At 42.3% G+C, this 110,340-nt stretch overlaps 3 protein-coding genes across 17 annotated transcripts; 2 read left to right on the forward strand and 1 right to left on the reverse strand.

The window, feature by feature from the left end:
* Window positions 1-4,192: 4,192 nt before the first annotated feature.
* Window positions 4,193-14,089, forward strand: mrps34 (mitochondrial ribosomal protein S34). The gene is made up of 5 exons (XM_021624339.3): window positions 4,193-4,310; window positions 4,996-5,199; window positions 5,632-5,787; window positions 6,940-6,982; window positions 13,283-14,089. Exons 2-5 carry the CDS (start codon window positions 5,035-5,037, stop codon window positions 13,579-13,581), a joined length of 663 nt encoding a protein of 220 aa, XP_021480014.1. The 5' UTR covers window positions 4,193-4,310; window positions 4,996-5,034; the 3' UTR covers window positions 13,582-14,089.
* Window positions 14,090-17,864: 3,775 nt separating this feature from the next.
* Window positions 17,865-23,807, forward strand: nme3 (NME/NM23 nucleoside diphosphate kinase 3). 7 transcript variants are annotated; one of them, XM_090192920.1, is made up of 7 exons: window positions 18,278-18,664; window positions 19,053-19,106; window positions 21,359-21,521; window positions 22,108-22,238; window positions 22,531-22,632; window positions 22,805-22,917; window positions 23,235-23,807. In XM_090192920.1, the coding sequence occupies exons 3-7, from the start codon at window positions 21,434-21,436 to the stop codon at window positions 23,350-23,352; spliced, it is 552 nt and encodes a 183-aa protein (XP_090049046.1). In that variant the 5' UTR covers window positions 18,278-18,664; window positions 19,053-19,106; window positions 21,359-21,433; the 3' UTR covers window positions 23,353-23,807. The 7 variants fall into 7 exon arrangements, with proteins under 7 accessions (XP_021480019.1, XP_090049047.1, XP_090049048.1 ...); XM_090192921.1 differs by lacking the exons at window positions 18,278-18,664; window positions 19,053-19,106 and adding an exon at window positions 17,932-18,259; XM_021624342.3 differs by lacking the exon at window positions 21,359-21,521 and having other exon boundaries at window positions 18,276-18,664.
* A 9,447-nt stretch (window positions 23,808-33,254) lies between these two features.
* Window positions 33,255-101,568, reverse strand: mapk8ip3 (mitogen-activated protein kinase 8 interacting protein 3). Of its 9 annotated transcripts, none has more exons than XM_090192914.1 (36): window positions 101,105-101,562; window positions 100,516-100,874; window positions 82,680-82,800; window positions 74,201-74,271; window positions 73,946-74,037; window positions 73,324-73,347; window positions 69,097-69,154; window positions 67,981-68,215; window positions 67,612-67,714; window positions 67,415-67,533; window positions 66,626-66,637; window positions 66,155-66,172; window positions 65,451-65,508; window positions 64,856-65,008; window positions 64,715-64,778; window positions 57,211-57,362; window positions 56,896-56,952; window positions 53,571-53,741; window positions 52,713-52,839; window positions 48,762-48,812; window positions 47,285-47,371; window positions 46,259-46,423; window positions 46,042-46,116; window positions 45,821-45,911; window positions 43,821-44,009; window positions 42,161-42,350; window positions 41,731-41,853; window positions 41,389-41,469; window positions 41,195-41,262; window positions 40,848-40,996; window positions 40,399-40,570; window positions 39,855-39,968; window positions 38,452-38,490; window positions 37,695-37,871; window positions 35,569-35,715; window positions 33,255-35,294 (listed from the first exon to the last, which is right to left on the reverse strand). In XM_090192914.1, exons 2-36 carry the CDS (start codon window positions 100,813-100,815, stop codon window positions 35,167-35,169), a joined length of 3,981 nt encoding a protein of 1,326 aa, XP_090049040.1. In that variant the 5' UTR covers window positions 100,816-100,874; window positions 101,105-101,562; the 3' UTR covers window positions 33,255-35,166. The 9 variants fall into 9 exon arrangements, with proteins under 9 accessions (XP_090049040.1, XP_036793812.2, XP_090049039.1 ...); XM_036937917.2 differs by having other exon boundaries at window positions 52,713-52,872; XM_090192913.1 differs by lacking the exon at window positions 73,324-73,347 and having other exon boundaries at window positions 52,713-52,872; window positions 101,105-101,568.
* Between the last annotated feature and the right edge of the window lie 8,772 nt (window positions 101,569-110,340).

Raw genomic sequence — 110,340 nt, forward strand, 5'->3', positions numbered from 1 at the left:
AAGTAGATGTCCTAACAGACTTGCCAAAAACGATAGTTTGTTAACAAGAAATTTGTGGAGTGGTTGAAAAACGGGTTTTAATGACTCCAACCTAAGTGTATGTAAACCTCCGACTTCAACTGTACATTTGTTGCCAAAAGTTTTGAGAATGACACAAATATTAATTTTCACAAAGTCTGCTGCCTCAGTTTGTATAATGGCAATTTGCATATACTCCAGAATGTTATGAAGAATGATCAGAGGAATTGCAATTAGTTGCAAAGTCCATCTTTGCCATGCAAATTAACTGAATCCCCAAAAACATTTCCACTGCATTTCAGCCCTGCCACAAAAGAATCAGCTGACATCATGTCAGTGATTCTCTCGTTAACACAGGTGTGAGTGTTGACGAGGACAAGGCTGGAGATCACTCAGTCATGCTGATTGAGTTTGAATAACAGACTGGAAGCTTCAAAAGGAGGGTGGTGCTTGGAATCATTGTTCTTCCTCTGTCATCCATAGTTACCTGCAAGGAAACACGTGCCGTCATCATAGCTTTGCTTTAAAAGGGCTTCACAGGCAAGGATATTGCTGCCAGTAAGATTGCACCTAAATGAACCATTTATCAGATCATCAAGAACTTCAAGGAGAGCGGTTCAATTGTTGTGAAGAAGGCTGCAGGGCACCCAAGAAATTCCATCAAGTGCCAGAACCGTCTCCTAAAGTTGATTCAGCTGCGGGATCGGGGCACTAGCAGTACAGAGCTTGCTCAGGAATGGCAGCAGGCAGGTGTGAGTGCATCTGCACGCACAGTAGGGCGAAAACTTTTGGAGGATGGCCTGGTGTCAAGAAGGGCAGCAAAGAAGCCAATTCTCTCTAGGAAAAACTTCAGGGACAGACTGATATTCTGCAAAATGTACAGGGATTGGACTGCTGAAGACTGGGATAAAGTTATTTTCTCCATTGAATTCCCTTTCTGATTGTTTGGAGCATCCGGAAAAAAGCTTGTCCAGAGAAGACAAGGTGAGCGCTACCATCAGTCCTGTGTCATGCCAACAGTAAAGCATCCTGAGACCATTCATGTGTGGGGTTGCTTCTCAGCCAAGGGAGTGGGCTCACTCACAATTTTGCCTAAGAACACAGCCATGAATAAAGAATGGTACCAACACATCCTCCGGGAGTAACTTCTCCCAACCATCCAGTTTAATGACGAACAATGGCTTTTCCAGCATGATGGAGCACCTTGCCATAAGGCAAACGTGATAACTAATTAGCTCGGGGAACAAAACACTGATATTTTGGGTCCATGGCCAGGACACTCCAGACCTTAATCCCATTGAGAACTTGTGGTCAATCCTCAAGAGGCGGGTGGACAAACCAAAACCAACAAATTCTGACAAACTCCAAGCATGGATTGGCCTGCCATCAGTCAGGATGTGGCCCAGAAGTTAATTGACAGCATGCCAGGGCGGATTGCAGAGGTCTTGAAAAAGAAGGGTCAACACTGCAAATATTGACTCTTTGCATCAACGTCATGTAATTGTCAATAAAAGCCTTTGACACTTATGAAATGATTGTAAATATACTTCAGTATTCCATAGTAACATCTGACAAAAATATCTAAAGACACTGACGCTGCAAACTTTGTGGAAATTAATATTTGTGTCATTCTCAAAACTGTTGGCCGTGACTGTATATACACACACACACACACACACACACACACACACACACACACACACACACACACACACACACACAAACATATATATATATATATATATATATATATATATACATATACATGCATACATATTTATACACTACCGTTCAAATGTTTGGGGTCACCTAGAAATGTCCTTGTTTTTGAAGGAAAAGCACATTTTTTGTCCCTTAAAATAACTTCAAATTCATCAAAAATACATTGTAGACATTGTTAATGTTGTGAATGACTATTGTAGCTGGAAAAGGCAGATTGTTTTAATGGAATATCTACATAGGCGTACAGAGGCCCATTATCAGCAACCATCACTCCTGTGTTCTAATGGCACGTTGTGTTAGCTAATCCAAGTTTCTCATTTTAAAAAGCTAATTGATCATTAGAAAACTCTTTTGCAATTATGTTAGCACAGCTGAAAACTGTTGTACTGATTAAATCAAATCAAATCAAATCAAATGTATTTATATAGCCCTTCGTACATCAGCTGATATCTCAAAGTGCTGTACAGAAACCCAGCCTAAAACCCCAAACAGCAAGCAATGCAGGTGTAGAAGCACGGTGGCTAGGAAAAACTCCCTAGAAAGGCCAAAACCTAGGAAGAAACCTAGAGAGGAACCAGGCTATGTGGGGTGGCCAGTCCTCTTCTGGCTGTGCCGGGTGGAGATTATAACAAAACATGGTCAAGATGTTCAAATGTTCATAAATGACCAGCATGGTCGAATAATAATAAGGCAGAACAGTTGAAACTGGAGCAGCAGCACAGCCAGGTGGACTGGGGACAGCAAGGAGTCATCATTTCAGGTAGTCCTGGGGCATGGTCCTAGGGCTCAGGTCCTCCGAGAGAGAGAAAGAGAGAAGGAGAGAATTAGAGAACGCATACTTAGATTCACACAGGACACCGAATAGGACAGGAGAAGTACTCCAGATATAACAAACTGACTCTAGCCCCCCGACACATAAACTACTGCAGCATAAATACTGGAGGCTGAGACAGGAGGGGTCAGGAGACAATACAACTGGCCTTCTTTAGACTAGTTGAGTATCTGGAGCACCAGCATTTGTGGGTTCGATTACAGGCTCAAAATGGCCAGAAACAAAGAACCTTCTTCTGAAACTCATCAGTCTATTCTTGTTCTGAGAAATTATGGATATTCCATGCAAGAAATTGCCAAGAAACTGAAGATCTCGTACAGTGCTGTGTACTACTCATTTCACAGAACAGCACAAACAGGCACTAACCAGATTAGAAAGAGGAGTGGGTGGCCCCGGTGCACAACTGAGAAAGAGGACAGGTACATTAGAGTGTCTAGTTTGAGAAACAGACGCCTCACAAGTCCTCAACTGGTAGCTTCGTTAAATAGTACCCGCAAAAAACAACAGTTTCAACATCAACAGTGAAGAGGCAACTCTGAGATGTTGGCCTTCTCAGACTGGCCAATAAAAAGAAAAGGTTAAGATGGGCAAAAGAACACAGACACTGGGAAGAGGAAGATTGGAAAAAAGTGTTATGGACAGACAAATCTAAATTTGAGTTGTTTGGATCACAAAGAAGAACATTCTTGAGACACAGAAAAAAAAAAAGATGCTTGAGGAGTGCTTGATGCCATCTGCCAAGCATGGTGGAGGCAATGTGATGGTCTGGGGGTGCTTTGGTGGTGGTAGAGTGGGAGATTTGTACAGGGTAAAAGGGATCTTGAAGAAGGAAGCCTATCACTCCATTTTGCAATGCCATGGTATACCCTGTGGACGGTGCTTAATTTGAGCCAATTTCCTCCTACAACAGGACAATGACCTGAAGCACAGCTCCAAACTATGCAAGAACTCTCTAGGGAAGAAGCTGTCAGCTGGTAGTCTGTCTATAATGGAGTGGTCAGCACAGTCACTGTATCTCACCCTATTGAGCTGTTGTGGGAGCAGTTTGACTGTAAGAAGTGCCCATCAAGCCAATCCAATTTGAGGGAGGTGCTTCAGGAAGTATGGGGTGGAATCTCTTCAGATTACCTCAACAAATTGACAACTAGAATACCAAAGGTCTGCAAGGCTCTAATTGCTGCAAATGGAGGAATCTTTGACAAAAGCAAAGTTTGAAGGACACAATTATTATTTCAATAAAAAATCATTATTTATAACGTCTTGACTATAATTCCTATTCATTTTGCAACTAATTTCATGTATGTTTTCATGGAAAACAAGGACATTTCTAAGTGACCCCAAACTTTTGAACGGTAGTGTACATATATACATATTTTTAGAATATATTTTCCTTAATTATTCCCCACAATCCCTACCACCCCTCCCCCAATTGGAGTAAACTAATAAACAATAACACTTGGGCTTCTACTTCCATCTTATACATATTATATACATTTTACAGAATCTATTTTACAATAGTTGTATTTTGCTTTGTTATAACCTCAATGTTTGCAAACAACGCAGGGCAAAAACTAAGTCTGGAGTGTCCCCGGAGTGACCACCCCCAAAACGTTTCAAAGCGGAACGGTTTCTATCCCGGAACTAAAGTAATGCATCAATAATTCTAGGGAGGAATTTTGTCCGTCGTTTGACAATTTCGGAGGAAGCAGTGTGTTGTGGAGGTCAAGTCAAGTCTCAGGTAGCTAGCTATCTAGTTATGCAAAATAAAACATCCCTTGGAAATTTAAGCAACTCTTTTTTATTTATTAATTGTGATAACAAGAATACTGTGTGTTGAATAGTGGAGTACTTAGCTAGGCCGCTACCGTTAGCGTGTCATGCTCTCTGGCTAACATATGTAATGTTAGCTAGCTTGCTATAGACAGATTGCCAGTGCCAGCATGTGAAATAGTAGCTAACCTAAGCGGACCGCATTTAGCGGTAATCATTATTCAATTTAACGGTATTGATTGAGATTCTTAATAAAGATGTTTGGCTGTAATGGGATTACCTACAGTAAGTAACTAGTTACTTAATGACTAGAATGTTGCTATCTTACATAACAGTCAGACTCTTGAGGAGTACACTGAATGCAGGCCCAGGAAAAACTAGGGTTCCATGGTCTGGTGTATTTGGGACTAATGATTCTCTTTCAGCAGATAGCTAGATAGATACTGCCCCAAATTCACTAGACCAGAAACTCTGTTTTTACCTGGGTTTGCATTCAGTGTATTTGGGTCATTCTAGTTTATCAAACCTGCGAGTGTCTCCAGGTTATCAGATCTGTGAATGTCTTCATTTGTACCCCTGTTGTAAAATGGTCAGAACTGTCTTTATTTACTCCTTTGTGAGCCTAACCCCTAATGTAACCACCCCCCCTCCAGGTTCTGAAGGAGACCCAGTGACAAAATTATTGACCAATCATGGTGAAGAAGAAGCGCATCCGCCTGATCGCTGAGATGGCCCGGAAGATCCGTGTGTACCGGGAGCTTAAGAATCGGCCACGGGAGTCTGAGAAGTATGCACTGGACTACGACACCATGACGCGACCGCACACCAGGAAGACCCTGCCCGTGCTTGCCTGGCAGGTATGTGTGTGGGGCACCAGGTAGCCTAGAGGTTAGAAAGCAGGACCAGTAGCCAGAAGGTTGATGGTTCAAGCCCCAGGCCAGGTGTAAAAAGTGGGAGCTTAACTAACAATCAGAAATTATAGTTATTTCAATCAAATGAAAGCATAAATGTTTGTTTTATTAACAATGAATAATGAGTAGAAAGTTGTGGGTCTCTGATGCCAGATCCCATCGACTACTGTTGTTCCCTTGATAGGGTTGCAAAATTCGGGTACATTTCCCAAATGTTTTTTCTGAAATCCTGGTTGGTGTGATTCCTGGATTTCCTGCTTATTTCTGCAAGATCCTGGGAACCTTCCGACTGTGTTTTTGGGAAAACCTGGGAATTTCAGAAACCTGGGAACCCTAGGTTTGGGGGAAAAAACCTAGAACTGCTTTATTTCTATTCAGGACGTGAGGAGAGAGAGCCGTCTCTTCTCCCTGCTGTCTGGCCTCAGGATGTTCGGGGTGGGCCACCTGTTCACACGCAAGTCCTGGCTGACAGAGCACCCTGAAGCACCTAGCTACTGGCAGGTCACCAAGGTCAAGGTGGACTACACTGCAGAAGTGAGTGGGGAGGGGGGTGGAAAGGAGTTTCAGGGGTAGAGGGTGAAGGGGAGTGGAAGCTTATAACACTGTTATTACACTGATAAGTCTGACTATAAAGCCTCATACTTTGTGTATATATAGTGTATGTATGTGGACACCACTTCAAATGTATGGATTCAGGCCATTTCAGCCTCACCCGTTGCTGACTGGTGTATAAAATCGAGCACACGGCCATGCAATCTCCATAGACAAACAATGGCAGTAGAATGGCCTTACTGAAAGAGCTCGGTGACTTTCAACGTAGCACCAACATAGGATGCCACCTTTCCAACAAGTCAGTTTGTCAAATTTCTGCCCTGCTAGAGTTGCCCCGGTCAACTTCGGAAGAAATGTCAGCACAAGAGCTGTTCGTTGGGAGCTTCATGAAATGGGATTCCAGAGCCGAGCAGCCGCAGACAAGCCTAAGATCACCATGTGCAATGCCAAGCCTCGGCTGGAGTGGTGTAAAGCTCGCCGCGATTGAACTTTGGAGCAATGGAAAGGCATTCTATGGAGTGATGAATCACGCTTCACTGTTTGGCAGTCCGACAGACGAATCATGGTTCGGCAGATGCTACCTGCCCCAATACATAGTGCCAACTGTAATGTTTGGTGGAGGAAGAATAATGGCCTGAGGCTGTTTTTCATGGTTTGGTCTAGGCCCATTAGTTCCAGTGAAGGGAAATATTAACGCTACAGCATTCAATGACATTCTAGACGATTTTCTTCTTCCAACTTTGTGGCAACTGTTTGGGGAATGTTCTTTCCTGTTTCAGCATAGCAGTGCCCCCGTGCACAAAGCGAGGTCCATATAGAAATGGTTTGTTGGGATCGGTGTGGAGGAACTTGACTGGCCTGCACAGAGCCGTGAACTCCATCCCATCAAACTAATTTGAGATGAAATTGGATCGCCGACTATGAGCCCAACATCAATGCTCAACCTCAATGGAAGCAAGGTCTAACATCTAGTGGAAAGCCTTCCCAGACGAGTGGAGGCTGTTATAGCAGGAAAGGGGGGACCTATTCCATATTAATAACCATGATTTTAAAATGAGATGTTCGATGAGCAGGTGTCCACATACTTTTGGTAATGTAGTGTACATGTTTATAACTCTGCTGCCTTCTCTGTAGAACATGGACCACGGCAGAGCATGGGGAGTCCTGACCTATAAAGGTGAGAATTTTCCATTCACACATCCTATATCATGCTCTCTTCCTGAAGAAAGAATAGGTTTGGCTTTCCTCTGTAGTACTCTGTAGTACCGACATGTGATTCACGATAGTGGTCGTGAACAGATAAGAGATGACAACCTTTTTATTTGTTTTCACAGAATGACATTTCAGCAGCTTTTCATATGCCTCTCTGTCATTGCATAATCTCTCATAGATGAAATAATGCCTAGGTTTAGGTTTCTTCAGCATTAACTTCGTCCCCAGGCTCAAATTGCTGGTTACATAGAGCCTGGTAACAGTTTAAGTGTCTATTGATGATAGTATCTTCTGACCGGGGGAGTTTTTTTAAAAGAGTTAATATATTTTAAAAAGTTAAATTATTACACCTTTATAGAGTTAGGGTTCCATGTTAGAGCACTTGTTTATGGAAACCGCTGAAGAATAATTGGCTAATGAGCTATCTGTGTCTCCGAACACCTGTGTGTAAACATAAGACGGAAGCCATAAACGTGTTGTAAACTGAAAAATACTATCGGCTCCTGTAGTCCAGCTATTGGGCTAGACAACAGTGTGCATTAATGTGGGACTTGAAATTGGTGTAGTTAAAATTGAGGCGGGAGCTGTAGCTGTAGCCTTGGCCTATTACACTGAACAAAAATATAAACGCAACATGTAAAGTGTTGGTCTCATTAGCTGAAATAAAAGATCACAGAAATATTCCATATACACAAAACGCTTATTTCTCAAATGTTGTGCACAAATTTGTTTACATAGCTGTTAGTCAGCATTTCTCCTTTGCCAAGATAATCCATCAACCTGGCAGGTGTGGCATATCAAGAAGCTTATTAAACAGCATCACTTTACACAGGTGCACCTTGTGCTTGGGACAAAATGCCACTCTAGAAGGTCCAGTTTTGTCACACAATGCCACAGATGTCTTAGGTTGATAGAGCATGCAATATGCATGCTGACTGCAGGAATGTCCACCAGAGCTGTTGCCAAAAAATGTAATGTTAATTTCTCGACCATAAGCCACCTCATATATTTAGAGAACTTGGCAGTTCTTCCAACCGGCCTCACAACCGCAGACCACCTTTAACCACGCCAGCCCAGGACCTCCACATCCGGCTTCACTTTCAGGATCGTCTGAGACCAGCCACCCGGACAGCTGATGAAACAGTGGGTTTGCACAACCGAATAATTTCTGCACGAACTGTCAGAAACCATCTCAGGGAACTTGATCTGCGTGCTCGTCATCCTCACCAGGGTCTTGACCTGACTGCAGTTTGGCGTCGTAACTGACTTCAGTGGGAAAATGCTCACCTTCGATGGCCAATAACACACTGGAGAAGTGTGCTCTTCACGGATGAATCTCGGTTTCAACAGTACCAGGCAGATGTTAACGTGAACAGAGTGCCCCATGGTGGCGGTGGGGTTATGGTATGGGCAGATGCTAATGTTGTGAACAGAGTGCCCCGGACAGGAATTGTCCGTAGAGCTCCGAGACAGGATTGTGTTTCAGCACAGATCTGGGGAACAGTACCAAAAAATGTCTGCAGCATTGAAGGACCCCAATAACACAGTGGCCTCCATCATTCTTAAATGAAAGAAGTTTGGTTGGAACCACCAAGCCTTTTCTTAGAGCTGGCCGTCCGGCCAAACTGCACAATCGTTGGAAAAGGGAATTGGTCAGGGAGGTGACCAAGAACCCGATGGTCACTCTGACAGAGCTCTAGAGTTCTTCTGTGGAGATGGGAGAACCTTCCAGAAGGACAACCATCTCTGCAGCACTCCACCAACCAGCCCAGACAGAAGCCACTCCTCAGTAAAAGGCAGATGACAGCCTTCTTTGAGTTTGTCAAAAGGCTCCTAAAAGGACTCCGATCATGAGACACAAGATTCTCTGGTTTGATGAAACCAAGATTGAACTCTTTGGCCTGAATGCCAATCGTTACGTCTGGAGGAAACCTGGCACAATCCCTATGGTAAAGCATGGTGATGGCAGCATCATGCTGTGGGGATGTTTTTCAGAGGCAGGGACTGGGAGACTAGTCAGGATTGAGGCAGAGATGAACGGAGCACATTTACAGAGAGATCCTTGATGAAAACCTGGTCTAGAGCACTAAGGACCTCAGACTGGGGTGAAGGTTCACCTTCCAACAGGGCAACGACCCTAAGCACACAGCCAAGACAACGCAAGAGTGGCTCTGAATGTCCTTGGGTGGCCCAGCCAAAGCCCGGATTGAACCTGATCTAACATCTCTGGAGAGACCTGAAAATAGCTGTTCAGCTATGCTCCCCATCCAACCTGATGAGCTTGAGAGGATCTCCAGAGAAGAACGGGATAAACTCCAAATACAGCTGTGCTTCTACAAAGTACTGAGTGAAGGGTCTGATTACTTATGTAAATATGATATTTCCGTGTGTAATGTTTATAAATTAGCAAAAATACAGTGCCTTGCGAAAGTATTCGGCCCCCTTGAACTTTGCGACCTTTTGCCACATTTCAGGCTTTAAACATAGAGATATAAAACTGTATTTTTTTGTGAAGAATCAACAACAACTTTTTTAACAAATCAAAAACTGAAAAATTGGGCGTGCAAAATTATTCAGCCCCCTTAAGTTAATAATTTGTAGCGCCACCTTTTGCTGTGATTACAGCTGTAAGTCGCTTGGGGTATGTCTCTATCAGTTTTGCACATCGAGAGACTGAACATTTTTCCCATTCCTCCTTGCAAAACAGCTCGAGCTCAGTGAGGTTGGATGGAGAGCATTTGTGAACAGCAGTTTTCAGTTCTTTCCACAGATTCTCGATTTGATTCAGGTCTGGACTTTGACTTGGCCATTCTAACACCTGGATATGTTTATTTTTGAACCATTCCATTGTAGATTTTGCTTTATGTTTTGGATCATTGTCTTGTTGGAAGACAAATCTCTGTCCCAGTCTCAGGTCTTTTGCAGACTCCATCAGGTTCTTCCAGAATGGTCCTGTATTTGGCTCCATCCATCTTCCCATCAATTTTAACCATCTTCCCTGTCCCTGCTGAAGAAAAGCAGGCCCAAACCACGATGCTGCCACCACCATGTTTGACAGTGGGGATGGTGTGTTCAGCTGTGTTGCTTTTACGCCAAACATAACGTTTTGCATTGTTGCCAAATAGTTCAATTTTGGTTTCATCTGACCAGAGCACCTTCTTCCACATGTTTGGTGTGTCTCCCAGGTGGCTTGTGGCAAACTTTAAACGACACTTTTTATGGATATCTTTAAGAAATGGCTTTCTTCTTGCCACTCTTCCATAAAGGCCAGATTTGTGCAATATACGACTGATTGTTGTCCTATGGACAGAGTCTCCCACCTCAGCTGTAGATATCTGCAGTTCATCCAGAGTGATCATGGGCCTCTTGGCTGCATCTCTGATCAGTCTTCTCCTTGTATGAGCTGAAAGTTTAGAGGGACGGCCAGGTCTTGGTAGATTTGCAGTGGTCTGATACTCCTTCCATTTCAATATTATCGCTTGCACAGTGCTCCTTGGGATGTTTAAAGCTTGGGAAATCTTTTTGTATCCAAATCCGGCTTTAAATTTCTTCACAACAGTATCTCGGACCTGCCTGGTGTGTTCCTTGTTCTTCATGATGCTCTCTGCGCTTTTAACGGACCTCTGAGACTATCACAGTGCAGGTGCATTTATACGGAGACTTGATTACACACAGGTGGATTGTATTGATCATCATTAGTCATTTAGGTCAACATTGGATCATTCAGAGATCCTCACTGAACTTCTAGAGAGAGTTTGCTGCACTGAAAGTAAAGGGGCTGAATAATTTTGCACGCCCAATTTTTCAGTTTTTGATTTGTTAAAAAAGCTTGAAATATCCAATAAATGTCGTTCCACTTCATGATTGTGTCCCACTTGTTGATGATTCTTCACAAAAAAATACAGTTTTATATCTTTATGTTTGAAGCCTGAAATGTGGCAAAAGGTCGCAAAGTTCAAGGGGGCCGAATACTTTCGCAAGGCACTGTAAATAAAAACCTGTTTTTGCTTTGTCATTATGGGGTATTGTGTGTAGATATTTTAGAATAAGGATGTAACATAACAAAATGTGGAAAAAGTCAAGGGGTCTGAATACTTTCCGAAGGCACTATATGAGTAGCTCGCCAAACAATTCTGAAAGTACATGCAATTTTCACGTATTCTGCCGCAAAACTCATAAACAAATCTCAAGTATCAGACACTGCAAGCTCCCAGCGGCTATATCTTGCCAATGCAACATTGACATTATCCCACCCCTGGTCAGCCACTATTGGCTTAAAAAGCCAAACCTAACATATCTTCCAATTAATTGCAATTAATCGCATCTGTCTGTGATGTGCAAGTTTGTCCATCACTCCGTGTGTAGCTAGTCGATGTGATTATCGTCTTGTGGGTTGATAGAAATACTTTCCCCAAAACCTTCTCATTAAATGTTAACTGCAAAGTAGGCTTACTTGGCAGAAGTATATCATGAGTAAGTATATCATTTGTATCTATTAATTGTTAGTTGCAAACTTTACATGAAATGAGCTGCTGCAGTACAGAACCATCACTAGACCGGAACATTAGATGGCACATTCCTTAACTTCTTGATGCACCCATCCCTTTAGCGGGATCATTTTCGTCAACTTCCGCTGCATTGCAGAGCACCAAATAAAAATGTAATTGCTAAAAATATTTAATTTTCATGAAAGCACAAGTGCAATATAGCAAAACACAGCTTAGCTTGTTGTTAATCCACCTGGCGTGTCAGATTTCAAAAGAGCTTTTTGGCGAAAGCATACCAAGCGTTTATGTAAGGACATCTCTCTCAGCAGACAAAACATTACAAAAAGCTAACAGCAGATTGGTCACGAAAGTCAGAAAAGCAATAAAATGAATCTTGAACCTTTGATCTTCGGATGTTTGCACTCATGAGACTCTCAGTTACACAATACATGTTCCTTTTGTTCCATAAAGATTATTTTTACATCCAAAATACCTCCATTTGGTTGGCGTGTTATATTCAGAAATCCACAGGCTCGAGAAGTCACGACAGGGCAGACAAAAATTCCAAATAGTATCCGTAAAGTTTGTAGAAACATGTCAAACGTTTTTTATAATCAATCCTCAGGTTGTTTTTACAATCTATAATTGATAATATTTCAACCGGACAGTAGCTTCTTCAATAGGAGAGAGAAAATGTCTGCTCCACTCTGTTGGCGCATGCAAAACGCTGCTGGCACCCAGCCATCAAATGACTCGATGTGATCTTTCTTGCTCATTTTTCAAACTAAAAGCCTGAAATTATGTCTAAAGACTGTTCACAAAATGTGGAAGCCATAGGAAAAGGAATCTGGTTGATATCCCTTTAAATGGAGGATAGGCATGCAATGGAACAGGGAGATTTGTTTCTCTTAGGCACTTCCTGGTTGGATTTTCCTCAGGTTTTCGCCTGCAATATCAGTTCTGTTATATTCACAGACAATATTTTGACAGTTTTGGAAACTTTAGAGTGTTTTCTTTCCTAATCTGACAATTATATGCAGATTATGGGCCTGAGAAATAGGCAGTTTCATTTGGGTACATTTTTCATCCAAACATCAAAATACTGCCCCCTACGCTCAAGAGGTTTTAAAAACGCGCACGTTTTTTTTCTCCTTTTTTTTCTTTTTTTCACATACCTAAAAAAAGTGTCTTCAGATTTAAGCATTGACATGAATTTGAACATCAACGTAGTTTGTCTACTAACAATTGTAATTTTTAGAGTAAAAAACAAACAATATAAAATATGGAAAAATACAACGGAACATAATTTGGGAAAATATTAAACAGAATTTGGGGGCGGGAAAAGATTTTATAGGGCCCCCGTTAGTTGTTTATTATCAATTATTTTACCAGCTATATTGACAGAGAACAGTACACTTAAGGACCTGGGGAAGAGTTGCAGGGGAGAGGACGAGAAGAATGTGCCTATTTGAAATCTTGAAAAAATGTGTAGCTCTTGACATGTTTAATTTTCTCATGCTAGAAAAGGTTGGAGACCCCTGTGCTAGATGGTGATGGACTGAGAGAACAGTCAATTAAAACCGGTGGCTGTTTTCGCCGCTCCTGCCATAGACTCCCAGTCATGTCCCGTTCTGAGGCGCTGTGAGACCAGACGTGGCTGATGGGCCAGACTACCTCCGCATTACTGCCATTTGACATATTTATCACAGCAGTGGTTGTGAAAAGAGATTAGGAAAAGATGACCAAGTCACCATTGTGTATATTATTATTTTCCACAGGCAAGCAGGAGAGTGAAGCAAAGGAGATGGACAAGGTGATGTACCATGACTGGCGTCTGGTGCCCAAACATGAGGAGGAGCAGTTCAAACTCTACAACCCTGTTCCCGAGCCCCCCATACGCTATGTGTCGTACCCGCCCCTGCTCCGTGCCATGCTCCTCGCCCAGCGGCAGAAAGATAAGCTAGGGTCGGCAGCTGAGGAGCCAACCTTACCCCTAAAGAGGGATGTCCTACTCAGCAAAGAGTACTTCAGAAGTCAGGAGAAAAAGAGGGAGAGGCAGGAGGGGACAGCAGTGTGAGAGAGGGGTCAAGCGGAAAGGGGGTGAAAGGTTACCAAGAAGGGACTGTGATGTCAACTTGGATAGATCATAGGCTGCGTTCTGTTTCTCAAAGTATTGAATTGGTGCAAGCATGGAGTTTTGACCATATCCTTTGCACCAATCCATTCCATTTAAATCCATGAGAAGGTGTAGGAGTGCACATCTCAGGAAAAGGGTAGAGAATTGGACCATCGCTATAGCCGTTTTCCTTTACATTCATATGAGCCTTCTATAACAATTCCACTGAATAGAAAGAATTTGGATTATCAGATGGACTTGAGTGACAGCTTGCTGTAAGGTTTCCACAACTGGCACTTGTCTCTTATGCGTATTGTGATGTGATGCTTGTGTGTTTGTATTGTAAATAGTAAAATATAATACTACATTATGAAAAGAATGGGCACTCTTAGTTTTTCTTAAAATTGATTCATTCTAACTGGATGACTGGGTTAAGATCGATAATAAATAAAAACTATTGTCCCACCCATGTCAAAGCAATTATTATTCCATATCCGTCTCGACAACTCTGATGTGTGTTTTTTTATCAAAGTTGCCGGGATGTCACTTGTCCTACTTAAAATCAGTACACTCGTAACAATTAAAGCATTGCGAAACTTCTATTCGATCAAATAAACCTTTTGCTTGATACGGGCTAAATGAAATACATGTTTTTGAACTCCTAAGAATGTTTCAGGTTAAGTACATGTTCGCTCATTAGATGGTTCTCTAATTGAACGTGTTCCCGCATATAAATACTTAGGCGTATGGATTTAACGTTTAAAAACAGATTGTGCTTTTCTCTAAGAAGTGGGAAGCAGATTATTCAGTCAACCTTTTTATCTGTTCTTGATTATGGTGATATTATTTATCAAAGTGCAGCTTCTACTACTCTTAAACCTTTGGATGCCATCATTTAGTGCCCTTCGTTTTATGACAGTTTTGATACTCATCACTGCATCCTGTGTCAAAAGGTTGGCTGCACTTGGCTGAAGACCTTTATAGATCTCTACATTAGTCCCTTTTTTTTTTGTTTTCAAGGCCCTACTTCATACTTCTGTCATATCTAACTTTTCTGTTAAAGCATATACACCTGAGTTGCCTAATCCGTTCACAGGATTGGTTAACTCTTGAGGTTCCAAGGATCTCCACCGAGCTAGATAAATCTGCTTTTAGTTTTAATGCACCGTATCGCTAGAACATAATTCTAAATACATTTCATCTTGATGTTCTGTTGCCATTCAGGCAATTTAAAGTATTGATTGAGGACGTATTTGTGGAGGAATGTCACTTTGTTTTACAATTTTTTAATTGTTTTTATATTTTTTGTTTTGAATCTTTTATTTTATTGCAGAAAAACCAGTATACAAACAGACAATGATAACAAATGACAGATTACACAAAGACCTTAAAACAATGTGTGTGTTTCTTTTAACAGCTTCTTATTAGAAGAATGTAGAGCAGTCTTAATGTCCTGCTCGAATTCCTTATAGAAAACACGTAAGAGTGTTTTTCTATTCGTGAATTTACATTTATGAATATTACATTTTGCCATTAGCACAATTAGATTTGAGGTAAAAATTGTTTTTCTTTATCCATATTATGGTTAAGGAAACCGAGCAGCACATTATCCAATAAAAAACAGAAGTCATCAAGAATATTAACAATTAAAATTATGAAAATCTTTCCATAATTGTTTTACATGTAGACAATGCCAAAATAAATGCAGAACTGTTTCTGTATGCTCAACACAAAGGACAGTTAATGTTAATGTCTTTTTTGAGTTTCTTCAGGTAATGATTTGCAGGGTAATACTTATGGATAATTCTGAAAGAGACCTATTTGACCTTATTAACAAGCGGGTATCTGTGTGGTAATTGTTTTTATATATTAACGACCACGCTAATACTTGTCTATGAAAAGCAGATCATTTTGTAGGAATCTTATCAATGTTATAGTTACAAAGTAACAAAATTGAAGCCTCCAAAATGGGAGAAGATGAGGGATGAAATTCCAAATTGAAGTTGGATTCTTTAAAAAATGCTTAGCCCAATTTATCTTAAGTATTATTCAAAGAAGGAAAATCAAAAAAATTGAGACCACCATATTCATATGTGTTCATAACGACAGATTTCCTAATATAATGTGTACCATTTATTCCAGATGAAGTTGAAAAGCATCTGGTCAAACGCTTTACCTATTTTGTTGTCAAGATGTAGAGACTGGGCTGCATAAGTAGGTTTGGAGATACCTTCAGCTTTAGAAAGAAATTCTCAACCTTTCAAGAATAAATCGCTCTGAACCAATGGTTCAACTTCTGTTTGTTTTTTTCAATAATAGGTATGAAATTTAATGAGCATCTTTCCTGTTGATTCTTAGACATGGTTAAACAAGGTATGTTAACTTTTTCCTTGACTGGAATATTGCATATAGAGGGTATCACACGGTCTTTAACAGCAAACAATTCACACTTAAGGTTTAGGCAAAGACCAGATGCTCCGGAAAAAATATTTATCACATCGACTACTCTAGGAATTTTATTGTACCTTTATTTAACTAGGCAAGTCAGTTAAGAACAAATTCTTATTTTCAATGATGGCCTAGGAACAGTGGGTTAACTGCCTTGTTCAGAGGCAGAACGACAGATTTTTACCTTGTCAGCTCGGGGATTCGATCTTGCAACCTTTCGGTTACTAGTCCAACGCCTTAACCATAACTGGGGCGGCAGGGTCCCTTATAATGTCCCTACCTCAATCAAGTAGAAATGTAAAATGGCTAAGGTAAGGGTTAAGTTTAGTGTTATAGGTAAGGGTTATGATTACAGTTAGGGTTTAGGGTTTGGTTCAGGGTAGGGATGTCCCAAGGAATCTGGATATCAGTGGCCGTTTATAGAGTGAGAGACGAGCAAGGTGTTTGAGAGCTTGTTTTTTTAACAGGAAAAACTATGGCAAATAAATGGTACACCGCACAACAACTTTCGAGTGTCTGCCCCAAATAGTTTCTTTAGAAAAGATGAAAAGAATTCACAAGATGTCCTTGATCCAATTGAGGAGTAAGTATATTTAAGTTATAATATTGTTAAGAAATATTTAGGCCTACTGTGTTGATAAGGCAAATTTTGATTATTTGAAAATAATTACTTTTTGCTGAGTTGATAACGTAATGTCGAAGGCAATATTAATTACTGTGTCGATAGGGGAGTAGGCTAGTGTACAATAATAATGTAATTTGATGTGCTATTATTTATTTCATGGATTAATTAAATGGTAAATGAAAATATACAAACATGTGCTATAGGATATATAAAAATGGTACGTTGTAATACACTACCCCTACATGCCATTGTGTGCTAAAGCTATGGGACATTCACACCTGCACTGAATAGAATGGGGTATGCCTTTCCTTGAAGGGCGGAAACGAGGTACAACATACAACTTCGATTGAAGACCTAAAATCACACCAGTATCATAACGGTATCCTATCATAGTGGGCATACGGGAGTAGCCTATTCTACGATAATATAACTTTATGTGCTAGCATTATTTATCTAATTGATTACATTTTAAATGTGGATGATATGTTACTTCATTCAATGATTACATTATTGTACAAGGTAGGTACAGGAGTAGCCTACAATAATAATCATGAGTCATTGAATGTGCTGTTAGTATAATTTATTTAATTGAATAATTAAATTGTAAATGGGGATGGGTAGGCTACTTCATTCAGTGAATACTGAATGTCTATCTTTGGGACCATGTTAATGAAGGCTTTTCAGCATTGAACTATGGCAATGTCTAACTAATTTCTGAATCTGTCTTTCTTTTAATCAAGAAGATGTGATAGCCAAAGCAACCAATCAGCTTCCCTGCAGCTGTTGAACCCACCACCCCCACAAGTAATCACATCCTCTTCTCCTGTGCAACCAAATTTGTCCACCACACAGAAAATGACTATTCATACGTCTGTGCCCATGTCAGTGGATGCCTAAATTTGAGAAATGTAAACAATATGCTACAGTAGTGTGTGTGTGTGTGTGCGTGCGTGCGTGTGGAGTCCCAAGAAAAGACATGAGTGTGATGTGCCCCTCTGTATCAATGTTGAAATGCCATAAATGAAAGATGGCAAAGGAAAAAGTGATGTGAGTGAGAGCTTATGGAAATAAAGACACCTTGGCAGTGCTTAATTTGTAAATTGGGAAGTGCAGGAACAAAAAGTGAGCCAGAGAGGGGGGTGACCCAGAGTACACTGAGGTACCAGAATGCATGAAAAAACTACTTTATAATAAAGCATTGCATGCATTATCATTGCTTTTGCATACCGGCATAGATCAGTATAGGGGGTTGCAGAAATTGCACACATGGAGAATTTTTTAGCTTAGGGTTCGGGGCTACAGGATTAACACAGAGAATTTGGCAAAATACAATGTATGTAGGCTGGTATATACAGTATCATCGGTAACAATTGTGTACAAGCCACCTAGCTAATACAATATTGGAGCTAGCAGTCATTAGTTAAGTTACATGTTAACCATAGCGATAGCTTAATTGGGGCGCAGTAGAGTTCACTGGCCGAATGCCGACACACCGGAAATAATAACTAAAACATTAAACGAGAAATGGTGGATGCTACCAGAATGATTTTGGGGGGAATAAACGTGGTGAGTGAAACATAGCACACTTCCTACCCGGTATTCCGCCGCTATACAACTTTGTATGCGTTATTTGTTGGCAACCTTTTTGGAACAGATTCCTCTTGGAACGTTCCACAAATTATACAAACCAGGGTCAAATTGACATGTTTGGACTCCAGCCCTTGTCTCCATTGACAGTGCATGTTAATGTATGGCGGTATCTTATGAAGCTAGGAAGATGTTAGGTAACTTGGTGAAAGGTATCAGTAGCTTATTTCCTGAATCACTCCCCACACTGCGCGTTCGCGCCCTACTTCCTGGCTGCTTTCCGAAGATACGTTAAGGACTTTCTTCCTTATTTTAACTTTTTCACTGTAGATGATGCAACGATGATTTTCCTCTTAACTATATTGGCAAGTGTTTTCCAAACAGGTTGGTTGCACTTATTATGGTTTTATATGACATTTCCTCAATTTCATATTCCCTACCCGGTATCCCATTCCGCCGCTATACAACTGTTGTTGGCAACCTTGTTATTTACGAAGATTTTGGAACAGATTCCTCTTGGAACGTTCCACAAATTATACAAACCAGGGTCAAATTGACATGTTTGGACTCCAGCCCTTGTCTCAATTGACAGTGCATGTTAATGTATGGCGGTATCTTATGAAGCTAGGAAGATGTTAGGTAACTTGGTGAAAGGTATCAGTAGTTTATTTCCTGAATCACTCTCCACACTGCGCGTTCGCGCCCTACTTCCTGGCTGCTTTCCGAAGATACGTTAAGGACTTTCTTCCTTATTTTCACTTTTTCCCTGTAGATGATGCAACGATGATTTTCCTCTTAACTATATTGGCAAGTGTTTTCCAAACAGGTTGGTTGCACTTATTATGGTTTTATATGACATTTCCTCAATTTCATATTGTTGATTGAAGTTAAATGCATTGCATATGTTCGATACTTGTTTGCTTGCAGCAGACTGGCGGTAGTGGTTAGTACTCACAGCTATAGTGATTCAAGTTTTCACCTGACACTGTAGGCCTGCATATTATGAACGTAGCAGAAGGTTCCGAGTTATTTTGCGAATGGAGTGGGACTCTAACTATTGCCTTGTGTTAGAGTTGCGTCAATTCGAATCTGGTATCAGGATAAATATGACAATGAGTCAGTATGCTATGTATTTTTTATTAACTAAGCAATAAGTGGTAAATGCAATTTTCGTATATACAGGCTCTTTGTCCCACCTCGCAGGGCAAAACAGAGAACTGACTTGTTCCTGACAAAGATATTATAAATATACTCTGACAGAGGTAGTTCCTGCTTCCGAGCCGGCCTGTCAGAGTAGAGACTGGGCGTGGTTTAGACTCACCCAGCCTATCGTTGATTGTTGGCGTAGAGCTGGTCCCGGCCCCCAGGCGCTCCAGTTGATAGATGTAACTGTTGCTGTGAAGAATATCTATGCGCTCATGCTCGATACTGTTATCTCGCACCTGGCTCCTGTTATCTAACAAAAGACTGTTTGTTCTCGCAACACTACGTTCTGAATGTGCCCCCTCCAACTCATTGCACAGTTCCTGTCTTCATGTTATTCTGTATTTTTACATCACGAGAAAGGCCCATGGCCCTGAAACTGTTAACAATGTTTCATGTCGGCTATGTTTCATAACACATACATACATCCACACAAGCCAACAGCAGATAATATTCAATCACATATATGGTAACGGGCTATAGTGCATAACACAGAATCCTCATACTTGTGACATTTGTGTGATCGTCCATCGATTGCTGTTTCGTAAATTGCCAATATTGGAGGGTCAGGGTAGAAGAAGTTCAAGCCGGCTTTAATCATAACCGCTGTCAGATTGGCTTTTTCATTGGCAACATTACCATTCAAATGCGTTGATAACCTATTTATCATCACTATAAGTTGTCTTTATAGTGCTTTCCTATGTCTACGCTTCGGAATTCTAATGCTGCATTCAAAACAACTGGGAACTCGGGAAAAAACGAGCTCCGATTGGGTAAAAGCCTCTTTCTGGAGCTCCGAATTTTCGACGTGAAGATCACTGAGGTCATGATTTGACCTCGTTTTTCCCCGAGTTTCCAGTTGTCTTGAAAGCACCACAAGCAACAGAGCAAACAGGTTGTCACTAGTTACTACAGCCGCAAAGTAATAAACCCCGCCAATTTCTTTAATTTATCTTCTTAAATTTTGATTGTCAACATAACCCTTAACCACACTGCTAACCTTATTCCTAACGTTAAATTAAGCACATTTTAATCGTACAGCCAATTTAGACTTTGTGGCTGTGGTAATAGTAGATACCAAGAAACGCTTTCACAAAAACCTTCACTGATCACGCGATCGTCCCAGCTGTACCCAGATAGGAAGAGGAAGAGCATGGCCAAATTCGGCGGAAAATCTGTCTCCCTCCAGCAGGTGGTGTTTCTTTACCCACCAAGCAATGAGTTTTTGTATGGAGATGTATCGAAATATGGTCAACAAAAAATGGAATGGCTTATTTGGTCGAATAAGTTTTGTAATGCACACATTGTTTTGAGTGTACTGATATAAGTAGGACACGTGATATCCAGGCAACAATGAGAAAAAACACTTTATATCGGAGTTGTCGCGAGATGGCTATGCATATTCATATCATGAGGCTAGTAGCATAGCATCTCTTCATTGGATACGGGTGGTTGACATCGACAACCCTCGTCGAATATTACAATAATGAGATGTGTCCACCAATCCAAAGAAAGGATAGGCGGGAGCTAGTCAGCCCGACGTTCTTCTTTGTGGACAATGACTCAAATTGTTAGGGCGGAGAGACATGTATTTTGTCAGTATACCCATAATCTTTGCTGTAACATAGTTAGAACAATTCCATCACGGACACTGTATCCAGTTTCACTATTTGCCACAAAGTCAAAATTGTCTAGGCCTACAGTATATCAAAACAATTAATGAAAACAAAATTGTGCTTTTTGGTCATCATTTAAGGTTAGGCATAAGGTTAGTAGTGTGGTTAAGGTTAGGGTTGTGTAATCAGATTTTAATAAGATACATTGTAGTCATATGCGGGGTTTATGACTTTGTGGCTGTGTTAACTTGGGAACCAGGTTCCGGTGACGCTAGCAATCTGATTGGTTGGTCGCACTCACACAAGAGCACCACGGCGCAAGCGAGTCTATGATATGGGACGAAGAAAACGGTCATTGCCTGTTCAGCAGGAAAAAAATGAGGATTTGGAGGCAAAACATGCACGAATTGAGGAATCTGATGGTAAGGTGCTATTTCATATTTCACGCAAGCCAAAATGTATGGTTTTACAAGCAACGCTTTATGGAAGGTGTGTGGGGGGGGGGGGTGTAATCCGACACCTCCTCAGCTCATCAGTTATCTAAATCCTCTCTAGAACATTTTAAATTGGCCATGAGATATTGTAGTAATAGTCACATCACAAATGTGATATTTTGTTGCTTGTACTTGCTTGGACTGATTATGTGTATCACATATGATTGTTAAAAAAAAACAATTATCACACACACGGGATAGGTGCAGTGAAATGTTTTGTTTTACATGGTTAGCGATAGTAGTATGGCGCCCCTGGAGTAAATTCGGGTTAAGTGCCTTGCTCATTCAAACCAGCAACCTTTCAGTTACTGACCCAACGCTCTAACTGCTAGGCTACCTGCCACCCTAACAGATTTGTACGTTTGCCATAATCTGTGGGCTAGATTTAGTTTCCACCATATTGCTCACACACCCCAGCTGCCGATTTCAAATCTACGAGGTATGGCCAATCAACAAATGTCATAGGCTAGGGTTTGATTTGGGACTGGACATGATGGTCATGCTTTTGTCCTAGGTTGGACGGGTGTCAATGAGCACAGCTTCATAGCTGTGAAACCGGATGGTGTGCACCGGAGGCTAGTGGGAGAGATCATCCAGCGCTTTGAGAAAAAGGGCTTCAGATTGGTGGGAATGAAACTAGTCCAGGTAAGAGCACACACACCATGATATACATCCATCAAACCCACACGCGAGGAGAAGGAGGAAGCACTTCATTAGACAGCTTATTAACATAGTTTACAACACTTGTACGCCATCTTTCAAAACAAACAGGCAATAATTTGCCTTTCCAGAGCAGTGTGAAGGGGGTAACTGGAGAAATCTTGTAAAATATATTTAAATAAAATATGTGATTTATGTTTGTGAAAGGGGCTTATGATATACTGTCTGTGTTGGATCTCTCTCTGATGTGATGTGGGTGGGTGTGTGTGTTCGGCAGGCGTCCGAGGATCTCCTGAGAGAGCACTACAGGGACCTGAGAGACAAACCCTTCTTCAATGGATTGGTGCGCAACATGAGCTCTGGACCCATCGTTGCCATGGTGAGATAGCATGCCTACTACTACGTACACAGCTGCCCTCTCCCGCTCAAGATATTTTACATATTTTATTATTGTTTACACAATTTAAACGTTACTGGTTATCCACGTTAATGTGCACATCCCTAGTTGTGCAATTGTTCATCCAGGTGTGTATATGTGTGCATGTGTTTAGGTGTGGCAAGGTCTGGATGTGGTGAAGATGTCTCGCAAGATGCTGGGGGAGACCAACCCGGCAGACTCCCTACCAGGAACCATCAGAGGAGACTACTGTTTGGAAGTGGGCAGGTAAAGTGTGTCTGTGTATTGTGTGTGTGTGTAACTGGTGTGAAATGGCTAGCTAGTTTGGTGCGCACTAATAGCGTTTCAATCAGTGACGTCACTTGCTCTGAGACCTTGAAGTAGTTGTTTCCCTTGCTCTGCAAGGGCCTCTGCTTTTGTGGAGCAATATAGGTAACGATGATTCGTGGGAGGCAGTTGTTGATGTGTGCAGATGGTCCCTTGTTCGAGCCCAGGTAGGGGCGAAGAGAGGGATGGAAGCAAAACTGTTACATGTTATCATCAGTGACCATGAAATTATATCTTGTTGACTTTCTGTGTTGTAGGAATGTGATCCATGGCAGTGACTCTGTGGAGAGCGCTCAGAGAGAGATCTCTCTGTGGTTCAGGCAGAATGAGCTACAGTGCTGGGAGGACAGCAGCGGACACTGGATCTATGAGTGACACACACACACCACTTGTAGACCACCCAAGTGCCTTCAGAAACTATTCATACCCCTTTACTTTTTCCACATTTTGTTTTTCCAAGCGGGATTAAAATTGATTTAGTTGTCATTTTTTTGTGTCAACGGTCTACACAATACTTTGTCAAAGTGAAAGAAATTCTAACATATGTACAAATATTCTTGAAAAATAGAAAACAAATATGTCTTTGATAAGTATTCATACCCTTGAGTCATGTTAGAATAACCTTCTGCAGCAATTACAGCAGTGAGTCTTTCTGGGTAAGTCTCTAAGAGCTTTGCACACCTGGATTATACAATATCTGCACATTATTCTTTTGAAAATTCTTCAAGCGCTGTCAGGTTGGATGTTGATCATGCTAGACGGCTATTTTCAAGTCTTGCCATATATTTTCAAGCTGAGATGAGATGAAATAAAAGATCCCTGAAATGTTCCATATGCTCAAAAAGCTTATTTCTCTCAAATGCTGTTCAATTTGGCCAAGATAATCCATCCACCTGACAGGTGTGGAATATCAAGAAGCTGATTAAACAGCATGATTATTACACAGGTGCACCTTGAGCTGGGGGCAGTAAAAGGCCACTCTAAAATGTGAAGTTTTGTCAAACAGAACAACGCCACAGATCTCTCAAGTTTTGAGGGAGTGTGCAATTGGCATGCTGACTGCAGGAATGACCACCAGAGCTGTTGCTAATTTCTCTACCATAAGCTGCCTCCAACCTTGTTGTAGAGAATTTGGTAGTACGCCCAACTGGCCTCACAACTACAGACCACGTGTAACTACGCCAGCCCAGGACCACCACATCTGGCTTCTTCCCTTGTGGGCATAGCCGCAGGAAGTAGTTTGAGGGTGGGGCTGCTGCAAAAATGCTTGCCTGCGCTGAAGATGTCTGTTTTGGTCCACTAATACAGGACTAGTAAAGGCCCAGAGCACTCATTTTGTGAAAACATTTTACAAAATGTATTTTGAGTGTTTACCAGCATTTGTCTGATTATTATCTGTAAAAAAAGTTAATATGATAATACTTGCTTGATATACAGTGAATTCAGAAAGTATTCAGACCCCAGAGTTCCTCTGTGGAGATAGGAGAACCTTCCAGAAGTACAACCATCTCTGCAGCACTCCACCAATCAGGCCTTTACAGTAGTGTGGCCAGACGGAAGCCACTCCTCAGTAGAAGTCACATGACAGCCCGCTTGGAGTTTGCCAAAACGCACCTAAAGGACTCTTAGACCATGAGAAACAAGATTATCTGGTCTGATGAAACCAAGATTTAACTCGCGTCATGTCTGGAGGATACCTGGTACCATCCCTACGGTGAAGCATGGTGGTGGCAGCATCATGCTGTGGGGAGGTTTTTCAGTGGCAGGGACTGGGAGACTAGTCAGGATCGAGGGAAAGATGAACGGAGCAAAGTACAGAGAGATCCTTGATGAAAACCTGCTCCAGAGAGCTCAGGACCTCAGACTGGGGCGAAGGTTCACCTTCCAACAGGTCAAAAACCCTAAGCACACAGCCAAGACAACACAGGAGTGGCTTTGAGACAAGTTTCTGAATGTCCTTGAGTGGCCAGCCAGAGCCCAAACTTGAACCCGATCAAACTTATTTGGATAGAGCTGAAAATAGCTGTGCAGCGACTTTCTCCAACCAACCTGACAGACCTTGAGAGGATCTGCAGAGAAGAATGGGAGAAACTCCCCAAATACAGGTATGCCAAGTTTGTAACGTCATACCCAAGATGACTCGAGGCTATAATCGCTGCCAAAAGTGATTCAACAAAGTACTGAGTAAAGGGTCTGAATACTTACAGTTGAAGTTGGAAGTTTATATACACCTTAGCCAAATACATTTAAACTCAGTTTTTCACAATTCCTGACATTTAATACTAGTAAAAATCCCTGTTTTAGGTCAATTATGATCACCACTTTATTTTAAGAATGTGAAATGTCAACAATAGTAGAACAAAATATTTATTTAAGCTTTTTTTTATTTTATCACATTCCCAGTGTGTCAGAAGTTTACATACACTCATTTAGTATTTGGTAGCATTGCCTTTAAATTGTTTAACTTGGGTCAAATGTTTCAGGTAGCCTTCCACAAGCTTCCCACAATAAATTGGGTGAATTTTGGCTCACTCCTCCTGACAGAGCTGGTGTAACTGAGTCAGGTTTGTAGGCCTCCTTGCTCGCACACGCTTTTTCAGTTCTGCCCACACATTTCTGTAGGATTGAGGTCAGGGCTTTGTGATGGCCACTCCAATACCTTGACTTTGTTGTTCTTAAGCCATTTTGCCACAACTTTGGAAGTATGCTTGGGGTCATTGTCCATTCGGAAGACCCATTTGCGACCAAGCTGACATCCTGACTGATGTCTTGAGATGTTGCTTCAATATATCCACATAATTTCCCTTCCTCATGTAGCCATCTATTTTGTGAAGTGCACCAGTCCCTCCTGCAGCAAAGCACCTCCACAACATGATGCTGCCGCCCACGTGCTTTACGGTTGGGATGCTGTTTTTCTGTTTGCAAGCCTCCCCATTTTTCCTCCAAACATAACGATGGTCATTATGGCCAAACAGTTCTATTTTTGTTTCATCAGACCAGAGGACATTTCTCCAAAAAGTAACATTTTTGTCTCCATGTGCAGTTGCAAAGCGTAGCCTGTTTTTTTTAGTGGCGGTTTTGGAGCAGTTGCTTCTTCCTTGCTTGGCGGCCTTTCAGGTTATGTCGATATAGGACTTGTTTTACTGTGGCTATATATACTTTTGTACCTGTTTCCTCCAGCATCTTCACAAGGTCCTTTGTTGTTCTGGGATTGATTTGCACTTTTCGCACCAAAGTACGTTCATCACTTGGAGACAGAACGCGTCTCCTTCCTGAACGGTATGACGGCTGCTTGGTCCCATGGTGTTTATATTTGCGTACTATTGTTTATACAGATGAACGTGGTACCTTGTAAATTGCTCCCAAGGATGAACCAGACTTGTGGAGGTCTACAATTGTTTTTCTGAGGTCTTGGCTGATTTCTTTTGATTTTCCCATGATGTCAAGCAAAGAGGCACTGAGTTTGAAGGTACAGTGCCTTGCGAAAGTATTCGGCGTGGAACGACATTTATTGGATATTTAAAACTTTTTTAACAAATCAAAAACTGAAAAATTGGCCGTGCAAAATTATTCAGCCCCCTTAAGTTAATACTTTGTAGCGCCACCTTTTGCTGCAATTACAGCTGTAAGTCGCTTGGGTTATGTCTCTATCAGTTTTGCACATCGAGAGAATGACATTTTTTCCCATTTTTTCCCATTCCTCCTTGCAAAACAGCTCGAGCTCAGTGAGGTTGGATGGAGAGCATTTGTGAACAGCAGTTTTCAGTTCTTTCCACAGATTCTCGATTGGATTCAGGTCTGGACTTTGACTTGGCCATTCTAACACCTGGAAATGTTTATTTTTGAACCATTCCATTGTAGATTTTGCTTTATGTTTTGGATCATTGTCTTGTTGGAAGACAAATATCCGTCCCAGTCTCAGGCCTTTTGCAGACTCCATCAGGTTCTTCCAGAATGGTCCTGTATTTGGCTCCATCCATCTTCCCATCAATTTTAACCATCTTCCCTGTCCCTGCTGAAGAAAAGCAGGCCCAAACCATGATGCTGCCACCACCATGTTTGACAGTGGGTATGGTGTGTTCAGGGTGATGAGCTGTGTTGCTTTTACGCCAAACATAACGTTTTGCATTGTTGCCAAAAAGTTCAATTTTGGTTTCATCTGACCAGAGCACCTTCTTCCACATGTTTGGTGTGTCTCCCAGGTGGCTTGTGGCAAACTTTAAACGACACTTTTTATGGATATCTTTAAGAAATGGCTTTCTTCTTGCCACTCTTCCATAAAGGCCAGATTTGTGCAATATACGACTGATAGTTGTCCTATGGACAGAGTCTCCCACCTCAGCTGTAGATCTCTGCAGTTCATCCACAGTGATCATGGGCCTCTTGGCTGCATCTCTGATCAGTCTTCTCCTTGTATGAGCTGAAAGTTTAGAGGGACGGCCAGGTCTTGGTAGATTTGCAGTGGTCTGATACTCCTTCCATTTCAATATTATCACTTGCACAGTGCTCCTTGGGATGTTTAAAGCTTGGGAAATCTTTTTGTATCCAAATCCGGCTTTAAACTTCTTCACAACAGTATCTCGGACCTGCCTGGTGTGTTCCTTGTTCTTCATGATGCTCTCTGCGCTTTTAACGGACCTCTGAGATTATCACAGTGCAGGTGCATTTATACGGAGACTTGATTACACACAGGTGGATTGTATTTATCATCATTAGTCATTTAGGTCAACATTGGATCATTCAGAGATCCTCACTGAACTTCTGGAGAGAGTTTGCTGCACTGAAAGTAAAGGGGCTGAATAATTTTGCACGCCCAATTTTTCAGTTTTTGATTTGTTAAAAAAGTTTGAAATATCCAATGAATGTCGTTCCACTTCATGATTGTGTCCCACTTGTTGATGATTCTTCACAAAAAAATACAGTTTTATATCTTTATGTTTGAAGCCTGAAATGTGGCAAAAGGTCGCAAAGTTCAAGGGGGCCGAATACTTTCGCAAGGCACTGTAAGCCTTGAAATACAGCCACAGGTACACCTCCAATTGACTCAAATTATGTCAATTAGCCTATCAGAAGCTTCTAAAGCCATTACATTTTCTGAAATTTTCTTAGCTGTCAACTTAGTGTATGTAAACTTCTAACCCACTGGAATTGTGATACAGTGAATTATAAGTGAAATAATCTGTCTGTAAACAATTGTAGGAAAAATAAATTGTGTCATGCACAAAGTAGATATCCTAACCGACTTGCCAAAACTATAGTTTATTAACAAGACATTTGTGGACTGGTTGAAAAATTAGTTTTAATGACTCCAACCTAACTCTATGTAAACTTCCGACTTCAACTGTATGTAAATGTGATTTAAAAAAAAAACTATTATAAATTTGCAAACATTTCTAAAAACCTTTGTCATTTGGGGTATTGTGTGCAGATTGATTAGGGGGAAAAATGATTTAATCAATTTTAGAATAAGGCTGTAATGTAACAATGTGGAAAAAGTCAAGGGGTCTGAATACACTATGTTTTCCAGTTTCTTGAAATACTTTGCAAATGCAACTTATTTATTTGTGAAAACTGAAATGGTCTATTCATTCATTTTCCATATTAGTAAACTCTCTTATCCAGAGCAACTTAGTAGTGAGTGCATACATTTTCATACTGGTTCCCCAATGGAATCGAAACCACAACCCTAGCATTGCAAGCACCATGCTCTACCAACTGAGCCACATTATCACATCATCACAAACCACTTGATGGCTCAAAGTGCTCAATTACTGTATTCTGCAATGTTTTTCATCATGGTGATGTAAAGTGTACAGGTACAAACCTAGATGACCAGCCTATGTACAAAACAGTAAAGTACATTTACATTAAGTGGTTTGTAAGGATGGTAAATGAATACTACACCAAAAGTGGTTGTTTTCCATGTTATTTTATCAAGATAAATATTTAATTTGATGTGTATGTTTTGTGTCTTTGCCCATAACTTTGCACCTTTTGATGTAAATGGACAGGGTTTTATTGTTTCTGGATTCCATTAGAATGACAATCGCAGAGAATGGGACAGCAACTCTTCAAATTCCAACTGTTGAATCCTGCAAGATACTGTTCTTAATTATTCAACAACCTCTTTTGCCAAAGGAGGGATGATTAATATTTTTTTTGTCTGCAATACCTCTAATATTAGTAAAGGCACAATGCACTGCTTTTGTGTAAATGTTTTTATTCTATTTTTATTGTATTCTGATTGTTCAGTGGTTGCTGCAGCACCTTCAGTACCCCTACTTCCCGCGGCTATGCCTGTGGGATGAACTGAGACCAGCCACCTGGACAGCTGATGAAACTGTGGGTTTGCACAACATAAGAAAGCTCACCTGTGTGCTCGTCCTCCTCACCAGGGTCTTGACTTGACTGCAGTTCGGCATCGTAACCAGTTTCAGTGTGCAAATGCTCACCTTCGATGGCCACTGGCATGCTGGAGAAGTGTACTTTTCACATATGAATCCCAGTTTCAACTGTGCTCGGGAGATGCCAGACCCGTATGGTGTTGTGTGGGCGAGCGGTTTGCTGATGTCAGAATGGTGAACAGAGTGCCCCATGGTGGCGATGGTGTATAGGCAGTGTCATGACTCCTGTAAGGATCAGAATGGGTCGGATGAGACTTGTGGGGGGTGACAGTAATCAGGCCTCTTTCTCCCACAGAGGGGAGAGGGGGAGCTGCTGGATGGTCGACCATTCACACCCGGTTGTTAATTACAAGAGAGGGAGACTCTCTCTTTTGCCCTCCCAAAACTGCAACGTCCAAATGTGGATAACGGAACAATACTTTTAATGTGGGAAATGGTCAGTGGGGAACTATGGAAAACGAATGTAATATTGGTTTTCATTTTCTGATGTGATTAAAAACTGTATGAACCAAATACTGTAACTTGGAAACTTTATCTGTCAAGTTTTCATCCAATATTTTGTTAAGATAGGAATGTGATTTTAGTTTTCTAATAAGGTAATAGTTTTGATATCCTTTGCACATTATGTAGCCATGCCCTGAGTGAGGTCGGAGAGCTTGCCATTATTGACGGACCGCCCCTTTTGACTAAGAGTGCATAAAGGCATGGAAGGGAAATCAACATTTAGACCAGGAAAGGTGAGGCGAGAGCTACATGTAAATGGTTGAAACTAAACCTCAACATGCGGTGGAGAAATAAACTTACCTTCCTTTAGACCAGAGAGAGACGAAGAGCTGCAGCTCATGTCCATCGTGGTCTAAAGCCTGAATACCAACACGAGGAGGAAGAGGCGAGAAGCTCACAGACAATCACTGGTACAGTTAATTAGCTGTCTTAAGTCAGATATCGAGAAAAACTAATCTAACTGAAGCCATATTACTACGGTCATCACCAATTGGCGCAGCAGCGCCTCTTCAACCTCAGGAGGCTGAAGAAATTCGGCTTGTCACCAAAAGCACTCACAAACTTCTACAGATGCATAATCGAGAGCATCCTGTCGGGCTGTATCACCGCCTGGTACGGCAACTGCTCCGCCCACAACCGTAAGGCTCTCCAGAGGGTAGTGAGGTCTGCACAACGCATCACCGGGGGCAAACTACATGCCCTCCAGGACAACTACACCACCCGATGTCACAGGAAGGCCATAAAGATCATCAAGGACAACAACCACCCGAGCCACTGGCTGTTCACCCCGCTATCATCCAGAAGGCGAGGTCAGTACAGGTGCATCAAAGCTGGGACCGAGAGACTGAAAAACAGCTTCTATCTCAAGGCCATCAGACTGTTAAACAGCCACCACTAACATTGAGTGGCTGCTGCCAACACACTGACTCAACTCCAGCCACTTTAATAATGGGAATTGATGGGAAATGATGTAAAATATATCACTAGCCACTTTAAACAATGCTACCTAATATAATGTTTACATACCCTACATTATTCATCTCATATGTATATGTATATACTGTACTCTATATCATCTACTGCGTCTTTATGTAATACATGTATCACTAGCCACTTTAACTATGCCACTTTGTTTACATACTCATCTCATATGTATATACTGCACTCAATACCATCTACTGTATCTTGCCTATGCCGCTCTGTACCATCACTCATTCATATATCTTTATGTACATATTCTTTATCCCCTTACACTTGTGTCTATAAGGTAGTAGTTTTGGAATTGTTAGCTAGATTACTTGTTGGTTATTACTGCATTGTCGGAGCTAGAAGCACAAGCATTTCGCTACACTCGCATTAACATCTGCTAACCATGTGTATGTGACAAATAACATTTGATTTGATTTGATAGATTGCAATACCGCCCCCTTTGGCAGTTCTATCTTGTCTGAAAATGTTGTAGTTAGGGATGAAAATGTCAGAATTTTTGGTGGTCTTCCTAAGCCAGGATTCAGACACAGTTAGAACATCCGGGTTGGCAGAGTGCTAAAGCAGTGAATAAAACAAACTTAGGGAAAAAACAAACTTATGTTAACTAATGTTAACATGCATGAAACCAAGGCTATTACGGTTACAGAAGTCATCAAAAGAGAGCGCCTGTATCTGAATCTGTATTTGAAATTCACTGCTCGACCTTACAGATAATTTTATGTGTGCATAAAGTCATTCAAAAATCATGTTAAACACTATTATATCACACAGAGGGATTCCATGCAACTTATGTATGCACATTTTTATTCCTGAATTTATTTAGGCTTGCAATAACAAAGGGGTTGACTGCTTATTGACTCAAGACATTATAGCTTTAAAAAATGTTTTATTAATTTGGAAAAATGTCTAATAACATTAATTTGGAAAAATGTCTAATAACATAATTCCACTTTGACATTACGAGGTATTGTGTGTAGGCCAGTTACACAAAATCTAAATTTAATCAGGCTGTAACACAACAAAATGTTTAAAAAGTCAAGGGGTGCGAATACTTTCTGAAGGCACTGTACTTATCAATGTAGGTCTACTTTTATGACCACTGATCATACACACTCACTCTCTTCACAGACACTTAAAACACACACTGATACAAAATATCTTTGCGGATTTCTGTAGTAGGCAGCTGTATATGATAGGAGTGATATTGCTGCTTTGATGAAATATTTATTGAAGGAATGACAACACATCTTCGCCACGGTTACTTACACAAGAGAATTTGTTCTTAACTGACTTGCCTATTTAAATAAAGGTATAACATTGAGATTAAACTGCAAGGTGTGAGATTCACAGTGAGTTAACTTTAAGATTGAATTTACACTGCAAGGAGAATCCTTGTACTGTAGGTTCTTTAATTGCATATCTGCTGCTGCTTTCTGTATGTACTGGACGGTCATGGATGTGGAATGCAATAGTGCTCTCTCTGAAACTTAGCAATAACCACTGACAGAGAAAGAGAAGAGAGAAAGGCGAATAAAGGGCACATATTTCTAATCTCATTCATTCATAGTGATTTATTGTGTTTTAATCTGAAGGCACACATTCACAGTTTGGTCAGTGTATTTATTTTATTTATTTTAGCAGTTTTAAAGATGTCGTCTGTAACATAACACCTCTTGGTTTTTGAAGAATATGTCATGAAGAAGCTGTGTCCTGCTTTCTTACCTCATCATAATCCAAAAAACCTCAGAGGAGAACCAACAGTGAAGAAGGAAGTTTGTAAACGCTGAATGTGGTCAAACAGCCAACTGTATCGCTTCAAATAAATTTGGATGAATGAATTGAAATGAATAAAAAAATTCTCAATGAATTTCATTCCTTTATTGTTACAGGTATGTCATATACATTAAGGGTGGTTGTATGTGTGATAGGCTATGTACTGTACTCAAAGGACTTTTAACCAGGATCTAAAATGTAACGTAATGTCCACTGTGCAACATGAACATCTATAGTACTGCTGTTAGAGGTGCCTAAAGTTGACAGGGTATGTTCCAAATGGACTTGAGCTTCACTCTTCCGAATCTGAACCACTGTCCTTGTTACTTCTTTGTACATCTTCAATTCAATCCGTAAACCCGGAAGTTCAGAACTGCAGCATCATTTAAAGGCAATGTTCCCATGTTAGCGGAGACTTCATTCACAGTAAACTCTGCATACTGTATGTCGGCTCAATCGGAAATTACCTTTAAATGCGGCATAGGTTGGCCTTGCAATCAGATTGAATTCTGGTCCTAATTAAAAAAGTAAAATAAAAAAAAAGATCACAAAAAAAGGTTGAAAATAAGTCAATCAACAGAGAACGACAGACAACACAGCCTCTGGTTTTCAGCGCACAAATAGGTTTAATATTTAATCCACACAGATAAAGAGATCAACATATGAGTAACATACTGAACAAGAAGGGGAGGGGCCTTGGGCATGTCTGGAGAGTTACAGAATCGTCAATTACAGCTGTCATTCAAAACAGGCAACCATGCACAAACCTCACTGTCCAACTGTCAGTCTGGGAATCAGAGTAGAGTGGGCGGTAGGTGAATTAGTTATGAACCAAACAGCCCACAGTCGAGGATATGCCTGGCACTCTCTCTCCTTCCACTATTTGGCACGGTTACTTTCCCCTTCGCCCTTACCCCTTTGGTGTTCACAGACCTGAGAAGACTAGATAGGTTTTTACAAAGGCCGAAACAGAACTGAGCCTCTTTACCTGTCCATTTTCTCTACAGGAGAGTTTGGGTTTGATCGACAGTGCAGCCTGACTGATCTACAAATCACCTTGCATCATAAATAACTACTCATTATTATTTGTAGATCAGTCACAATTTACCCACAATGCATCACATATTTGATCCGCTCAAACACGGCCAATCTGTCCTTAAGGCTGTCTGGAAACTTGCTTCTAATGTGGAGCAATTCAAATCCCTGTTCATCCTCTGATGCCAAAACAAAAGTTTCTCTTCACTCCACTACACCTGATTTACTGGCTCAGTTATCCCCCATGAATTTAACTACATCTGTATTCCAAATGGCACCTTATTCCCTATATAGTACACTACTTTTGACAAGGAACCATAGGGCTCTGATCAAAAGTAGTATTATAAAAAGGCATAGGGCGCCATTTCCGAGGCATCCTGAGTCTGCACACCTCCTGATCAAACTTCACTGTATTTACAGGCATTCAAGACTGATCTTGTTTTTTTCCCCAGTACATTCAACAACGTCTCCTCACCTTCTAACTAACAGCTGGCTGAGGTAAAATCACCCTGAACCAACCAATCACCTGTCAGTCTCTCTCTCTACATTCAACTCACCAATGAGCGGCTAGTGACCGTGTCACTCACTCCGACCAATAGCTGCCTATCTCTGAATTCCTCTTGACCAATCAGCTGTCTCTGTTTCCAGCGTGGTTCAGTGAGCTGAAAGCTGATTGGAGGTGGGGGGTCTTAGTAAGTCATACCATAAATAGTTTTGGGATTACTGGTTGGCAAAACTTGGGTAATTTCTGGAGAGACGTTATATTATGCAGTAGTCTTTAATGTTCCTGTACTTGTGTTGTTGATAAGATGCAGGTGGGCGAGGCGAGAAAGGGTTGGGTTAGGGGTGATTGTAGGTATCAGGGGGTAGCTTGGGGGAAGATGCAGGCCATTACAAGTCAAAGGTCAAATACAGGAGAGATACAGATGTACTTCCAGGGGAAAGTACATCTGAGTGACATCTAAAACGGCACCCTATTCCCTATATAGTGCATTAGTTTTGTCCAGCGGAATATGGGTCTTTATCAAAAGTAATGCACCATATAGGGACTAGGGTGCCATTTAAGACACTCCAGGCTTTAGGGAGTAGATACAGGGTAGCCGGAGGTAGTTAGGGGGCAGGGGTAGTTACAAGGCTCATAGTGGGGGAGACGATTACATTGGTAGAAGCGGCAAAAAACAGGGCGAGGGAGGGAGGGGAAGGTCAATGTATTTTGAAAGTCACTAGACTGGGGGAGTGATACTTACAAGGCAATAGGTAGTTACAAGGTCTTTGGAGGGGATATCGATAGTTAAAAGGGTACGTACAGGGGCCGTAGGGATAGTTACATCATGACCAGGGGTAGATGACCAGGGGTAGATACAGGGGCAGGAAAGAGCGGGGTGGGTAGGGTGGGTTAGTTTTAGGATGGGAGAAGGGGGTGATCATCTGGGTGCAAGAAGGGGGACAGGGGGATGCAAGGTGACCCTAGAGGGTGGGAGTGTCACTCGGGGACGTAGGACACCTGCCACACGATGATATGGCTCCGCTCGGCTTTGCACACGGCAGGCTTCATCTGCGGGGCGCCCCCCGACACCTCCCCTTCCTCCGTCTCATCGTCCTCACCATCACCTGACACACAGATGACGTGAGAGAGTCAGTCAGCATGAAAAGACACACCCGCTTTCTGTAACCTTTGCACTGAAGTGTTTCTGCACATCCACACACATAAAAGCATTGGATTGGTATTTTAAATGCATTAAGTGAAATGAACAAGTGCACAACTAGGGCAGAAGGGTAGATAATCTGGAGACAAGTAGAATTTGATTTGTAATTCAAAAGAGCGCCACATGGACTAGGGTGTATATGGCAGAGTGTGCGTGCATGCGTGAGTGATTTTCCTCACCGATGCGGAAGTCGATGTAGCCCTCCCCTCCACTCAGCACCAGGACATTATGTACGCTCTGAGCCTCAGCCTCCGGCTGTGCCGAGGACCCCTGACCCTCTGACGGACTGTCCAGCACACTACCATTTAGGGTGGCCAACACGTTGCCTGACAGAAGCACAGAAAAAAATAAATTATACACACACACACACACACACACACACACACACACAGTTGAAGTTTACATGCACCTTAGCCAAATACTTTTAAACTCAGTTTTTCACAGTTCCTGACATTTAATCCTAGTAAAAATTCCCTGTCTTATGTCAATTAGGATCGCCACTTTATTTTAAGAATGTGAAATGTCAGAATAATAGTAGAGAGAGAATGATTTATTTCAGCTTTTTTTTCATCACATTCCCAGTGGGTCAGAAGTGTACATACACTCAATTAGTATTTGGTAACATTGGCTTTAAATTGTTTAACTTGGGTCAAAAATTTCAGGTAGCCTTCAACAAGCTTCCCACAATAAGTTGGGTGAATTTTGGCCCATTCCTCCTGACAGAGCTGGTGTAACTGAGTCAGGTTTGTAGGCCTCCTTGCTCGCACACGCTTTTCCAGTTCTGCCCACAAATTCTCTATACGATTGAGGTCAGGGCTTTGTTATGGCCACTCCAATACCTTGACTTTGTTGTCCATAAGCCATTTTGCCACAACTTTGGAAGTATGCTTGGGGTCATTGTCCATTTGGAAGACCCATTTGCGACCAAGCTTTAACTTCCTGACTGATGTCTTGAGATGTTGCCTCAATATATCCACATATTTTTCCTCCCTCATAATGCCATCTATTTTGTGAAGTGCACCAGTCCCTCCTGCAGCAAAGCACCCCCACAACATGATGCTACCATATCCGTGCTTCACGTTTGGGATGGTGTTCTTCGACTTGCAAGCCTCCCCCTTTTTCCTCCAAACATAACGTTGGTCATTATGGCCAAACAGCTCTCTTTTTGTGTCATGAGACCAGAGGGCATTTCTCCAAAAAGTACGATTTTTGTCCCCATGTGCAGTTGCAAACCGTAGTCTGGCTTTTTTATGGCGATTTTGGAGCAGTAGCTTCTTCCTGGCTGAGCGGCCTTCAGGTTAAGTCGATATAGGACTCGTTTTACTGTGGATATAGATACTTTTGTACCGGTTTCCTCCAGCATCTTCACAAGGTCCTTTGCTGTTGTTCTGGGATTGATTTGCACTTTTCGCACCAAAGTATGTTCATCTCTAGGAGACAGAACGCGTCTCCTTCCTGAGCATTATGATGGATACGTGGTCCTATGGTGTTTATACTTGCATACTATTGTTTGTACAGATGAATGTGGTACCTTCAGGCATTTGGAAATTAATCCCAAGGATGAACCAGACTTGTGGAGCTATCTTGATTTTCCCATGATGTCAAGCAAAAAGGCACTGAGTTTGAAGGTAGGCCGTGAAATACATCCACAGGTACACCTCCAATTGACTCAAATTATGTCAATTAGCCTATCAGAAGCTTCTAAAGCCATGACATAATTTTCTGGAATTTTCCAAGTTGTTTAAAGGCACAGTAATTTTTGTGTATGTAAACTTCTGACCCACTGGAATTGTGATACAGTGAATTATAAGTTAAATAATCTGTCTGTAAACAATTGTTGGAAAAATTACTTGTGTCATGCACAAAGTAGATGTCCTAACTGACTTGCCAAAACTATAGTTTGTTAACAAGAAATTTGTGGAGTGGGTGAAAAACAAGTTTTAATGACTCCAACCAAAGTGTATGTAAACATATTTTTTTTAACAGGTAACGAGAAAGAGATCAGTCAATCAATTGTATTTATAATGCCCTTTTTACAATAGCAGTTGTCACATAGTAGTAAAGGACGTTACCAATAGGTACCCACAAATTAAACACTGTAAACCACTTTTGCATTTTAGTGCCCAGTTGACAACCTGGTCCATCCTCACAGTCCTCAAATACATCAAGTTGAGAGTATTGACAGTAGGTATAATACTTTTTAGTTAGTCAATTACTCCACATTTGATGTAATGTGTTTAAGAGTATAATAAACTCTATTTACTTTTATTGACTTTATAAAATCAAATTATGATTACTAACTGACCTGGCACAGAGACAAAGAACTTGACGGCATCTCTGTGTCCATGGAAACAGAGCTGAGCCTGGGCCATGGAGCAGTATGGGATGAAGCTGCCGCTGCTTTTCTCTGGGTTGTCGTCCGCATACACATGAATCACACCCCCGGCCACGCCGCCGGACGACGTCGGAGACACCTTGTTGGCTATCGGGATGAGAGTGGCGTCAATAGCCAATCAGAACATCTGACAGACCAGCGAATAGGACAAGGACATTGATGCATGAGACCATCCAATCACATTAGCACACACAGAGCAGGCTTGCCAATAAGACCCATCAATTGGGCAGATAGCTGAAGATAGCATGCAGAGTTACACGTGAACAAAAGTAATTTCCCTGAATCAGATCCAGACCACCAGACCACTGTTTCTGTTCCATTTCGGCCCCTAGCCCCTCGTCCCCTTTGTGGTTGACAGATCTGAAATGACTGGATAGGTGGCCTTATGAACAAACATGTGCTTGTCCTGTTGGAGAGATAATCCTCTCAAATCTAATCCTCTCAAATCTCCACAAGTGCTATATACTGTAATTTACTCCGGTCCAATCACTATATTACTCACACCTATCCAGTCTATCAGATATGTGAACATTAGGGTAATAAGGGTGCTTAGGACTGAAACTGAACCAGGCCTATGTTGGAGAGCGATTAAGGGGAGATGGAGGTAAGACAGGCAGGCAGATGTATGTGACACCATCCCTGTGGGACAGAGGGAGTCCTAACTTACCCCTCAGACCTAGGAGCTGTCCCCGATGAAGTACTACCGCTAAGGGAGGGAAGGAGGGAGGAGAGGAGAGAGTGGACAAGAGTGACAATCAGGACAGGGAGGACAAGTACAGGGATACCAGCCATAAAATAGAGAAAGAAAGAGAGAAAGAGAGAAAACGAAGAGAAGCCATTACGGAATAAGAGAAGACAGAAAAATGGACAGACCGATATACATTGAACAAAAATACAAAAGCAACATGTAAAGTGTTGGTCCCATTTTATATGAGCTGAAATAAAAGATGCCAGAAATGTTTATATGCACACATTTGTTGACATCCCTGTTTTGCCAAGATAATCCATTCAAGTGTGTCATATCAAGAAACTAATTAAACAACATGATCATTACACAGGTGCACCTTAATAAAAGCCCACTCTAAAATGAGCTGTTTTGTCACACAACATAATGCCACAGATGTCTCAAGTTGAGGGAGCGTGCAATTGGCATGCTGACTGCAGGAATGTCCACCAGATCTGTTGCCAGACAATTGAATGTACATTTCTCTAACATAAGCCGCCAACGTCGTTTAAGAGAATTTGGCAGCACGTCCAACCTGCCTCACAACTGCAGACCACGTGCATGGCGTTGTGTGGGTGAGCAGTTTGCTGATGTCAACATTGTGAACAGAGTGCCCCCATGGTGGCAGTGGGGTTATGGTATGGGTAGGCATAAGCTACAGACAACAAACATAATTGCATTCTATCAATGGAAATTTGTATGCACAGATATACCATGACGAGATCCTAAGGCCCATTGTCGTGCCATTCATCCGCCAACATCACCTCATGTTTCAGCATGATAACGCACAGCCCCATGTCGGAAGGATCTGCACACAATTCCTGGAAGCTAAAAATGTCCCAGTTCTTCCATGGCCTGCATGCTCACCAGACGTGACCCATTTAGCATGTTTGGGATGCTCTGGATTGATGTGTATAACAGCGTGTTCCAGTTCCTGTCAATATCCAGCAACTTTGCACAGTCATTGAAGAGGAGTGGGACAACATTCTACAGGCCACAAATCAACAGCCTGATCAGGAGATGCGTCGTGTTGCATGAGGCAAATCTTGGTCACACCAGATACTGATTGGTTTTCTGACCCACGCCCCTACTTTTTTTTATGTATCTGTGACTAACATATGCATTTCTGTATTCCCAGTCATGTGAAATCCATAGATTACGCCCTAATGAATTTATTTAAATTTAAAGATTTCCTTATATGAACTGTACCAGTAAAATCTTTGAAATTGTTGCATGTTGCATTTATATTTTTGTTCAGTATAAAAAGGGAAAGTAAAAGACAGAAGCAGACATAAACACAGAATAGTGGAATCAAAGAGGTGTGTGTGCGCACCACTCAAACTCACTCTCTGTCAGTGGTATGGAGATGACCACACCATTCCCAGTCCCCACCCACAAGCGGTTTCCACCAATAAGAAGGGCTGTTATTCGCACAAAGGAGAAGCCCAGCTTGCCAGTACCTGTCAATCAGAGTGAGAGAGAGAAGAGAGAAAGAGATAGAACACAGGTCAATCCATACATTGGATGCATGTCAATAGACTAAAAGTGGAGTCAAATAACATGGTGTCCTATCAATGAGTTGGCCGAAGCTTAGCCTGCTGGTCCCAGATCTGATCTGTCTGAGCCGTCTTGCCAACTCCGATAGTCATTGTCTTGATATGACAACATACAAATTGGCCGTACAACACAAACAGATCTTGGACCACCAGCCTAGCCAGAGCTGGATAGCATGGTTGCAGTCAATTCCATTTCAATTCAGTCAATTCAGGAAGTAAACTGTAATTCCATATCTTTTTCATAGAGGAAAACTGGAATTGGAATTTTAGTTTAGTTTCTGAATTGACATGGAAATTGACTTCATTCCTGCTGTTTAGCTTAGGTTATTCCTACCCAGCATCTTGCTGACGTAGGGTTCGATGTCGACATCCTGTAGGTGCTGGTGTGTGAGGGCGTGGTAGAGACGCAGCGTGGAGTCCAGACGGATTGACACCCACACCCCATCCCCGATCCACGCCAGCTGCCTCACCTGGCTCTCCCTGCGAGGGTGGGCGTCAAAGGACTTCTGACGTGGGAGAGTGGTTAGGGGGGTGAATTGGTGGATTGATTTACTTTTGATTTATTTCAGAATATTATCAATGTGGAGCGACATTACATGAGCTCTCCCCTACCCATCTCTATCTGCAACATAACTGCAGATAGACTCAAGACTGGGTTAGCCCACTGGGCTAATGTCTTGGCATTATTATGTCTGGGAGCTAGCGTGAGTCTTCAGGTCTCAAAAAAGGTTACTTTGCAACTTCCTCTACTATGCAAACAGTCCCTCCCCTCTTGTGACCAACCTCTATCTGCATGCTCTTGGGCTGGATGACATGGATCTTGTTCTTGTAGCCACACCACACTTTGTCATGGACCATGGCCATGCAGCGGATAGAGTGGTGCGGTCTACCCAGGTCCATCAGGTGGTAGTTAGACAGGTCCCACTGCCCATCTGGAGATAAAGAGATACACACACACAGGCACACATGCACACACATAAACAAATTATGTAAAGCTTTAAATCACGATTAGAAAAAGTAATGTTGCTCTCATGGAATGTCATTTTTTGAGCACAGCAGACAGTTAATGGTTAAGGCTCATAGGTGAAAGCTCAGAAGAATTAGGTAGGTTAGGGTTAAGTTTACGTTACCCTCAGATCTGTGGAAGATAGCCAGTGTCCCGTCTGCCAGAGCCACAAGCACACGACCCTTCACATGCCTGAAACAGAGACAGTCACGCTAATGTTACACAAAGCAACATACACCCATTTACTACAACATTAATGAAGGACTGGTAAAAATGGCCATTCTAAAAGCAGACAGTGGTCAGTAGTGGGGGACTAACACTAGACTGAGCACAGAGTCCTTCAGTTTGATGGAGTGGAGACACTTCTTCCAGTTGGCCACTGCCGAATGGACGTAAAGCCTGGAGAAGGGATGTAAAGCTTAGTTAGGACATAGACAGAGATAGGGTTTTATGGGTTAGGGTTATCGGTTATCGGTTATGGGTTGGGAGACATATGGAGGCAAAACTGGTTGCCGAAAAAATCATGATGATGTTTTTTGTGACATTGTGGTCAAGAGTTGTAAAAATAAATGTTTTGCACTTTTTTAGAAAACAACATCACTATGATGTCCCATATTACATTCCCACCACTAGCTAGGCATTAAGTGATTAGTTACCCACCAGCCATTTTGTGCTCCCAGCCACATGGTGGGGGCTACGCTGGTTCCAGCTTTCGGGTCGTCGCTTCCATCCTCCGTCTCCTGGGGTGGGGAGTTAGACTCCTCTTTTGACTGGCCTGCACACCTGACAGGGGACACAGAGAGTTGTCTTGAAGTCCACTATAGACTACCACAGTCCAACTACTGTAGCATGTTGGCAGTATTATCTGCTGCAGAAATGTAAAGAGATGACTAAAGGATTTAAATAGTAGAAGTTAGACTAAAACTAAATCAAATCAAACTAAAGTGTATGTAAATACACTTTCAGTAAAAATGTTGAAAACTTGGAACATTTTTGAAAGTTTCAATGACAACTTTTCAATAATGTACTGGCGATATTCTTCTCTTTACAACTACTAGCAATTCAAAACTGGTCAAATCTTGTGTCTTACCGGTCGTATTGGCCAGCATCAACCACCGGAGGCTGGGGGTCTGTGAAGACGTGCTCCATGAAGGGCCCTGGAGGTCCCAAGGTGTTGTCTGTCTCGCTGGCGGCCGGCTCAGCTACCTCTGTAGCCTCTGTGGCCTCCTCTGCTGACTGGGCTGGGTGCAGCTTCCCACTGAGTGGTGGAGCCATAGGAGCTGAGGCGACAGGGACACAGGGTGATACATTATACACTATATACTACTACAACTATACCTATTAACTATAGATGGGCACTAATACGGAAAGTCCCTATTGATATTAGTTGAAATGTGTTATTTGCAATTGATATCATATCGGATTTTTTTTTTAAACATGTGGAGGCCTATTAACTATAACTCTTCAACTGACTGGGCTGGGTGCAGCTTCCAATGAGAGGGGAAACTACTGGGGGGGGGGGACATATCAGCACTTGCTGGGATATACAGTATACACCAACATATATAGTGGAGGTTCCCAACTAGATTCACCCGAAATCAGCCTCCCACTGAGCGGGAGAGCCACAGGGAGGAGGGACAAGAAGAAGAGGAAGAATTGTGCCGCAATTAAAGCCTATATTTCTTCATTGCAAGCCCGATGATACATATACAGTGCCTTCAGAAAGTATTCACACCCCTTTGTTAAGGCAAGCTTAAATTAGTTTATAAGTGATTTGCTTAACAAGTCACACAATAAGTTGCATGGACTCACTCTGTGTGCAATAATAGTGTTTAACACAGTCAAATTGAGCCCATGGGCCGCCAGTTGGGGAACCCTGCTGTACAGAATAAAAATGGCAAGACCTTCATCCTGTTTGCAGCAAGGCACTAAAGTAATACTGCAAAAAATGTGGCAAAGTAATTCACTTTTTGTTCAGAATACAAAGTGTTATATGTTTGGGGCAAATCCAATACAACACATTACTGAATACCACTCTCCATAAACATAGTGGTGGCTGCATCATGTTATGGATATGCTTGTAATCGTTAAGGACTGGGAAGTTTTTCAGGTTGAAAAGAAATGGAATGGAGCTAAGCACAGGAAAAATCCTAGTTGAAAACCTGGTTCAGTCTGCTTTCCACCAGATACTGGGAGATGAATTCATCTTTCAGCAGGAGAATAACCTAAAACACAAGGCCAATGTACACTGGAGTCACTTACCAAGAAGACAGTGAATGTTCCCGAGTGGCCTAGTTACAGTTTTGACTTAAAATCTACATGAAAATCCATGGCAAGACCTGAAAATAGTTGTCTAGCAATGATCAACAACCAATTAGACAGAGCTTTAAGAATTTTGAAAATAATAATGGGCAAATGTTGCACAATCCAGGTGTGGAAAGCTCTTAGAGACTTGTCTAGAAAGACTCACAGCTGTTATCGCTGCCAAAGCATCTTCTACAAAGTGTTGACCCAGGGGTCTGAAAACTTATGTAAATTAGATATTTCTGTATTTCATTTTCAATAAATTTGCTAACATTAATAAAAACATATTTCCCTTTCTCATTATGGGTTATTGTGTGTAGATGGGTACGATTCTTTATTTTTTTTAATCCATTTTGAATTCAGGATGTAACACAACAAAATGTGGACTAAGTCAAGGGTATGAATACTTTCTGAAGGCACAATAGATAAATCTCTGGGGTTCTCACCTTGCCCCCGGTCCAGTACGGGTGTGTCTGTGCGCGAGGAGCAGTTGCTGCGGACCACGCTACAGTTGGTGGCACAGCCCACCAGGGTGATGCCTGCTAGCATGCCCTCCACCCCACCTGTCTCCTCACCACCACCCTCCCCAGAGTCCAGCACGATCTCACCCGCCGGGTAGTCACTCTCACTGGCCGCTGCAGACAGACACACAGAAAAGCACACACAGACACGCACATATGCAAACAAAGAAACAAGCACGCACACACAGAAATACACACCCATACACATGCACACAGAAGAAAAGCACAAACATTAGATGTGATTCTAGTTCAGTAGATTTAGATGGAATTACAGTGCATTCGGAAAGTATTCAGACCCTTTCCCTTTTTCTACATTTTGAAACGTTACAGCCTTATTCTAAAATGTATGAAAAAATATTTTCCCTCATCAATCTACACACAATACCCAATAATGACAAAGCGAAAACAGGTTTTTAGAAATGTTTGCAAATGTATAATATTTTTTAAATCAGAAATACCTTAAGTTTTCAGACCCTTTGCTATGAGACTTAAAACTGAGCTCAGGTGCATACTTTTTCCATTGATTATCCTTAAGATGTTTTTACAACTTGATTGGAGTCCACCTGTGGTAAATTCAATCGATTGGACATGATTTGGAAAGGCACACACCCGTCTACACCTGTCTATATACAGTTGCCAGTGCATGTCAGAGCAAAAACCAGGCCATGGGGTCAAAGGAATTGTCCGTAGAGCTCCGAGACAGGATTGTGTCGAGGCACAGATCTGTGGAAGGGTACCAACACATTTATGCACCATTGAAGGTCCCCAAGAACACAGTGGCCTCCATCATTCTTAAATTGAAGAAGTTTGGAACCACCAAGACTCCTCCTAGAGCTGGTTCGCCCAGCCAAACTGAGCAATCGGGGAAGAAGGGCCTTGGTCAGGGAGGTGCCCAAGAACCCGATGGTCACTCTGACAGAGCTTCAGAGTTCGTCTGTGGAGATGGGAGAACCTTCCAGAAGGACAACCATCTCTGCAGCACTCTACCAATCAGGCCTTTATGGTAGAGTGGCCAGAAAGAAGACACTCCTCAGTAAAAGGAACATGACAGATTGGAGTTTGCCCAAAGGCACCTAAAGAACTCTCAGACCATGAGAAACAAGATTCTCTGGTCTGATGAAACCAAGATTTGTCCTGAATGCCGAGCGTCACATCTGGAGGAAACCTGGCACCATCCCTACAGTGAAGCATGGTGGTGGAAGCATCATGCTGTGGGGATGTATTTCAGTGGCAGGGACTGGGAGACTGGTCAGGCTCGAAGGAAAGATGAAAAGGAGCAAAGTACAGAGAGATCCTTGATCAAAACCTGCTCTAGAGCGCTCAGGACTTCAGACTGGGGTGAAGGTTCACCTTCCCAATTGCTGTAAAAAGTTATTCAACAAAGTACTGAGTAAAGGGTCTGAATACTTATGTAAATGTGATATTTCAGTTTTTATTTTTTTTATACATTTGCTAAAATTTCTCAAAAACCTTTTTTACTTTGGCATTATGGGGTACTGTGTGTAGATTGATGAGGGGAAAAAACAATTTAAGCAATTTTATAATAAGGCTGTAAAATAACAAAATGTGGAAAAAGTCAAGGGGTCTGAATACTTTCTAAATGCACTGTATATATTATGTTGATTTGATCTGAATACTATGGTCATGTCATGGTAGTAGATTTGGTTCAGGTGGAGAGTGCTATATGGTTGTGTTGTGTTAATAGACAGGGTGTAGTCGGTAGTCATGTTATTATGGCAGTAGATTCCTTAGTGGTCAAGTTGCAGTAGATTTGGTCCAGATGGTGAGTGCTAATGTATGTGGTCATGTTGTGGTAGTAGATCTGGTTGTGTTATTATAGTAGTAGGGTGCTAAGTTGTCAAGTAGCGGTAGAGTTGGTCTAATAGGTGAGTACTATGTGTTTGTGTTACGGTTTGACCGCTAACCTGGCACGCTGGAGATACAGAGCACGTGGGCATTGCAGACGTTGAACTGGTCGACCAACGAGCCGGGCTGGTTGGCATCAATGATGACCACCTTGATGATGATAATGATGATAATAGTTTTTCATTATTTGATCAATTGAAACAAATAGCAGCAACAAGCTGAGTTACAAGTACAACTTATTAGAAACAAAAAAATATTATTTAAAAGTATTATTTAACACCTTGCTGGCCGAGTGGGTACTGGTCAGGATCCAGACTCTGCTACTCATAGTGTCTGTTTCATGGAGCTCCTTAGACTGGGGGAAGGAAAGGGAGAGGGACAGAAAAGGAGGGAGAGGTGGGGGTGAGAAACGGAAGAAGGGGCAATAAGTATGTTTTCAAACTAAAACATTAGCTAAATTAACTAACAAACCAACTAGATCAAGAGACAGACAGTACCTTTCTCTTCTCTGGTGAGCTGTGGTTGCTCTTGCCGTCTCCTCCCTCTCCCTCCTCTATGGCTAGAGGATTCGTAACGCCGTTGCCGGGGCCAGCCTTTACTGTCATAATTTCCTGAGTGCATGTCTTCCATCCCGTCAGGTCCACCCCCGCCGCACACCACAACTAAACAGAGTTTGTTTACACACATTGTTAACACAGCTCTCGAGCGGCTAGATGTTCTTTACCATTTGGCCATCAGATTTGCTACCAATGCTCCTTATAGGACACATTACTGCACTCTATACTCTTCTGTAAACTGGTCATCTTTATACACCCGTCGCAAGACCTACTGGTTGATGCTTATTTATAAAACCCTCTTAAGCCTCACTTCCCCCTATCTGAGATATCTACTGCAGCCCTCATCCTCTACATACAACACCTGTTCTGCCAGTCACATTCTGTTAAAGGTCCCCTGGGTCGCTCCTATTTTCAGTTCGCTGCAGCTAGCGTCTGGAGCGAGCTGCAAAAAACACTCAGACTGGACCGTTTTATCTCCATCTCTTCATTCAAAGACTCAATCACGGACACTCTTACTGACAGTTGTGGCTGCTTTGTGTGATGTATTGTTGTCTCTACCTTCTTGCCCTTTGTGCTGTTGTCTGTGCCCAATAATGTTTGTACCATGTTTTGTGCTGCTACCATGTTGTGCTGCTGCCATGTTGTGTTGCTACCATGTTGTTGTCATGTGTTGCTACCATGCTATGTTGTTGTCTTGGGTCTCTTTATGTAGTGTTGTGGTGTCTCTTGTCGTGGTGTGTTTTGTCCTATATTTAAAAAATAAAAAATCAGTCCCAGCCCCCATCTCAGCAGGAGGCCTTTTGGTAGGCCGTGATGGTAAATAATAATTTGCTCTTAACTGACTTGCCTAGTTAAATAAAGAATCAATGGGTATATATATAATGAATTAACATGACGATTGATTGAACAGCAGTAAATATAGCAGATTGTGGCTTTAACCAAGTACATATTTGTTTGTTTGTTTACCTTCCTGTTGGGGTCCTTCTCCACCAGGGGGCGACAGTAGACAGGAACAGGGACATTCTTCATGCGGTTGTCCTCCTTCTCATTGGCCTGGGAGAAGACAGACAGACAAACCCTCCAATCACAAAACTGCTCCAAGACCTCCAATAAAAGAAGCCATTACCACTCAATTAAATCAAACCGACATTGCTGTATTCATATAGCCATATAACCACACTTTTGACATATCTGATGTGTCTTGGGGAAGAGCTTTGAGATTGGAGGTAGGTTGATATAGCAGAGAAACAGTGTCAGCGGGTTATGGGGTGTCTGTTAACATGACTGAGGGACAGGGGCATTGTGTCAATAGCTTATGTCAGATTGTGTGTTGTAGGTTGATGTGTCTACTTTGGGACATTAATACAGTAATGTACACACACTTAAGGTATAAAAATATATATGTTTTGAGCAGAATAGTGTTTTCTAGATACAAGTGCAAACTTCATGGACTAGGACATTTAAGAAGTTGGTCTGATGGTGCCCTCTGATGTCATTGGCCTCCCCCTTGCTTGGGGGAACAATACAATTCCGCAGTACCTAACGTCATTAACAAACTTTTAATGTACAAATGACCAAACCCTGTCTTAGGGATGGCTAACTCTGGAGATCCCTTCGGTCTCCACAGAGTTGGATAAATCTGCTTTTGGTTTCCTTGCACCCCATGTGTGGAACAATCTACAGAGTTCCCTGCAACTAGATGTACTGGTGCCTCTCAGGCAGTTCAAATTGTTGTTTGGGGACATCTATGCTGATGAATGATTCTCCTGAGTATGTTTTGTAATTTTGTATTATGTTGTATTTATACATTGTGTATATGCAAGGCTCCCTTGTAAGAGAAATCTTAATCTCAATGGGACTCCTGCTAAAAAAAGAAAGGTGAAATAGAAATAGAGAACAAAAGAGGAAAGCTCCCTGTGCTTCGACACAATCCTGTCCCGGAGCTCTACGGACAATTCCTTCGAGCTCATGGCTTGGTTTTTGCTCTGACATGCACTGTCAACTGTGGGACCTTGTATAGATAGGTGTGTGCCTTTCCAAATCATGTCCAATCAATTGAATTTACCACAGGTGGAGATCTCAAGGATGATCAATGAAAAAAGGATGCACATGAGCTCAATTTCAAGTCTCATAGCAAAGGGTCTGAACACTTACATAAATAAAGGTATCTGTTTTTATTTTGAATACATTTGCAAAAATGTTTAAAAACCTGTTATTGCTCTGTCAATATGTGTGTAGATTGATGAGAAAAAACATGTATTTAATCCATTTTAGAATAAGGCTGTAAAGTAACAAAATGTGGAAAAAGTCAAGGGGTCTGAATACTTTCTGAATGCAGTATAGGTGTTGTGTCAGGTCTGTTGGTGTGTCTTGTGATGGGTCTATGGGGTAACTAAGTGCGGCTCATGCTAGGTTAGGGAGGGACCCTGTGGGTGTAACTTGCCTGTTGTTTCTTCAGCGGGCCTTCCAGTGCACTGTCCAGCTGAGCACCAGTCTTTGGGAGAAATAGAGTTAGAGAGACATGATGTATTTTGACTGCTACATGGATGGCATTTTTTGTTATATATATTTATGTTTAGGGGGTAAATTTAATATTGCAGATAGATTGTAGCTTCCATCAATGTAATTGTCTGCATCATTTCCAATCCCCCATATATTCTTTTGTAAATATGATATTTAAAAAAAACATGTTCCTTTTATTATTTTCCCCTAACCCTACCACCCCACCCCTAATTGGAGTAAACTAATGGACAACACTTAGGCTTCTACTTCCAGCTTACGGTGCATTTGGAAAGTATTCAGACCCCTTCATTTTTTCCACATTTTGTTACATTACAGCCTTATTCTAAAATGGATTCAATTGTTGTTTTTTTCCTTAAATCTACACACAATAATGACAAAGTAAAAACAGGTTTTTAGAATTTTTGGCAAATGTGTAAAAAAACAATAACTAAAATATCACATTTACATAAGTATTCAGACCCTTTACTCAGTACTTTGTTGAAGCACCTTTGGCAGCGATTACAGCCTCGAGTCTTCTTGGGTATGACGCTACAAGCTTTGACACACCTGTATTTGGGGAGTTTCTCCCATTCATCTATGTGGATCCCCTCAAGCTCTGTCAGGTTGGAGAGGGAGCGTGACTGCACAGCTATTTTCAGGTCTCTCCAGAGATGTTCAATCTGGTTCAAGTCCAGGCTCTGGCTGGACCACTCAAGGACATTCAGAGACTTGTCTCGAAGCCACCCCTGTGTTGCCTTGGCTGTGTGCTTAGGGTAGTTGTCCTGTTGGAAGGTGAACCACCCAGCCTGAGGTCCTGAGCACTTTGGAGCAGGTTTTCATCAATAATCTCTCTGTAGTTTTCTGTTCATCTATCCCTCAATCCTGACCAGTCTCCCAGTCCCTGGCGTGGAAAAACATCCCCACAGCATGATTCTGCCACCACGCGTCATCGTAGGGATGGTATTGGCCAGGTGATGAGTGGTGCCAGGTTTCCTCCAGACGTGACGCTTGGCATTCAGGCCAAAGCGTTCAATCTTGGTTTCATCAGACCGGAGAATCTTGTTTCTCATGGTCTGAGAGTCCTTCAGGTGCCTTTTGGCAAACTCAAAGCGGGCTGTCACGTGCCTTTTACTGAAGAGTGGCTTCCATCTGGCCACTTCATCATTAAGGCCAGATTGGTGGAGTGCTGCAGAGATGGTTGTCCTTCTGGAAGGTTCTCCCATCTCCACAGAGGAACTCTGGAGCTCTGTCAGAGTGACCATCGGGTTCTTGGTCACCTCCCTGACCAAGGCCCTTCCTCCCCTGATTGCTCAGTTTGGCCGGGCAGCTAGCTATATGAAGAGTCTTGGTGGCTTCAAACCTCTTCCATTTAAGTACGATGGAGGCCACTGTGTCCTTGGGGACCTTCAATGCTGCAGAAATGTTTTGGTACCCTTCCCCAGATCTGTGACTCGACATAATCCTGATCAATGGAAACAGGATGCACCTGAGCTCAATTTTGAGTGTCATAGAAAAGGGTGTTTGTCATTATGGGGTATTGATGAGGGAATAATACATTTTAGAATAAGGCTGTAATGTAACAAAATGTGGGAAAAGTGAAGGGGTATACATTTTACGGACAAAATGTATTTTAGAATAGTTATTTGTTTGTTTTTAATCCCATCTGCCCTCAACCCCTCCCATCTATCTCTGAAGACCATCCCGTTTTTATTTCTATTCACCATATATTTTTAACTGTGCTGTTTCACAAAAATTCTGTATCTACAGTATATACATTTTACGGACACAGTATATTTTACATTAGTTATCTTGTTGTTTTCAGTCCCACCCTTCAGCTCCACTCAACCCCTCCCATCTACAGTGCCTTGCAAAAGTATTCGGCCCCCTTGAACTTTGCGACCTTTTGCCACATTTCAGGCTTCAAACATAAAGATATAAAACTGTATTTTTTTGTGAAGAATCAACAACAAGTGGGGCACAATCATGAAGTGGAACGACATTTATTGTATATTTCAAACTTTTTTAACAAATCAAAAACTGAAAAATTGGGCGTGCAAAATTATTCAGCCCCCTTAAGTTAATACTTTGTAGCGCCACCTTTTGCTGCGATTACAGCTGTAAGTCGCTTGGGGTATGTCTCTATCAGTTTTGCACATCGAGAGACTGAATTTTTTTCCCATTCCTCCTTGCAAAACAGCTCGAGCTCAGTGAGGTTGGATGGAGAGCATTTGTGAACAGCAGTTTTCAGTTCTTTCCACAGATTCTCGATTGGATTCAGGTCTGGACTTTGACTTGGCCATTCTAACACCTGGATATGTTTATTTTTGAACCATTCCATTGTAGATTTTGCTTTATGTTTTGGATCATTGTCTTGTTGGAAGACAAATCTCCGTCCCAGTCTCAGGTCTTTTGCAGACTCCATCAGGTTTTCTTCCAGAATGGTCCTGTATTTGGCTCCATCCATCTTCACCATCTTCCCTGTCCCTGCTGAAGAAAAGCAGGCCCAAACCATGATGCTGCCACCACCATGTTTGACAGTGGGGATGGTGTGTTCAGCTGTGTTGCTTTTACGCCAAACATAACGTTTTGCATTGTTGCCAAAAAGTTCAATTTTGGTTTCATCTGACCAGAGCACCTTCTTCCACATGTTTGGTGTGTCTCCCAGGTGACTTGTGGCAAACTTTAAACGACACTTTTTATGGATATCTTTAAGAAATGGCTTTCTTCTTGCCACTCTTCCATAAAGGCCAGATTTGTGCAATATACGACTGATTGTTGTCCTATGGACAGAGTCTCCCACCTCAGCTGTAGATCTCTGCAGTTCATCCAGAGTGATCATGGGCCTCTTGGCTGCATCTCTGATCAGTCTTCTCCTTGTATGAGCTGAAAGTTTAGAGGGACGGCCAGGTCTTGGTAGATTTGCAGTGGTCTGATACTCCTTCCATTTCAATATTATCACTTGCACAGTGCTTCTTGGGATGTTTAAAGCTTGGGAAATCTTTTTGTATCCAAATCCGGCTTTAAACTTCTTCACAACAGTATCTCGGACCTGCCTGGTGTGTTCCTTGTTCTTCATGATGCTCTCTGCGCTTTTAACGGACCTCTGAGACTATCACAGTGCAGGTGCATTTATACGGAGACTTGATTACACACAGGTGGATTGTATTTATCATCATTAGTCATTTAGGTCAACATTGGATCATTCAGAGATCCTCACTGAACTTCTGGAGAGAGTTTGCTGCACTGAAAGTAAAGGGGCTGAATAATTTTGCTGCCCAATTTTTCAGTTTTTGATTTGTTAAAAAAGTTTGAAATATCCAATAAATGTTGTTCCACTTCATGATTGTGTCCCACTTGTTGTTGATTCTTCACAAAAAAATACAGTTTTATATCTTTATGTTTGAAGCCTGAAATGGGGCAAAAGGTCGCAAAGTTCAAGGGGGCCGAATACTTTCGCAAGGCACTGTATCTCTTAACACCATCCATGTTTTATTTCTATTTGCAATATTTTCCAACTGTGCTCTGATGTTTCACGAAAGTTCTGAACCTTTCTAGTCTCATAGTTTCTACAAATTGTAAATTAAAGACAACATTTTTGCTAAAAGTATTATTATATTATTGATCGGTTGACTATGACTTTTCAAATCACCCAGCAGAGTTAGCTCCAGGTAAATGTTACAATAGTTCAGCCATTCCTAGACCTGCAACCAAAAACAAGCTACATATGGACAGTACCAAAAACAAATGATCTAATGATTCTGTCTCTTCGCAGCTAAATCTGCAGAGCTGGGATGGAATGGATGGCATTTTACTTGCACGCTGAATGCTTGCTAAATACTCAGATTGGTGGGCAAACGGCCGGACAGACGGACAGGTGGATGAGAGACGGTACCTGTTTGAAGCGTGGTGGTACGCTCCAGCCGCAGGCCTGCATAATGCCGTCATCGCGGCGCATGTGCTCTCGGACCTGCCGGTATTGTTCCCGGCGCTGCTCGCGACGAGCTGACAGCGCAGAGTCGCTAAGGAGAGACGCAACACCATTACTGGCCAGTCTAGAACAGAGGGTGGAGAGAAAGGCATAGAGAGAGAGAGAGAGGCGGAGAGAGAGAAGCGAAGCGTTAGCAAGCGCGGCCAAGCTGCTGCAAAGAAAGAGAGAAGCTACAGCAGCATTGTGAGTTTTTAAGCAGTTAAGCTACAGCCAGCTATGAGAAAATGAATGGAAAACAAAAGAACACACCCATAAACAGGAGTAGAGCGCAAAATAAGCAGCAATCACAATATGTGATCTGCACTTAGCAATAATCACTAAGAACAATGGACAAAGCAGTGATATGAACTAGCAACCATACATCCTTTTGCACTTTAACATGATGGCACATGCAAGAACACTACTAACTGATTCAAAATATGATGGGAGGTAATAAATTATATCACACATATTGTAGGATTACACTTACGACAGTGCAACCCCAAACTCTCCCCTACACATGCATAGACAACTAACTCTACAATGTTAGAGGGTGGACAAGGGAGCGATGGAGATGGAGGTAGGGAGGAAGGAAGGGATAGAGGGACGGAGATATAAGAGGGAGGGATGGAGGGAGAGGAATGGGAAGGAGGGAGGGACAGAGATGGAGGATGATCAGAGAGAGAGAGAGGGGTGGAGGGATAGAGGGATGAAGGTATGGACAGAGACAGATTGAGGGAAGAATGTAAATAAAAAAGGTTGGTGTGTGTGTTTTTCTCTCACTCTTCTGGGAAAAACTCCAGGGTTCGGTTTGAGGTGGAGATCTGACACATGGCGTGGCTGCGTCTCTGGGGGAAGCCTGCAGGGGACGGGGATTTGTAGTGGATGTTGACGCTGTAGTACGGACGCTTGACTGGCGGAGGACTGGCCGAGGAACTGAACAGACGGGCGAAACTGGAAGGAGAGAAGAGAGAGAGAGATGTACAGTCAGAAAGTTCAGTAAAGATTTAATTAACTGTACACTACCATTCAAAAGTTTGGGGTCACTTAAAAATGTCCTCGTTTTTGAAAGAAAAGCACATTTTTTGTACATTAAAATAACATCAAATTGATCAGAAATGGAATAGCCTTCATTTCTCAGAACAAGAACAGATTGACGAGTATCAGAAGAAAGGTCTTTGTTTCTGGCCATTTTGAGCCTGTAATCGAACCCACAAATGCTGATGCTCCAGATACTCAACTAGTCTAAAGAAGGCTAGTTTTATTGCTTCTTTAATCAGTATAACAGTTTTCAGCTGTGCTAACATAATTGCAAAAGGGGTTTTCTAATGATCAATTAGCCTTGGAAACTTGGAATTAAGCAATGTACCATTGGAACACAGTGATGGTTGATGACAGTACGCCAATGTAGATATTCCATAAAAAAAGTAACCCGTTTCCAGCTACAATAGTCATTTACAATGTTTTTTTTATTTTTTATTTTTATTTTTTTTTTACCCCTTTTTCTCCCCAATTTCGTGATATCCAATTGTTGTAGTAGCTACTATCTTGTCTCATCGCTACAACTCCCGTACGGGCTCGGGAGAGCACAACCCAACCAGCCGCACCAATGTGTCGGAGGCTACACCGTGCACCTGGCAACCTTGGTTAGCGCGCACTGCGCCCGGTCCGCCACAGGAGTCGCTGGTGCGCGATGAGACAAGGACATCCCTACCGACCAAGCCCTCCCCAACCCGGACGACGCTAGGCCAATTGTGCGTCGCCCCACGGAACTCCCGGTCGTGGCCGGTTACGACAGAGCCTGGGCGCGAACCCAGGGACTCTGATGGCACAGCTGGCGCTGCAGTACAGCGCCCTTAACCACTGCGCCACCCAGTCATTTACAACATTAATGTCTACACTGTATTTCTGATCAATTTGATGTTATTTTAATGGACGAAAAATGTGCTTTTCTTTCAAAAACAAGGACATTTCTAAGTGACCCCAAACTTTTGAACAGTAGTGTACAGTACACAGCCTTACTTAGCATGCTACCCAGCTGAAACAGTTCGGCAGAGTTTGCGCATACAGTTGAAGTCGGAAGTTTACATACACATAGGTTGGAGTCATTAAAACTAGTTTTTCAACTGCTCCACAAAATTCTTGTTAAACTATAGTTTTGGCAAGTCGGTAAGGACATCTACTTTTTTCCAACAATTGTTTACAGACAGATTATTGTACTTATAATTCACTGTATCACAATTCCAGTGGGTCAGAGGTTTACATACACGAAGTTGACTGTGCCTTTAAACAACTTGTTTAAAATGATGTCATGGCGTTAGAAGCGTCTGATAGGCTAATTGACATAATTTGAGTCCATTGGAGGTGTACCTGTGGATGTTTTTGAAGGCCTACCTTCAAACTCTTTGCTTGACATAATGGGAAAATCAAAAGAAATCAGCCAAAAAATTGTAGACTTCCACAAGTCTGGTTCATCCTTGAGAACAATTTCCAAACGCCTTGAAGTACCACGTTCATCTGCACAAACAATAGTACGCAAGTATAAACACCATGGGACCACACAGCCGTCATACCTCTCAGAAAGGAGACGCGTTCTGTCTCCTAGAGATGAACGTACTTTGGTGCAAAAAGTGCAAATTAATCCCAGAACAACAGCAAAGGACCTTGTGAAGATGCTGGAGGAAACCGGTACAAAAGTATCTATATCCACAGTAAAACGAGTCCTATATTGACATAACCTGAAAGGCCGCTCAGCAAGGAAGAAGCCACTGCTCCAAAACCGCCATAAAAAAGTCAGACTACGGTTTGCAACTGCACATGGGGACAAAGATCATACTTTTTGGAGAAATGCCCTCTGGTCTCATGACACAAAAATAGAGCTGTTTGGCCATAATGACCAACGTTATGTTTGGAGGAAAAAGGGGGAGCCGAAGAACACCATCCCAGCCGTGAAGCAAGGGGGTGGCAGCATCATGTTGTGGGGGTGCTTTGCTGCAGGAGGGACTGGTGCACTTCACAAAATAGATGGCATCATGAGGGAGGAAAATATGTGGATATATTGAAGCAACATCTCAAGACATCAGTCAGGAAGTTAAAGCTTGGTCGCAAATGGGTCTTCCAAATGGACAATGACCCCAAGCATACTTCCAAAGTTGTGGCAAAATGGCTTAAGGACAACAAAGTCAAGGCTTTGGAGTGGCCATAACAAAGCCCTGACCTCAATCCTATAGAACATTTGTGGAAAGAACTGAAAAGGCGTGTGCGAGCAAGGAGGCCTACAAACCAGACTCAGTTACGCCAGCTCTGTCAGGAGGAATGGGCCAAATTTCACCCAACTTATTGTGGGAAACTTGTGGAAGGCTACCTGACACGTTTTACCCAAGTTAAACAATTTAAAGGCAATGCTGATTGAGTGTATGTAAACTTCTGACCCACTGGGAATGTGATAAAATAAATAAAAGCTGAAATAAATTATTCTCTCTACTATTATTCTGACATTTCACATTCTTAAAATTAAGTGGTGATTCTAACTGACCTAAGGAAATTTTACTAGGATTAAATGTCAGAAATTGTAAAAAACAGAGTATTGGCTAAGGTGCATGTAAACCTCCGACTTCAACTGTATATGCTGACGGCATTTTGTGACGTTTCTGTTCGTTTTGGATTTCGGGTAAGGGTTTTTTGGCTGTTCGGGCACACAACATTTTTTCGAGGCAATCCGAAGTCTACGTCCCTTCGTCGTGATTGGTCAACAGTAGGGATTCTTCTATAAAGTCTGTGGTCATTTAACAAGAGACGACTCGTTTTCAACACAAAAAAAATACTGCACCAAACATCTTAGTTTAGATATAATATTGTAACTAAGAACTCCTCGGCAAAAACGTCAAAATAAATGACTGATTTATTGAGTTATCTTAGATTAATTAGGACTATTTTGAGTCGTCTCAAAATTGACAAACAGAACTAGTGCCGCTTTTCTCTAATTTTTCAAGAGAACATCTTTTAAGGGAATATGCGAGCACACTCGTTCGGTTCCAGCCAAACTAGGTGCTAGCCGAACTGAAGTATGCTGACACCTTTATGCTGCATGCCACTGATAATAACTCACAACTGCCAGATGGTGGATTTCTTCTTCTCCTGCATCTGAGGACTCTCCCTGGATGCCCTGAGGAGTCAGAGAGAGACATGTTTTTGCAGGAATAAATCATGGGTGCAGCATATATCTAGCCTGGTCCCAGACCTGTTGGTCTTGCCAACGTCTTTGGTCATTGTCATGCTAAATATAGGAGATACGGCCTGCCTTTCCTGATCCTCTCTGTCCACCAGACGGCCGACAGCATCTCCATTAGCCTATCCTTGTACTGGTTCCTCTCCCTTTCACCCCTCACTCCCCTCCTCCCACTCCTCCTTCTCCTGTCATCACCTGATCATCTCTGTCCACCGGACGGCCTCCTGTAGTTCCATTAGTCTCTCCTTGTACTGGTTCCTCTCCATCAGGACCCTAGCCATCTCTACCCGCGTGAAACGCCGACGCTGCGTCATAGTCACATCCCCATCCACCATCGGAGACGAGTACTGAGGGAGAAAAGGAGGGGGAGAAAAGGGGGAAGAGAGAAGGGGGAGAGAAGAGAGGAAGAGAGAGGGGAGGATGAGAAGGGAAGAAGAGAGAAGGGGGAGGAAAGAGGGCATATTCATACCCTTTTACACTGTTGTGCCTGCTGACCCCAAACTGTTCTGTGCTGGCTATCAGAAATGTTATTTTTCACAACATTTTCAGAAAGAAAACTATTCAATGCCAACCCAAGAGGTATAGTTAGCTTAACATGCCCCTAGATCAGCATTTCTGTCACACCCTGATCTGTTTCACCAGTTTTGGTGATTGTCTCCACCCACCTCCAGGTGTCTCCTGTTTTCCCCATTAGTCCCCGGTGTATTTATCCCTGTGTTTCCTGTCTCTCTGTGCCAGTTCGGCTTGTTTTGCCAAGTCAACTAGCTCCTATTTCCCAGTCTCTGTTTTTTCCTAGCCATCATGGTTTTGACCCTTGCCTGTCCTGACGCTGTTTCCACCTGCCTGACCACTCTGTTCTGACCTCGAGCCTGCCTATCCCCTTGTACTGTTTTGACTCTGACCTGGTTTATGAACTCTCGCCTGTCCCCGACCTGTCTTTTGCCTACCCCTTTTGGCGTAATAAATATCAGAGCTCAACCATCTGCCTCCTGTGTCTGCATTTTGGTTTCGCCTTGTGCCCTTATAGTTTCCCAAAATAGGGGTCACCTGATTTGAAAATGGGGTCGCGAGAGAATCTCCAGTAGCCGCTAGATGTGGTTGTAATAAACAGAGAGGTCTCTGTTATCTTCCAACAAATGCCTCTATCTTTTCAATGGTTTAAACTGCAAAATATTTTGACCCCATCACTTAAAGATAAGAGTCTAAGGAACACGTACAGTGCATTCGGAAAGAATTTAGACCCCTTCACTTTTTCCAAATGTTGTTGCGCTATAGCCTTATTTTAAAATGTATTAAATATTTTTTTCCCTCAATCTACACACAATACCCCATAACAACAAAGCGAAAACAGGATTTTAGATTTTTTTCAAATGTATTACAAATAACTAACAGAAATAACTTATTTACATACATTTTCAGACCCTTTGCTATGAGCCTCAAAATTGAGCTTCTACAACTTGATTGGAGTCCACCTGTGGTACATTCAATTGATTGGACATGATTTGGAAAGGCACACACCTGTCTATATAAGGTCCACATTTGACAGTGCAGATCAGAGCAGAAACCAAGCCATACAGTCGATGGAATTGTACGTAGAGCTCCGAGACAGGATTGTGTCGAGGCACAGATCTGGGGAAGGGTACCAAAACATTTCTGCAGCATTGAAGGTTCCCAAGAAGACAGTGGCCTCCATCATTCTTAAATGGAAGAAGTTTGGAACCACCAAGACTCTTCCTAGAGCTGGCCAAACTGAGCAATCGGGGGAGAAGGGCCTTGGTCAGGGAGGTGACCAAGAACCCGGTGGTCACTGACAGAGCTCCAGAGTTCCTCTGTGGAGATGGAAGAACCTTCCAAAAGTACAACTATCTCTGCAGCACTCCACCAATCAGGCCTTTATAGTAGAGTGACCAGACGGAATGCCAAGAGTCACATCTGGAGGAAACCATGCACCGCTCATCACCTGGCCAATACCATCCCTACGGTGAAGCATGGTGGTGGCAGCATCTGGTCTGATGAAACCAAGATTTAACTCTTTGGCTTCAATGCCAAGCGTCATGTCTGGAGGATACCTGGTACCACCCCTACGGTGAAGCATGGTGGTGGCAGCATCATGCTGTGGGGAGGTTTTTCAGAGGCAGGGACTGGGAGACTAGTCAAGATCGAGGGAAAGATGAACAAAGCAAAGTACAGAGAGATCCTTAATGAAAACTTGCTCCAGAGCGCTCAGGACCTCAGACTGGGGAAAAGGTTCACCTTCCAACAGGACAACGACCCTAAGCACACAGCCAAGACAATGCAGGATTGGCTTCGGGGAAAGTCTCTGAATGTCCTTGAGTGGCCCAGCTAGAGCCCGGACTTGAACCCGATCGAACATCTCTGGAGAGACCTGAAAATAGCTGTGCAGCGATGCTCCCCATCCAACATGACAGAGCTTGAGAGGATCTGCAGAGAAGAATGGGAGAAACTCCCCAAATACAGATCTGCCAAGCTTGTAGCGTCATACCCAAGACGACTCGAGGCTTAATCGCTGCCAAAGGTGCTTCAACAAAGTACTGAGTAAAGGGTCTGAATACTTATGTAAATGTGATATTTTTTTATTTTTAATACATTTGCTAAATATTCTAAAAACCTGTTTTTACTTTGTCATTATGGACTATTGTGTGTAGATTGATGAGGGAAAATAGCAATTGAATCCATTTTCAAATAAGGCTGTAACGTAACCAGGGCCGTTACGGTGACCGTATTACCGCTACACCGGTGGTCACGAGCTTCTATTGTCCCTCTAATCACCCTGACAGCAATGCAAATGTATTCGAAAATCGAATCAAACACTTCATGAGAGCCCATGAGTTCATGTTCCGCAACATTTCTATAGGCTATGCAATTGCATGAGAAAACAAAGAGTGATGGTCTCTATTAAAAAGTGATGGCCTCAATCACATTGACCGTTACTCTCTTTGCTGACCATCATTTTCACTTGTCTGACCGCTTGCATGATGACGAGTTTCTCACACGACTGGCCTATCTGGGTGATGTTTTTTCTTGCCTGAATGATCTGAATCTAGGATTACAGGGACTCTCCGCAAACTATATTCAATGTGCGTGACAAAATTGAGGCTATGATTAACAAGTTGGAGCTCTTCTCTGTCTGCATTAAAAGGACAACACACAGGTCTTTCCATCATTGTATGCTTTTCTGAGTGCAAATGAACTCAAGCTTACGGACAATGTCAAATGTGATATAGCGAAGCACCTGAGTGAGCTGGGCGCGGAATTACGCAGGTACTTTCCCGAAACGGATAACACAAACAACTGGATTCGTTATCCCTTTCATGCCCTGCCTCTAGTCCACTTACCGATATTAACCAAATGCATGCTTTTCAACCGTTCGCTGCCTGCACCCGCATGCCCGACTAGCATCACCACCCTGGATGGTTCCGACCTAGAATATGTGGACATCTATAAGTACCTAGGTGTCTGGCTAGACTGTAAATTCTCCTTCCAGACTCATATCAAACATCTCCAATCTAAAATCAAATCTAGAGTCGGCTTTCTATTCCGCAACAAAGCCTCCAAACTTACCCTAGTAAAACTGACTATCCTACCGATCCTCGACTTCATCTACAAAATAGCTTCCAACACTCTACTCAGAAAACTGGATGCAGTTTATCACAGTGCCATCCGTTTTGTTACTAAAGCACCTTATACCACCCACCACTGCGACCTGTATGCTCTAGTCGGCTGGCCCTCGCTACATATTCATCGCCAGACCCACTGGCTCCAGGTCATCTACAAGTCCATGCTAGGTAAAGCTCCGCCTTATCGTTCACTGGTCACGATGACAACACCCACCCGTAGCATGCGCTCCAGCAGGTGTATCTCACTGATCATCCCTAAAGCTAACACCTCATTTGGCCGCCTTTCGTTTCAGTTCTCTGCTGCCTGTGACTGGAACGAATTGCAAAAATCGCTGAAGTTGGAGACTTTTATCTCCCTCACCAACTTCAAACATCTGCTATCTGAGCAGCTAACCGATCGCTGCAGCTGTACATAGTCTATCGGTAAATAGCCCACCCAATTTTACCTACCTCATCCCCATACTGTTTTTATTTATTTACTTTTCTGCTCTTTTGCACACCAATATCTCTACCTGTACATGACCATCTGATCATTTATCACTCCAGTGTTAATCTGCAAAATTTTAATTATTCGCCTACCTCCTCATGCCTTTTGCACACAATGTATATAGACTCTCTTTTTTTTCTACTGTGTTATTGACTTGTTAATTGTTTACTCCATGTGTAACTCTGTGTTGTCTGTTCACACTGCTATGCTTTATCTTGGCCAGGTCGCAGTTGCAAATGAGAACTTGTTCTCAACTAGCCTGCCTGGTTAAATAAAGGTGAAATAAAAAATAAAAATAAAATAAAATAAAAAAATCTGAACAAGAGAGCCTCATCGAAATTTAAACAAGCGGTCCTGTGAAAATTTTATTTAATCAGAAGCCACTGCTGGATTTCTGGATTGGGCTGAGCTCAGAGTATCCCGCCTTGTTGCAAATCGCGCTGTTAAGACACTGATGACTTTTGCAACCACGTACCTATGTGAGAGTGGATTCTCGGCCCTCACTAGCATGAAAACTAAATACAGGCACAGACTGTGTGTGGAAAATGATTGAAGACTGAGACTCTCTCTAATACAACCCAACATTGCAGAGTTATGTGCATCCTTTCAAGCACACCCTTCTCATTAACCTGTGGTGAGTTATTCACAATTTCCAATGAACAAATACGGTTTTACATGTAAGATGGTTAAATAAAGAGCCAAATTATTGATTATTATTATTTGTGCCCTGGTCCTATAAGAGCTTTTTGTCACTTCCACTTCTTATGTTTAATAATGGTATTGTATAGTGTGTGTGGCAGGCTTACAATGATGGCAAAAAACAACATTTGAGAGTGCGCTGACCCTGGTGCTAGAGAGGGTACGTAGCTGGAGGTTGAATGTTTGAAGGGGTATGGGACTATAAAAAGTTTGGGAACCACTGGTGTAGGCTATATTACATGGATATAATAGACTTTTTAAAATGTAGGCTATGCGTGGAAGGAAGGAGATGCTAAATGTGTTCATGATAATTAACAGTCAATTACCGTGAGACTGGCAGTTATTTGCCTGACAATCACCATTTGACAAAGTTTCATGACCGCCATAGCTTCTAAACGTAACAAAATGTGGAAAAAGTGAAGGGGTCTGAATACTTTCTGAATGCACTATATGTGTGCCACTCTACAATGCCAACAAGCCACGCAGGACTCATCAGAACAGTGGATGAGACCCGGTACTAAATCAGACTGGGATAAAATATATAAACAAGATCACACAAAATTATTGCCTGGTGACCTTCTGAACTTCCCAATACCTTTCTGATGCATTTCAGTCACTTCAAACCATACTTCCTGTAGATTGAAATACTGTCAAAAGTAGAAGTAAAAACATTGACTGTTGATTACATCACTTTGTTACATGGTGGGATCGCAAAACATTTTTTATATAAAAATGGGGTCGTGGGCTAAAACAAATTGGGAACCCCTGCCCTAGCTAATCTTAGTTGAACAGGTAGGTATGTGAAATGCGGTTGTGAATTTCATATGAGCTCAATTAGGATTGAGGGCTCCTGCAAAGGCATTTCTGTCAAACTACCAAGGTCAGTTCTACAGAGAAAACTGGCACAAGAATCTCAATAGTAATTTGGCAGGTGGCATTCTCCCAGGATTAACCCATATACAACAAATCTACCACCAACTACAGTAATTCTACATTTGAAAAAAAACAAAAAATCACTGTTGTACTTGCCTTTCTTGCACTACCAGCTGCATTAGTGTGAAAGCAAAAGTGCAGACCATGTTATAAAACTGTAATTGCATCAAATGGTTGTTTTATGCAACAGAATAGAGAGTTCTTATAACTCTATTGTGTCTGTGTGACCTGAAAGTGGGCCTCTGGGGGATTTAACACTGACATGAGTTAATGTTTCTGTACTGGGGTACCAGGGGGAGATGGCTTCAGTGTGGAGTTGGGGGGCCAGACCCTCGTTTCCACACAATGCGGACAGTTTTTACAGAAGATACTGTCTGCTGTGAATTATAAGTATCTTTCATATAAATCTTAACCTCGTGACCCATTCCATACATATGTTGTTTGTCATGTAAACTGAAGGAGGATGGACTTTGCTATAAAACGCTGTGGCTCAAACCAGCTCGTTGAGTTCTCAGTGATCACCTCCAGGGGTGATTACCAACCAGCTCCATTACTGCAGTAATTAAATAATAAAGTTTGATTGTTTTGAAGAAATCTAAAAGTCTCTCATTTTTTATTACAATAATTCCACCACACTAGTCTTTTCTTACTAGATTTTTCTGCTTTATTAAAGAAAATGTTACCTACAGAAACCAGGTTTCCATCCAACCTTTTAATGCGCGTAAAGTACATGTCGGATAAAACAATTGCACCACAGGCCTGATGGAAATAGCAAATGTAGATAAATGTAGACAAAACAAAATACGCTAGACAAAGTGAGATATTTTTCTGTCTGTAAAATTAATTATGCAAGAAAAGGCGGTGGAAACGCCTTTATGAGTAAATAATGATATACACTGAACAGAAATATAAACGCAAAATGTAAAGTATTGGTCCCATGTTTTATGAGTTGAAATAAAAGATCACAGAAATGTTCCATATGCACAAAAAGCTAATTTCTCTCAAGTTTTGTGCAAAAATGTGGTTACACACAACACAATCCCACAGATGTCTCAAATTTTGAGGGAGTGAGCAATTGGCATGCCGACTGCAGGAATGTCCACCAGAACTGTTGCCAGAGAACTGAATGTTAATTTCTCTATCATAAACTTTTTTAAGGGTATCTGTGACCAACAGATGCATATCTGTATTCCCAGTATTGTGAAATGCATAGATTCAGGCCTAATGAATATATTTCAATTGACTGATTTCCTTAAATGAACTGTAACTCAGTAAAATCTATGAAATTGTTGCTTCATATCGAAGTAAACTTGGAGTCACGCGATAATGTGTTGTGTGGTCCTCCCACTACGACTCGGGAAAGCATGCAGTTTATTAGGATACAAATGAAATAAGTTATGAACTTCACAGAGTGGTGAAAGTCCACATTGATGAGCTTAATGATCCTCTCCAATAAATATCTAGGGTCTTATTCTGGTAACATGATGATCGATCTCGCTATTTTGTCCATAATAATCTCATCATGTTGTAGGCTATTCCCAGACTGTGTCTGTGAGGTATTGGCTAGAGCGCATGTGCCAAGACCAGATTGGGCACATTCGCAATATAACAAAAATAATTTGTCACAAAACCATCAGTAGAATTGAAAATGTGATGGAAACCCATTTAAATTGTATTTTTCTTTGGTTCATGGGAGTTTAACTGCAAAAGTGTGTTTTATGTGCACTAAGTCACCACGCATAGCCTTTAATCCGCAACAAGTCAATTTGATGGAAACACATCTCCGATGGAAGCATATTTTAGAATATTCGCATGAAAATCTGTTGCCAATTGGATGGAAACCTATCTTATGACTCTATAACCGTGATATGTGGCTCTGGATAAGAGTGTCTTCTATATGACTAAATGTAAATTTGTTTATTTGTTTGTTTGTTTTACTCACATCTTCTCCTCCTTCATCCTTGGAGTCCTGAGATGCTCCCAGAGTCAGAGCCTCTGCTCTCAACCTGAAGAGGCAAAGAGTCATAAGAGTCCAAAGTCACACACACTATGCCCGCATGCACACACTCCCAACACCCCTCACCTCTTCAGCTCTTCTTCCAGTTCTTTAACCTTTGTGTCTACTTTGTTCTTGGCGGTCCTAAGAGCCTCCAGTTCCTCTCTCAGCACCTCATGCTCCCCAGAGAGCTCATCCACTTTGGCTATTAGGTCGTTCTTCACGATGTTCAGAGCATTTCTGAATGGATAGAAATGGGAATCAATACTGCTTAACTCAATAATGGTTTCCAGGTGGGGAGGGAGGACGGGCAGATGGATGGGGACATCTTGCATTCATTTATTTGATTGTTTTTTTTGTACCTGTAACCCCACCTCAAAAAAAAATTGACAAAACTAAATAAAAACATTTAAAAAAAACTTTCTCTACGTGTCTTACTCTCTCTCACACACACACACACACACACACACACACACACACACACACACACACACACACACACACACACACACACACACACCCTTGCATGTCTGTGTGTGCTCTCTCTATTCATCAAAATAATTTTATTTTTACTCAACCCTTGCAAAAGAACAGCCCCCCTAGTAAATCTATCTTGCACCAAACCATCTTTAATATGCAGCAGCACAACAAACAAGAGTAAGTTTGAAACACACACACTTACTTGGTCTCCAGAAGATGTTTGTTCTCCGTCAGCAGATTCTCCACCTCCTTGCCCATCCCTGTGACGTATCAGCTAGCGTTAGTGTTAGCATTAATTAGCACTAACAACACTCTTTCTAGCCTGGTCCCAGATCTGTTTGTGCTGTCTGTCTTGCCAAACAGTTGGAGAGAACACAAGCAGACTTCTTCTATAGCTCTATAAACACTTCACAAACTTTCCAAGTGTTCATTAACTATAAACTTAGCTAACTTTTTTTCATGAACACATGAATCGTCTTTGAATATGAATTCTGGGGCTTTTTATGGATTAATTCTACTTCAGTAATGTATGAACATTTGGAGGTTTTGGGGAGCATCATCGTGTTTAAGCCAACTTCCGCAAGCTGAAATGAAACCAAGAAAAGCCCAAAAGAAATACAGATATGATAGTGTGTTTGCTGTGACATGCTAAAATGAAAGGAGAATAGATCTCTGAAATTAAGTCAAAGATGAAAAACAAATACAAAAGAAGAAAAAAAAAAGCTTGCCAGACTCAAATAACAGCCAACAGGAAATGGGAGGAAGTGACATCACAGCAGAGGAACAGATAGGAAATGGCATCACAACATGGAACACAGCAAAGACGAGACATCGCAGACAGACACAACAGCATGGGAAGATTAGCAACCTTCTAGAGATGCTGAATAAGGCTAGAGGGAGCCTTACCGAAAAAATCATCACGGACTGGGAGAGAGGAAGAGAAACAGGGAGAGAGAGGAGAAAGAAAGAAAGAGAGAGAGAGAGAGAGAGAGAGAGAGAGAGAGATGGGGTGAGATAAAAGAGAGAGGGAAGAGAGAATGCTGATAAGCACTTGTTATATACTAAAGCTTCAGAGAGTAAAAAGAGAGCTTGGACCTGTCCAAGACCAGAGAACACTAGAAGTCAGTTTAAACTCAGAGAGATTTACCTTTATTGACCACAGGGTTCAGTTGAGCTTAGTAACATTACGACCAACCAATCAAAAAGAGCATTATCTGGACTAGATCAACATTTAAAACAACTGGTGTGGCCTGGAATGCCAGCAGTGTTATTGGGTAAAGCCTACAGGCACACCGTGGAACTTCATGTATTGGAAGATGGGAGGCAGGGGTGTGTGTGTATGTGTGTGTCTGAGAAAGAGAGGGTTCAGATACACACCTGAGAACTCCCCTAGGGGCGTGTCCAGCATACACAGGAAGGGAGAGAGGAAGCATAGAGAAGGGTCACGGGTCAATAAACTAATATGATCGCAATGAAATAAACCAATCATAAAGCTATGTCAACTAAACCCAGTAACAGAAAGTAAACCAAGACTAAATCAAGAATAATTTAGCTTGCCCTGTAAAATCAACCATTCAAATATATCAAATCAATGGGGACTGCAGCCATGGTGCAAGATATCCTAGAGTGCTTTGCAGTGCAGTGGAGGATGGGGGAGCTGCCGGGAATGTGGGGTGGTGGTGAACATTCCGCCGTGTGTAGGGTTAAAGTTCAGAGCCAGCCAGTGCTATGGCAACGGTGACACAGCTGGTGACACAGCCTCAAAACATAGTGCTTAATTGTGACATTTATACAAAAAAAATAAGCTAAACATATTTCACAGGAATAACCCTTTCCTCTTTTTGAGGCGTTTGGGGCACCCACCAGCTTAGCACTAAGCACCGCAGCTTCTATTCCCAATGACTCTTTGCTTAGTGCAGACACAGGTCGGGTTCCAGACGCATGCCAGAACTCACAATGCTGGATAGGTGTTTAACATATCAGCTCACCACATAATTTGAAATAGCAATCTGACACACGACTGTGCAGTCGATGACATGGCACACAACCATTGGTTAATGCAACGCAATGTTTACAATGTAGACAGCCTGGAACATCACCAGAGACTGGCCTACGCTGTCTTCCAATAGCTCATTTGCATATACCACACTCCTCTGATTGGCTTACCTAGTAGCTCCGCCCCAGCGTCAACATCCCCGATGATGTCAGACTTGGCATCCTTGATCTCATGGTAGAGGGAGTCTGTGTTGATACCGAATGCCTCGTTCACGATGCCCTGGGAAGGACTGACACACGCACTGATATTTAATCATTGCTGTGTGTGTGTGTGTGTGTGTGTGTGTGTGTGTGTGTGTGTGTGTTACCTGTTTCCTCCACCATAAAGACGGGGGTCCACACACATATCCAACTCTGGGGTGGAATCGATGATCTCTTGGAATTCTGACCACTCATCACTGCTACCCATACCTGAGTACAGATAGAATATCATACACACTCAATACCGTATTCACAAAGTATCTCAGAATAGGAGTGATCTAGGATCAGTTCTGCCTTTTAGATCATAATGAATAAGATTACATGGACAGGGGGGGACCTGATCCTAGATCAGCACTCCTTCTCTGAGGGACTTTATGATACAGGCCCTGATCACACAATGAACCACTCATGTTAAGTGTGTGTGCGTGGGTGCGTGTGTGTGTGTGTGTGTGTGTGTAACTATACTTTACACTCACCAATGCTGACGTTCCTGGTTTCCTGGGAGACCTGCACCTCCATGTTTCTGCTGAGGCGTTTAGCACTCTTCCTGCCGCGGCTTACAGCATGCATTGGGTCGAACTCGCCGGGCGGGAGGAAGCCCTCGTTGAGGGGCGTGACGGTGGCGGAAGGGACGGAGGACGTGGGCGTGTTGGACTTACTTCCTGTGCTACTGGGCGTGGCTGCCACCGAGTCCGACTCGGAACCATCCTCCTGGGGCATCAGAGGTCAGGGGTTAAAGAGGTCAAGGGGTTATATTGTAAAAGAGGGGCTGCATCCCGATTCTTCCCCCTTCTCCCAAAGTGTACACTTCCCTTCATGGATTTAACAATGGTGGAAACTCCCTCCAGACAATGTTTGCAGCAAGCCAATGCTTTAAAATCAATGACGGAGAGTATGCAAGTGCACATTTAGGCTGAAGGGTGGAGAATAGAGAAGCCAGGGATCTTCTCTTGCAAGGATCGTTCACGATCTTGCTTATACTTACAATCTTGCGCATAGACTTAGTAACAAAGCATCACACTTAGCCTTACACGTGAAACGGGATGTAAAGACAGGTGCAAATGGGACGATAGAAGCTAAGTTATGTTCTAGTATTGTAGAAAAAAGCACTTAAGTGAAAAGAAATTACACAAATTGAATGTAATATTTGTCCTAATATTAATGTATTCCTCATATCTGTTTATACAATGTCATGTCTTCATTACACTCACTGCCATAAAAAACAATCGACAAACACCACAAAGAAAGGCCCTTGGAAGACAAGGGACACAAGCAGGCGTGAGGGATGTGTCTGGATGATTCTGAATGAAGGTGGGTGTGGCATGACGTGAGGCATGACGTGTTCTGCAGATGTGAGGTCCAGGGGGAGTGTCCAAGTGCGTCCCAAATGGCATCCTATTCCCCTTTATAGTGTACTACTTTTAACCAGGGCCCATAGTGCTCTGGTCAAAATTAGTGCACTATAAAGGGAATAGGGTGCCATTTGGGACAGAGCCTCTATCATACCTGGTAGCCAGAGGTGTGGTGGGATTGGCTGAGCTCGCTGACCTGTCAGACGTTGGTCCCCCCCCCCCCCCGAGACCCCCACGTACCATTCCCATGCCCTCTCCACTGGGGTACAAGCTCAATGACGGGGGACGCTCCACCTTGCTGCTGGGGGAAAAGACAGGGGGAGGGGTGGGAGGAGAGGAGGTGAGGGGAAGGGTAAAGGTTTGAGGGAGAGAAGAAAAAGATAATGAGAATGAAAGACAGAGAGAGAGGTGAGGGGAAAGAGAGGAGAGGGGAAGAGAGAGGATGAGATAGAGAGGGAGGGGCAGAGAGAGAGGTGTGAGGGGGAAGAGAGAGGAGAGGGGCAGAAAGAGGGGGAGATAGAGAGAGGGAGGGGCAGAGAGAGGGGGAGATAGAGAGGGAGGGTGGGAGATAATATACTGTACATTAGGTATCTGGAGAGACGTGAAAGCTAACTTTGGGGTTGCATAACATAAAACTGAAAATCCCCTGAATTAAGCACAACACACAAAGCCAGCTACTGGACAGACTGACACTAAACCAGACCAACATAATATGACACAATATATCCATATTATGGAGAAACGGGAGAGACTATATGGACTCGCCTGTTGCCCAAATTGATGACGTACTGTATGTTGCGCAACTGAGAGTAAAGTGGAGACGAGTGGATTGGGTTCAGTCAAGCCGGTGCGAATGACCAGTGCAACGATGTGGTATCAAGGCTTGCCGACGTGAGTTGCTTACCACAGGGTAGCTGTATCACATGGGCAATTTGTTCCATCCCAATTGATTTTATCTTGAGTAGGATAACAGCCTACATGAAAAAGAATGTGTAAAATTGGTAGTAACCATATGGATGTCACCGTGATACAGTCTACTGCTCAATGGGGAGAGTTTGTCGGCAACATTTTTTTCTTCTTTTTTCCACCAAAGCAAACAAGTGAAAACAACAATACAGATAAAAACAAATTAAAACAAAAAAAACGGTGCGCAGGTGTGGTTGGAAGCCCAAGGGCTTATATGAAAACCACACCACAAAAAAACAATATGCAATACATAAGTACAACTAAGCTATTAACGTCTACTTAAAAAATATATATTACTCCGATAAAAACGTAATGATTCTGAATACATTCCAAGTCCCGACTTCGGCAGACAAGTTTCAAATTCTCGCTGAAGTTTCTAGCCACAAGCATAAACTAGCGAGCTGGGAAGGGCTCATCAGGACGATTGCATGAACTAACTGAACCGAATCCATTCGTCTCCACTCGATTCAGCTGCGCGACAGACAGACAGACAGACAGACAGACAGACAGACAGACAGACCATAAACAGTTGGTGATAGAGGAGAAGGTAAAGGACAAAGGCACGAACTCTGGGTCATTCCATATTGGGAAGTAGTGGGGGCAGGGGAACTTCTAGTCCAAGAAGGAGAGGCTGGTTGGTCAATGGAGCCAGGGCAGTGATCATCAAGTCCTAGTCCTGGGAACCACAGTGTCTGCAGACCTGATTCAACTAATCAACAAGCCCCCTAGTAGTTGAATCAGGTGTGTTAGTGCTGGGCTTGAGCAAACGCCTGTATACCCAGCAGAGCTAGGTTTTTAAATACCTGAAAAGGTGCTGAGCGATTAACCATGTTTTAGTTTTTTTGTTGTTATTACAAACAACTAATTGACCATAGTCGTTTCAATTACTTGAAATCGAGTTATATATTTTTTTCTTAGTGCCATTTCTCTAGATAGAAATCAAATCATTGACCAGATAAATTAAGTCCAGAACTACAGTGCCTTGCGAAAGTATTCGGCCCCCTTGAACTTTGCGACCTTTTGCCACATTTCAGGCTTCAAACATAAAGATATAAAACTGTATTTTTTTGTGAAGAATCAACAACAAGTGGGACACAATCATGAAGTGGAACGACATTTATTGGATATTTCAAACTTTTTTAACAAATCAAAAACTGAAAAATTGGGCGTGCAAAATTATTCAGCCCCCTTAAGTTAATACTTTGTAGCGCCACCTTTTGCTGCGATTACAGCTGTAAATCGCTTGGGGTATGTCTCTATCAGTTTTGCACATCGAGAGACTGACATTTTTTCCCATTCCTCCTTGCAAAACAGCTCGAGCTCAGTGAGGTTGGATGGAGAGCATTTGTGAACAGCAGTTTTCAGTTCTTTCCACAGATTCTCGATTGGATTCAGGTCTGGACTTTGACTTGGCCATTCTAACACCTAGATATGTTTATTTTTGAACCATTCCATTGTAGATTTTGCTTTATGTTTTGGATCATTGTCTTGTTGGAAGACAAATCTCCGTCCCAGTCTCAGGTCTTTTGCAGACTCCATCAGGTTTTCTTCCAAAATGGTCCTGTATTTGGCTCCATCCATCTTCCCATCAATTTTAACCATATTCCCTGTCCCTGCTGAAGAAAAGCAGGCCCAAACCATGATGCTGCCACCACCATGTTTGACAGTGGGGATGGTGTGTTCAGCTGTGTTGCTTTTACGCCAAACATAACGTTTTGCATTGTTGCCAAAAAGTTCAATTTTGGTTTAATCTGACCAGAGCACCTTCTTCCACATGTTTGGTGTGTCTCCCAGGTGGCTTGTGGCAAACTTTAAACGGCACTTTTTATGGATATCTTTAAGAAATGGCTTTCTTCTTGCCACTCTCCCATAAAGGCCAGATTTGTGCAATATACGACTGATTGTTGTCCTATGGACAGTCTCCCACCTCAGCTGTAGATCTCTGCAGTTCATCCAGAGTGATCATGGGCCTCTTGGCTGCATCTCTGATCAGTCTTCTCCTTGTATGAGCTGAAAGTTTAGAGGGACGGCCAGGTCTTGGTAGATTTGCAGTGGTCTGATACTCCTTCCATTTCAATATTATCGCTTGCACAGTGCTCCTTGGGATGTTTAAAGCTTGGGAAATATTTTTGTATCCAAATCCGGCTTTAAACTTCTTCACAACAGTATCTCGGACCTGCCTGGTGTGTTCCTTGTTCTTCATGATGCTCTCTGCGCTTTTAACGGACCTCTGAGACTATCACAGTGCAGGTGCATTTATACAAAGACTTGATTACACACAGGTGGATTGTATTTATCATCATTAGTCATTTAGGTCAACATTGGATCATTCAGAGATCCTCACTGAACTTCTGGAGAGAGTTTGCTGCACTGAAAGTAAAGGGGCTGAATAATTTTGCACGCCCAATTTCTCAGTTTTTGATTTGTTAAAAAAGTTTGAAATATCCAATAAATGCCGTTCCACTTCATGATTGTGTCCCACTTGTTGTTGATTCTTCACAAAAAAATACAGTTTTATATCTTTATGTTTGAAGCCTGAAATGTGGCAAAAGGTCGCAAAGTTCAAGGGGGCCGAATACTTTCGCAAGGCACTGTATATGGGATGCTGGGCTGAAGGGAGTTGTAGTTTTCATTAAGCAAATAATCAACCTAGCTCAGCTCAGAAATGTGGTAATTAACTACAATGGCCATAATCCATTGTGCCTGTTCTTTTCTGGTTCGGATACATTTTTACGCCTGCTACATTAGGTTAGATACACACAGACCGCATTCGCCACCGCATGAGAGAGAGGATAGTAGACAACACAATGACGAGAGTGAGGGATAGAAAGTTTGTGAAAGTATGCCTTATCTACTTTAAAGAACTATTCAAATGATTTCGTCTGACAGTTTTGCAGCATACTTAGGCAGGCTAGCCTAGCTAAATAGGATGACTAAAGACAACACAGTATGGTGAGAACAGAGATAACGTTAGATGGTTGTCTTGCTGGCTGCTACTGCCTGAGCAGTTGAGACGAGATGCTGACTTTAAGGAATGAAAAATTATAAAGTCGTCAAATAAAACTAAGTAATATACACAACTGAAATATTTAATTATTTAATAACAATTCTCTATTTGTGGACCTGACAGAGACAATGGAATATTTCCAATGTTTTGGCACTTGAATGTTCACTATTTTTGGCATCTCCATTAAAAACCTCATTTTAATGTAAAAAATAAATAACCGAACTGAAACCGAACAGACTTCGAAAATCACTAATCGCTCAGCACTACTGAAATAAATATCTGAGCCTGGTTCAGCTTGCCTGGCTTTATAAACCAATAGAAAAGTTCCAAAGAGACTCAAACAAAATCTGAGTGTTTAAAATTATTTTTCAAGTATTTGAACCTGGGTCCTATACTCAGGACCAAGACTGACAAACACTGAATGAGATTGGGATTGAGGGGACAGGGATGGGGGGGGGTAAGAGGCAAAGAGGTTTTTGGGGGTAGTGATTTACCTTTTCCTCCACACGTGGCGTTGACTGTGCAACACAGCAGCACGAGCACAGAGTGAGACAACGAGACAGACATATGGTGATTAGAGTGAAACCAAACAGGTCACAAGTGGTGTAGTGGGGGGTAAACACACATACATTTTGTTTAGTGAAATATTTTATTTTGCACAAGCATTTACCCACCTTCTGCAGAAAAAGGGCATTGAAAGTATAGGGAGTGTTATTTTACTCACCACAAACAGCGATCATCTTTTACTAACCTGTTTGGTAAACCACTACATCACTGGTCACAAAACAAGCTAACACAGGCTAACACACACAGCACAACACAACTACAGCACACTAAACCCAAGCACAACAAACCACATACCAATACCTCAGCATAGTTGTTACTACTAGCTATGCCAGGATCAATTTCTATACTCTTCCCCCTGCACACACACTCCCACCAACACACCCACCCATCCATGCACACTTTCCAGAAAGGTCACAACTAATTATATTATATCTATGTTGTTGTATGAACTGTATTGTTTTGTCTGTATGCTGCTCAATGGAATTCTTCACTGGGGGATAATAACGTTTTCTGATGAAAATGTTTTTTTTTTTTAAGTCAGCCACTCACGTCCGTCCACTGCCTGGTCCTTCTGGCTGGCTGTTGTTCCCTGCCTGTTGCATCTTGGACCTCTCAATATGCTCCACGTATGTTTGAATCATCTGACAGGAAGATAGAGGATGAGTGAGGAAGCTGTACGTAATACCATTGACTTGATTCTATTGTACCAGCCAAACTACATCAAGATACAAACCTAGCAGCTAGTATGGAGTCAGATACTAAACTCTCCCATGCACAAACACACACACACACGGCTGTTACTACCTCTGTGTGTCGCTGGTGCAAAGCGTTGTACTCCTTCTTCATGTCTGACTCACGCTCCTCCAGACGCGTGACTGAAACCCAGAAAAACAGAATCAGAGTCAACCAGCCTCATATTGCAACAGAACTGTGGGTTATATACTTCGGGCTGGTTTCCTGGACACAGATCTTGGACAAAAACCTGTTCAAATGAGATTCTCCATTGAAAGTGTCTATTAGTCCAGGACTTGCTGGACATGGCTCCATATTGGACAGTGGATAGTGTGATGGTGCTCTCCATTTGTTAATTGTTTACTCCATGTGTAACTCTGTGTTGTCTGTTCACACTGCTATGCTTTATCTTGGCCAGGTCGCAGTTGTAAATGAGACCTTGTTCTCAACTAGCCTACCTGGTTAAATAAAGGTGAAATATTTTTTTTTAAATTAAAGCTGGTCTGCTTTGAAACACTAAATGGTGGCAGGCCTATTTCCTCATTGATTGAATATGTGAGTCTGTTTGCTGTCAGAGGCAAAACCCTATTAAGCCATATTGACCACAGAAGACAGAACATGCACTGGCTCATCCGTTCATGGTGGGTTAAGTGTAAAACAGGCTATACCGTGTCCTTGAATACTACATGCAAAGCTCTTCACGGTGCAAAACCAATGTGTGCTAGTATGCTATGTGTAGTCCTCCACAGTGTAGGTAGACAATAGTGCACAGTCACTATGTGCTGGGCTATGCACTTTGTGCTTGGCTGTCAATAGTGCACCGTCACATTGTGCTAGTTATGAGTAATGCAGACTCACAGTGTGTGTGTGGTAGTTCTGAGAAGGGAAGACTCACAGTGTGCTAGTTCTGAGTTGTGCTAGTTCTGATTAATGCACACTTACAGTATGCTAGTTTTGAGAAGTACACACTCACTCTGGTCAAAGTAGTTCTTGCTCTGAGTAATAGTACACAGTATTTTACTACTGAGGTACTATTCACTCTGGTTAGAATAGTTCTAGTTATTAAAGACTGATGAGCAACGGAAAAACACATGCCGAATCGATGTGTTGTCTTATGTAAACAAAGTCTGATCCATCGCACTGCTGGGCATAACTGTCTCGCTGCATATGCCATTAGATACAGCGTAATCACCTGCAGCTGTTTATCCCATGTAGTGGGCAAATGGCATTGTCAAAATCAAATTGTCAGAGTACTTCTAGTTAATAAGTCTAGTTAACACTTGTTGAAGTCATGTTTTTTTTAAATGTATTTTTTATTAGGGGGTGGATCAGCTTTAATATTGCGGATAGATTGTTGCTTCCATCAATGTAATAGTCTGCATCATTTACAATCCCCAGTATATTTTTGGGGTAACTATATACAGTTGAAGTCAGAAGTTTACACACACCTTAGCCAAATACATTTAAACTCAGTTTTTCACAATTCCTGACATTTAATCCTAGTAAAAATTCCCTGTCTTAGGTCAGTTAGGATCACCACTTCATTTTAAGAATGTGAAATGTCAGAATAATAGTAGAGAGAACGATTTTTTTTCATTTATTAATTTCATGACATTCCCAGTGGGTCAGAAGTTTATATACACTCAATTAGTATTTGGTAGCATTGCCTTTAAATGGTTTAACTGGGGCAAACATTTCAGGTAGCCTTCCACACGCTTCCCACAATAAGTTGGGTGAATGTTGGCCCATTCCTCCTGACAGAGCTTGGTGTACATACACACAAATACATACATATACATTACCCTTCAAAAGTTTGGGGTCATTTACAAATGTCCTTGTTTTTGAAAGAAAAGCGAAATTTTTTATTTTTTTGTCCATTAAAGTAACATCAAATTGATCAGAAATACAGTGTAGACATTGTTAATGTTGTAAATGACTTTTGTTCCTGAAAACGGCAGAATTAAAAAAATGTCATGGTATCCAATTAGTAGTAGTTACTGTCTTGTCTCATCGCTGCAACTCCCGTACAGACACAGGAGAGGCGAAGGCCGAGAGCCATGCGTCCTCCGAAACACAACCCAACCAAGCCGCACTGCTTTTTGACACAACGCACATCCGACCCGGAAGCCAGCCGCACCAATGTGTCGGAGGAAACACCGTACACCTAGCGACCTGGTCAGCGTGCACTGGGCCCGGCCCGCCACAGGAGTCGCTAGTGCGCGATGAGACAAGGATATCCCTGCCGGCCAAACCCTCCCTAAACCGGACAACGCTGGGACAATTGTGCGCCGCCCCATGAGCCTCCCGGTCGCGGCCGGCTCGAACCCAGAATCTCTGGTGGCAGTGCCTTAGACCACTGCACCACCCGGGAGGCCTGGAAACGGCAGATTTTTTTTAATGGAATATCTACATAGGCGTACAGAGGCCCATTATCAGCAACCATCACTCTTCTGTTCCAAAGGCACGTTGTGTTAGATAAACTTGAATTATCATTTTAAAAGGCTAACTGATCATTAGAAAACCCTAACGCAATTTTGTTAACACAGCTGAAAACTGTTGTCCTGACTAAAGAATAAATACAATTGGCCTTGTTTAGACTAGTTGAGTTTCTGTAGCATCAGCATTTGTGGATTCGATTACAGGCTCAAAATGGCCAGAAACAAAGAACCTTCTTCTGAAACTCGTCCGTCTATTCTTGTTCTGAGAAATGAAGGCTATTCCATGCGAGATCTCGTACAACGCTGTGTACTACTTCCTTCACAGAGCAGCGCAAACTGGCTCTAACCAGAATAGAAAGAGGAGTGAGAGGCCCTGGTGCACAACTGAGCAAGAGGACAAGTACATTAGAGCGTCTAGTTTGAGAACCAGACACCTCACAAAACTGGCAGCTTCATTAAATAGCACCCGCAAAACACCAGTCTCAAAGTCAACAGTGAAGTGGAATGCTGGCATTCTAGGCGGAGTTGCAAAGAAAAAGCCATATCTCAGACTGGCCAATAAAAAGCTAAGATTAAGATGGGCAAAATAACACAGACACTGGGCAGAGGAAGATTGGAAAAAAGTGTTATGGACAGACAAATCTAAGTTTGAGGTGTTTGGATCACAAAGGAGAACATCCGTGAGACGCAAAAAAAAAATGAAAAGATGATGGAGGTGTGCTTGACGCCATCTGTCAAGCATGGCGGAGGCAATGTGATGGTCTGGGGGTGCGTTGGTGGTGGTAAAGTGAGAGATTTGTACAGGTTAAAAGGGATTTTGAAGAAGGAAGGCTATCACTCCATTTTGCAACGCCATGCCCTGTGGACGACGGGTTAATTGGATCCAATTTCCTCCTACAACAGGACAATGACCTAAAAGCACAGCTCCAAATTAGCAAGAACTATTTACGGAAGAAGCAGTCAGCTGGTATTCTGTCTATAATGGAGTGGCCAGCACAGTCACAGGGTCTCAACTCTCTTGAGCTGTTGTGGGAGCAGCTTGACCGTATGGTACCTAAGAAGTGCCCATCAAGCCAATCCAACTTGTGGGAGGTGCTTCAGGAAGCATGGGGTGAAATATCTTCAGATTACCTCAACAAATTGACAACTAGAATACCAAAGGTCTGCAAGGCTGTATTTGCTGCAAATGGAGGATTCTTTGACGAAAGCAAAGTTTGAAGGACACAATTATTATTTCAATAAAAAATACATATTTATAATCTTGTCAACATCTTCACACACACACACACACACACACACTTTAAAAAAAAAATATACCTGTCACATCTGCTCCTGCAACGTCCTCTACTGCTCATCCTGTGTCTCCTTGACCTGCCGCCACTCCCCCAGTACTCTCTCCCTCTCCCTCTCTCTGTGTGTGTGTGATTGTGTGGGCGGAGATAGGTATGCTAGAGTCAGAGCAGATCCCCACCAGCTGCAACCTGTTCCATAATCAAGACCTCTACAAATACTCAGGACTGCCACTTCCACGCTGCCAGATCGTTATCTCTGCTCAGTCAGTCTACAGTTCTAGCAGTTTGTTACTATTCAGGACCTGTTATGCCAGTTTTCCTTGCCTGACGCTGTTTTCCTCTCCGCTACAGTTCTGCCCGCTCTGAATCTGGTCCCTGTCTCCAGTCCCACGTCTCGTCATCCTGCTACTCTGTCCTGGATTCCACAATCCACTACTTCCTTGGATTCCCCTCGAACTGCTTACCCTGTCCCAACCCCTCTCACCTCAGCCTCCGTACCTGGTTTCCTGCAACCCACCAGAGCTTCCCCTGGCCTGCACTCCATTTCCCCCCTGTGTTGTAATATCATCACAGTTTCCTCGGCTGAGTCTGCTCTTGGATTTCCCTGTTCCACTCCACGTACCAATACCTTATTTTATTATTCCCTGCAAACCCTACCACCCCTCCCCCAATTGGAGTAAACTAATAAACAATAACACTTAGGCTTCTACTTCCAGCTTATACATACTATGCACATTTTACAGACAATCTATTTTACAATAGATATATTTTCTTTTGTTTTTAGTCCTGGCCTACCTCTATTACTGATGTTCTATTTACCATATATTTGTAACTGTGCTATTTCAAAGGTTCTGAACCTATATACATTTTACAGACCCCGTATGTTTTACATTTGTTATTAGTCCCACCCTTCAACTCCATTTAACCCCTCCCATCTCGGATTACTATTTGCCATTATTTTAACTGTGCTGTGAGGCTTCACAAAAGTACTGAACCTTTCTATTCTCATAGTTTCTACAGATTGTAAATTAAACATTTTTGCTAAAATCATTATTGATCTCATTGTTGATCGATTGACTGACTTTTCAAATCACCCTGTATTGCTATCTGCAGCGTTAGCTCTAGGTAAATGTTGCAATTCTTCAGCCATCCCTGGACCTGTGACAAAACGAGCTACATCTGGACAGTTCCAAAATAAATGACTCCGCCTTCTCGCTGACAAAATCTGCAGAGCTGAGAAGATTGTATAACATTATATTGATTGCAAGTTTTGAATGTCAATTCATAAACCATGTGCCATGGAATCGGTACATCAAAATCCCTTACCAACTATTTCGCAATTTATATGGTGTTATAACAGCTTAACTTTAGTCCGTCCCCTAACCGGGCTCGAACCAGGGACCCTCTGCCCACATCAACAACTGACACCCACGAAGCATCGTTACCCATTGCTCCACAAAATCCGCGGCCCTTGAAGAGCAAGGAAAACGACTACTTCAAGGTCTCAGAGCGAGTGACGTCACCGATTGTAACGCTATTAGCGCGCACCACCGCTAACTTATTTAGTTTTCAAATAACCAAAAGTGAGCGGTTGTAATCTGAATAAAGGGAAAAAAGCCATTCTGGAACATGGGGTGAGACATTCTTATAAATATACTAGAGAACAATTTGGGATTTAAGTATAACTTTATGACTGATGCCTTTAGTGAGAGGTCTAATGCTTTGATATTTAATTTCTGCCCTCCGAATTCATGTTCATCATATATATCATCATCAATAGGCCCTTTTAATTTTGCCTGGCTTGCCATTCCAAATCAAATTCAATATTTTTTGCTCATATAATTTATAAAGCAGGTCACTAGGTGTAGGCAAAACCATAAGCAAATAGGTAAACTGTGATATGACTAAAGAGTTAATCAGGGTGATTTTTCCAGGAATAGACAGGTGTTATCCTTCCCATGGTAGCAAGATCTTATCTATTTTTGCTAACTTTCTATTAAAATGTATTGGAGTGAGATTTCTTTCTTTCGGGATATGTATACTGAGAATGTCCACATCCCCGTCAGATATTTTTTTGGTGAACTACATGGTAATATAAAAGTTACATTTTTTTGTGATCCAATATGTAATATAGTATCATAATTTGGTTTTAATCCAGAGAGGTTAGAAAAAGTATCTAGATCTATGTAGCCGTGGAGGGATTCTTATTGTGGATTTAAAAGAAAACATGTACAATGTACAATAACATCTTCGTTCTTAAGCCATGGATTTCTAATTCCTTAATATTATTGTTGGATCTAATTTTAACAGCTAAAATTTTGATGGCAATAATAAATAGATATGCCGATAGTGGACAACCTTGTTTTACTCCTCGACAGTTTAAAACTTTCTGAGATGTAGCCATTATTTACCATTTTACACCTACTATACATAACTTTAACCCATTTTATAAGAGATTCTCAAATTGAAATATTCCAGGCATTTATATATAAACCCCAGTCGTACTTTATCAAAAGTTTTTCCGTACACGGTCGCCAGGTGTATGGTGTTTCCTCCGACACATTGGTGTGGCTGGCTTCCGGGTTAAGCAGGCATTGCGTCAAGAAGCAGTGTTGCTTGGTTGGGTCGTGTTTCGGAAGATGCATGGCTCTCGACCTTCGCCTCTCCCGAGTCCATACAGGTGTTGCAGTGATGAGACAAGACTGTAACTACCAATTGGATACCATGAAATTGGGGAGAAAAAGGGGTAAAAGTAAAAATAATAATTATATCTGTACTGTTAGTCCTTCAATTTCCTTTGTTAGTATGGACTCTTTTAGGCAATAAGGAGATCTGCTGTACCTATGTTATGTCGGAAAAAGTAAGTTATAAATTATTCTGTCCTAGTTAAAAACAAGGTACATATCAGTATTTAAAACAGTATTATAATCTCCCACTATAATAATAGAGTCTAGTGTTGCTTGTAGAGTTGATAAATTCTTATTTATATTTTCTAAGAAGCTTGGATCATCATTATTTGGACCATATAGGTTAATAAGTCATATCTGTTTATGGCACAATAACATGTTTTAAATCATCCATCTACCTTGAGGATCTGTTTGGACAATTTGCACATTTGGATCAACATTACTGTTAATTAATATCATCACCCCCTTTTGAATTTCTTTGCTCATGGGAGAAATATATTTCACTTCCCCAGTCCTTTTTTCATAAAACTTCATCTAAAATTGGAATGAGTTTCCTTTAAACAATAGATATTATATTCCTTCTCTTTTAGGCAGGTAAATACTGATCGTCTTTTCTTATTATCTGCTAAGCCATTACAATTATAACTGGCTATACTTACTTCACCAATTACAATAATGAGACAAGTTTCAATTCTATTCATCATAATATATGTTTGTAAACATACCATTAAAAAGTAACATGATGATTGAGTGTCTATATAGCTGTACCATGATTTTTGAATTGCTACTAAGTAAACCACCAATTGGTCCCCACTATTCCACCCGCTAAAACCCCTCCTCATCCCGAGTTGGGTTGTCATCCCAATGACCGGCACACCACCCTCAACCCCCCAGATCCCATGGCCCTGGAGAGACCGTGACCATCCTTCGAAAGACCACACAGTGCCACCCACAGAACAGAAGCAGATCAACCGCCAAAAGCATTTCCATTGCCCTCACCTCGATTTGTATTATATATAGCTATTAAAAAATATATATTTAAATCCTGTTTATCTTAATTTCCATAATTAGCTATTCATATTTGTAGTAATTCTATACTCACTCTGGTCAGCGTTGTTCTAGTTATTATAGTTCTATACCCACTCTGATCGAAGTAGTTCTGGTTATTATAATTTTATACTCACTCTAGTCAGAGTAGTCCTACTTATTAAGTCTAAGGGTCTATTCACAAATAGTCCTCTTTAAAATAACCGATCTCAGTGAACTCTGGGGTAAAAGAAAGCAAAATAACTCACTTCTCTTTGTATTCACACTGCCCTTGACTTGGAATGAGGACTCAACTCTTTTTTTTCTTCCAGTTCACTTCAGCTATTTTGTGGTCCGAGTCTCCTTTGCATTCACATCGCTACGCTTTGAAAGGAACCAAGATCTTTATCCAACATTTACTGAATGCACTCTGGGTTTTTGCAAAGTGCAGGACAATCCATCAGAACGTGTTATCCTACAGATATTTATATCTACTTATATTTTGGAAGCTAATAGAGTCCATTTAGTTAAAAGATGAGACATAATAATTATAATTACTATGAACAAATATTATTAGTAACAGAATAAATAGCAGAAGAATAACTGCAGATTAAATAATGCTGTAATTTAAAATTGTACACCCAATATAGTCTACTCCCCTTTAAGAGCTAGAATTGATTTTGTACCTTATGTTGTGATTCTCACCAAATATATTGTTGTCATCTCACACTATTCAAACCCCACGGGTGAATAAACAGGTTAGAATCTCTCTTTACAGATCACATATTGCAAACAAATGTGGCACGAATGTGAGGGGTTATGGGAGGGGAAACGGTGTTGCAGAACTCTAGTATGTGGTGCGGGAATAATAACAAGCGAAACTGGGTAGCTTTGTGTTGTACATTGCCCTAAAAAAGTGTTTGGTTCCCTTCTGGGTCCCTTTTGAGGGTTCTGAGTTCCTTTTGAGTGTTCACACTGGACAAAAAATGAAGCGAGCCACACTGAGGTCATGAAAATTGTCAGAAAGGGACCAAGTGTGAAAACATCCTAATGCTCACTCTGGTCAGAGTAGTTCTAGTTCTGAGCAGTAACAGTAGTTTATACTCACTCTGGTCAGAATAGTTCTTGGTCTTGAGCTCCAGCTGTTTCCCCTGCAGTTCCAGGCTCTCCACATGAGTCTGCAGGTCCTTCTTCTCCCCCTCCAACGCATCCTCAAACTCTATGAATTTCTGTGGGATAAAACAACCAATAATTAATTCAGGAAGTGAATTGAAATTGCAAATCAAGAATGGAAAAATCTTCATCAAAAATAAAATAGATAGGAAATACAGCACACTCGGAAAGTATTCAGACCCCTTGACTTTTTCCAAAGTTTGTTACGTTACAGACTTATTCTAAAATTCCTCAATCTACACACAATAATGACAAAGCGAAAGCAGTTTTTTTTAGAAAGGTTAGCAAATGTATTAAAAATAAAAAACAGAAATACCTTACTTACATAAATATTCAGACCCTTTGCTATGAGACTCGAAATTGAGCTCAGGTACATCCTATTTCCATTGATAATCCTTGAGATGTTTCCACCTGTGGTAAATTACATTGATTGGACATGATTTGGAAAGGCACACACCTGTCTATATAAGGTCCCACTGTTGACAGTGAATGTCAGAGCAAAAACCAAGCCATGAGGTCGAAGGAATTGTCCTTAGAGCTCCGAGACAGGATTGTGTCGAGGCACAGATCTGGGGAAGGGTACCAAAACATTTCTGCAGCATTCAAGGTCCCCAAGAACAAATTATTAAATGGAAGAAGTTTGGAACCACCAAAACTCTTCCTAAAGCTGGCTGCCCGGCCAAACTGAGCAATCGGGGGAAAAGGGTCTTGGTCAGGGAGGTGCCCAAGAACCCGACGGTCACTTTGACAGAGCTCCAGAGTTCCTCTGTGGAGATCTGAGAAACTTCCAGAAGGACAACCATCTCTGCAGCTCTCCATCAATCAGGCCTTTATGGTAGACTGGCCAGAAAGAAGCCACTCCTCAATAAAAGGCACATGACAGCCCACTTGGAGTTTGCCAAAAGGCACCTAAAGGACTCTCAGACCATGACAAACCAGATTCTCTGGTCTGATGAAACCAAGATTGAACATAGGCCTGAATGCCAAGCATCACATCTAGAGGAAACCTGGCATCATCCCTACGGTGAAGAATGGTGGTGGCAGCATCATGCTGTGGAGATGTTTTTCAGCGGCAGAGACTGGGAGACTAGTCAAGATCGAGGGAAAGATGAACAAAGCAAAGTACAGAGAGATCATTGATGAAAACTTGCTCCAGAGCGCTCAGGACCTCAGACTGGGGCAAAGGTTCACCTTCCAACAGGACAACGACCCTAAGCACACAGCCAAGACAACGCAGGATTGGCTTCGGGGGAAGTCTCTGAATGTCCTTGAGTGGCCCAGCTAGAGCCCGGACTTGAACTCGATCGAACATCTCTGGAGAGACCTGAAAATAGCTGTGCAGCAACTCTCCCGTTCCAACCTGACAAGAGCTTGAGAGGATCTGCAGAGAATAATAGGAGAAACTCTTCAAATACAGGTGTACAAAGCTTGTAGCGTCATACCCAAGAAGACTCGAGACTGTAATCGCTTCCAAAGGTGCTTCAACAAAGTATTGAGCAAAGGGTCTGAATGCCTATGTAAATGGAATATTTTTGTTTTTTATTTGTAATAAATGTGCAAACATTTCTAAAACCTGTTTTTGCTTTGTCATTATGGGGTAATATGTGTATATTGATGAAAAAAAGCGATTTAATCCATTTTAGAATAAGGCCGTAACGTAACAGTGTCCAACAAGCCTTCTCTACCCTTAACCTTGCTCTGAACACCTCCAAAACAAAGGTCATGTGGTTTGGTAAGAAGAATGCCCTCTCCCCACAGGTGTGATTACTACCTCTGAGCATTTAGAGCTTGAGGTAGTCACCTCATACAAGTACTTGGGAGTAGGATTGCATATTTTTATGAATATTCAGATGTAGAAACTTTCTGTGGGAATTAACGGGAATATATGTGAATTAACGGGAATATATGTGAATTAACGGAAATATATGCAAATTAATATTAACACCATTTAAATGTAAATGTTTTTTGCATTGGATATATTTACCATATCATAAAGAGACAGAAACAAACCTTTCACCTTGTCATAAGTAGACATAATTGCAAATGATTAAATCCTTCCAATAGAGAAATAAATAAAAAATGAGTTACGAACTGAACTTTAATTAAATGAGTTGACTCTTCACATGGGATGATTTCACTGAACAACAAAAGAAAGGGAATATTGAATGATCCATCTCATCTCCCAAAATAATTTTCAAAATACATATGTAAAATGATAGCCTAGAAACTAAAGATTTGGTGGTCTTCCTCTCAGGCTTACATGTCTTCTCCCGGGACCAATGTCCACCTTTTGAACATCAGAATCTTCACTGTCACTTTCCAACCTAGTTGGAGGCCTCCTGAAAAGGCCTCAAATTTGCCCGGATGGCCACCAATTTTTCAACCCTTGTATTGGTCAGCCTGTTGCGTGCTTCGGTGTGTGTGTTCCCAAACAAGGACCAGTTGCGCTCTGAGGCGGCTGATGTTGGTGGGATTTGGAGGATGATGGAGGAAACAGGGGAAAGAGCCACAGAGCCACAAAGTCCCTTCCACCAGGTGGTTGATGAGATATGTTGGCACGACTGCCATATTGCATCTCTATTCCAAAGCCCTTGCTTGGAAGTGTACTTCGCTAGACTGCCAAGAACGTTGACCTCATCCAGGCCAATGTGGCGAGACACGGTAGTGATGACACCATAGGCCTTGCTGATCTCTGCACCAGACAGAATGCTCTTGCAAGCATACTTGTGGTCCAACATGTACGCTGCGGCAGGTATGGGCTTCAGGCAGAAGTCTTCACACTTTTTGATGTATTTCAGAACTGCAGTTTCCTCTGCTTGGAGCAACATTGAAGTGGGCATGGCAGTATGGATTTCTTCTCTTACAAGCAGAATCTGAACATCAGACAGGATGGCATTGTCTCCCTCAATCTGTGCCATGGCTACTGCTATAGGTTTCAGGAGTTTCAGACTGCTTACCACTCTCTCCCAAAATACATCCTCCAGGAGGATCTTCTTGATGGGGCTGTCAATATCGGCAGACTGTGATATGAACATTTTTGGAGAGACTCCTTCCCCTCCACGAGACTGTCAAACATGATGACAACACCACCCCAACGGGTGTCGCTGGGCAGCATCAATGTCGTGCTCTTATTCTTTTCACTTTGCTTGGATAGGTAGATTGCTGTTATAACTTGATGACCCTTCACATACCTAACAATTTCCTTGTCTCTCATGTAGAGTGTATCCATTGTTTTCAGTGATGTATCCATTGTTTTCATGATGTCCCTGAGGAGCATATTCAATGCATGAGCAGCACGGGTGTGATGTGAGGGTAGGACTCCTCCACTTTAGACCAAGCAGCCTTCATGTTCGCAGCATTGTCTGTCACAAGTTCAAATACCTTCAAATACCTTTCTGTGGTCCAAGGTCATTGATGACTGCCTTCAGCTCATCTGCAATGTAGAGACCGGTGTGTCTGTTGTCCCTTGTGTCTGTGCTTTTGTAGAATACTGGTTGAGGGGTGGCGATGATGTAGTTAATTATTCCTTGCACACGAACATTCGACAACCCATCTGAGATGATTGCAATAGTCTGCTTTCTCTATGATTTGCTTGACCTTCACTTGAACTCTGTTGAACTCTGCATCCAGCAAATGAGTAGATAAAGCATGTCTGGTTGGATGGGTGTATGCTGGGCAAAGAACATTCAGAAAACTCTTCCAATACACATTACTTGTGAGCATCAGAGGTGACCCGTTGCATACACAGCTTGAGCAAGACATTCATCAGCATTTTTCTGACTATGTTCCTCCATTGAGTCAAAAAACCTTCTGATTCCAGGAGGACCATGAACTGTTGCTATCGATAAGGTGTCTGATTCATCATTTTCACCTCGAAACGAAGTAGAGGGACTTTTGTCAGAGATTGCTTGTTGTGAGCACTGAAGGAACTTTATGCACGTGGCCAGATGATTCTGCATCTTTGTTACATTCTTCACATATGATTTGGCACAGTATTTGCAAATGTACACAGCTTTTCCTTCTACATTAGCTGCAGTGAAATATCTCCACACATCAGATAGTGCCCGTGGCATTTTCCTGTAAAGAATAGAAAAAAAGGAGAAAAAAACAAACAAAATACAATTCCATGTACAGATAAATATTTAAGGAGTCAGATTAAACAACTCCTTTGTAAGATAAATGTTTTAAAATGAAACATGTATGGAAACAGGTGAATTAACTCTCCTCAGTTAGCAGGCTCAAGCAAGCTAAAACCCACATGGTAGCAAAAACTAACTAGCAGAAATTGTTAACAAGTTAGAAATGATTTAAACACACGTTGCTGTAGGCTACTACTTACTAGTTAACAAAAAACATGTATGTCATACAAAATATATTCACACCACCCAGTATTGTAATCAAAACCTCCCGGAAAGCATGTAGTCCTTGACTCAGACAGTGTAGTAGTGTGGGCTCAATAGCATCTCATTAGTGTGCAAGATCTTGAGAATCAGCTGTACAGGTGATGGAAGAGTGCACTGCACATGTGATGGAAAAATGCACTGTGCGTGCAGAGGGTTGCAATATAGTTTTTATAGATAGTTTATCCAAAATATGTGTGTATCCCACAAAAAAGGTTCACAGTTATAAGCTAACTTTGATGAATTTAAGCAAAATTCACGGACTTAACTTCCCATTAAAATGTCCAACCTTTTGCAACCCTACTTGGGAGTATAGCTAGATGTTACACTGTCCTTCTCTCAGCACATATCAAAGCTGCAGGCTAAAGTTAAATCTAGACTTGGTTTCCTCTATCGTAAATCACTCCCCTTTCACCCCAGCTGCCAAACTAACCCTGATTCAGATGACCATCCTACCCATGCTAGATGACGGAGACATAATTTATAGAACGGCAGGTAAGGGGGCTCTCGAGAGGCTAGATGTTCTTTACCATTCGGCCATCGGATTTGCCACCAATGCTCCTTATAGGACACATTACTGCACTCTATACTCTTCTGTAAACTGGCCATCTCTGTATACCCGTCGCAAGACCCACTGGTTGATGCTTATTTATAAAATCCTCTTAGGCCTCACTCCCCCCTATCTGAGACATCTACTGCAGCCCTCATCCTCCACATACAACACCCGTTCTGCCAGTCACATTCTGTTAAAGGTCCCCAAAGCACACACATCCCTGGGGTCGCTTGTCTTTTCAGTTCGCTGCAGCTAGCGACTGGAACGAGTTTCAACAATCACTCAAACTGGACAGTTTCATATCCATCTCTTCATTCAAAGGCTCAATCATGGACACTCTTACTGACAGTTGTGGCTGCTTTGCGCGATGTATTGTTGTCTCTACCTTGCCCTTTGTGTGGTTGTCTGTGCCTAATAATGTTTGTACCATGTTTTGTTCTGCTACCATGCTGTGCTGTCATGTGTTGCTGCCTTGCTATGTTGTTGTCTTAGGTCTCTCTTTATGTAGTGTTGTGTTGTCTCTGTTGTCATGATGTGTGTTTTGTCCTATATTTATATGTTATAAAAAATCAAATAATCCCAGCCCTTGTCCCCACAGGAGGCCTTTTGCCTTTTGGTAGGCTGTCATTGTAAACAAGTATTTGTTCTTAACTGACTTGCCTAGTTAAATAAAGGTTAAATAAATTAAATAAATATTGCACAGTATGAAATGTCTCTCATAAAATAGCAATGTCATCAATAAGGACTTTTTATTTTTCAATGCCGCTTTCTGCGTCTGTCATGGTCAGGGAAAAAACCTCCACCTATTTCTGAAGCTAGAGGATAGATGGGTAAAATGAACTGCTAGTATTGTTTTGGACAGGGTGAGTCACAGAGAGATGTGTCTAACCTGTCATCTCCAATCACAAAAACCAGGGTCATGTTCAGTAGGGCGCAAAACGTAAAAACATTAATGCTGCTGTTTTGCCTGTGGCTATGGAGCCCTGACCTGTTCACCGGATGTGCCTCTCTCTCTAAAAGCCAACTGACATTTATTCCTGAGGTGCTGACCCGTTGCACCCACTGTGATTATTATTTGACCCTGCTGGTCATCTATGAACGTTTGAACATCTTGAAGAACAATTGGGCCTTATTTGTCATGTATTCTTATAATCTCCACCCGGCACAGCCAGAAGAGGACTGGCCACCCCTCAGTGCCTAGTTCCTCTCTAGGTTTCTTCCTAGGTTCCTGCATGTCTAGAGAGTTTTTCCTAGCCACCGTGCTTCTACATTTATTTATTTTTTACCTTTATTTTACTAGGCAAATTCTTATTATCAATTATCAATGACGGAACAGTGGGTTGCCTGCTCTGTTCAGGGGCAGAACGACAGATTTGTACCTTGTCAGCTCGGGGATTCGAACTTGCAACCTTTCGGTTACTAGTCCAACGCTCTAGGCTAGGCTACCCTGCCGCCGTACATCGGCATTAATTTGCTCTTTGGGGTTTTAGGCTGGGTTTCTGTAAAAGCACTTTGTGACATCTGCTGATGTAAAAAAGGCTTTATAAATAAATGTGAATAAATGTGATTTAGAAACATGAAAATTAGCATTATTTTTGTGACACGTTTATGTATTAGCATATCTCCTCCATTTCAAAGCGTTTTGTCCCATGTCGTGCCAACTGAACCAGACCCTGCTCTCCTCTCTCTCTATACAGAAAGAAGAAAACGAACAGAAACTAACACAGATGCCTGGCCTGCCAGCCTTCCTTCCAAGGGCTCTCTCTGCAGCCTGCAGGGATTTATAAAGCCTTGCACAATGGGCCGGCCGGGCTGCAGTCTTACGACTGTAATCCCCCGACTGCAGCGAGGCCCTGCTCGCTGCTAGAGATATGCTCTACCATCGCCTGGCTGACCTCAAATAACAGGATCCGGTAACATGGGGAGGCAAACCTGCCAAAGTTAGGGACAGGGACATATGTCCATTTGCTCACCCAGTACGTCCCTAAAAATGCTCCTGTTATAAGTCTACGGCAGCCTTATTCATGGAGCCTGTCCACTGCCATTTTCCTACAAATGCCCGGCGTCGGTCGACCGATTAATCAGAATGGCCGATTAATTAGGGCCGATTTTAAGTTTTCATAACAATCGGAAATCGGTATTTTTGTGCGCCGATTTCCGATTAATATTATTTTGTATTTAAAAACAAAATGTTTTAATACCTTTTATTTAAGTAGGCAAGTCAGTTAAGAACACATTCTTATTTTCAATGACTAGGAACTGTGGGTTAACTGCCAGGGGTTTCAATCTTGCAACCGCACAGTTAACTAGTCCAACGCTCTAACCATTGCACTCCACGAGTAGCCTGCCTGTTACGCGAATGCAGTAGAAGCCAAGGTAAATTGCTAGCTAGCATTAACTTATCTTATAAAAATCAATCAATCATAATCACTAGTTAAAACTACTAATCCAGTTTAGCAGGCAATATTAACCTGGTGAAATTGTGTAATTTCTCTTGCGTTCATTGCACGCATAGTCAGGGTATAATGCAACAGTTTGGGCTGACTGGCTCATTGCGTTCTAATTTTCCAGAATTGTACGTAATTATGACATAGATTGAAGGTTGTGCAATGTAACAAGAATATTTTGACTTAGGGATGCCACCCATTAGATAAAATACCGAACGGTTCCGTATTTCACTGTGTGTTATTTCTGTGTGTTATTATGTTATAATTAAGTCTGATTTGATAGAGCAGTCTGACTGAGCAGCAGCAGGCCCGTCCGTAATCATTCATTCAAACAGCACTTTTGCGCGTTTTGCCAGCAGCTCTTCGCAAGCACAGCGCTGTTTATGACTTCAAGCCTATCAGCCAAATGGCTGGTGTAACCAATGTGAAATGGCTAGCTAGTTAGCTGGGTGTGCGCTAATACTGTTTCAAACCTCACTCGCTTTTAGATTTGGAGTAGTTATTCCCCTCGCACTGCAAGGGCCGCGGCTTTTATGGAGCGATGGGTAACGATGCTTCGAGTGTGGCTGTTGTCGATGTGTTCCTGGTTCGAGCCCAGGTAGGGGCGAGGAGGGGGACGGAAGCTATACTGTTACACTGGCAATACTATAGTGCCTATAAGAACATCCAATAGTCAAAGGTATATGAAATACAAATGGTATAGAGAGAAATAGTCCTATAAATACTATATTAACTACAACCTAAAACCTCTTACCTTGGAATAATGAAGTTCATGTTAAAAGGAACCACCAACTTTCATATGTTCTCATGTTCTGAGCAAGGAACTTAAACGTTAGCTTTTTTACATGGCACATATTTTACATGGCACATATTACTTTCTTCTCCAACACTTTGTTTTTGCATTATTTAAACCAAATTGAACATGTTTCATTATTTATTTGAGGCTAAATTGATTTATTGATGTTTTATATTAAGTTAAAATAAGTGTTAATTCAGTATTGTTGTAATTGTCATTATTACAAATAAAAAAAGCGGCCGATTAATCGGTACGATTATCGGCGTTGAAAAATCATAATCGGTCGACCTCTACCCCTGACCTCAACGAATAGACAACCCCACCCCATCTCACCTCATCTCCTTATTCCCTACATAGTGCTCAACTTTTGACCGGGGCCCATGGTGCACTATAGGGAACCGGGAACATGGGTCCCATTTGGGACACAACTCCATTCTCACCAGTTGACCAAAGCAAGGCAACATCATGAGAAAACAGTAGCATCATGCTGCAGTCTGGCTTCACACACACACACTCCGCCTTGCCACACTATACTATTACACCCCGGGCAACTGTCCTGCTGACCCTCCTGCTCTTCAAACGCCCTCCCCAGGACACTGCTTGCCCCTGTGCACCCTTCCTCCCCAGCCAGACCCAGCAACCCAGCCAGCTCTCAGCAGCATCCACAGCTAGATGCAGCCAAAACAATAACAGGCCCTCTTATTAATCAAAAGAAATGAATTGAAGCGCCGCGCAGTAGGATGGTGCATTTATATTCTGATAGAACATACTGTATTTCAATCAATAAATCAAATTGTATATTGTTCTTTCAAAACAACATTTTGTCACAAAGTGCTTTATAGCATATAGCATATTGGTATCAACATGTTGAGGTCTCAAACTATCAGGAATCAAACAATAAACATTCATGGTCCTTTGAACATATTTATCTACATTTCAGCCTTAGAGTGACGGTGGTTGTCAATTACACTCCTTCGTGGATACAATGGAGACTCAGGGAGGAATCATAGGACATGTTGTTGCCTTTATTTATCAGTGGGTCTATCTAAATCTGGGTCCAAAATGGTACCCTATCCTCTATATAGTGCACTATATTTGACTACCTATGGGCCCTGGTCAAAACTAGTGCACTATAAAGTAGATGTTGACCGATTAATCGGAATGGCCGATTAATTAGGGCCGATTTCAAGTTTTCATAACAATCGTAAATCTGTATTTTTTTTTTATACACCTTTATTTAATCTTTATTTAACTAGGCAAGTCAGTTAAGAACACATTCTTATTTTCAATGACGGCCTAGGAACGGTGGGTTAACTGCCTCGTTCAGGGGCAGAACGACAGATTTTTACCTTGTCAGCTCGGGGGAATCAATCTTGCAACCTTACAGTTAACTAGTCCAACGCTCTAACCACCTGCCTCTCATTGCACTCCACAGGGAGACTGCCTGTTACGCGAATGCAGTAAGCTAAGGAAAGATGCTAGCTAGCATTAAACTTATCTTATAAAAAACAATCAATAAATCAATCATAATCACTAGTTAACTGCACATGGTTGTGTCCTGCGTTGCATATAATCGATGCGGTGCGTATCGTTGCTCCAATGTGTACCTAACCATAAACATCAATGCGTTTCTTAAAATCAATATACAGAAGTATATATTTTTAAACCTGCATATTTAGCTAAAATAAATCCAGGTTAGCAGGCAATATTAACCAGGTGAAGTTGTGTCACTGCTCTTGCGTTCATTGCACGCAGTGTCAGTGTATATGCAACAGTTTGGGCCTCCTAATTTGCCAGAATTTTACGTAATTATGACATAACATTGAAGGTTGTGCAATGTAACAGGAATATTTAGACTTATGGATGCCACCCGTTAGATAAAATACAGAACGGTTCCGTATTTCACTGAAAGAATAAACGTCTTGTTTTCGAGATGATAGTTTCCGGATTCGACCGTATTAATGACCTAAGGCTCGTATTTCTGTGTGTTATCATGTTATAACTAAGTCTATGATTTGAGAGCAGTCTGACTGAGTGGTGGTAGGCAGCAGCAGGCTCGTAAGCATTCATTCAAACAGCACTGTCGTGCGTTTGCCAGCAGCTGTTTATGACTTCAAGCCTATCAACTCCCAAGGTTAGGCTCGTGTAACCGATGTGAAATTGCTAGCTAGTTAGCGGGGTGCGCGCTAATAGCGTTTCAAACGTCACAAGAGCTGAGACTTGGAGTGGTTGTTCCCCTTGCTCTGCGAGGAGAGGGACGGAAGCTATACTGTTACACTGGCAATACTAAAGTGCCTATAAGAACATCAATCAAACAATAGTCAAAGGTTAATGAAATACAAATGGTAGAGAGAAATTGTCCTATAATAACTACAACCTAAAACTTCTTACCTGGGAATATTGAAGACTCATGTTAAAAGGAACCACCAGCTTTCATATGTTCTCATGTTCTGAGCAAGGAACTTAAACATTAGCATTTTAACATGGCACATATTGCACTTTTACTTTCTTCTCCAACACTTGGTTTTGCATTATTTAAACCAAATTGAAGATGTTTCATTATTTATTTGAGGCTAAATTGATTTTATTGATGTATTATATTAAGTTAAAATAAGTGTTAATTCAGTATTGTTGTAATTGTCATTATTACAAATTAAAAAATTAAAAAACAGCAGATTAATCGGTATCGGATTTTTTTGGTCCTCCAATAATCGGTATCGCCGTTGAAAAATCATAATCGGTCGACCTCTACTAGGGAATAGGGCGCCTTTTGGGTCTGTCTAAAGGCCTTGTAATCTGAGCCTTCACAATCACTTCCAAAGGAAACACATGGCACAGGGAGGAGATTCCAGCCAGGGTGTGGGCTGTTGTTGTTTTTTCTCTAGACTTGGGAAGATGTTCCCTCTATCTCTGTATCTCTCACCATCTCTGTCTCTCATTCTTTCACTCTGTCTGCCTCTTTCTCTCTCTCTCTGGGAAGATGTTCTCTCTCTCCCTCCCTTTGTATTTCTCCATCTCGGTCTTGTTCTTTCGCTCTTTGTCTACCTTTCTCTAACTCCCTCTGTTTCTCCTCTCTATCCCTGTTTTATGGCTTGTATTCCTGCTCATATTCCATCTGTCACTCTCATCCTCTCTTCTCCTCTGTATCACTCTCTCTCTCATCCCCCCTCTCTCTCCTCTCTAACTCTCTCTCTTGTCCTCTCTCCTCCTCTGTATTGCCCCTTCTCTCTCCATCTCTCGCTCTCTGTCATAAGCACAAAATCAGGTTACAGTGCCAATCTCCCTCGGTGTACAATTGATTTCCCATAATGCACCCTGCCCCATCCCCCCACAACGCACCACTCCACTGTCTCAGGCAGTGCCTTAAAACCAATCCCTGGGTCGCATCTAAAACATTTATGTTCGAAATAGCATCTGTGCACTCATATGTTCGGTGCTGTATTCAAAGTTCTAATCCACCACAGCAAATATAGTGTGTTATGGTCTCATTGAAAATGGAGCTCTTGGACTCTGTTCTGAAGGTTATAACTGTGACCTCAACTCTTACCCTTATAACATTGTACAGGTAATGTAATGTGATTATTACTGTTACTTTAGTGTATAGCACACTATTCTGCAGTTCATCATGAAGTCTCTAATTCATATAATACAGTACGAGTTACTCCAAAGGACTTTCACTATATCTTTACAGGTTGTCATTATCATTATTCATTTTGGTTGTATCAAGCACTATTTCATCCAAATACTTATCATATTTTCTGACCGGCACACTTACTAATTCTTACACATGCTATTTTTGTGTCACTTGCTTCAAAAAGCATATAAACAAATCCTCTTTACACTTTCATGATAATCTATTTCAAATGTACGCATTTAATCATGTTCTCTTCTCTCAAATGTAGCAAAAAATTAGACAGAGAAAACCCCATTGTCCCAAATGGCACCATATTCCCTATATAGCCCCATGGGCCCGAGTAAAAAGTAATGCACTAGGCTGGGAATAGGGTGCTATTTGGGACCTTACAATGTGACGTGGTATATGACTGTACACACATCTATGACTAAGCATCATGTGGCATTGGACCTTTATTTTGGGTAAAACCCTGCACAGCTGTCTGCTTATACTGTACTAGAATGTGTCTAGGATAACACCAGCAACAGTCATCAAAATTGTTAAAAGGTTTTAAAAACAATTCTTATAAAACAGTTGGACAATGGATGAAGATACTCCAAACATTTTGAATTTATAGCACATAAAACATTTGACATGAATGGACAAATAACAAATGGAGTTCAAGGATTTTGGTGGGAATTCAGGTATTAAATGTATTGTCAAATGTCACTTTTTTCTTAGAATGCACTCATATATAAATGGTCTAATGGTATCAGGTATTTATTTCATTTTTTGTTTAAAATAAAGATAATTATATGCACCTAATTTCCATAAATGTACATACAGTGCCTTCGGAAAGTATTCAGACCCCTTGACTTTTCCACATTTGTTACGTTACAGCCTTATTCTAAAATGTGTTAAATAATAAAAATCCTCAGCAGTCTACACACAACCCATAAAGACAAAGCAAAAACAGGTTTTTGTAAATGTTTGCAAATGTATAAAAATAAAAGAAATACCTTATTTACATCAGACCTTTTGCTATGAGACTTGAAATTGAGCTCATGTGCATCCTGTTTCAATTGATAATCCTTGAGATGTTATTACAACTTGGAGTTTACTTATGGTAAATTAAATTGATTAGACATGATTTGGAAAGGCACATACCCGTCAATATAAGGGCCCACAGTTGAGAGTGCATGTCAGAGCAAAAACCAAGCCATGAGGTCGAAGGAATTGTCCGTAGAGTTCCGAGACAGGGTTGTGTCGAGGCACAGATCTGGGGAAGAGTACCAAAAAATGTCTGCAGCATTGATGGTCCCCAAGAACAGTGTGGCCTCCATAATTCTTAAAAGGAAGAAGTTTGGAACCACCAATTCTCTTCTTGGTCGCTCGGGCCAAACAGCAATCGGGGTAGAAAGGTCTTGGTCAGGGAGGTGACCAAGAAATCAATGGTAATCTGACAGAGCTCTAGAGTTCCTCCGTGGAGATGAGAGAACCTTCCAGAAGAACAACTATCTCTGCAGCACCACCAATCAGGCCGTTATGGTCGAATAACCAGACGTAAGCCACTTGTCAGTAAAAGGCACATGACATCCCACTTTGAGTTTTCCCAAAGGCACCTAAAGACTCTCAGACCATGAGAAACAAGATTCTCTAGTCTGATGAAACCAAGTTGGAACTCTGTCTGAATGCCAAGCATCACATCTGGAGGAAACCAGGCACCATTCCTACGGTGAAGCATGGTGGTGGCAGCATCATGCTGTGGGAGGTTTTTCAGCGGCAGAGACTGGGAGACTAGTCAGGATTGAGGCAAAGATGAATGGAGCAAAGTACAGAGAGATCCTTGATGAAGACCTGCTCCAGAGTGCTCAGGACAGACTGTTTAACACTATTTGACGTGTCAAATAACACTATTTGATGTGTCAAATAAGCTTGTTGACCAATCAGGACCTGAATATGACTGCACGTCACATAATAATGTAACCTGTTGATACATTTTTTACGTAATTATTACACATGGATTTCACTATCAATCGTATTTCATATGTCACAAACAATTCATCGATACGTATGCTATGATGCTGGTAAAGTTGTCTCGCGCACCTACAGTGCTGGTCATAAAAAAGCTAGTTAATGGATGCGAACAATGTTCTTCCCCAAAAACATAGCAAAACAACATAATATGTTTCAGTAGCTATAGTTAGCTAACTATATAGCTAGGTGTCATTATCTAAAATAACCCTGATTTATAAGACAGTTCTATTTTGATTAATGGTGGTCGGACTCATCTATGTGAAGCTAGATATAGGTTTTTATTCTGGCACCACATGGCCAGGTCTCTGACCTCCTCCATATAGGCTGTCTCGTCTGTGATCAGGCCTACCACTGTTGTGTCGTCTGCAAACTTAATGATGGTGTTGGAGTCGTGCCTGGCCGTGCAGTCGTGGGTGAACAGGGAGTACAGAGCAAGCACCCCTGTGGGGCTCCAGTGTTGAGGATCAGCGTGGCAGATGTGTTGCTACCTACCCTCACCATCACCCGTCAGTAAGTCCAGGATCCAGTTGCAGAGGGAGGTGTTTAGTCCCAGGATCCTTAGCTTAGTGATGAGTTTTGAGGGTACATGGTGTTGAACGCTGAGCTGTAGTCAATGAATAGCATTCTCACATAAGTGTTCCTTTTGTCCAGGTGGGAAAGGGCAGTGAGGAGTGCAATAGAGATTGCATCATCTGTGGATCTGTTTGGGCGGTATGCAAATTGGAGTGGGTCTAGGGTTTCTGGGATAATGATGTTGATGTGAGCCATTACCAACCTTTCAAAGCACTTCATGGCTACGGACGTGAGTGCTACGGGTCTGTAGTCATTTAGGCAGGTTGTCTTAGTGTTCTTGGTCACAGGGACTATGGTGGACTGCTTGAAACATGTTGGTATTACAGACTCAATCAGGGACATGTTGAAAATGTCAGTGAAGACACCTGCCAGTTGGTCAGCACATGCCCGGAGCACATGTCCTGGTAATCCTTCTGGCCCCGCGGCCTTGTGAACGTTGACCTGTTTAAAGGTCTTGCTCACATCGGCTATGGAGAGCATTATCACAGTTGTCCGGAACCGCTGGTGCAATCATGCATGCTTCAATGTTGCTTGCCTCAAAGTCTGTATAAAAGGCATTGAGCCCATCTGGCGTCACTGGGCAGCTAGCGGCTGGGTTTCCCTTTGTAGTCCGTAATAGTTTACAAGACAACTTGTAATTGTGAAAAGTCCAGTTTCATTTCAGGCATATTGTTGTCAATTAAAAGTCTGTGTCAAATACAATTATTTTATTGAATAAAATGGAATGAAATATAGTACATTCACGTCAGCATCACAACACCCCAGCTTTGCAGGAATCCTTCAGCAAACACACAAGCACACTGAACTGATCACAAACTTGGCCCAGGCACAATGCAGGCACTAGGCTATTCAAAAGCCCCTATCCTCATTGAACCACCACTGATGATGCTACATAGATAAGCCTTTCCACTGTCTCTGATCTGCTGTGTTTATATGGATGGGCCATTAGTCCAGATATGAGTACTCACTGCATGCAATCGGTGACAGACTGACCAGGTGAAAACAGGTGAAAGCTATAATCCTTTACTGATGTGACTTGCTAAATCCACTTCAATCAGTATCGATGAAGAGGAGGAGACAGGTTAAAGAAAGATTTTTAACCCTTAAGACAATTGAGACATGGATTGTGTATATGTACAGTCGTGGCCAAAAGTTTTGAGAATGACACAAATATTAATTCCACAAAGTTTGCTGCTTCAGTGTCTAGATATTTTTCTCAGATGTTACTATGGAATACTGAAGTATAATTACAAGCATTTTATAAGTGTCAAAGGCTTTTATTGACAATTACATTAACTTGATGCAAAGAGTCAATATTTGCAGTGTTGACCCTTCTTTTTCAAGACCTCTGCAATCCGCCCTGGCATGCTGTCAATTAACTTCTGGGTCACATGATGGTCCAATCAATGCTTGGAGTTTGTCAGAATTTGTGGGTTTTTGTTTGTCCACCCGCTTCTTGAGGATTGACCACAAGTTCTCAATGGGATTAAGGTCTGGGGAGTTTCCTGGCCATGGACCCAAAATATCGATGTTTTGTTCCCCAAGCCACTTAGTTATCACTTTTGCTTTATGGCAAGTTGCTCCATCATGCTGAAAAAGGCATTGTTGGTCACCAAACTGTTCCTGGATGGTTGGGAGAAGTTGCAATCGGAGGATGTGTTGGTACCATTCTTTATTCATGGCTGTGTTCTCGGGCAAAATTGTTAGTGAGCCCACTCCCTTGGCTGAGAAGCTAACATGAATGGCCTCAGGATGCTTTACTGTTGACATGACACAGGACTGATGGTAGTGCTCAACTTGTCTTCTCCAGACAGGTTTTCCCGGATGCCCCAAACAATCGGAAAGGGGACCCATCAGAGAAAATGACGTTACCCCAGTCCTCAGCAGTCCAATCTCTGATCCTTTTGCAGAATATCAGTCTGTCCCTGATGTTTTTCCTGGAGAGAATTGGCTTCTTTGCTGCCCTTCTTGACACCAGGCCATCCTCCAAAAGTCTTCACCTCACTGTGCATGCAGATGCACTCACACCTGCCTCCTGCCATTCCTGAGCAAGCTCTGTACTGCTGGTGCCCCGATCCCGCAGCTGAATCAACTTTAGGAGACGGTCCTGGAGCTTGCTGGACTTTCTTGGGCGCCCTGAAGTCTTCTTCACAATAATTGAACCACTCTCCTTGAAGTTCTTGATGATAAATGGATGATTTAGGTGCAATCTTACTGGCAGCAATATCCTTGCCTGTGAAGCCCTTTTTGTGCAAAGCAATAATGACGGCACGTGTTTCCTTGCAGGTAACCATGGATGACAAAGGAAGAACAATGATTCCAAGCACCACCCTCCTTTTGATGGGTCCAGTCTGTTATTCGAACTCAATCAGCATGACAGAGTGATCTCCAGCCTTGTCCTCGTCAACACTCACACTTGTGTTAACGAGAGAATCACTGACATGATGTCAGCTGGTCCTTTTGTGGCAGGGCTGAAATGCAGTGGAAATGTTTTTTGGAGATTCAGTTCATTTGCATGGCAAAGAGGGACTTTGCAATTAATTGCAATTCATCTGATCACTCTTCATAACATTCTGGAGTATGTGCAAATTGTCATCATACAAACTGAGGCAGCAGACTTTGTGAATATTAATATTTGTGTCATTCTCAAAACGTTTGGCCACGTTTGTGCCATTCAGAGCATGGGCAAGACAAAATAGTTAGGTTCCTTTGAATGGGGTATGGTAGTAGGTGCCAGGCGCACCGGTTTGTGTCAAGAACTGCAATGCTGCTGTGTTTTTCACGCTCAACAGTTTCCCGTGTGTATCAAGAATAAAAAGAAACACAAAGCGCATCCAGTCAACTTGACACAACTGTGGAAAACATTAGTCAACATGGGCCAGCATCACTATGGAATAATTTCAACACCTTGTATAGTCAATGCCTGACAAATTGAGGCTGTTCTGAAGGTAAAAGGGGGAGGGGGGCTGTGCAACTCAATATTAGGAAGTAGTTCCTAATGTTTGGTATACTCAGTGTATATTACATTTGGCCCTATCAGCTCTGGTCAAAAGTAGTGCAGAATATAGGGAATAGGGTGCCATTTGAGACGTATCCCTTGTTATATGGGCCTGGCCAATTAGGCCTAGAAATACATGGCCTACAGAAGGAATGTGATGGGATGTGGGTGTAGCTTATAATGGTTAGGTTTAGGGTTTCATTTTGGTAAAATGGGCATACAGTGGCAATGAAAACTGAACTGCTATTGAAAGTGAATGTATGTGCAGTGATTATTAGTCATAGATATGTCTAGTGATGAAGACACTGGCAGAGTATTTATAAACAAAACAGCCATGGATGGAGTAACCCTCACCTCCTCTGCCTGCTTGCGCAGCGCCTTCTCGCGCTCGTACTGGGTGATGAGCTGCTCGTTGTCCTCCTTCAGCAGCTCGAGCTCCACCTCGTGCTCCTGGTTCTCAGTTAAAACCGAATCCAGATTCTCCAGAACGTTCACCACCAGCGGCATTAGCTCCTTGACCACTTCCTCATCGTAGCTGCTGATGAGGCGCTCGAACTCCCGATAGATGCTGTTGGCCAGGCCCGAGACCCGCTCCGACATAACCGAAACTGAGCCATAGTCGTCCTGATAGACAACCTCGTCGATTTCCATCATCTTGGCAAAATGAGGTCTGGGTCCGATTCCAGATGTGAGATGATGTTGATTAGATAGGCCTAGTTATAAAACACGTTTACCAAGATGAAAGGGAAAATACTACTCATTGAAATTATAATCCGTTCTGATTAATCATCAATAAATATTTCCTGTGTCATTCCATATTCCGAACGATTTCAAAGATTGTTATCATTTGGGTGGTATTTTTGGCAGTTAGGATTATAACCTTGAACTACTAAACTGTATTGAGACATTTTTATTCACAATAAAAAATATATAGGCTATTTACAAGGGGATAGAGAGACCGCCCTCCCGAGCCGACCACCACTGCTGCTGCTGCACCGCAGCCTCGAGGACGGAACGACGCACCCTGCTACTGCCTTCCTCGCGACAGCAACATCCAATTCCGGTAGCAGTCGGTTCAGTCCTTACCGACCTGTGTATCCGCCGTAGTTGAATACATAATGTATGAGAAATAAGTCCTCAACAATACACCTGCCGCTCAGCAGCCGGAGGCATGGCCCCAGCCATTACTGGGAGGATTCGAAATCCGTTGGGAAATAAAAAAAACAATATATAAATAGGTAAAATGAAGAGGATAACGGCGTTCCCTTGTGCTGCCAACACCCAAGCCGCCCCTTAAATCATATTTGATCCGTTTTTTTTCTACCGATGTTGTTCTCGGTGAAGGACGATGCTGTTTCGGAGTCGGTGGCGCTGTGGACTAGTATTCTGCACTAGTATTCTGACAGCAGCACAAACTATAACGTCACTTTCGTATGATACTAGTGAGACCTTCTAAATAAAAGCCCGCATTTCAATACATTTCAATGTGGATAACTCATTCAAATTGTATTCAACTTGAATCAATGGACACTTTTATTGTGCCAACAAGAAAATGCAATAAGTAATTTATAAAAATAAAAAAAATATGGTGAAAAAAATAATTAAGACAAAAAAATGAAAAAAATAGAATGTTGACACTGGTATGTTGAGAATATTGGACTGTAGAGATACCTTTTCTACCAGGTATCCCATGTACCATGTATTGCATTGCAGTGAATGGAGTGGGTGGAGTAAGGAGTCACCAGTACTCATTAAACCAATTGTCCAGCACAAGAGACCCATTTAATTTTGGCAGACTCGATTGAGTAATTCGAATAACATGTATCTGTGTTTTATGAAAGGGGTATTTCTTTAAATATAGACTACACAATAGCTTTCAACATAACAGTATGTGTAAACTTTAAAAATAAAGGCTGGTTAAATATGTAAAATGGTCCATGTATTTTTTCAAAGGTGGTTGCAAGCTGTGAAAAACAGTTGCACTGCACAGCGTTTTAAAAAAAATCGATATTCCCAAAGTTGAGTATTTCTTTGCAGGGAGACTCTTATAAAACTTTGAAAAAAATCCGGATCATCTGCCAGCATAATATCCTGCTGCTAGGAGAACGGTAATCGGCTCGGAACTCCCTGGCTGTAGATGGATGGAGGTGCCAGCTGACCAATTCTGGCTGACGTCATGCTGTTTACTCTGCAGTTATATTTTTTGACAATTTTTACTTTTGCTCCCATACATTTTCCCAAACACCAATGAGTACTCGTTACATTTTGAATGCCGAGGCAGGACAGAAATTGTCCAATTCATGCACCTATCAATATAACGAATTGTCATCCCTACTGCCTTTGATCCTGTGGACTCACTAAACATACTGCGTTTGTAAATGATGTCTGAGTGTTTGAGTTTACCCTTGTCTGTCTGTAAATAAAATAACAAAAAATAAAATAGTGACATCTAGTTTGCTTAATATAAGGAATTTGATATAGAGCATTTACTTTTACTTTGTACTTTTACTCAAAAGTACAAGCTAGCAGTAATCATCATGAATCAAGTCGACCATCTCCTTGTCATATGAAGATATATAATAAAGAGAAATTATAGATAAAATGTATCGGTGTTCATCGGCCATTGGACATTATACAACAAGTTGGAAATCGCAAATTCAACAATTAATGGTTTGGAAGGAATCAGTGGCTGACTGCAAGCATTGCAAAGCAATCACTAGCCTGCTATTCAGTGGAGTAGGTGTGTGGTCCCAAGTCTGGGTTGAAGAGTCTCTTTTCCAAGCTTAAAAGGATACACATTTAATATTGGCCATGGTGTCAATACAGCATGACTTCTGACAAACTCAAACAACTGGAAAATACATTTTCAACTGCCATCCAACACCGAATTGCAAGTCGGGAGCTCCGACCTGAAGGTCACTGATGTCATCATGATTCAACATTGTTTTTTACGAGTTTCCAGTTGACCTCAAAGCACCATAAATCCAGAGAATGCCAGACTTTGATGACAATGTTTGATGACAAAATTTGCCCACGAAGGAAAGTCATTCCACCTTCCTGTTCAAGTGAGCACAGCACAACAAGGTGAGTCCAAAAATGTATTGTATGCTGTTGCATAAATTATGTAATATACCAGGGAGATACGTATACTGTAGCTAAGAAAGTAATACTAAGTGTATGTTGTGTAAGCTAAGTAAGCTGTTAGTAGCCCATGGTCCTCACCCCAATAATTTGGTCCCGTTTCCCCTCCTAATTTCGCCTACTGTTCTGACTTGGTGGTGCACATGTAGCCTGTTTTAGAGAAATGTAATTATTGAATATTGTAAGAGCTTTCATTGTCTGCTTATATGCCCCCTTTATTTATCCTATAGTTTTGACTTTGTGTACAGGGAGAATACTGTAAGAATGGACCATGTTTTGAGTTTTGTTGCTGTACATTTCAAAATTGCTGAACAAATAGTTATATTGACTACGTCCATCTGAGCTCGCTCATTAATATCTTAATTACATTTACGGATTGCCTCTTATCCACTCGTCATCCCCTTATGCCATAGTTTGAACATCTCAATTGTCAGTAGAACCACATTTGTTTAAGCAAGTCACCCATATCAGCTATGATTTTTTTAAAGGCAGTAAATGAGTCTGAAAGAACTGTTTCATTGCCGGACAAAGCTCAGATGATAGCCAGGTGTAGCAGGGGTAAGGGGTTGCCGCTGCTGTTGGGACTCTGCTGTTGGGACAGCTTTACAGTGTGTGAGCACCGTTTGTCACTGTTATAGTGCAATTAATGTATTGTTTAGTGTTGTGTTGTGGGTTTGCTGACATGCATCTAAAACATGTTTTATATGATTTACATGCTAAAATCGCCTCTGTTCAATATATTGGTACATTTTTAAGTTAGTACAGGCGGGAGGCGGGGGCGCTCCAGTACAGTAGGTGGTGCTAATTCTCAATAACGTTGGATGCTAGCCACCGATAAACCCCACAGAAGAAGGGCCGGTGGCGACAATGGTAGCAAGCTAGCCGTACACTGGTAGGCAGTGACATTAGTTCCCGCCTGTCGGGCACTGTTTTCCCAGAGTTCTGTTAATGACGGCGAGGGCAGGTGTTCGGCAGGGAGTGTGTGATAGCTTAGCCAGCTAGTCCTAAGGAGGACTCTGGTACACAGCAGGCGGGAGACGACAACGTGTGTTAGCGAACTGGCACTGCTGTGCTAGCGGGAGGCAAGGACAACCGGTAGACAGTGTCCTTTGCCCACGCCTGTCAGACACGCTTTACTCCAGTACACAACAGGTGCGAGGCCACTGTGGGACACTGTGTGCTAACTAGCTAACTAGCAAGCTAGCACGTGGTGTCGCTAACTAGCACACGGTGTGGCTAACTAGCAAGCTAGCACACGGTGTCACAGCCTCTGCCTGCTGTCCTACTGGGAGGCGGGGGTGACCAGTCCTTCGCCCACCGCGTGTCGTGAACTGTTTTCCTGCAGTTATGTTAACGACGGGGTGAGGCCAGGTGTTTGGCTGGCAGGAGCGAAAGACACTGTCTACTGGTGTCGCTTCCGCTAGTCAACAAGGAGGACCAGGAGTTGGAACAGATTCAGGGAACAGAACCGAAAACCAGAAAATAATGACATTTTTCAAGAAACATAAGCGGAACCTGGAACAATAGTGATCAATACTGTTCTGGAATTGAACCGATGTTTTAGTAACTCCAGCCATTTTTTTCTAGACGCACAAAGAAACAAAACAAAGTGCCTATGCAAAGCCCTCACTCTGTCACTCAGAAACATATTCCAGCATCTGCCTGCAAGCTGAAAATCTTTGCCAATGTGTGTGCATGTTTAGGCTACCTGCCCCTCCCCTCTGAAGCATAGGCTACTGTACTGACATTAGAAGTGTGAGAAGCTGAATAGAGAGATGTTTTATTACCTAGAGAAGAATGGATTCACTTTTTCAGGCCTAGGTATCACGTTTCGTGTTGTATTTATTAACTACAAAAAGGTAAGATGTGTTTTTAATTCTAGTGCCGCTCTGCACACACAAGCTTGTTAGCTTGCTAGCTCAAGCTTGTTAGTTAGCGCAAATGACATTCAAAGTTCCTTCATAGAACCACTCCTCCTAGGCATAATTCTGTGGACCTATTTCAGATAATGCATGACATAACAAGATGAGTAGCTTTTCAAGCCTGCTCCTCAACCCAATCTAGCTCTCTCCCTACCCATAGAATTTTGCGCAATAGGCTACACTTGTCTGTCCATCACTAGCTTACCTGCTCTAACCGAAATTATTTGTGAAGTAATTAATGAGCTAAATGTAAAAAAAAACTGATTTCAGAGGTTAAAAAAGGAACAGAAAGGAACTATATAAAAATAAACTTTTTAGCAAATTAATTGAAAATGAAAAACAGGAACATTTAATTTACATACAGTACCAGTCAAAAGTTTGGACACACCTACTCATTCAATTGTACATTGTAGAATAATAGTGATGACTTCAAAGCTATGAAATAACAAATATGGAATTATGTAGTAACCAAAAACGTGTTAAACAAATCAAAGGTAGCCACCCTTTGCCTTGATGACTGCTTTGCAAACTCTTGGCGTTCTCTCAACCAGCTTCAATTAATTTGTAACAGTTTTCTTCCTGGGAAGGAGAGGAGGACCAAAATGCAGCGTGGTTATTTATAAACATCTTTAATGAAAGATGAAAACGTGAACACTATACAAAATAAGAAAATGTGGAAAAACCGAAACAGTCCTAACTGGTGCAAAACACAGAGACAGGAACAACCACCCACCAAATACCTAAAGAATATGGCTGCCTAAATATGGTTCCCAATCAGAGACAACGATAAACACCTGCCTCTGATTGAGAACCACTCCAGGCAACCATAGACTTACCTAGAACACTCAACTGAACACAACCCCATAGACTACAAAAACCCCTAGACAAAACAAGACACATAAATCACCCATGTCACACCCTGGCCTAACCAACATAATAAAGAAAACACAGAATATTAAGAATACTAAGGCCAGGGCGTGACAGTACCCCCCCCCCCCCCCCCTCCCAAAGGCCACACACCTAAACCCATAGGGGAGGGTCTGGGTGGGCGTTTGTCTACGTGGCGGCTCTGGCGCGGGATGTGGACCCCACTCCAACACAGTCTTAGTCCGTTTACTTAGCATCCCTTGAGTGGCGACCCTCGCCGCCGACCTAGGCCTAAGAACCCTAACAGAGGGCCCCACTGGACTGAGGGGCAGCTCCGGACTGAGGGTCAGCTCAGGACTGAGGTAGCTCAGGACTGAGGGGTAGCTCAGGACTGAGGGGTAGGTAGCTCAGGACTGAAAGGTAGCTCAGGACTGAGAGGTAGCTCAGACTGGTTGACGGCTCTGGCAGCTTCTGGCTGAATGGCGGTTCTGGCGGATCCTGGCTGACTGGCGGCTCTGGCGGATCCTGGCTGAATGGCGGCTCTGGCTGATCCTGGCTGACTGGCGGCTCTGGCGGATCCTGGCTGACTGGCGGTTCTGGCGGATCCTGGCTGACTGGCGGCTCTGGCGGATCCTGGCTGACTGGCGGCTCTGGCGGATCCTGGCTGACTGGCGGCTCTGGCGGATCCTGGCTGACTGGCGGCTCTGGCGGATCCTGGCTGAATTGCGGCTCTGGCAGATCCTGGCTGACTGGCGGCTCTGGAAGATCCTGGCTGACTGGCGACTCATGACAGACGGGTGACTCTGGCGGCTCAGGACAGACGGGAGACTCTGGCGGCTCAGGACAGACGGGAGACTCTGGCGGCTCAGGACAGACGGGAGACTCTGGCGGCTCAGGACAGACGGGAGACTCTGGCGGCTCAGGACAGACGGGAGACTCTGGCGGCTCAGGACAAACGGGAGACTCTGGCGGCTCAGGACAGACGGGAGACTCTGGCGGCTCAGGACAGACGGGAGACTCTGGCGGCTCAGGACAGACGGCAGACTCTGGCGGCTCAGGACAGACGGGAGACTCTGGCGGCTCAGGACAGACGGGAGACTCTGGCGGCTCAGGACAGACGGGAGACTCTGGCGGCTCAGGACAGACGGGAGACTCTGGCGGCTCAGGACAGACGGGAGACTCTGGCGGCTCTGGACAGACGGGAGACTCTGGCGGCTCTGGACAGACGGGAGACTCTGGCGGCTCTGGACAGACGGGAGACTCTGCTAGCGCTGGAGAGGAGGAAGGCTCTGGCAGTGCTGGACAGACAAGATGCACTGTAGGCCTGGCGCGTGGTGCCGGCACTGGTGGTACTGGGCCGAGGACACGCACCTCAGGGCGAGTGCATGGAGCTGCCACCGGAGTTCTGATGCGTGGAAGTGGTACTGGATAGACCGGACCGTGCAGGCGCACTGGAGCTCTTGAGCACCGAGCCTGCCCAACCTTACCTGGTTGAATGCTCCCGGTCGCCCTGCCAGTGCGGCGAGGTGGAATAGCCCGCACTGGGCTGTGCAGGCGAACCGGGGACACCATGCGCAAGGCTGGTGCCATGTACGCCGGCCCAAGGAGACGCACTGGAGACCAGATACGTAGAGCTGGCTTCATGGCACTTGGCTCGATGCCCCCTCTAGCCCGGCCGATACGAGGAGCTGGTATGTACCGCACCGGGCTATGCACCCGCACTGGGGACACCGTGTGCTCCACAGCGTAACACGGTGCCTGCCCGGTCTCTCTCGCCCCCTGGTAAGCACAGGAAGTTGGCGCAGGTCTCCTTTCCTGTGTGCCTCCCCCAATACATTTTTGGGGCTGACTCTCGGGCTTCCGTCCGCATCGCCGTGCTCGTCTCTCCAACTCCATTCTCCTATAACCTTCTTCGCACTGCTCCAGCGAATCCCAGGCGGGCTCCGGCACTCTCCCTGGGTCAACCGCCCACCTGTCTATTTCCTCCCACGTCGTGTAATCCAGACTTTGTTGCTCCTGCTGCCGCTGCCTTTCACCACGCCGCTTGGTCCTGTTGTGGTGGGTGATTCTGTAACGGTTTTCTTGAGGTGAAGGAGAGGCGGACCAAAACGCAGCGTGGTGGTTATTCATGGTTCTTTAATATAGACACTATACATGAATAAACTAACAAAACAAGAAATGTGAAAAAAAACAAAACAGCCCTATCTAGTGCAAACACAGAGACAGGAACAATCACCCACAAAACCCAACACCAAACCGGCTACCTAAATATGGTTCCCAATCAGAGACAATGACTAACACCTGCCTCTGATTGAGAACCATATCAGGCCAAACATAGAAATAGACAAACTAGACATGTAACATAGAATGCCAACTCAGATCACACCAAACAAACAAAACATAGAAACATACAAAGCAAACTATGGTCAGGGTGTGACACTGTTACCATATATGTGATTGAATATTATCTGCTGTTGGCTTGTGTGGATGTATGTATGTGTTTTGCAACATAGCTGACTTGAAACATTGTTAACAGTTTCAGGGCCGTGGGCCTTTCTCGTGATGGAACAATACAGAATAACATGAAGACAGGAACTGTGCAATGAGTTGGGGGGAGGCACATTCAGAATGCAGTGTTGCGAGAACAAACGGTCTTTTGTTAGATAACAGGAGCCAGGTGTGAGATAACGGTATCGAGCATGAGCGCATAGATACTCGACACAGCAAGTTACATCTATCAACTGGAGCGCCCGGAGGCTGGTACCAGCTCGTACAACAACAATCAACGATAGGCTGGGTGAGTCTAAACCACGCCCAGTCTCTACTCTGACAGGCCGGCTCAGAAGTAGGAACTTTTTCTGTCAGGGTATATTTATAATATCTTTGTCAAGAACAAGGCAGTTCTCTGTTTTGCCCTGCGAGGTGGGACAGAGAGCCCATATATACGAAAATTGCATTTACCACTTATTGCTTAGCTAATAAAAAATACATAGCATACAATCGGTGACTCATTGTCATATTTATCCTGATACCAGATTCGAATTGACGCAACTCTAACACTACGCATTTCACCAATACTCAGCAGCTGATGGTGGTGTTGAATTTGGAATCTTGTTATTGATTGGCCATCTGGCAGAATGGGGTTCCATCCCTCTGGGAGTCTCTGCCAGGGATAATAAATCATTGCAACTGCATGAGTACAAACCGGGAACACCTATCTATGGTTTCCTTGATCCAGTCTGGGACTACTGTCTGGACTGGTGATATACAGTGCCTTGCGAAAGTATTCGGACCCCTTGAACTTTGCGACCTTTTGCCACATTTCAGGCTTCAAACATAAAGATATAAAACTGTATTTTTTTGTGAAGAATCAACAACAAGTGGGACACAATCATGAAGTGGAACGACATTTATTGGATATTTCAAACTGTTTTAACAAATCAAAAACTGAAAAATTGGGCGTGCAAAATTATTCAGCCCCTTTACTTTCAGTGCAGCAAACTCTCTCCAGAAGTTCAGTGAGGATCTCTGAATGATCCAATGTTGACCTAAATGACTAATGATGATAAATACAATCCACCTGTGTGTAATCAAGTCTCCGTATAAATGCACCTGCACTGTGATAGTCTCAGAGGTCCGTTAAAAGCGCAGAGAGCATCATGAAGAACAAGGAACACACCAGGCAGGTCCGAGATACTGTTGTGAAGAAGTTTAAAGCCGGATTTGGATACAAAAAGATTTCCCAAGCTTTAAACATCCCAAGGAGCACTGTGCAAGCGATAATATTGAAATGGAAGGAGTATCAGACCACTGCAAATCTACCAAGACCTGGCCGTCCCTCTAAACTTTCAGCTCATACAAGGAAAAGACTGATCAGAGATGCAGCCAAGAGGCCCATGATCACTCTGGATGAACTGCAGAGATCTACAGCTGAGGTGGGAGACTCTGTCCATAGGACAACAATCAGTCGTATATTGCACAAATCTGGCCTTTATTGAAGAGTGGCAAGAAGAAAGCCATTTCTTTAAGATATCCATAAAAAGTGTCATTTAAAGTTTGCCACAAGCCACCTGGGAGACACACCAAACATGTGGAAGAAGGTGCTCTGGTCAGATGAAACCAAAATTGAACTTTTTGGCAACAATGCAAAACGTTATGTTTGGCGTAAAAGCAACACAGCTGAACACACCATCCCCACTGTCAAACATGGTGGTGGCAGCATCATGGTTTGGGCCTGCTTTTCTTCAGC

This window comes from Oncorhynchus mykiss, chromosome 12, assembly GCF_057628025.1.
Source record: "Oncorhynchus mykiss isolate SJ-2025 chromosome 12, ASM5762802v1, whole genome shotgun sequence".
Lineage (NCBI taxonomy): Eukaryota > Metazoa > Chordata > Actinopteri > Salmoniformes > Salmonidae > Oncorhynchus > Oncorhynchus mykiss.

What these genes read in the sequence shown, in the direction of transcription:
- mrps34 (XM_021624339.3), top strand. Translation starts at nt 5,035, where the DNA reads ATGGTGAAGAAGAAGCGCATCCGCCTGATCGCTGAGATGGCCCGGAAG. An exon ending in AGGTGGACTACACTGCAGAA is followed by an intron (nt 5,788 to 6,939) that starts GTGAGTGGGGAG and finishes CCTTCTCTGTAG; the next exon opens with AACATGGACCACGGCAGAGC. An exon ending in GGGAGTCCTGACCTATAAAG is followed by an intron (nt 6,983 to 13,282) that starts GTGAGAATTTTC and finishes TATTTTCCACAG; the next exon opens with GCAAGCAGGAGAGTGAAGCA.
- nme3 (XM_021624341.3), top strand. Translation starts at nt 18,886, where the DNA reads ATGGCGGTATCTTATGAAGCTAGGAAGATGTTAGGTAACTTGGTGAAA. An exon ending in GGCAAGTGTTTTCCAAACAG is followed by an intron (nt 19,107 to 22,107) that starts GTTGGTTGCACT and finishes CTTTTGTCCTAG; the next exon opens with GTTGGACGGGTGTCAATGAG. An exon ending in TACTGTTTGGAAGTGGGCAG is followed by an intron (nt 22,918 to 23,234) that starts GTAAAGTGTGTC and finishes TCTGTGTTGTAG; the next exon opens with GAATGTGATCCATGGCAGTG.
- mapk8ip3 (XM_036937917.2), bottom strand. Translation starts at nt 100,815, where the DNA reads ATGATGGAAATCGACGAGGTTGTCTATCAGGACGACTATGGCTCAGTT. An exon ending in TGCACCAGCGACACACAGAG is followed by an intron (nt 74,038 to 74,200) that starts GTAGTAACAGCC and finishes TCTTCCTGTCAG; the next exon opens with ATGATTCAAACATACGTGGA. An exon ending in CTGTATCTCCAGCGTGCCAG is followed by an intron (nt 44,010 to 45,820) that starts GTTAGCGGTCAA and finishes GTCTGTCTGCAG; the next exon opens with CGGCCAGTGAGAGTGACTAC.